We start from the raw sequence: 144179 nt of genomic DNA on the forward strand, positions 1-144179 counted from the left end.
GGGCTTGGTCCCCTTGTAAGCTTGCCCCGAGTCCACCCGGGGAGACGGTGGAGGGATACAAACATAAAGTAGTAGTAGTAGTAGTAGTTGTCGTCGTCGTCGTAGTTGTAGTAGTAGTTGTTGTTGTTATTTTACTGACACAAAAACACAGTATGTCACAGCAAATGAGATATATGTGCTGGATTTCATAATCACAAGTCGAACACTTCCCAAGCGTCTAGGACTGTGTGATGTATTTTCAAATGATGTGTGCAGATCCAAGTAAGGTGGCCTTTCGTGATTTTGTCAATGTTTATTGTTTCCAAATGCCAGCTGAGATCTTTTGGCACGGCACCCAGTGTGCCAATGACCACTGGGACCACCTGTACTGGTTTATGCCAGAACCTATTATTATTATTATTATTATTATTATTATTATTATTATTTGAAACACAACAAGATGAGTGCACAGCAGACACTCTGCTGGCCGTTGAATTGGATCACACGTCGGACACTTCCCAAGTGTCTAGGATGTATCAGCGAATAATGCGTGCAGATCCCAGTAAGGTAGCCTTCTGCAACTGGCAGATGGTAATTTTGTCAGCGCCAATTGTGTTTAAGTGCAGGTTAAGGTCTTTAGGCACTGCATCCAGTGTGCCGATCACCACTGGGACCACCTTGACTGGTTTGTGCCAGAGTCTTTGCAGTTCAATCTTTAAATCCTCATATCGTGTCAGCTTTTCCAATTGTTTCTCTTCAATCCTGCTGTCACCTGGGATTGCAACATCAACAATCCATACTTTGTTTTTTTAAACGATTATGAGGCCAGGAGTGTTGTACTCCAGAACTCTGTCTGTCTAAATTCGGAAGTCTCAGAGGAGTTTGACATGTTCATTCTCTGTATCTTTTTCAAGCTTGTGATCCCACCAGTTCTTTCTTGCAGGCAGATGGCACAAGTTCCAATGAATCATCTGAGTAATGGTGTTATGCCTCCGCTTGTAGTCTGTCTGCGCAATCTTCTTGCAGCAGCTGAGGATGTGATCTATTGTTTCATCTGCTTCCTTGCAGAGTCTATATTATTATTATTATTATTATTATTATTAGCAGAGAGTTTTAGCCTTCTAAATATATGGACATAAAATGTTTTTCTGCTTATTGTTATTATTAATAATAATAATAATAATAATAATAATAATAATAATAGATGTATGCTAAAATACACAAACATTTCATAAACAGACAAAACTAGCCTTTAATGTCACTTCTCCTAACTGGGGAAATTGTAGTCCTAAGGGCAAAGGGATATTATTGATGTTGTTGTGTACCTTCAAGTCATTTCAACTTATGGTGACCTTAAGGCAACTTTCTCACAGGTTTTTTCTGGGGTGAGCAAAGAACCGAACCCTGATCTCCAGAGTCATAGTCCAATGACAAACCATGCTGGCTCTCAACCTTGGATAAGGGTTTACTTCCAATATTGAGAAGACAACAATAAAACTACTTATCTTAGTCATCTTCACATTAGTGAAAATTTAGATCACCAAGAACTTGATGTTTAATGTCTAACTTGTGTTTAAACAAAAACAGGAAAGCATCCTGTGTTATATCATGAGCTTCTGTGAAACTTTGTGTTTAAATATAGCTTTAAGGGGGGGGGGGACTTTTGTTAGACTACAGGGGACATGCTGGCTCCAGGATTCAGGTTGTTAATAGTTATTATAATATTTTGTTAAAATCACATTCTCAAGCTCTAGTAGACAGTATCTATCCACAATAGGCCAGGAGCTTGCCAGAAATGTGGAAGGAATGAGAAATCCCAGGATTGCTGCGGCATGCTCCTATACTGTAGTGGTTGGTGGAGATAATCAGATTATTTCAGATAACAAACTATAGGGTTCATCACATAACAATAGTGAAAGAAGTAGGTAACTTTTCAGTAGATGGGTTCTTCCTTCCCACTGAAGAAGACAATTGCTTTAAAGCCCTGAGCAGCAGGGAATATATTGGAATCTCTATGGCAATGTAAGATACAGTCATCAATAACATCTCGTTGATTATATTCACAGGAGGTGGGAGAGATGATATTGTAATAATACTCTTCACCATCTGTATTGAATTTTCCTTAAACTGACAAATACTATTGAGTTTTATCCAACTGCTGTTGAATAAAACTTTTAAAATTGGTTCTCTATTTATACTCACATTATTCTGTTATTTTGTTTTTATTAATTGATGTGTGATTATTTTGGAATATATTGTATTATTCATTATGTTGTAAGCTGCCCCAAGCCCTTCGAGGGGGGGGGGGTATAAATAAAGATGATGATGATGATAATGATGATGATGATTATTATTATTGTTGCTGAATTATTTTTACTAGTTCTCTGTGGTATTCACATGGAGGACAAGTGAAAAGATTCAGGGGGATAGAAGATGGCCACTAGATGACATCTTATGGCCTGAGTTTTGAGTCACTTTCCTAAACTGGACAGAGAGTCATCCAACAATGTTGGACAAAGTGCGATCTTAAGATTTTCTCATTAATTATGCTATACAGCCATTGTGTTGAATGCCAACACTGCCCTAGTGAACCAAGGAAAAAATATATACAACTGAATGCAAAATCAAATACATGGTGTTCACCTATGCACATGTATAATGGTTCTTCCACAATCTTGAATGTGTAACTACCCTTCCACAAAGTTGATCTGAATGCAGATATTCCACACTAGACACAAATGTACAACCACTTCTTTCAAGCATGTGTGCATTCACAAAATAAATGAGTAGGATCCTGGCCATTTCATTAGGAAGTCCTCTAAAGCTGTGCAACTCAAAAAGATGATTTATGGGTTGGTTGGATGATAGGAGGTGTAGTACCTTCACCCACATCCAGAGATTACTGTGAACCCCATCGGCAATGAATCTGGAACAAGCTTAGCACATAGACCCCCCATAACCAACTGTAAGTCCTGGTTGGGTTGTGGGGTGAATGTACCCTGGAGGATGGAAGTTGTAATGCAAACACCCACATCCAGAGACAACTGTGAACCCCATCAGCAATGAATCTGGGACAAGCTCAACACATAGACCCCACATGATCAACTGCAAGTCCTGGTTGGGTTGGGGGGGGTGTACCCTGGAAGTGGGAGTCGTAATGCAAACACCCACATCCAGAGACTACTGTGAACCCCATCAGCAATGAATCTGCAACAAGCTCAGCACATAGACCCCACATGACCAACTGTAAGTCCTGGTTGGGTTGGGGGGGTATACTCTGGAGGATGGGAGTTGTAATGCAAACACCCACATCCAGAGACTACTGTGAACCCCATCGGCAATGAATCTGGAACAAGCTCAGCGCATAGACCCCACATGACCAACTGTAAGTCCTGGTTGGGTTGGGAGGGAGGATGTATCCTGGAGGATGGGAATTGTAGTGCAAATACCCACATCCAGAGACCATCCAGACCCCATCAGCCATGGATCTGGAACTAAGTCAGCACACAGACTCTACATCACCAGTGTTATGTCCTGGCGGGGTCGGGGAGGTTGGACCTTGGAGGATGGGAGTTGCAATACATTCACTTATACCACAGACTACTGCGAACTGCATCAGCCATGGCAGGGCTTGCAGGGAATTGACCTATGATGCTGGGAGTTGTAGTTCACCCACATTCTTATGCATTTTCTAATGGGAGCATTCATAAAAAATAAAAGCAAAGACTGATTTTTTTTCCTAATAAATAACACACAGTCACCTAGAAACCCTCCCACCACCACCAAAAAAAAAAAAAACCTTTAAAAAGGTTTTTAAAAACTTACCAGACTGCCATTAAGCTCCTTAGGCAAGCCTCTTTGCATGTAGAAATGATGCACCAGGAAGTTGGGGTTGGGGGAGAGAAAGAAGAAATTTTCCTCCTCGGTGAGTACAGTGACACCAGAGGCACTCAAAGTGGCCATCTTCTGGTCAAAGGAAATTTCAGTATAATGCCAAGCTTTTAACTCTGTGGTTCTTCTATACATTATAACTGTATTCCCAACTCACTCTGACACAATAAATAAAATAAAATGGAGTCCGAAGAACTGAGAGGGCTGTGAGGACTGATCCCAGGGAGAACCCGAAAGTCAGTCCCCACAGGCCCAAAACTCCATTAGACCCAGGCCTTTCAGGAAGGCCCGGGTCTAATGGGGTATCTAATTAATTTGGAACAAAGAAGGGTTTACCTGCTTTGTCTCGAATTAATTATCTTTTACCAAAGGCATTGTTTGGATGCCTCTAGTAAAACTGCAACAGGATCTGCCCTGTCTGGAAGTGCCCTCCCTCTTAACCGGCTCGAATAGCTTCCTTTTAACTGACACGCTGCTCAGACCTCTTGATCTGAAGGATCCAACATTACATTACCACTGAAATTTTTCCTAATGTGAAACCGTACTGACATTAGGAAACAGCAACCTTGGTAGTAGAAATAACCGCTATCACAACCATTATGGATAGATATTTACGTAACTGCACTATAGACTAAACACTTGAGTTCAAAATTACTTAAATGTTGCTAGGTACCAATATCTTAGCTGGAAGCATTCATTCTTGCTTCACATATATAATTTCTATTTTCAGATGCTTGAGTATTTATAGCATTGCATGGTAGAGAGGGGTTATTATATGACTATATTCATAGAGGCCAGTTTCTCCTGCTGTCTTTACTACAAGTTGTCTATAAGACTGGTAAAGGATTTCTTAGAATCATAGTGCTAGGAAGGATTCCAAAGGCCATCTAGTCAGACTTCGTCATTGCAGGGATCCACTTGTGAAGTACCCCTGAAAGGTAAACACCCAACCTCCAGTGAAGGAAAGTACTATAGCTTCTAAAGGCCTTTCCAAACATTGCCAAAATGCGGATTTTCAAAGATGGACGGACAAACCTGGGACCTGCCTGCAAGTCCCCACACAGACCTGCAGGTCATTGGCTGTTTTTCCCCCACCATCCTCATAGCCCTTTTTTTTTTGTCTTTGAATAAATGGAGGGTAGATGGGACATCCACTAAAAGTTTTTTTTTAACTTCGTTTATTTATTTATTTATTTATTTATTTCGTGCATTTCTACCCCACCTTTCTCAACCCCCAAGGGGGGACTCAGGGTGGCTTACAAAAGGCACAGTTCGATGCCGACACAAACAATAAGATAAAACATATATAAACAGAAATTATAAACAATTAAAACAATCAATTATACATCATAATCAATAAAACCAATCTAGTGCTCAACGTTCGCCAGCTCAGAGTCCGTAAATTCATTCCACATTGTCAAATCCTATCAATTCTAGTTGTCATTGTCCTTTGTCTATCTGCCAGATTACCCAAAAGCTTGGTCCCATATCCATGTTTTTAATTTCCTTCTAAAAGAGAGGAGGGATGCCGATGACCTAATTTCCCCGGGGAGTGAATTCCACAGGTGAGGGGCCACCACCGAGAAGGCCCTGCTCCTCGTCCCCACCAACCTCACTTGTGATAGAGGTGGGGCCGAGAGCAGGGCCTCCCCAGAAGATCTTAAACTCCGAGGCGGGACGTAGAGGGAGATGAGTTCAGACAGATACGCTGGGCCGGAACCGTATAGGGTTTTGTAGGTCAAAACCAAGACTTTGAATTGTGCTCGGAACTGGATTGGCAGCCAGTGGAGCTGACATAACAGAGGGGTAGTATGCTTCGTTGTGTGCTGATCCTCATATGCACACATGTGAATGCCTTAATATAAAATTCGAAGAGATTCCCATATGCGCATTTGAGGATCTGCACATAACAAAAGAATTTCTTTTTTTTTAATTCCCCTGATTTCTCTCTTTCCTCAATTGTGTTTTCATGCTCTGTTATAACTTTAGAAACTTTAAAGATTTTCAGAGAGCTCCAATGGCTTTCCTTCCTGCTCTGTTTAAGCCAGCTGGAAATTAGTTGTGGATCCGTGACAGCCCAAACAGCTGATTAGCGGTTTCAGGCTTCTTTAAAATGGGCCTGCTGACTCTTTTGGGGGGAGGGGGCGGAATCTCACATTTTGTATGACTGTAGGGATGCAAAGATGTGTATTTCCCAGCTAGAACCAGGATAAAAGAGGACTTTTTATCCCATGTTTAGGCTATGTTGCTCCGATTCAGCGTGGATTTACTGGTAACATCATCTAGCCGCCCCGCCCCTTTTAACCCGTTCTCTCCCATTTCTTTTGTGCCGTGTGGAAGGGTCCTGAGCTCACTTATTCATGGCTGAAATCTTGAAGAGTAGTGGATGTAGGGTTAAGAATGAATGTGTGGAATGGAAGGGGGGAACAGGGATATTCAGGAACCACATCTCTCTTTTGTGATATTTCACTAGCATCATTGACACGGCATATTTGCCCCCGGTGGCGCAGTGGGCTAAACCCCTGTGCCGGCAGGACTGAAGACCGACAGGTCACAGGTTCGAATCCGGGGAGAGGCGAATGAGCTCCCTCTATCAGCTCCAGCGCCTCATACAGGGATATGAGAGAAGCCTCCCACAAGGATGATAAAAACATCAAATCATACGGGCGTCTCCTGGGCAACATCGTTGCAGACGACCAATTCTCTCACACCAGAACCGACTTGCAGTTTCTCAAGTCGCTCCTGACACAACAAAAAAAATTGGCAAGGTTGGAATACAGCTCTTCACATGTTCCTCTTCCCTCACCATTTCTGATGCCGTCTAGCACTGATGGGAGTTAAAGTCTAGCATCATCTAGAGATCTGTATGTTCCCAATTACAGTAAAGTCTCGCTTATCCAACCTTCACTCATCCAACATTCTGTATTATCCAATGCAGTCTGCCTCCCTCCTAGATCCACAACTGTTTAAATATATTGCAATGTTTTGATGCTACATTTGTAAATATAGTAATTACTACCAAACGTTACCATGTATTGAACTGATTTTTCTGTCAATTTGTTGTAAAACATGATGTTTTGGTGCTTAATTTGTTAAATCATAATGTAATTTGATGTTTAATAGGCTTTTCCTTAATCCCTCCTTATTATCCAACATTTTCACTTATCCAACGTTCTGCCAGCCTGTTTATGTTGGATAAGCAAGATTCTGCTGTATATACCTCCATGTTTTTGTTGTGTGTGTATGTGTGCTAAATGTTTAACACAAATGCCACAAAACAACCAGAAGATGCAACTCCATGTCTCCATTGATTCCCTTTCCCCCTTTATTTCTGTACTGTTACTACTCAAATATAACTATGGTTATACTGCCAATTTTCACCCCCAGTGGGCAATTAATAACTTCATTGGCTAGTCCAATAATGAATTTGCACCTTTAATGACATGAGAGTTTTGTCACTTTCATTGTTCAGCTTCTGGGCATGTCAGGAAAACCCATATACACTTTTGTCTGTACTACTATGCATCATAGGAAAGTAGTGTTGCCAGTGTGGAATTCCCCCACCCTTGCCATATATAACTTCTTCACTTGAAAAATAGTTATTCCTCTAAAATAATTTTGGAAAAAATAGTGGAAAATTGGAGCTTATAGCCATGAGGTCAATTAGAACAGCCATGCTATTCTAATTATTATACTATTCTCCTGTAGTATAATAAGAAAGAAAAATAAGAATGCGACACTATGTAATACGATAGACAGACCCTGACTTACAAAGGTCTCATAGTTACAAACGGGGTGAGACAACAGGAAGTGAGAGAAATCTACCCCTGGGAAGGGAAATTCATTCCTGAAAGAGTTATCATAGGAAAGGGTGTCTCAATTGAAGCCATCACCAATTCTTCTTTTCAAAACAAGTCACATTTGTCAAAATCCAATTCTTACAGGGACAGAAAGTGCAGTGAAAACTTCCAAATAGGGACACAGCCAGCAAAACAGACACCACGGTGGTGTTAATACTTTCCTGTGCTACCCAAAGCATCTCTCTCTGTCTCTCTGTCTGTCTCTCTCTCTCCCCCTCTCTATCTATCTATCTATCTATCTATCTATCTATCTATCTATCTATCTCTATCTCTCTATATGGAACTACACTATATATATATATATATATATATATATATATATATAGAAATTCAACTTAAGAACAAACCTAAAGAACCTATCTTGTTTGTAAATTGGGAATTGCCTATATATTTAACAACAACAATAATAATCCTAAGTGATCACAGTGTTTAGAAACCTCAAGAGCCCTGAAAGAGTGAATATCTGCTTTGTACTGGATCATCTGAGTCCACACTCAGATAATGTGGGATTTTCTGTCTTGATATTCTGGGATATAGGGCCGTGTGGAAGTCTACACTGCCATATAATCCAGTTCAAAGCAGATAATCTGGATTCAGAAGATGGATTATATGGCACTGTAGATGGAGCCTTAGCCTAAATACATTAAAAGCACCATTTCCTGCATGATCTTGGAAACTAAGCTGGGTTGGCCCTAGTAAGTACTTGGATGGAAGACTGCCAATTATTATTAATATAGCTGCAAGCTATACTTCAGATGAAGGAGCAGCCAAAGCCACCTCTATGAAATTCATAATGTTGCCATCAGTCAACAGGTAGCATGAAAGGGCAATTACACATACAACACAGAGGCCACCTTATAGTGGTAGAATGATTAATAGTATTTATGTACTAGTCTTTAGCCTGTCTTCAGTCAGTTGCCAATCAATTTTAATTAACTTCAATCCAAGAGCGGTAAGCATGGGAGGAAGAAACATCTCTACCCATGTTCTCCACAGCATGTACCACTGTTTGATGTTCTCCACCCTGCAGCCATATCTAGACACTAAAATAGCTTTCTGGAAAGTCAGGAGGTCTTCCTCAAGACTAGGAGATAAAATCTGTGGACCTGCTCTGAGGGGAAAAGATTTCTCCCAAACTAACTCATGCTAAACTATTTTAAGCTCTCACACCCTACCAGTGGAAAATGAATGTTTACAGTAAAATATATGAAGTCCACCACCCTTCCTTCTTACAAGTTCATACACAACAGAAAACAACTTATCTGGTACACCCCCCTAGTTTATCCACTACAGAAATGTATAGCATTTTAAAGGTAGGCATTAATTAGAAGGTAGGACACAGTAGCAAACACACACCCCATTGATACCATTTCAACTGCCATGATTCAATACTATGAAATCCTGGGGTTTGGAGTTTAGTGAGTCACCAACACTCTTTGGGAAAAATGGCTAAAGACCGTGTATGATTCCATAGCATGAAGCCATAGCAGTTAAAGTGGTGTCACACTTCTGTTTATAAAGAAAGGCCAAAAGAGTTGAGTGTGCCTGGTGAAGAAATGAGAGAGAAGATATATATATACGCACAAAGTTGCCAAACGATCTGTCGTGGGGGGAGTGATCCCCTCGGGAGGTGTTGGAGGAGGAGGAGGAGGCAGTGGTGGTGATGGTGGTGGTGGAGGATGGCTGGCATACAGAGCGGTCCAAAAGGTCACTCATGGAGGTGGAATTATCTCCAGGAAATGTTGAGAGGATTAATTCCCCTGGGAGGTGTTGAAGGAGGTGGTCAGGTGGTCAAGTAAGATCCATGAGCAGTCACTCGTGGTGAAGGGGGGAGAGAGAAACAAGCAAATAGTGATAAATGAGAAATTATTTTTTTCCATATTTAGAGAGGTCTGCTCTAGAAATACAACAGAGAGATAGATTTGAATTTTCCAAAATAATCCTTGTCACAGGTAGCAATTTTTTTCTCCTTGTAATATTCCTTTTTTTAATTTATTAATTTAATTTATTCAATATAATAATTTAATATTTTTATTTATTTATTTATTTATTTGATAATTTAAGTAATTTTAATTTTAATTTTAATTTTAATTTTAATTTTAATTTTAATTTTAATTTTAATTTGTTGTTGTTAGTTTTATCACCAACACTCAAAAACAGGGAGAGGGAAGCTCCAGAAGTTTCCCCTGTCCTGTTTGCAGGTTTTTCGCGTTTTGCGCAATCGCGTCCACCATTAACGAAGCAATTCGGATATTTTGGATACTTCGGATTATATCCGAAAGTTTTGATTGGAAAAATTCCGAAATCATTTCAGATTTGAACTGCCAGTGCCCCCTATATACCAAACAAGTTTAGAAACTTTTTTTCTTGATCACCCAAGCTATATATATATACACACACACACACACACACACACACACACACACACATACACACACACACACATATGATAGCCATCTTCATCTACTTAAAGAACTATCACTTGGACAATGGGGTGTACTTGTTTTCTGCTGCCCTAGAGATAAGGTGCCACGTTGATGGATTTTAATTACAAGGAAAGAGTTTGCTCAACCACTAGGATGAAATTTCTCACTCTTTGGTTGACTTGGAAGAACTTTGTTGGAAGTTTGTAGACATTGAATGGTCAGCTGTCTTGGATGCTTTCGCTGTGGATGTTCTGTTTGTTTGTTGGTCATTCGTTCAGTCGTCTCCGACTCTTCGTGACCTCATGGACCAGCCCACGCCAGAGCTCCCTGTCGGCCGTCACCACCCCCAGCTCCTTCAAGGTCAGTCCAGTCACTTCAAGGATGCCATCCATCCATCTTGCCCTTGGTCGGCCCCTCTTCCTTTTACCTTCCACTTTCCCCAGCATAATTGTCTTCTCTAGGCTTTGCTGTCTCCTCATGATGTGGCCAAAGTACTTCAACTTTGTCTCTAGTATCCTTCCCTCCAATGAGCAGTCGGGCTTTATTTCCTGGAGGATGGACTGTTTGGATCTTCTCACAGTTCAAGGCACTCTATTATCTATGAATTAAACAAGATGCCCTTTGGGATGTTTTCCAACTCTATGATTCTATAGGAACATCTCTTAGTTTCTCCTCTCTGGCGATAGCAATTTTTTCTTCTTCCAGGAGTATAATATCACAACATATCTTCCCAATTTAGACAAAATGGTGGATCTGTTGATACTTTCACCGAAGAAGGGTATCTACATACAGGACATAACCAAACTTGAGGAAATAAACATAACACAACAGAATGAGATATAAACTATATTTGTGTAGCTGAAGAATGAAGCCATAGCACTTTACCAAATGCAGACTAAAGGGAAAGCTGTGATGAACAAGGCTACAGAATTGCACCAACGCCAAACTGAAAAAGCTATGTAAAATCAATACACAGAAGCAATTAAATAAACCAGACAGGGAGCCAGCCTCACCCTTCCTGGCTGGCAAAACGCACCCACGCCCATCAACTTTTTCTGAACAAAGCAAGGGAAAATTAATTTTACATCTGAACACAGCCTATGTGATTACAATAGGCTAATATTTTTAACAGTAAGGCACACAGCAATGGCTGATTCTAAATGCCTGGAGGGAGAGAAGTTTTAGGAACATTCTCTAAGAGCTGGCAGGCTGAACTCATCAAAATTCTGCAAAGGGCACCCACCCTTTCCCTAAAGAGAAACAAAACTACACAGTGGCTTCATCATACCCTCCATGTCTTCTCAAGAGTGATGCTGATACCCAGCTTTTCCTTCCTACGCATCGTTTCCATCACACATTGAGAGAAGGCGGGAGGAAATGGCTGACGTCTCATGGCTTTGCAATGTCCCAAATGACCAGATCTAAATCCGACACACCCAGAGGCACAAAGCTCCTTGGATGTGGTCTGTCATTGGTTCCTGAATTTGGCCATTGTGACATTGTAGCACGTCATTATTTTATATTTTGTGTTAGCCACCTTGAGTCATTATATCAAAGACAGGATAAAAATAAGTAAAAATGTATATATTTTCCCGCCAAACTCCATATACAACTGCATCCATGGGTTCTGCATCCAGGGATTCCACCATCCATCCATGGTTCAAAAATATCCCCCCTCAAAATAAATCCTAAAAACAAATCATGGTTTTGCAATAAATTTAGGCAACACCATTTTACTACACCACTGTATATAATGGGACTTGAACATCAATGGATTTAGGTATCCATGGGGCCCCTGGAACCAAACCCAGCAGGTACCAAGGGCCAACATTGCTTGCATTTACATCTTACAATATGTAACAAAGTAGAAAATCTGGGTTTACGCAGTTCCGCACAGCTTTTTAACCCAGGTGCAATCGAGTTTCTTAAATGCAATTGGGCCTAGGTTAAAGTCCACAAAACTCCCACCGACATCCATACTTTGTGTGGGGGGGGGGGTGTCCAGATGCCCTGCTGGACTTTCTGGCAGGGCACCCAGACACTAAACAAAGCCCCCAAGAAAAGCCATAAAACTCTAAAATAACTTACCCGGCTGCCATTCTTCCTTCTTCCAAGCTCTCCTGGCATGTAGAAGCAGGGGGAGAGAGAAGCCAGGAGAGATTTTCCTCCTTCCCCCCTATTGTGTACTCCTCTCCTGAGGAGGAGGAGAAGGTGGTGGTGGTGGTTGAGCAGGAGGTTGAAGATGTAGGAGTTGGGGATTTGGGGCCAAGTGTTGAGGAGGAAGAAGAGGGCAAGGAAAACATACTGCCGGTTCCTACGTTTCAGGAATGCCGAAAGACGAAAGAAGAAAGGAAGTTCAGTTAGAATTGCTGCAAGGACGCTGAGCAATCAGACCTTGCCCTGGGAATACCTGTGCTGGGAGCTGAGAGTTATAAATCAGCAGTAAAGAAAGGGTCAATGCTGGTAGCAACCATTCTATTTGGTGCTTCTGTGCACTTGTTTCCTTGCTTGGAGCTCCAGTGTCTGCGAAATGCCTCGCAAAGACATTTTGCCAAAGGCTCTTGTTTCATGTCTAATGTAAGACTTTTACTTTGCTTTTGGGATTTTCCTTCTGTTCCTTTGCTGCTGTTTGTTACAGTATTATCATTTTGCTGAAGTAAAGCTTTTTAAGTTGCTTTAACCCTTGTAATGCTGTTCCTAGGACAAAACAGGACCCCCCTTCTCCTGGCATGTCATTTATACACACCAGGAGAGCTCCGGAGAAGGGGGAATGGTGGCTGGGTGAGTTATTTTTTAGTGTTAAGGCTTTTTAAAGGGGTTTTGGGGAGGGGTGGGGGCTGTCTTGGGGAGCCCAAAAAACCCAAGATACCTGTGTGGATTAGGACCAAAAGTCACGCAATACATGCTTTGTCCCTAATTCATTTTTACCCGAAGCGTTGTTTGGATGCTCCAGGGAAATATGAAGGTACTCATGCATTTTAGGTGCTGTCAGGATGTCCCCTTTGTTACTCCATGGAAAGGATCTCACATTTCTGTGTAGCTCTGCATGAACAGTTTTGCATCTTCATACTACTATTAGATATCAAGCACTAGAAACAGCCCTTGCTTCTGTAGCTTACAGGGGGGCAGGAAGAAGCAGGTAAAAGATAATTTAGACCATGGAGATGCAAATGGTTTCAGCTTGTATTGTCGAAGGCTTTCATGGCCAGAATCACTGGGTTGTTGTAGGTTTTTTCGGCTATATGGCCATGGTCTAGAGGCATTCTCTCCTGACGTTTCGCCTGCATCTATGGCAAGCATCCTGAGGATTCTTGCCATAGATGCAGGCGAAACATCAGGAGAGAATGCCTCTAGACCATGGCCATATAGCCCGAAAAAACCTACAACAACCCGGTTTCAGCTTGGTCCAAGCCCAAAGGAAGTGAAGGTGCTCTCAAATGGAATTCCAATTCTCCTTCCCCCTGGAGCCCAGAATAGGCAGATTGTCATTGCGAAAACCACATCCTTCACCCTCCTCACTAGTATTGATATACTGAAAGAGAAACTGGAACATTTTTAAAGAAGGTTTATTGCCAAATTGGGACTATGAGGGGGTATCCTTTAACAGTCATGGTTCCATGCTATAGAATCCTGGCAATTGCCCTATAGGGTGGAGAAATGGGTTTCAAAAACTACTAATTCCAAGGCTCCATAAGATGTTGTTGCGGCACTTAAAATGGAATTATAGCACTGTGCATGTTTACTGTGAGTGGGCCTATGGATGAGCGGGACATTATTATAGAACAGAAGAAAGTTTTTCCACTTTCTACTTCTTCTGCTACTACCAAAGCAACTACAAAGATGCTTAGATATTAATCTGCTTGAACTATTTCCCATATTTCTTTTCAAAAAGAAAATCTTTGGAGAGGAATGTCAACAGCCACAAAGACAGTTCTGAACAAACATCAAATGAAATTGTGCCCCCATATTATTTTCAAACAACAGCAACGGCGGCAATTCAGCATGGAGGCCTCTCTGCGATCAATTGGCTCCATTAGCTTGTGAGATTTCCTCGGTGCCCTTCATGGCGAATGATCACAAGGAACTTCACTGACACTAAAGTCCGGCACTTACCAAATGACAACAGAAAGAGAGAGTCCAAGAATAAAACAAATTAGTTTTTTTCAAGCCTGGGACTGAAGAAAACACCAAGGGCTCTATTAACTATGGAACGTTTGGTGGCTCTTTGCATGTGTGAGCAAATTTGTTGGAATGCATACAGAAGTGTCTCTATATTTGTCTCTTTCTTCCTTACAATCTCATGCACTGAATAACAAGTTGGGGTGGGGGTAAAATAGAAATCAGTAATTCATGCTGCATCACAAAGATTTGCTTTCTTTTTTTCTTGGTGTTTGGGGTGGGGGGGCACTGGAGCCACAAGTGACCTATATTTCAGCAAATATTACAACTGAGGTATGGATTTGATCAGGACAGGTGAATGCTTGATTAAAATAATAGAGGAATCATAGAGTTTGAGAGAGGCCTCATGGGCCATCTAGTCCAACCCCCTGCCAAGAAGCAGGAAAATGGCATTCAAAGCACCTTTGACAGATGGACATCCAGCCTTTTTTTAAAAGCCTCCAAAGAATGAGCTTCCACCACACTCCAGGGCTGAGAGTTCCTGTGCAGGTACAACTGCACCAGGAGCTCCAATTTTGTTTGCTTTGCATTTAATGTTTGTTGTAGTCCTAAGTTTCAGGGACTCTGCAGATAGGCTTTTGGCTGCAATCATAGGGCAAGCCACCTGTCAATTATAGTTAGGTTCCCTGGTCCCACCCCCTTTTTGGGTTTTGGAGGGAACAGGAGCCAGTTTGGGTTCAGTCCACACAGAGAAGATTTTCATGCAGGATATAATACCAAGAGCTCCTGTAGAAAGCTTCGTCTTCTACAGCTTGACCGGGGTATACAGCCCACAGCTTGGCCGAGGATCATACAGCCTTACAGCTCCTTTGCGGAGGGACTTCAGTCAGCCATCACTGAAACCTGAACTCCTACTTTCCCCCTGGAAGTCTACAAAGCTCTACTTGGTAAGGGTCACTTGCGGAAGCCAGAAGTAGTTGGTACCGGGTGCAGGGGCTCCACGCCAACAGAGGAAAAGACAGACTGCCCAGATTAGAAGTTAAGGATTTCCCCATTAGTTAAATTACAGTTTATGAAGATAGTGCCTGTTCCCTGTGGACAAGATTGAGAGAGAGCCAATAGACTGTTAAGAAAGCCTTAAAGTACCTGTTTGTTTTCATTAATAAAGAACTTTGTTGAACCTTTAAGCAATCTAAAGGCTCTGTTTTAAGGAAATCCAAAGGCCTTTAATCTAAGGCAGCCCCGGCGTCCCGTTGGGCACACAGAATTGTCCTGTCTACAGTCTTATGTACAGGCCCAGCGTGCGACAGCACAGTTCCACTGCTGAACACAGCACTCACCATTAGGAAGTTCTTCCTCATGTTCAGGTGGAATCTCCTTTCCTGTAGTTTGAAGCCATTGTTTCGTGTCCTAGTCTCCAGGGGACCAGAGAACAAGCTTGCTCCCTCCTCCTGATGACTTCCCCTCACATGGCTATCATGTCTCTTCTCAGCCTTCTCTTCTGCAGGCTAAACATGCTGGGCTCTTTAAGCTGCTCCTCATAGGGTTTGTTCTCCAGACCCTTGTTCATTTTATTCGCCCTCCTCTGGACACATTCCAGCTTGTCAACATTTCCCTTAAATTATGACATCCAGAATTGGACACAGTATTCCAGGTGACTTGCAAGTTGTAGGTAGAAAGGGTCAAAGTGGAGGGTGGGATCCAATCAGAACCACAAACCACTTGGAGCAAATAAAACCTTTTCCCCCTTTCTAATCATGAACTTTATATCCTTAAGTGAACATTGTAACTACATGCACAGGTTTTCAAATTTAGCATCTTCAGGCAAGTTTTTTCCATCTTGGGCCCCTTTGCACTGGCTAGCAGCCACAAATTGGACCAGAAGGTGCTCTTGGATCTCCAGCCTCTAATAAGGAGTAAAACCAGTTAACCCAATTTTATCGCATGTTAGCAGAAGATAGTGAATGCTCTGGTGCCACTAACCCATTTTTCCTGTGTTCCACAGCACATGATAATGGAATTGGTCTTAGGCTGTTGTTTGTCACTGTGACAGTGGCCATGGAGCTCTAGAGACCTGTTGGCACCTTTGCAAAAGCAACCATGCAACTGAGGGAAAAGAGAGTGATTTCACTACTTTATTCCCCCTCCTTTACCCAAAGGAGGCCTGACCAAAGCAAAATAGAGCAGTACTATTATTTCCCTCCATCCAGACCCTGGCTTTTTAAGGTAATATATTACACTGTTGGCTCATGTTCAGCTTGTGGTTTATGGAGGGCCCTTCCAGACAGCACTAAATCTCAGGTTTTAGTGAGGGGCAAAAAATCCCGGGACTTCAGCAGAGGTCCACATATAGAGCTGTTGGTCTCAGGATTTCTGCCTCTGTTGATGCTTTATTCCAAAATTAAGAGGCTTCCAAGATGGTCACTGTGGGACTTCCACCAGAAACCAGCAGCTTTTTTTAAAAAAAAACAACCCTGCAAGATGCAGATATGCAGATATGTGGAGATTTGGTTATGCGGATCACTGCAAAAGTTCCAATATATGTGCAGGTCATTGAAAATGTGCCCTCCACACGTTTCATGAAGTTTATAGCACACAAACAAAGTTTTTGCCTTTTTAGAAACTGACCAATCAGGAACAAGCATCTAAAACCCGGGAACAAACACAGATAAAAAAAATCCCATGGTCTCTGATTGAAGGGGCATACCCACATGCAAGGATCTGGATATTCAGCTCAAAACCACAATATTCCCACACCTGGAAATCATACATTTTTTGCCTTTTGTAGTGAGTGCTTTCGGGTTTACCAGGAATGGCATCTGTCCACCCTCCTGTTTGCTGCATTTTTCCGAATGAAGCAGAGTGTTTGAGGACCGGGGCATCCGTAGGGATACCAAGGTGCTTGTTTATAGAGCTATTGTCCTCCCAACCCTGCTATATGCCTATACGCCTGCGAGATGTGGACTGTCTACAGACGTCACATGCAACTCCTGGAACGATTCCATCAGAGCTGCCTCCAGAAAATCCTGCAAATTTCTTGGGAAGACAAGTGGACAAACATCAGCGTGCTGGAAGAAGCAAAGACCACCAGCATTGAAGTGATGGTCCTCCGCCATCAACTCTGCTGGACCAGCCACGTTGTCCAGATGCCCGACCACCGTCTCCCAAAACAGCTGCTCTACTCCAAACTCAAGAATGGAAAACGGAATGTTGGTGGACAGGAAAAGAGATTTAAAGATGGCCTCAAAGACAACCTTAAAAACTCTGGCATAGACATTGAGAACTGGGAAGCCCTGGCCCTTGAGCGCTCCAGCTGGAGATCAGCTGTGACCAGCAGTGCTGCAGAATTTGAAGAGGTACGAATGGAGGGCGAAAGGGAGAAGCATGCCAAGAGGAAGGTGTGTCAAGCCAACCCCGACCAAGACCGCCTTCCACCTGGAAACCAATGCCCTCACTGCGAAAGAAGATGCAGAGCAAGACTAGGGCTCCACAGCCACCTATGAACCCACATGAATGTTGGAAGACAATCCTCCTCGGAAAACGAGGGATCGCCTAAGTAAGTAAGTTGCTGCGGAAGCTCCTGGGATAAAGGTACAGTCTGGATGGGTCCTAAGATACCTAGATCCCTTTTACATGTACTGCTGTATATCCTTCTTCCAATGAAGTGTTTTGCTTGGAGTAGCATTAAACCTGGCAGGAGAAGTCAATAAGTGATCCTGTTTTGAACCAAAGTAAATCCAGAGGGATCTATGCCCAAGTCAAAATGGAGCTGCACCTTTTCAGATTCCTTCCAGAAGCGTGCCTGTTGTATATATGGTTAGAGAAGGGTAATCTTTGTTGCACTCCCACTCAGTTTTACTATTTTTTAAAAACATCACATTCTTCACACCTCACATACAAAAACCTCACAAAGTTTGGTATATTCTTCAGAGAGGAAGTGAAACAGTTTTCCTTCCTCCATTGCACAGACCAAATTCAATAGAAGCATTTATTCACAGCATACAGTGGAGGGTCTGTAATGTTCTCAAGGATGAGGAGACAGAAAAAAAGAGGTAGAGCCTAATTTAGCATGGATAAACAAATGTATCTTTCAATTTCATGATTTTTTTCAATCTCAAGTAACCAATAAACATATATTTTTTATTTTATTTTTAAGTACTGATTTCTTTTCCTTCTCAGACTTGAAGAAATAGTTGCAATTTGGTAATACTTTATCAAAACCAAATCAGAAATAATGTTTTCATCCATCTGTACATTTTAGGGAATGGACCATGAGAATATCTGGAAGCACTGGATCTTATTTCGAGAGACAGTGTGTTCATATTTCACAGAGATCCAGCAAGTTGAAGGTTGTCTCTAATTTCTTTTGTCAGTGCCTCGAAAGACCTTCTGTTGTTCCATCCTAAATGTAAAGAATGAGTATCCCATTCCTGGCACCCTCCTGCCAAAGGAACAGCATTTGGAAGAAAATGTTCGCTTCCTAATTATTTAACATGAGAAATGTGCAAAACCTCCTCACGTCGTAGCTATACACTTGACAATTGTTTTCTCACTTCAGCAGCCAAACAAGCAGGCCCGCTGATGTAATCCCTTTAACAGGGTGTCTACGGTTTTTCTCTTCGGCAGAAGGAACGTACAGTACTTTTTACGAGTGCTGAAGCCACAAAAACAAAGCCAGGGAGGTTGTTAAAATAATGAACAGTCGAAGAACAAATTTAATTCCCTTTGCAAAAACAACGGCTGCCAAAGCCATAGAAATGACTGCCGACGTCTTGTGGCTACAACCAGCTGGGCAAAGGAAAAGTACATGGCCTCCTTCCCCCACAGTGAAATTTGGTTAGCGTTACACCCATCGCAAAATCTCGTGGTGAACTCAAGCGTATAAATAGATCGGGGAACTTCGGCTCCTCGCATCCCACTCTGATTATGACTTCATGAGAAAAATCTGTTGTGTGCTCAAGAATGGAACGGAGAAGCTAAGACTGCTACATATGAAGTTTCCTTATTTTAAGTAAAGACTTTGGTTCCATCTAGTACAGTCTGGCTATTTAAAGACGGAGTGAACAAAATGCAATATACGAGGCCGCAAGACAACGAAAAGAAAACTCCATTCACCTTGCAATTGTCATAAGTCAAATGTGACTTGAGGATACACAACAGCAACACCGAGAGGTCAGGAGACTCTGAGGGCTGAAGGCTCACAAATTCTTGAGTACACAACAGATTTTTCTCATTGAAGTCATAATTGAAGTTGGGTGTGAGGGGCCTAAGTTCCCCCATCTATTTATACACTCGAGTTCACCACTAGATTTTGTGATGGGTGCAATGCTAACCAAATTTTGCTTTGGGAGAAATAAGCCATGCTCTTTTCTTTTGTCCAGCTGGTTGTAGCTACAAGACATCAGCACTCATTTCTACGACTTTGGCAGCTATCAGCTCTCAAAGCCTTTTGACTCTTGTTGTGTGCCTTCAAGTCGCTTCTGACCTATGGTGACCCCAAGATAAACCTATGAGAGTGTGTTGTTGTTGTTGCTATTGTTATATATATTTGTACTTAACTCTTCACTCTGGTCATGACCCAGCCTGCCACTGGAAGGACAACAAGGAGGTGACCATTCTGACTGCCCTGGGAAGAGATTTCCAAAACCCAGGGGCAGCCACTGAGAAGGTTCTCTCTTTTGACCCCACCAACCATGCTCTTGATGGTGGTGGGACTGAGAGAAGGTCTTCTCCTGATGATCTCCGAGCCCAGGCAGCTTCGTACAAGGAAATACTATCTGCCAAATAGCTAGAGAATGAGTTAGAGTATGACTTGCCCAAGGCCATCCAGTGAATTTCCATGACCAAGCGGGGATTGAAACCCTGTTCTCCAGAGTAAGGGCTCACCATGCTAGAATCTTCTTCTCCCGCGATTCTTAAACAGAGGCTGGATGGTCAAATGTCAGAAATGCTTTGACTATGTTATCCTGCATGGAAGGTGGGTTGGACTGGATGGCCTTAGTCATCTTTTCTACCACAACTATGAGTCAGGGTCAACACTTGTGATGTACAGCTTTGCCTTTCCTGAAGCCAGCTTGCTGTGGAATCATATATGGGTCTATTTTTTCCATAATTCTATGCAAAATAAGTCTCTCCAGAACTTTGTAAAGATGAAACAACAAGAGGATTAGTCTATAGTTTTTTGGATCATTACAGTCTTTGCCTGGTCTCAAAATGGCTATGACTTTTGCTTTCCTCCAGATTTTGGGGTTCTGACAGGATGCAGTGCAGTTGCTCATCGGCTTCAGCAGCCAGCACCAGGCCTGTAGCCGGGGGGGGGGGGGGGGGTTAGAGGTTCAACCCCCCACCCCCCAAAATTTTTCAAGTTAAAAAAAACCTGGTTTACTTATGAATTTTAACTGGTTAACCAAATCCCCATGCTAAGTCTATGAGACACAAAAAATTAAGAGTCCCTCCAGAACTGCAAGCACTATCTCAAGCAAATATTGACAATTTATTCACACTGTCATTACTTGCAGCAATAGCCGATGTAGTGAAGCAACCAAGTTGGGGGAGGTGTTGAATGCTCTCATTAAGGAGGCCAGACTTGGTGGAGGTGGTTGACAGGGACGGAGCTGCAGGCTTTTGAAGGCTGCTCTACTCCCTGCTGTACTCTTTGCTTCAGTGTGAGCTAGGAGGCAGGTTTCAACCTCCCCCCCCCCCCCGTGAAATTTTTAAAAAAAAACCCTGAAATTTTCAACCTCTCCCAAAAAAAAATTCTGGATATTGGATATGGCCCTGGCCAGCACCTTGCTTTTTGAGCCAAAGTTCTTAATTTGTCCCATCCGTAGATCATCCAGGCCAGCTGCTTTGCCATTTTTACAAGTGACTTGCAGCATGCAACCAAACTAGAGTGAATTGAGACCAAAAGATGTATAATTTAAGTATGTATATTTGATGTTTATTTAAAATATAGCAAACTACACATACACAATCACGCACACATTGTGGTGATACCTTTGTACCAATCAACAGGTACAAAATACATTAAGCAAGCTTGCAGGATTCTTCATCAAGATTTTAGTCACTTTAGGGGAAGAAATGGTAGAAGGTCACAGACTTGCATCTTTCTTGAGATGCTAAACCTGAGTTTATAACGATGGAAGAAGGTTTGTAGTCTCACAAATATGAACTAGATCTCAAATAATTCCTTTAATTTCTAACACTAAAGGGGAAAAAAACTGTCCTGTCTTGCTTTTGCATCCCAAAGATCTCATAGCCAGCAAGAAGTGTAGCCCTTTCTTTGCCAAAATTCCCTCCACCACCATCTTAAACTCTGCTTTAACATCTCAAGAAAGATACAGCTCTGGGACCAACCTTCACATTGTTTCTCCAAATGTATTTTATTCATCATGTCAAAAGTGAGACCCTCCCCAAAAGTGACTTTGCCTGACGAAGAAACTAGTGAGCTTTGAAAGTTTGAGTAATACCTTTTGTGCCTAATAAAGGTATCCTTGCAATTTTATATTGTATTTTATTTTGTGCAGACCATCTCTGAGGAGGAAGGGTAGCTGTTCAAAAAATAGGAGTTAATTACAAATAAGTATGTATTTGTAACTAGTTACTAGTTACTTCCAAGCCCTGTTAAACAATTATGCCACCCATGAAAAGAGTCCCCTGGAGGAGCTAATTCCGTCTAAGCACTAATTGCTTGCAATTATCAAAGGAAGGATGCACAAACTCAGAGGAGCTGATGATGATGATGATTGAAAGGAGGGATTTCCTTGAGCTTCAGTGAGATTTTTGCAGTTTCGAAATAAATTCAAGGAGAGATTCTGCGCTATTTTTGAATAACCGCACGTTGCTGTTTAACATTGTAATTAAAAAGACACAAGTTAAACTGTTAGCACTGTTCTCGTAGTTAGTGTTTGCTTTTTAAAAAGAAATCAATCACCGCAAAATCCGAGTTCATAACCATGCCAAGCTAGATGTTTAAAAATGATTATCATAAGGAAACATTTGCTTGATTCTCTTTCTATCAATAGGATAGATTTGCCATTATGCAAGTCTATATTTAGGTTTGAATGCAAAAGCAATAGTCAGTGAGTTCAATTTCATAATGGCATTTTTTGCATCTAATCGACCTTCCTGTTTGAAAACATGTAATTTCTGCCGGAGATTCCACAGAGCCACAAACCAAGGCTGCGAGCCACAAGGAGACATTTATCATTTGGGGGTCCCAGCAATCTCCCACTCAGATAACAATATCTCCACAAAGAAACAGTAGCAGGGGAATAAAGTCAGAAGGAACAATCACAGTACTTTGCATTTATTAACTGACAAAAGGTGCAATCCAGGTCCATTAAAAGCAATGGGGGCTTAGTCCCTGGCTTCAGTGGGGGTTAGATTGCATCTCAAAAGACGTGATACAGATTGTCCAAATTGTCGTTGTTTTTCAAATCTGAAATCTGCTAAAACAAAGAAATGCAGAGGATAATAATAGGTTTTTTTTTTTAACTGTTTGGGGTAATCAATGTGTATTGTAAAACCTTTCTTGCAGATTACATACAGTGCTGGGAATAGAGAATCAGTCATTTGCAAAATCCCAGGTGGACTTTCCATTCTGCATTTGGGTCTCCAGGCAGAAGATCTGCATGGAAAATCCATCTCCCTGTTCGGATGTTGTCTGGCTTCATTAGTACTGACATTCTTTCAATACCGCCAGTTGCTTGCCTCATTGAAAAAATGTTGATTTTACTGCATGTTTGTTTCACTTTTGTTTGCATTGCAATTTTTAAGGCTGCGGAAACAGCGTGGCATTGTCACTTACCTGTGTTCTGTTTACAGCAATTTTCTTCCCATGGGAGATGTTTTTGGCAAGATTAAAATAGTGTAAGAGCTCAACCAGTTGGACTTTTAGACATTTTTTCACTCCTCGTGGAAGGAAAAGGCTTCAAATGTAGAAGCCATAAAAGGAAATACTGTATATACTCAAGTATAAGCCTAGTTTTTCAGCCCTTTTTTTAGGCTGAAAAAGTCCCCCTCGGCTTATACTCGAGTCAAGGTTATTTATTATTTTACTCTGTTATTGTTATTATTATTATTATTTTCATTTCATTTATTATTTTATTCTATTTATTATTATTACATTTATTATTTTACTGTATAATTGTTGTTATTGCTCCATTCGTTATTTTACTCTTTTTTATTGTTGTTGTTATTGCATTTATTATGTTACTCTATTATTATTGGAAGGATACGTAAGCACATTTATATTGAAGAAGGTAAATAATCATTTAATCAGAGTTGGACAGTCTTATCTTAAATTACCATTTTTGTAAATATTCAAAAATATATAACCTACTGATTCCTCAATTAATGTAATTTAATTGGTATCAATTTTTATTTTGCAATTTACCTGTAACGGCTGCATTTCCCACCCTCGGCTTATACTCAAGTCAATCTGTTTTCTCAGTTTTTTGTAGTAAAATTAGATGCTTCAGCTTATATTCAGATCGGCTTATACTTGAGTATATACGGTAAAGCAATGGGGAAATAGACTGCTTGGGACCGACCAGGTTTATCCACCTTCTTTTACCACTACAATAGAATCTCGCTTATCCAACATAAATGGGCTAGTAGAATGTTGGATAAGCAAAAATGTTGGGTAATAAGGAGGAATTAAGGAAAAACCTATTAAATGTCAAATTACGTTATGATTTTACCAAAAAATCATGTTTTACAACAAATTGACAGTTAAAGTAGTTCAATACACAGTAACGTTATGTAGTAATTACTATATTTATGAATTTAGCACCAAAACATCGCAATGTATTGAAACAGCTGTGGATCTGGGCAGGAGGCAGACTGCGTTGGATAATACAAAACGTTGGATGAGCACCGGGATTGTGGTGCAGCTGGCTGAGTGTCAGCTGCATTAAGATCACTCTGACCAAAAGGTCATGAGTTCGAAGCCAGCCTGGGTTGGAGTGGGTTTCCAACCAATTGTGTGTAGCCTGTTGTCGACCTTTGCAACCCGAAAGACATTTGCATCTGTCAAGTAGGAAAATAAGGTACCACCTTAAAAAGTGTGGGGAAGCTAAATTAACTGATTTATGAGGCCATAAAGAAGACTCCAGCATAGCATTCCAGCGGGGAAGCATGCGGGAATGCGGAAGTGCTTCATCAACGTCACAGATGGACGATGAAAGCGACAGCTCCCCGGTGGCCAGAAAAGTTAAATAGCCTCTGTGTATGTCTGTATATGTTTGTATGTCAAAAATTGGCATTGAATGTTTGCCATATATGTGTACACTGTAATCCGCCCTGAGTCCCCTGTGGGGTGAGAAGAGCGGAATATAAAAGCTGTAAATAATAATAATAATAATAATAATAATAATAATAATAATAAGCAAAGGTTGGACTCTAATATGCAAGACTCTACTATGATAAAACACTAGAAAAATGTATATTATACTGCACTAAAAGATTTCAACCACAGTTTGTGATTTGTATGCACACGATGCATACAAAGAAGTAAATATTCTTACCCTGAAAAATAATATCACTGAAATATTTTCGATGTCTTCAATTCTTCTTTTGACTTATGGTGGCTCCATTCATTTCATGGGGTTTTTAGGACAAAGGATATGAGAGGTGGGATCAACAGTTCTTTCCTATGTCATATAGCCTAAATCACCTGGCATTTGTTGATGGTCTCCCATCCAAATACAAACCAGGGTTGACTCTAATTAGCTTCCAGCATTAGACAGGGTTAGGATATTTTCAAAAACATAACTATTTAGTCTTCCGTGCATTTATTTCATCTCTGCGACATCGCATGATAGAGTTTATGGCCTTGTTTCATTGCTGTAGAAAACCCTTTGCAGTTCTTGCCCGGCACAAGAATGACCACAAATTGGAGCGAAGTGATTAAAATTTCATGGGGATACTGATGGATGAAATATTGCAAGACGAGCTACATTTGACTCATCAGCAGTTTTGTGGAAAATGTGACAGATTTGGAAGCTGTCGCCAGAATTTTCCAATTCAAACGCACAAGATCCTCACCATGTGCCCTGAGTATCTTTTTTTAGCAAACACAGTGTAATAGTTTTACATAAAATTGCTTTTTCCTTGTGTGCACACAAAAAGTGCCCTACTTATTTCACACACACACATTTGCACACTCAATGGCATTTGCACAAACCTACCAAAGCTATTTTTTGATCTAGTGTGCATTATCTTAGTAGCTGCTCAATCCCTGTTATGTTTCGAATCTGTAAAATAGTTCTGTGTTTCTTTTATTCTAAGACACTGTCGATTGTAAAAAGAACACTAATTTCAGCACCAAATAACTGCCCCGGTGGCGGCAGGACTGAAGACCAACAGGTCGCAGGTTTGAATCCGGGGAGAGGCAGATGAGCTCCCTCTATCAGCTCCAGCTCCTCATACGGGGACATGAAAGAAGCCTCCCACAAGGATGATTAAAAGCATCAAAAATCATCCGGGCGCCCCCTGGGCAACGTCCTTGCAGACGGCCAATTCTCTCACACCAGAAGTGACTTGCAGTTTCTCAAGTCGCTCCTGAGATGACAAAAAAATATGTAAAATGCACCACCATTCAGAGATGCATCCCATTTTTTTGAGATTATATGAGGGAAGAGTGTGTCAGAGTGTGTCAAATTATAAACAAGCCAATTTCTGTGTTGGTCCGTCCATGTTGAGCATTTGTGCCTGTTAAAGATTAAATAAAGGGTCAACACCTACCTTTCAAAGAGGTGGAAAAAGCCTTTTCTTTCTACAAGTACTTGATTTCTGAAAGCACTGAACCGACCATAAAATTCCATTATTTAAGTGGTACGTACCAGCTAGGTATGGCCAAGGAAAGCTGGCAGTAACTTACTCTGTTTGTGGTTTCCATTTTGTTAGACTCTGCGGAGCCATGAATCTATCTTGTCCTTAAAAACCTGAAAGGGGGAAAGAATGGGCTGTCGTGAAGGGCTGGGGAGGTGGGTTGAGGTGGGGTGGAGAGAGGCTTGGAAAAGAATATAATGCTAAATTTATGTGCCACAGGAGTAACATATCAGGGCCTCAGAACTGATTAGAGCCAGATGTTGGTAACAATGTTGGCGTTATGGTCCAACGGCAGGTGAGGGAATAAACCCCCTTCCTTGGGACCTTCAGTAATCAGACCGGCGGTTTCTCCTGGCGCTGGGCTCAGACATTCCAGTTAGCGCTCCACAATGGCATTGTTGTTCTCTAATATTAGATCGTGTGTCATGTAAATGAAGCTGAATATATCGTTTCACTTGACAAGGTGATTAAGGCCAAGGATACATATGTTCAGCATTATAACCCAGGCAAGGTTAAACAATAATCATATTAATAATAGGAGGTGGAGGCATGACAGGAGCGAAAGAGCAAAATCATAGCCTTATGGCTACATAAGAATCTGTTGTTGTTGTTGTTGTTGTGGCTTATCAAGAGATTTCCATGTCGTTATTTCCATCGACAGAAAACATACCACAAAGAAAGCTCAATAACAAAAATCGGACATTGCTATTTTCCCATCCAAAGGAGTACAACATTTTTATAAATTCTCAGTTAGATGGCTTTATCCATTATTACCTAACAACCCTAGTGGTTTATTCTCTTTGGAGCCCATAGCTATCCTGTTTTACATCTGCCGTCCTTACCTTTTCCTCGTTAGTGTAAATGATCGGTGCATTTGCATCTACTTCCAATGGAGGAGGAAGAGTGAACCACTCTGTAGCAATGAATCTAGCTCATCAGTGCCAAGAAAGGCTTTCCCATCTCCTTTGGGCTTTGGGATATTTAGAACGTTGCATTGGCTCACTAAAACATATTAAGGGCTCCATTAACAAAGGGACTTCTCTCTTCATCCCAACCCTATCTTTACGTGTATATAAGTGTAAAAAATGATTATCATTGGCTATGAATACAACTGAGTCTTCCTTTCACTGGCCACGTCTGCATCTAAACCTGTAGGTATTTATTACATATATATCCAATTGGGGCAGGTTAGAATTATAGAAGCATATTTAGTCATCTGCAGAACAAATCAGGAAACTGAAGGATTTAGCATAAGGAGGTCATATATTCAAACCTAAGCAACACTTGAAATTTTTATTTCAGAACAGAAAGAACAAGATGTCATCTTTTGCATGGATGTGCAGCATACTGATTATTACAATTAATCTAATATGAATGGCAAACCTCTTACCCAAGCACCATTTTTTTTCAGCAACAGAGCCATATGTTGAATAAGATTTTTCCAGAATTCCAAAATCCAAAATTGTCAATTTGGTGCTTTCTGATGATTCAACGTACTTTGTTTCATGCACAAACTCGTTCATTTTTGTGTATAAAGTTACCTTCAGTCTATGTATATTGGGTGTATCTGAAAGATGAATGAATTTCATGTTTAGACATTAATTCTCATTCTTCAAGATATCTCATTATATTTATGCAAGTATTCCAAACTCTGCAATATGGAATACTTCTGGTCCCAAGCATTTTGAATAAGTGATACTCAATCTGTACATGAGACAGCATTTATGAGTGGGGCAAGTTTCTTGACTACAACATCCACAATCCTTCATTATTGGCTGTGTTAGATGCCAACTGATTCCCAACAATTTAGTCACAACCATGCCACACTGAATATATCCAATGTAATCTGATTTTGTCTTTGAGTTCTCAGCCAGTTTTGGTCCAGTGAGCACTTAAATGGAAGACCACCAGAGATCTTCATATAGGACAGTGGTTCTCAACCTGTGGGTCCCCAGATGTTTTGGCCTACAACTCACAGAAATCCCAGCCAGTTTACCCACTGTTAGGATATCTGGGATTTGAAGGCCAAAACACCAGGGACCAGGCATGTAGCCGGGGGGGGGGGGGGGGGTTAAGGGGATTCAGTCCCCGTTCCCCCCCCCCCCCGTAATTCTCATGGTGGTCCGCAAAAAGGCACATTATTTACACTGTTATGTTTATTCATATCATGATCTGATCACCATGATCCATATATCCCATATGCATGGGGGTATTGGGGTAACGATACAAAAGATTTACTAGGGTAGACCCTCTTTCACTCAGACTCAGCCCCCCCCCCCCCCCCGAATCAAAATCCTGGCTACGGGCCTACCAGGGACCACAGGTTGAGAACCACTGATGTAGGACCTAACAGCACAAAGCTATGACAATCAGAGTTGACACTACCAGCCTATCAAACCAATTGTCTGGTTTAGCATCTTCCAATTTTACCTAACCTTAGTATAACCAACATTGGGACCCGTCAAATTAATATCTAACCTACAATGTTGTGGAAGGAGAATGTAAATGCAATACAACTATGGCAGGGGAGACTTACTTCATTATTTTGAGTTTATCTCCAAGTAAGGGGAAGAAAAGGATTGTGAAGTAGTCCTAAATAAAACAAAGAGTTCCAAAAAACGAAAGCATCTCAGCACTGGCTTTCTGCAGAATAGACATCTCGTAAAGCCAGCCACAAAGAGCAAAGGTCACTGGTCTTGTTACAACAAACACCCTTGCTTGACAGGTGGGACCTAATGAAAAGCATACGGCTGCCTTTTTTTGCACTGTGGGCTTTTCTTTTAAGTGTAGACAAAATAGCGTTCAAGGTACACGCAAGAATTCAGACACAAGCCACCAACTAACACAGCAAGAATTGTAAACTCTACCCACCCCGGTTTGGGCTTTAATGACTCATATCAAAGAAAGCAGGAATGCCCACGTCAAACAGACCCTTCAGTGTATAATCACAAAGCATACTGGCTCGGCTGTTTACATTAAGGGCCATTCGTTAGGCAAGCTCAAGGAGTGAACAATAGGATTATTATACTGCAAACTTGAGTAAATCTACCCCACCTTTCATCAATATCTTTTTATGAACCAGAGAGTCCGTGGGGATGAATAGCATTATTCTACAAAGCATTGCTGGTCGAAAAAAGAAAGGGGGGAAAAACCAGAAGCCATTGTTAGCCGCACAATGGCTTACTGATAACCAAACAGAGGCAAAAGCATGCAGGCGTATTTCATTATTGCCAGAAAAGAAAAGCAAAGAGTTCTGCAAACAAGTGGAGAGGAGAGAATATGCTTTTAGCGTGCCTCTCGTTTGGTTAAAAAATAACTGAACTTGTATGCAGCACACTATAGGTAAGCAATGGCTGATGTGAGGGCTTCCTTGCCATTTTTCCCCTTTAGAACTATTTTGTGCGGACAATTAAAAAGACCTTTCTTTAAAATGTATGCAAAAAGAATATCTCACACTAAATCCATGTGGTTTCCTTTTTTCTCCATCAAGTGTAGTTTGATTGCAACATCTTCCATGTCTATTGAGGTGCTTCTTACAATGCGACCCTGAGCATGCTGAATCATCAAGTCTCTGTGTACATTTGCAAGACAAAGGCTGAGCACTCACATTAGGGTAGTGAAATTCAAATCTCCCACATGGGAGTTACACTTCTGCTAAATCCCTTTGATAAATGACCACATTGTACAGTGCATGACCAAATGGTCAAACACATATGCAACCAATGCACAACTGAATGCACAGTCCAATATGGTAATTCATAGGCCATCACGGGATCATAGAGTTAGATGAGACCAAAAGGACCATCCAAATATAACTCCCTTCATCCATATAGGAATGCACAATCAAAATACTCCCAACAGATGGTCATCAGGCCTGTTTAAAACCCTTCTGAGAAGGAGACTCCACCATATCCCAAAGCAGCATATTCTACTTTCAAGCAACTCTTACTGTCAGGAAGTTATTCCTAATATTTAGGTAGCTTCTCCTTTCCTGTAGTTTGACCTAGTCTCTAGAGTAGTAGAAGCTAAGATTGTTCCATCCTCAATATGGCATTCTTTCAAATATTTGAATATGGCTATCCTGCCGTAGTATTCCCCATAGTCACCTACGGATGTGAGAGCTGGACCATAGGGAACGCTGACCATAGGGAATGCTTTTGAACTGTGGTGTTGGAGGAAAGTTCTGAGAGTGTCTTGAACTGCCAGAAGATCCAGCCAGTCCATACTTCAGGAAATAAAGCCCGACTGCTCATAGAAGGGAAGGATAGTAGAGGCAAAGATGAAGTACTTTGGCCACATCATGAGAAGAAAGGAAAGCTTAGAGAAGACAATTATGCTGGGGAAAATGGAAGGAAAAAGGAAGAGGGGCCGACCAAGGGCAAGATGGATACATGGGATGCTTGAAGTGACTGGATTGATTTTGAAGGAGCTGGTGGTGGTGACGGCCAACAGGGAGCTCTGGCGTGGGCTGGTCCATGAGGTCACGAAGAGTCAGAAATGACTGAACGAATGAACAACAACAACATCCTGCCTCATCTCAGCCTTCTCTTCTCCATGCTAAACATGTTAGATAGAAATGCCTAAGCATTGTATCTATGTGAAAATACAATTCTAATGGACATGTGATAACACCTGAGGGATGGCTGAGAAATTCATGATAAAACTCTTAAGAGGATATTGTAATGGTGGAATCATAAACATGTATTGTGTATTTCACAGGGGTTGCATCAGCGAAAGTCCCTTATATCTATCTGTCAGCAGATAGATATAAAAAGGAAGAGGATATGCTCATCCTTTCTCTCTCCTGCATGACTGTTGGAGGCTCCTTCTTTGGAAGCTTTTAAACAGAGGCTGGATGGCCATCTGTCAGGGGTGATTGGAATGCAATATTCCTGCTTCTTGGCAGGGGGTTGGACTGGATGGCCCATGAGGTCTCCTCCAATTCTTTGATTCCATGATTCTATGTTGTGAGTATGTGTATGTGACTCTATCATCTGATTGTTTGCAAGGACAAGTCTGTGTGAGAATCTGTAAATTCTAATTATACATTTGTATATATTGCAATGCTGAAGATTAAAGCCTCCTGATATTTTTGGACCAACAACAGAATTTGTGTGTTTACTAAAGAGAGTGTGGAGAACGTCAAACTTTGCAATTGTACTCTTCTGACAAGCTAATTAACTGACAAAACTGTGTTTTGCTATTAATGGAGTCTGCTACATTTTACTTGCCTCTGTGGCAGTTGTTTGTCCAGTGTGCAGCAGTTTCAGGGAGGTCAAGATTGGAAAACTATATGTCACTTCACTCACCTATCCTGTGACAAAACATAACCATCTTCCTAAGCTGTTCCCCATAGGACTTGGCTTCCAGACCTTTGATCACCCTTCTCTGGACACATTCCAGATTTTTGAATATCTTTCCTGAATTGTGGAGCCCAGAACTGGACACTGTGTTCCAGGTGGGGTCTGACCAAGACCGGAATTACACAGCTAAGGTGGTGTGAAATTTATCCTAGTTTTGATTATGATTGCAACAAAATACCTAATTATACTTCACAGCATTATCAGTTTCATGCCACTTCAGTTTTCATTACTCCATTCTAAGGCATCCTGGGATCCATACTTTGGTGAGGCACTTTGGGAATTTTGCAAAAAAGATTGCATCCAGTTTGTAAAATATATTTTTGTACGTATGTGCAAGAGGATTTGGTTTGTTTGGTTTGTTGGGGGGGGGGGGTTGGAGGGGTCTGGTTTCAGGCTGCCAACTCTTTGCTGCATCTGAACTGTGCTTGCAATATTCATTTTTATATAGTTCCATAGAACCCAAACAGTGCCATAAATGGCACACGTTTAGCCCACATCAAAGTTAGTTGCAATACTGCTTAACTTAGTACAAAACCAACATGCCCTGCAGTGGCAACTAAGGGTTTACATGTCACTGAGGCAGTGAATCTAGTCTGGGTTCACTATGAGCTTTAGGAGAGCTATCCAAGGTGCTGGGCCTATGTTGCCAATTATTTTCAGCACCTTTAAGTCTGTCCTGACAAAATAGATCAACATAATGACAAAGAAGCTGTGAACTACCATGGATATTCTGTGAATTATTGTCTAATAAAGGATCTGATATTTTGAAAGTGCTTGCCTACTTCCAACAAACTACAACTCCCAGAGTTCCACAAGGGAAGCCATGAAAATCAAACTGGAAAAACTAAGGACACAGCTTAACAGAAAACACTATTTCTGTTCCTTGGACAGAAGAACTTACTACTGTACTCATAACCAGTAGTAATGTATAGTGTTCTTTTTATATATCATTATTATCTCCACTAATTCAAAGTGAACCTGAACATTAAAAATACTGAAGTTGCCTTAAAGCTGAAGGTTTCCTTTGCTTTAGTATCGGTTTGTGTTTTCTTTACAAACCTCTATGAAAACAGAGAACACTCAGTCATTAAAGTTTGCTCCTGCTTCTAAACAACACCTCTATAATACAGGGCATTTGGAGTTTTGGTGTTCTCGTGTAACACATTTTCTGCGAAATCTCTTTGGTCATCTTTATGCGAGAAAGATATAAAACACTTTCATTGGCTTTGGACCCTTTTAAGGGTTTGTAAATTACTTTAAGGGTTCTGTAACTTATAAAAGTGAACCTGGCTTTCCTTTCGACCCGAGGTGTTTATTTTGTGTGCATTGGTCCTCTTTTAGTTCCTTAAGTACTCTATTCAACTCTATTTTAAAGCCGTGTTGGCTCTCTAAAGTATTGTTTCACACTTGCCACTTCTCGAAGTTCCAAGTACGTTTTTATGAGATAGGTTTTCTTTATGAAAAGGGGAAACTTGAGGTTTATGGTGCCTGTTTCAATCAGCTATTCATTTTCAAAGATATGGGTTGAGCAGCTGGTAGGGAAGCATATTTGCAAGCCATTTTGGCCTCCAACTAACATGATGCCAACTTAGAAACTGACTTCTGTCAGCCAGAATCTACTAAGTAACCATCTCCACCTTATTCATATTTCAAAACTTTCTCCCAGTAGGACAAGTTCAAGACCACCTGAATCTATTATTTGAGAATTCACCTAAGCATCCAATGCTTAACATACCTCATGCTACCTATTATCAATGTCTTTCACGAAGGCATTCTTCCACATTGATATTAATGGGAATGTGTATCTCAGGGATGTCTCAGTTTGACCCTTTTGAATAGCTGCTTATCAAAACTTAGAATGCAGTTCTATTAAGACAGCTCTGGGTTGATGTAGGTTTTTCGGACAGTATGGCTATGTTCTAGAAGCATTCTCTCCTGATGTTGCGCCTGCATCTATGGCAGGCATCCTCAAAGGTTGTGAGATTCTCACAACTTCTGAGGATGCCTGCCATAGATATAGGCAAAACATCAGGAGAGAATGCTTGTAGAACATGGCCATAAAGTCTGAAAAACCTACAACAATCCAGTGATTCTGGCCATGAAAGCCTTCATCAAGAGAGCTCTATTTATGCAAATAAGTTTTCTACCTGTTTTTTGAGCTGGATTGCTGAAATGAAAAGTCATTGTACATGGGAAGGCCCTTCCAGCAGGAATTGTACAGCTGCATCTAAGGATAGGATATTGGACTATGACTGGATTTACACTGCCATATAATAAGTTTCTGAATCCAGATTATCTGCGTTGAACTGGATTATATGAGTCATATAATCCAACTCAAATCAGATAATCTGGATTCACAAACTATATTATATGGCAATGTAGTAGGGGCCTATGACCCTGGAGACCAGAGTTCAATTCTTTATTCAGCCATGGGAACCCACCAGGTAACGTTAGGTACATTGTACACTCTTAGCCCTGGGAAAACTCATGATAGGCTAACCATAGGGTCCCCAAAAACTAGAAATAACTTGAAGGCACACAAACACATTTCCTGGTCCTGGCCAGTGTATTGTTGTTTGTTGTTTTTTTGTCATCTATGCCATTACCACCACTAGGTCACTCCATATATGGTAGCACAAATGGGACTCCCCAGTTTCTTTTTGGTGACTCACTTCAAATTTATCTTCGCTCCTTGACTGGCTTTAGCAAATCTCAAATTCCCAAGTATGCGAGCCAATTTGTTTCTGGGGAAGTTGCAGGAGGGAACCTATGCCTTTAAATTGTGGATATTGTTCTGTAAATCTCTAGTTGGAATAGTCAAGGTCTGATAACCTTACAGTGCTCTCGCTGTGTACGAGGTCACATCATCAGCATGTAGATGTATAGAATGTTTCACAAAGTATAGAGCGCAGACAGGTCATTAATAAAAACGGGAAAAGTAAAAGCCTTCTAATTAGCTTCTGAGGTAACTTGGCGCATAACACTTTCACCTCCAATTCAGCACCATTAAACAAAATGACTGGTGTTTGCTCACTAATGTAGCTGAAGAACCGTTCCCCGTAGATAAACTCCACCAAATGGAGGGAAACATACGGAGCAATATGTTGTGATTTATTGGATCAAAGGCCAGAGTCAAATCAATATAGGCACTTTTTGCCATTCCAACCCCCACTCCTCCCAATAGTAATGAATGGGATATAACAATATCATCAAGGTTACCTTCAAAGGTTCAGCAGAAAGGGGCAAAAAGTAAATAAACAAACAAGCCAGGACTAAAAATAGGGTCAATGAATTATCTGTGAAGGGAAAGCTCATTAATTTTTGAGTAATTTAGATTAAAACAACTGCAAGCACCCCCATGCAACAGCTTATAATTAGGTTGCATGATGAGTCTGCTGTAGTATCCATTGAAACAACTGGATGTCTCCTATTAAGAAGGAAATGTTCTGATGAATGCTTAGCAACAGTCCATACTCTCCAACTGTCCCAATTTTGCAAGGACAGTCCTGAACAACCCATTTGTTTCAGCTGCTTTTAAAAAAATCCCAGTTCTTGTCTCTTCTTCGACTTTCCCCCTTTGTTCTCAGCTTTCTTCAATTGCTGCAAATAAAGTTTAACATGTGGAAGTAGTTTGCAGTCAACTCAACAGGGAGAAAAGAAGACCAAGGATAGAATTCTGCTCTTTCCAATAGACTCAGGCAAAAGCAAACTGCTGCAGCCCTTCCCAGCTTGTGTGGATTTCCTCATTCACAACTTCTACCATCTTTACCATATATGATGTTGCTTGGCCACAAATATGTTTTGCTATATTTGATGTTGCTTGGTCTCAGTTTTCATCTGTGAGGGTCTGTAAGCATTATTTTTTTTTGTGTCTGGTACTGAGGTGGCCTCATGTCTTCACCTGGTGAAGTGGCTTTATGAAGAAGCACAGTATCATGTAGACCTCAGGGAAAATTAAATTTTGGGCAACAGCTCTCAGAATCCACCAATCAGCATGGCCATTGATCTTCAGCCTATGCTGCTCAGGGGTTGTGGAGAACTGTAATCCAACAGAGTAGCTTTCCAAAGCTCTGTGATCCTTTTATGGAAGTATGTTGCTTGTCATGTGATCGTGTTGGCATCCTGTAACATAATTATTCTACCACATGAATTTCAGCTCAAGTGTCTCCAATCTCATTGACTTTATACAGTACAAAGTCCCATATCTGTGGGAGATATGTTTCTGAACTTACCATGAAAATACTAAACAATGGATAACAGCAAACCGTATTGAAATGAAAGACTTCTGCTGGACGTTATCAAAGAGTCATCCCAAAGGACAAGTAAAATTCCCAGAAAAGTATTCTCTCTGTTTACTTGCTAGGTTCTCCAATGTGACTCTACTATGGTAATATCTGGTGGAAGCATACTATAGAATCACCTGGAGAGGATATATTTTTGTCGGATGTGGGTAGATGTCGAGCTTGTACTATATTCAGACTGCTATGTGACTATCATCCAAAAGCCAACCATGAAGAACCTCCTGGAAAGAAATGGCAGAGGTTGGACGTAAGTGCAAAATAAGATTGAGCCGTACTAAAGGAAAAGTATTTCAAATCAACGAAAAAATATTAAAAGCTGCAGAATGATTCAGGAAACTCAAGCAAAAGCAAATGAAGTATTGCTAGAACATTCTAACCATACCATTAATTAATGGTGCTTTCTACTAAACACATTAACAATGTGAAATGTAAGGAAACGTTTCAATATGAAGCATTTTTACTTGGTGCTTGCTTGGAAACTCTTCTGTATGGTTTAACTGAAACTTCATAATTGGCTTGTATAGTTCTAGTATCTAATGATTTGATATATGTTGTTTTATGATGTACATTTTCTTCCATGGCACTGTGAAAGAAACTGCTGTCTTCGGTTCACTGTGCCTCTATTCTTGAACCCCCAAACTGCAAGTCTCCCCATATATTTCCAGTAATATTTGTTGCCAGTGTTTCCCCAGTTTTGGATAACATGTGCTGATTTAGTATAACAAGGAGATTTTTTGATAAATGGCACACCACATGGGCAGGTCTTTCAAGCAGTGATTGAAATGCAGTTTGTGTGTATAAATTAGACCTGCAGCGTATTTGAAATTAACCCGATTTGGCGCATTTGAGTGAATTGCGAGGAGGGGTCAGAAATGTAAGTCTGAGGTACACAAATATCAGAGCTACAAGGCTAGTAGTACCCAGTTCAAACTTCATTTCAGTGCCCCATCTAAAATATGAGGATAATTAACAAAGTAAGTCAATGCAGGGAATGTGTACATGATTATAATGACATATAGTAGCTGAGGGGGTAGTTGAGATACTCTGCCTTGTGTACTCTGTGAGATGTATGGGTTGCTAAACATGCAAATAATTCTAGGTGACAAACCCCACTATTCTGAAGCAGCTCAACAATGTCCCCTAGAGAGAATGGTAAGTTGGTGCAATACTAAGAAACTATTTGGAGAAAGACTCAGATTCAGTCAAAATTGGTACTCTAGAGGCCACCGTGAATGTAATTAGATATCTCATAAAGACCCAGTTCATCTTTTTAAATTTTATTTTAGCCTGGTCTGAACCTTATTTCCAAAACTGGAAGTGGCTGAATAAGCCAAGGAGCTTCTGAAAATAGAGCAAAGTGGCTAATTGTTTCACGTGTAGCAGTGGTTCTCAACCTGTGGGTCCCCAGATGTTTTGGCCTTCAATTCCCAGGAATCCTTACAGCTGGTGAACTAGCTGGGATTTCTGGGAGTTGTAGGCCAAAATACCTGGAGACCCACAGGTTGAGAACCACTGCTTTGGAGGCTTTAGGTTGCATCATGGGTCATGAGTAGTGGTCCAACACCTACTAGACAGTCTTGTTATATAAGGAGGACTGGATATCTTTTTCCAGACTCCCCTCTCCCAAAAAACACTTGTTGTTGCATTCCTTCAAGTCATATTGAAATATGACACCCCTCGCATAAATGTATTGCAAGCATTTCTGGACAAGATTTGTTCAGAGGAGATTTGACCTTGCCTTCCAATTTCTATGTACAGTTGTGAAAGCTAAACAATGAATAAACCTAATAGGAAGAAAAGCAAATCATTTGAAATATGCTGGAGAAGAAATCTATACATGATAATAACTGCTAAATAGTCAAATGTATGAGGATTAGAACAAATCAAGCCTGAACTCTTCCTAGAAGATGACTACACTGTGACTGTCATACTTTGGTCATATCATGAGAAGATGCAGCTTACTTGAAAAACAGTAATCCTTTATAGGATAGAAGGTAATAAACGGGAAAGGAATACCACATTACAAGTGAATTTGCTTATTCAAGGAAGTCCCTGAATTTGCAAAACTAGAGCAGAATTGTTGATAGCAGGGCAACTTGGAGACCTCCCATTCATAGGTTCACCATAAATCAAAGTTAACTTGACAGCAATTATCAACACCAGGATGAGAGTGTGTGATGTGCTGAAGGTCACTGAAGTTTTTTTCCATATCCAAGCATGGATTTGTACCCTGGTCTCCAAGAGCCCTAGTCCAACACTCTCACTACTATAGCATATAATAATAATAATAATAATAATAACACTTCATTTATTTTCTGCCCTTATCACCCCAAAGGGGACTCAGGGCGGATCACAAGTACACATGCACAGCAAACATTCAATGCTGTTTGTATTGATAGTACACAGACAGGCAGAACAGGAGGTTTTTGTGTCATGCCATAGATGGTTGGGCTCGAGTCCACAAGGGGTGCTGTTGCTCCATCCTCTATGAGGAAGAGCCATCAGGACTTCCTCATTCCAGCATTTTCTTATCTTCTTCTTCTTTATGGTGTCGTAAAACACCTCCCCTGCTTTTTCTCTAATTACTAGGGCTGGGCGGTTTCATTTCGTTAATTCGTAATTCGTTAATAATTCGTTAATTTTTTCATTTACAAAACGATAACGAACCACTCTGGAGCAATTATTAAAAAAAACAAATTTTCAAAAATGTTTTGTAAATGCTTCGTATTTCGATATTGTATTCGTTTCGTTATTGTTTTGAGGTCGTTTCGTTATTATTTCCGCATGTCTGGGCCAGTTTTATGGTTTAATTAGTGAAAAAAAATTATAATATCACACCAACAGTCAACAACAGAGGGAGAGGGAAGCTTCAGAAGGTTTTGGAGGTTTTTTAGCGTATTTCACGGTCGCGTCAGCCATTAACGAATCGATTCGTTATTGTTTCGGAAATCGATTTGTTAATTTTTTACCATTTACGAAATTTCGTAAATATCGAACTTTTTAAAAGGAAAATTTTGTAATTATTTTAAATATCGAAACAAAAAAAACCCCAAATACAAATCGATTTTAGAAACAATTTTTTCCGTTGTTACCCAGGCCTACTAATTACAGCTAAAGTTGTTTTCGAACTGCTTAGGTAAACAGTGGGCAGGGCTGATGGTTGGCTGCCCATGCCAACCCGGGATTCGAACTTGCAACCTATTGGTTGATAGATCTTATCGTTGCTGATGATTTACCAGACGTGCTAAACATCCAGCATGATAGTTCTTTTTAAAAAGTGTTTTGAAAATTCACCATGTTGGCAACAGCTTTCTGTTCAAGATGTGTACAATCAGTCCCTCATATTGCAGGGAGTGGAGTAGTGGCAATGTTAGTTGCCTACCCCCACTCCAAAGTCTACAAACCAACAGACTTTGGTGGAGGGCAGCTGGTGACTGAAATCACGACTTTGCTCCCTACGACTTCAGGAGGCAGTGCAGCAATCTCACCATCCACTACATACCAAAATCTGCAGGTTTGTAGACTTTTGTGTGGGATGTATGGCAACTGAAATAATGGCTGCCCCATTCCTGATGCCACAGCAAAGCTATTGTGGGCTGCTCTTCTGATTCTGAGAGAGAAGGAGGAGAGGTGGATTAAGAAGCAGCAGTTGGGGATTTGGGGCCAAGTGGTGAGGAAGAAGAAGAAGAGGTGGCAGACATATCAGAAATCCCCACGTTTCAGGAACGATGAAGGGAGAAAGAAGTCAGAAGGAGTTCAGCTAGGTTAGCAGAGAGAACACTGAGCAATCAGACCATGTTCTAGAGACAGCTCTGCTGGGAGCTCAGAGTTATAAATCAGCAACAAAGTTAGGGGCACAGTACTGACAGCAACTGGCCTACTTTGGAGGAGTTCCTGTTTCAAGCACCATGTTTTCGTTCCAGCGTTGGTCCTTGCTGAAGGCTCTTGGTTATTGATGTTTGTTTCTGCAACCTGTAAGCCTGTATTTATCTGTTTCTCTAGTTTCTGTCTAATGTGAAGACTTTTGTTTTACTGGGTCACTGTAGTCCTTTCGGGCTATATGGCCATTTTCTAGAAGCATTCTCTCCTGACATTTCGCCAGCATCTATGGCAAGCATCCTCAGAGGTTGTGGGGTCTGTTGGAAACCAGGAAAAACTGGGTTTATATATCTGTGGAATGCCCAGGGTGGAAGGAGGGACTCTTGTTTTATGTTTGCTTGAAGACCATGCATTACCATGGGGACTGTACTATCTGTTTGACTTATTGCATTATTTATATTTTGACTGAAGTAAAGCCTTTTTATTTACTTTCACTTGTGTCTAAGGCTGTTTCTGGTGAAAAACTGGACAAAAAACTGGACAAAAAACTGGACAGAAACTTACTTACTTACTTAGTTGATCTCTCATTGTCCGAGTAGGATGGTCCTCCAGGGTCAGTGTGCAGTGTGCAGTGGATCCGTAGGTGACTGTGGAGCCCTATTCTTGATCTGCATCTTCTCCCGCAGTGAGGGCATTGGTTTCCAGGTGAAAGGTGGTCCCAGTCAGGGTTGGCTTGATGCACCTTCCTCTTGGCATGTTTTTCTCTTTCACCCTCCATTTGTGCCTCTTCAAATTCTACAGCACTGCTGGTCACAGCTGACCTCCAGCAAGAGCACTCAAGGGCCAGGGCTTCCCAGTTCTCCGTGTCTATGCCTCCGTTTTTAAGGTTGGCTTTAAGCTCATCTTTAAATCTCTTTTCCTGTCTACCAACATTCTGTTTTCTGTTCTTGAGTTCGGAATAGACAATGTGGTCCGTCCAGTGGAGTTGATGGCAGAGGACCATCGCTTCAGTGCTAGTGGTCTTTGCTTCTTCCAGCATGCTGACATTTTTCCACTTGTCTTTCCAAGAGATTTGCAGGATTTTCCAGAGGCAGCGCTGATGGAATCGTTCCAGGAGTTGCATGTGACGTCTGTAGACAGTCCACATTTTGCAGGCATATTCAACACCACAAATGCCAAACCTACAAATGAGGTTGGCTGTCTCTATTGTCATGTCCTGCTTCCTTGTAAGATGAATTGATGCCTTTCCCTTCTAACAGTGGAAGAGACGTGTCCTGTTTCCATGCACTAAAACTCTCTGGGCCAGCTCAGCTACCAAGTGTTGTAATTCACCAAATCTCTCCTCAGAAATCTTTGTTTTATTGTTGCTGCTGATGCTGAGCATTGGCTCCCTCAAAAACCTTACCAATTCAACCATCCTTTTCATCCTTCCTCCTCATCCTTCTTTGGATGAAAAATTTTGTTTGGAAAAATACAGACTTTTTTCTCTTCCTCTTCAAACAAACTCCTTTGCCATTTCAGCAACCTTGCCAAAAGTTTCCAAAAATATGGAAAATATCAAAATTTCAATATTCCTTCTTTACAACATTTGACATTTTGTTTCAACGTTAGTGATGCCAATGTGATGGCCATGTCAAAACAAAGTCTCAGACTTGTCATAAAGATGGCGTTGCTCTTTTTAACCAGCTTTGATGCCAAATTGACTTTTTTTCTCTCTTAATTTTATTCTCTCACCATATAGCAGCTGAGCTCAGGAGAAAGAAAGAAAGAAAGAAAGAAAGAAAGAAAGAAAGAAAGAAAGGACTCAATGAAGACACCCCATTCTTGTTAACCAGCACTATAAAAGAAAACAAAAGGTTTAAATTAGTAATACTTGTGAAGGTGTCTGCAAAATATGGCTTGATAGCCTGCATAACCCAACATGTACCTATTAGGGCCCTTCCACACAACCATATAACCCAGAATATCAAGGTAGATAATCCACAATATCTGCTTTGAACTGAAATATCTGAGTCCACACTGCCATATAATCCAGTTCAATGTGGATTTTACACAGCTGTATGGAAGGTCCATTAGTGACCATCTTACAAGGTATCAAACCAGCAATTGAGTAAATAATGTGGTAACCCAGATTTTTGTACCTCCACACACCTTTTTTTACAAAACTATCAAGCTCTACTGCCTTCCAAGGCTGGACAGTCAGTACGCCAAACTTGATACCCTGACTCTTCTTTTTTTACTACTAGCTGTAATTAGTAAAATCAAATTTACTATAGTCAACTGATAGCACGAGGCATCACCACCACATTAGCAATCTGACTAATGCAATTCATAGAAAATAAATTATATCTATTTGGTTGAAACGTCTGAATGAGAAACCTTTTCTAAATTCCTGTAAAAGTAAATATGCTACACACTAGGCATTTGATATTATGGGCTGGCATCCTGTCAATTACTTTCAACTCATGCAATCAATTGTTGAATGAATCTATACAAGTCTGGACTAACAATAGGATGTATGCAAGTAAGAGCATTTCTACCAGCTCCAACTACATCCAAAATGCCAAACTCTGACTCCATTGCCTTTTACCTGAAAGGTTACCATCTTCCTCAGTTTTAAAAGCAATGACTATTCAGTCTGTGGGCGCTTCCAGACAGCAGCAAATCACGAGTTTTAATTAGGGGCAAAAAATCCCGGGACTTCAGAAGAGGTCCACATACAGACCTGTTAGTCCCAGGATTTCTGCCTCTTGAGTCCAAACTTACTGCTTTGTTGCGGGATTTAGAGGCTCTCAAGATGGCCACTGTGTGACTTCAACTGGAAATTCTCACATTAAAATGTGATTTGAATGCAATATTCCTGCTTCTTGGCAGAGGGTTGGACTGGATGGCCCATGAGGTCTCTTCCAACTCTTTGATTCTATGATTCTGGTGGGTTTTTTAAAAATTAAAAACCTTAAGATGTGAACTTGCGAAGATGCAAAACATTGTATAAGTTCCATTCCTGGGTTATATAATCTACAGGGCCATCTGTGCCAACAGGGTGTTGTTCCTGGGTTATACATGTCTGTTCCTGATTACTCTTATGGTGAAAAGATGTACAGTGTTGGCTAGGGGGCTACAACTTTGTCCTGGCCAGAAAAAAATGTGCCCTCCATGCGTTGCATGAAGCAAGTGTCACCTTCTTTTTGGAACCAACCAATCAGGAACAAACATCTAAAACCTGGGAACAAACCCAGATAAAAAATCAGTTGATTTCCAAGTACAAGAACATATAGACATTCAAAGATGCAGATTTTCAGCTCAGAACCGGGATATTCCCACACCTGAAAATCTCGCGTTTTTTGTCGTTTGTAGCGATTGTTTCCGCATTTACAGGAAATGGTGTCTGGTCACATCCAGAGGGATCTATGCCCAAGTCAAAATAGAGTTGTACCTTTTCAGATTCCTCCCAGAAGCGTGCCTGTTGCATATATGGTTAGGGAAGGGTAATCTTTGTTACAAACCCACTCACTTTTAATATATTCTTTAATATTCCTGCACCTGAAATATTCAGGTTTTTCCCATTTGTAAAGTTTTCTTCTATGTTTACAGGGCGCGGCATCTGGCCACTCTTCTGTATGCTGTGGAAACTCCTGGGATAAAGGTACTGTCTGGACAAGCTCTGTAAAATGATTTATCGGGGGGGGGGGGAGTATGCCTTTAAATCACCTGATTTTTGATGACCCCCCCCCCCCCCAACTTTTGGTAACCTGACTTTTGGTAACCCCACTGTACTTTCCTGGACAAGGAATACTTAGAAGTGGTTTTGGCACTTCCATCCTCTGAAAATAGCCTGTAACATTTGATATATTGGCAATCTCCAATCAAAATACTAACAAGGGCTGAACCTGCTTAATCTTCAAGATCAGACAGGATCTGCTGCCTCTGGATATTTTGTTCATGATGACTAAAAATTGTTGTTCTTGCATTCCTTCAATTTATTTCCAACTTATGGCAACCCTAAGGCCATAAATATCACATGTTTTCTAGGGATGAAAGTTGTTGATGAGGATGTTTCTCAGGATCTGGAGCCATAACATGTGGTTGATGGCTGTGGGCACATATTGTTGCAGATAACAGCATATCTAGCACAATACAGTACAAACGACAGAGTTTGGCAAATATAATAGACCATAGAGAGGCATCTGCTATTGTCAAAAGGGTGTTTATCAAGCTCACTAAAACAGATCAGTGTTCAGCTAAATCATAAATTCTTATTATATACCAACAAGGTCACCCAGTGGGTTTCCAAGGCTGAGTGGAAAAATCAAACCCTGCTCTCCGTAGTCGTAGTCCAACACTCAAACCATTACACAATGTTGTTTCTCTGATGTTAGGACAAGGCATTCCATTTCTCACCCATTTCCATATTCTAGATCGTTAAGCCTGTATGGAAATCGGATACTTTTGCTCTTAGTCCACAGATTAAGATCTCAGCCTTAAACATAATAAAATTACAATAAGGGTTACATATCAATAAGGTGTCAGTTGTGTGTAAAGATGAAGTATTCCAGTCATAATTAAATTTCAAATCTAATTATAATTCAAGGAGTCCTTTTAATTACATTGCAATGCTTTGCTTTACTAGGACTGCAGTTGCTACAGCATCTCTTTTTGTTTGTAATTTTCTTTTAATTAAAACATGTAAATAAATCAAAACCGTCTACTTAAAACTGTTTCCTTCATAAATGAAAAGGAAAGATTTTTTTAAACAAAGGGTGGAAGCAGGCCATATTGTCTGAATCGTAATCCATATCTTGCTACTAAAATGTTGGCATGGTTATTATAATAAGGTATTGTGATGCAGAAGAATTCTCATGTGACATCAAGGAGTACTCTACATTTGCAGTAGTTAGGGTTGCAGGACCTCCCATGAAAAAGATTGTGGGGATGTTCTCTCTTTTTACATCCAGGGAAATCTCTAGGTTCTCCAGTATGACAATGTGATTAACTGCTGCCAAAAAATAATCATAAAATTGAGCTGGAAATCCTAGAGATTCCTAGAAAAGAGTTCCCAGAAGGCTCAGACAAAAGCAAATTGCTATAGCTTCTCCAAACGTATGTGTTCTTCCTCATATAAAAGTAATTCATTAGGTTCTCCAAGTGATTCCATAATGTGCTTCTCCAGAAGTCAACAAAGAATTGAGTTAGAGGACCTAGCAAGTTCCTAGAGATGGTCCTCCAATGCAGTTGTAGGGTATGCTTGGATCAAATATGAGCTACCACATATGCTGTATATTAGTCAACTTTGTGTATAAGTCAAGGGCAGATTTTGGGTCAAAATTATGGTTTGGGATTTTGATACTGACCCTGGAAAAATCGAGGGTCATCCCATAGAGAGGAGGAAGCACCAATGCTACCTCAGGAGTCCTGCCATCTCTGGTTTAAGAGTTAAGGCACAGTACTCACATTGACCTTTGGTCAGATCTCATCCAGTTCTGGACACCACTTGGAGAAAAGAGGGTTGACAGGGGACATGATATCTATGTTTAAATATTTGAAAGGATGCAACATTGAAGAAGGGGCAAGCTTGATTTCTGCTGCCCTGGAGACAAGGGCAAGGAGAAATGGATTCCAATTCCAGGAAACAATATTCACCTAAATATTAGGAAGACCATCCTGATAGTAAGAGCTGTTTGGCAGTGGAATATGTTGCCTTGGAGTCTGGTGGAGTCTCCTTCTCTGGAGGCCTTTAAGCAGAGGTTAGATGACCATCTGTTGGAGGTGCTTTGCATTCCCTGAATGGCAGGGAGTTGGATGAAATGGCCTTTGTGGTCTCTTCCTACTCTAGGAGTTTATGATACTATGGCCTTTAGATTTTTGGAGACACCTGTTTGCCCAAAATTTCTAGATTTACAGTATATAGGATAATCTAATGACATTTAATTGTATCCACTGGTTCAGGTAACTCTGAACCTGCTGGTAATGTATCTCCTTGGAATATGAAGGCCTTATTGTATTTTGGTGCCTAAGGCTGAAAATCCAAAGGACATCATGGAGGTGGTTAGCATCATACAGATTGCACTATAGATATATCATAGAATCATAGGGTTGGAAGACACCTTAAGGGCCCTCCAATCCAACCCCATTCTGCCATGCAGAAACACACAATTCAAGCACTCCTTACACACTCAACTCCTGGAATGATTCCATCAGTGTTGCCTCCAAAAAATACTGCAAATCTCTTGGGAAGAAAGGTGGACAAATGTCAGCATGTGGGAATAAGCAAAGACCACCAGCATTGAAGCGATGTGCTTATGCCATCAACTCCGCTGGACTGGCCACATTGTCTGAATGCCTGATAACCATCTCTGAAGTAGTTACTCTACTCCAAACTCAAGAATGGAAAATCAAAGGTTGGTGGACAGGAAAAGACATTTAAAGATAGGCTTAAAGCCAACCTTAAAATCTGTGGCATAACCATGAACTGGGAAGCCCTGGCCCTTGAATGCTCTAACTGGTGGTCAGCTGTGACCCGCAGTGCTACAGAATTTGAAGAGGCATGAATGGTGGGTGAAAGGGAAAAACATGCCAAGAGGATGGCACATCAAGCCAACCCAGACCGGGACTGCCTTCTCCCTGGAAACCAATTCCTTCACTGCAGAAGAACATGCGGATCAGGAATAGGTCTCCACAGCCACGTATCCACCGCGAAGACACTACACTTGGAGTGCTATCATTCTTGGATCATGAGGGATTGCCTAAGTACAGATGGCCACCCAGGCTCTGTTTCAAAAACCTCAAGGGAATGAGACTGCATTGTGAAATTGCATTATGCAGCAGTGTAGATCCATCTGGAAAATCCACCACACCCCAGAGCAGCTTATTTCACTGCTGAACAGTTCCAAAATCAGGAAGTTCTTCCTAACAGTCAGGAGGCATCTCTTTTTCTGCAGCTTGAATCCATAGCTCTGTCCTAGTCCCTAAAGCAGCAGAAAACAAGGTTGCCCCTTCTCAATGTGACATGGGTACAAAACGAAATTATCCAAATCAAATGGTGCGCTCTGGCACCACAAGATGCAGAGCCAACCTTAAGAAATGGGGCGACAAAGTGGAATCCACGACATGCGAGTGTGGAGAAGAGCAAACTGCAGACCACCTGCTGCAATGCAACCTGAGCCATGCCACATGCACAATGGAGGACCTTCTTGCAGGAACACCAGAGGCACTCCAAGTGGCCAGATACTGGTCAAAGGACATTTAATCAACTACCAAGCTTGCAAACTTTGTGTTTTGTTTGTTTGCTTGTTTGCTAAAAAATGCAATGCAACTGTTTGGTCTGCTCCTGGCATGATAAATAAATCCAAATCATGAACAGTTTGAAGTGCTCTCTCTGCCAGCCAAGGTAGTCTGACAATCTTGTGTAATTGCAGTCCTAACTCTGGTGCAACAAGTTCATACATTCAAAAGAAAGAATGTCATCAAAGTGACAGAAAGTGGACAAAATTAAGCAGTTCATCAAAGTCCACTGAGGAATGCAGGAAGATCACCTCCCCACCATCACCCATTGAGCTCCTCAGCATAAATGCCTGCTTGTTTTCTAACATGGCTGCTTCCTTTATAACATCTTTGGAGGCATGGATTGTTCCGATTATAGCCCTCCCCTAGTCTTCCATTCAAATCCCGCTCCCAATTCTTCTTTCTTTTTCACTCCTTTGTGGGACATTCTTTGGATCCGATCTCTCGTTACCATAGCGTGCTTTCTTAACTTAGCTCCAGTGGCTCTCACAGCCCTCAGTTGTGCACAAGAAAGCCCACATTCTTTGGGAAGGCTCTCCTTCCTCCCTCGCTGTACAATAGTGCAGCAATGAGTCAGGAGCTCAAGGGTTTCCGTGCGAGCCGATTGTCCCTTTGCCAGGCCCTGCGCCCGCTGCAGCAATGGCACAGGACAGACTCTCTCTCTCTCTCTCTCTCTCTCTCTCTCTCTCGCAGCTTGGGAATAATTTCCATTCTAGGCTCGGGTGCCAGATTCCCCGACTGTTTGCTCCAAGTTTCCTGACAAGATACATTTATAGCACGACGTACAGTAGATTTGCATATGCATTCTGTGCCAGATTTCATTCCTAGCCGGATTCATCTTTCTGCACTATTTCCTTGTCATGAAGACCAGACACCTATTCCTACTGAAACAGATAGATACAGGAGGGAGGGTGGATATTTTCCTCCTGAAGCCAAATACGAGGGTTGAATGAAAAGTAATGCCTCCACCTTTGTAACTCCTCAACAGATGGCAGTACTGGTATGCGGCAGGTACTGACTTGTTCAGTAGACTCTCCTCTACAGTTCCATTTTGGCAAGAAGACTTAGCATTGAATGGTTGTATTGATAAAGTGCAAAGTATGGAACCCTGTGCAGACGGTCGGGCAATGCGACTTAAGCAACGTGCAGTCATTGAATTCTTGATAGCAGAAGGTGTCACCCCAAAGGGGATTCATCAGAGAATGCAAGCTGTTTATGATGATTGTGTTGGTGTGAGTACTGTGTGTCGTTGGGCAAGTAAGTTTAAAGATGTTGAGGTGGGAACATCTGACTTGCGTGACAAACAAAGAGTTGGATGTCCTGTGACAGGAACCACCAAGTTTCACAAGCAAAAGGTTGACAGATTGATTCAGGACGATCTGAGAGAAATTTCAAGCATAATCAGCATTTCACAAGAACATGTGGGTCACATTATTGCTTTGCTTGGCTATCAGAAGATCTGTGCACGACGGGTTGCGGAAGCAGAATGTCGACTTCTTCCGTGATGGCTTCAGAAAACTTGTTCATTGTTTGCAGATATGTATCCAATTGTCTGGTGATTATGTGGTAAAGTGAATAGTATTGTCAAAGGCTTTCATGGCTGGAATCACTAGGTTCTTGTGGGGGTTTTTCAGGCTATAGGGCCATGTTCACACCTAGCTCCAGCAGAGAAAAGCTCTTTGCCCCACCCCAGCCATTCCACAGATATATAAACCCATTGTCCTAATTCCAACAGACCTCACTACCTCTGAGGATGCTTGCCATAGATGCAGGCGAAACGTCAGGAGAAATGCCTCTAGAACATGGCCCTATAGCCCGAAAAAACCCACAAGAACAAAGTGAATAGTGGTAGTTAAAGAACACATCCTGAGGATTATTTCTGCATTTGATTTATTAAAATATTCCCATCCAAACCCAAGTAACGAAGGTGGAGGCATTACTTTTCATTCATCCCTCATATATTGTCAAAATGCCTTTTATTTATCATATCAGGAGCGAACCACTGTATTTGAAAAAAACACAAAGTTTTAAACGTGGCATTCTATTAAATGTCCTTTGGGCAGTAGCTCGCCTCTTGGAGTGCCTCTGGTGTGGCTATAAGAAGGTCTTCCATTGTGCATGTGGCAGGGCTCAGGCTGCATTGTAATAGGTGGTCTGTGGTTTGCTCTTCTCCACACTTGCATGTCGTGGATTCCACTTTGTAGCCCCATTTCTTAAGGTTGACTCTGCATCTCGTGGTGCCAGAGAGCAGTCTGTTCAGCACCTTCCAAGTTGCACAGTCTTCTGTGTGCCCAGGAAGGTGTCTCTCATTTGGTATCAACCATGAATTGTGGTGCTGGGTTTGAGCCTGCCAATTTGGACTCTTGCTTGCCTTGATGTTCCTGTGAGTATCTTTGTAGATCTTAGAAAGCCATTTCTTGATTTAAGGCATTGATGTGCTGGCTGATATCCAAATAGGGGATGAGCCTGAGATGTCACTGCCTTGGTCCTTTCATTATTGCTGCTACTTCCCGGCAGATGTCAGGTGATGCAATACCGGTTAGACAGTGTAATTTTTCCAGTGGTGTAGGGCGCAGACACCCCATGATAATGTGGCATGTCTCATTAAGAGCCACATCCATGGTTTTGGCGTGGTGAGATGTATTCCATACTAGGCATGCGTACTCAGCAGCAGAGTAGCATAGCGCAAGGGCAGATGTCTTCACTGTATCTGGTTGTGATCCCCAGGTTGTGCCAGTCAGCTTTCGTATGATATTGTTTCTAGCACCCACTTTTTGTTTGATGTTCAGGCAGTGCTTCTTGTAGGTCAGAGAATGGTCCAGAGTGACTCCCAGGTATTTGGGTGCGCTGCAGTGCTCCAGTGGGATTCCTTCCCAGATAATCCTCAGAGCTCGGGATGCTTGTCTGTTCTTAAGGTGAAGGGCACATGTCTGTGTTTTAGATGGATTAGGGATCAGTTGGTTTTCCCTGTAATAGGCAGTTAGGGCACCTAGAGCTTCAGAGAGCTTCTGTTCAACCATCTCAAAGCTCCCTGCTTGAGTGGTAATGGCACGATCAACAGCATAGATGAAACTCTCTGTCCCTTCTGGCAGTGGCTGGTCATTTGTGTAGATGTTGAACATGGATGGAGCAAGCACGCTCCCCTGAGGCAGGCCGTTCTTCTGTTTCCGCCATCTGCTTCTCTGGCCCTGGAACTCAACAAAAAAGCTCCTGTTTTGTAGCAAGTTTCCTATGAGGCGGGTGAGGTGGTAGTCCTTTGTGATATTATACATTTTTTTCAGGAGGAGGCGGTGGTTCACAGTATCATAAGCCGCTGACAGGTCTATGAAGACAGCTCCTGTGATCTGCTGCCTTTCAAAGCCATCTTCTATGTGCTGAGTCAGGTTCAGCACTTGCGATGTGCAGCTTTTGCCTTTCCTGAAGCCAGCTTGCTGTGGAATCAGACATGGGTCTATTTTTTTCCATAATTCTATGCAGAATGAGTCTCTCCAGAACTTTGTAGAGGTGGCACAGCAGGGAGATTGGTCTGTAGCTTTTTGGATCATTATGTTTTCAGTGACCTTGTGTTTATCAGTGCCATCTGACCCCACTTTCACTGCTATGGAATCATGGGAGCTGTAGTTTAGTGAGACAACAATACTATTTGACAGAGAAGGTTAAAGTTCTTGTAAAACAGTTGTTGTAAAGTTCTTGTAAAACAGGGCAGTTAAAGCGGTGTCGAGCTGCATTCCTTCTACAGTGTAGATGCAATAAAATATGTAGCCAAAAATAAAGCATTTGGCATGTTCTCCTTGTAGTTATTCATTTTAAGAAATCCTTTATTTTTTGTGAAAAACAAAACTTTCAGGGGTTTGCTTTCAGCACCGTCTTTCCCTTGCTTCTTCCTCTTCCCCTCTTTCTCTTATCCCTCATTCTCTTCTTAATCAAACTCTGCTTCCTATAGGATAAGAGCAGGCATGGGCAAACTTTGGTCCTCCGGGTGTTTTGGACTTCAACTCCCACAATTCCTAACAGCCTGTAGGTTGTTAGGAATTGTGGGAGTTGAAGTCTAAAATACCTGGAGGGCCAAAGTTTGCCCATGCCTGGGACAGAGTGTGACTCTAATGCTGAAACCTTATCCATGCACTTCTGGGTTGGAAGTCCCAATGAACTCTACAGGGCTTGCCTCTGATTCATGTCGTAAATATGGCAGCAATGTGACTGCTGAAATCTTCATTCTCTGTTGACTGGACCACTTGCATATGCTGTTGTGAGACTTCTATTAAGCAGGATGACATATTTATGCTGGCAATAATCAGTTTCCAGTGCTATGAGCAATCAAATGCCTGTGCTGAAGAGTTGAATGACATTCACTTGCTGGTTTCATGTTTAAAAAGAAGAAAGCCTCTGATACAGGCTAAGATCCTACATGGTAACATAAATCGACACTCGCATAGGCTGAATCTACACTGCCATATAATGCCGTTCGGAACTGCATTATATGGTCAATGTAGACCCATGTATTCCAGTTGAACTGTATTATATGACAGTATAGATGGGACCCTAGAGAGGTATTTCCTCAGGAAAAAAAAATGTGTTTATTTTCTCGTGGTTTTTCCACTTTCTCGGGGTTCCTGTACCACTAAACCCAATGAATATGGACTGAACTTACTCAGGCAATCTCTTGTAGCTCAAGGATGATGGTACTCCAAGTGTAGTGTCTTGGCGGTGGGTCCATAGGTTGCTGTGAAGCCCTACTCTTGATCCTCATGTTCTCCCACAGTGAGGACATCGGTTTCCAAGTGGAAGGTGGTCCTGGTCAGGGTTGGGTTGGCTTGACTCGCCTTCCCCTTGGCACGTTTCTCCCTTTTGCCCTCCATTTATGCCTTTTCAAATTCTGCAGTACTGCTGATCACAGCTGACCTCCAGTTAGAGCACTCGAGGGCCAGGGCTTCCCAGTTCTCAGTGTCTATGCCACACTTTTTAAGGTTGGCTTTAAGCCCATCTTTAAAACTCTTTTCCTGTCCACCAACATTCTATTTCCGATTCTTGAGTTGGGAGTACAATAACTGCTTTGGGAGACAGTGTTCGGACAATTGGAAAATGTGGCCTGTTCATCAGAGTTGATGGCGGAGGAGCATTGCTTCAATGCTGGTGGTCTTTGCTTCTTCTAGCATGCTGATATTTGTCCGTCTGTCTTCCCAAGAGATTTGCAGGATTTTTTGGAGGCAATGCTGATGGAATCGTTCCAGGAATTGCATGTGACGTCTGTAGACAGTCCACGTTTCGCAGGCATATAGCAGGATTGGGAGGACAATAGCTTTATAAACAAGCACCTTGGTCTCCCTACGGACGTCCAGATCCTCTCTACTTCATTCGGAAAAATGCCCTACTTGCAGAGCTCAGACCATGTCATATTTCCAGCCATTTTCAAGGGGACCCTATGCCACTTAACTCAATGAATGTGGAGGGCTGATTGTACAGTAGGTTTGCTGGTTCCATTTTTATCTAGTAAGTCAACATGTAGCTAAATAAACTTCTATCAATGGTCATACTCTGGTCTAACAATAGGGTTTAAGTCCATAGGAAATGCTTACAATTTTTTTATCATGTCAGAAGTGATTTGAGAAACTGTAAGTCGCTTCTGATTGAACCATCAAGGTTGTTAAGATCTTCTGGAGGGGCCCTGCTCTCTGTCCCACCACACAATCGCGTCTGGTGGGGACAAGGGACAGGGCCTTCTTGGTGGTGGCCCCTCAGCTCTGGAACTCTCTCCCACTGGAGATTAGATCTGCACCTTCTCTCCTGACTTTTAGAAAGCTGGTGAAATCCTGGCTTTGGAATAAGGCATTTGATGAGTGAGTCAATAACTCTTGACCACACTGACGGATGGTGATGAATTTGATGAATTGTGATTTTATTCTGATGACCTGGCCTTATGTAATTCTATGATTGTATTTTAATGTATTTTATGGATTAGTGTATTATGAGGTTGTGATGTTTTTATACTATTGTCTATTAATCTTTTGTTGTGAACCGGCCTGAGTCCCTCTGCGGAGGTCGAGAAGACCGAATTATAAAAGCTTTACATAAATAAATAATACAGAATGTTGGATGAGCAAAGGTTGGATAAGCGAGAGTCTACTGTACATTGTACAGTCAGTGTCTATTCATATAATATTTTTCGTACTTGTCCCTTTGTCCCTTTGGACAGGGCTGTGGCACAGCTAGTTAGTAGCCAGCTGCACTACTGACCAAGAAGTTATAAGTTTTAAGCCAGCCCGGGTCAGAGTAAGCTCCTGACCATTAATAGTTTAGCTTGCTGTTGACCTAGGCAGCCCAAAAGACAGTTGCATCTGTGAAGTAGGAAATTAAGGTACCGCTTTATATGGGGAGGCTAATGTAACTAATTTATGATGCCATAAAACCTTCCAGCAGCATGCAGAAGAATGAGGAAGTACTCCCTCAAACAACTAAGTGTCACAAGTGGACAGTGAAGCAGCGGCTCCCCCTGTGGCCAGAATCGAGCATACCCTCATGAAGCCAGCAAAGCTGGAATGTTAAATTGCCTCTGTGTCTGTCTATATATGTTGCTTGCATAAATGATATTGCATGTTTGCCATGTATCTGTGCATTGTAATCTGCCCTGAGTCCCCTGCAGGGTGAGATGGGTGGAATATAAATACTGTAAATAAATAAATACATAAATAAATATGAGTCCACACTAACCATATAATGTAAGTTCAAATTGCATTATATGGCAGTGTTGACAAGGCCTTCAGCTTTGCCACCAATTTTTAAGTATGGAAGTAAAAGCCTCAACACCTGAACTTGTGAGGTGGAAGGGATATGTAAATCATGGTGAGCAAAAAGCATCGGAGCACCAAATACAGAAATAACCATGTCTAAACCATTTAAATATCTCCACGCTATCAAAGCCCATGGATGCCTTGATAGAATGTTACAAATCTTATAATCGACCGTAAGTAGCAGCTAAGACCTTGGTTTCCCCCATGTGTCTGCAAGTGGAAAAGGACCAAGAGGATAATTCATCCAAGCCCAGGGTAATGAAGTGTTAACCAAAACCAGATGAAGTTATTACTACAACCACAGGCCACAAAACACAAAAGAGAGGAGAGAAAATTCTCCAGGACCGGGGAGGAGAACGGAAGCCTCCTTCTTTCATTGGTCTTTTGCTCCACGGATCACCTAAAGGCATGCTCCAAAAAAAGAAAAGAAAAGGAGGGGGTACGAATGAGGCAATGCAATTGGCATAAAGCGATTCATTAGCTCTAATGAACAATACTGATCATATTGTCTCTAAAATACGGTCGACAGACGTTGATGTATATGTGCCTTAACTCATTCTTCCCAACTTTTATTAGGTACATATGTCTACGGCAGACACAAATGAAACATTCCACAACTAGGCTCCCAGCCAAAAACTAATTTATTCTTTAATGTGGTAGTGATTACTTGGTGGTTCCTTGAGTAGAGATGACAGGTCCACGCTAATGGAGTCATACTGTAAGTTAATATAAATCATGACAGAGCAATTAATTACAGAAACCGCTGCAAATCCCTTTGTTAGTTTTCCCCATCACCCGAAGGATTTAATAACGTTCATTTTGCTAAGTTCCAGTGACATTTACAAGTCTTAAACCATTTTTAATCAAATCAATATCACAGTGCTGCTTGAATTTAGTTGTGCTATGCTAGCCGGTCTTGGAATGCATTGAGACGAACACTCTTCGCCTTCTGTTTTGAATGAATCACACCGAATCTGAACACTTGCTTTTCATTTGTTGAAGCTGGATAAGCGTTCAAAAGCAACAATGATGCAAATCAGAGTGATAAAGAGCACTCGGAGAGGTGTAATTTTGAGTACAGGATGTTCTGTCGCTCACTGGGTCTGAACAAATCGTCTTTATTCTATAGGACGTATACTTTAAACCCAGTGGGAAGCTGGGGTGCTTCAAAGAGAGATTCTTAGGGATTTCCTGAAGTGATGGTCTTTACAGTCTTTAATGGTACAACAAAGTCTTTATTAAGGAACAAATAACAAATCTTCAAACAACACTTTAAGGTTTTCTTTAAGAGACTGGCACTGACTTGGAATAACTGTACTTTCTCAGCATGAGGAAGAACCCTTTATAATCTCTCCCAGGTTGCCTGTTATCTGGGCCTTGCTGGTCTGGGTCTTATTACCGATCCCAAATACGTCTGGACACCGAGTAAACCTACCAGCCAAGGCTTAATGATACTTCAGCTGGAATTCCGTGGTTCTCTAATGCTGTCCTGTGGGAACTTCAGGGCTGTTTTCCCCCCTGGTGCTGTGAGGCTGAGAGGCTGTGAGCTCTCAGCCAGAGCCTTTGGGATCTTTTCCTTCTGTTCCTATTTCCCTGGATGATCCCCAGATGATTCCCGGATGATTCCTGGATGATCCCCGGATGATTCCTGGATGATTCTGAGGAATTAAGCTTTTCCTACGGGACGAGCTGTCTGAGTCCTATAGACTAGCTTCCTTGTGTGTAACAGGAAGCCACCCTTCTGCAAAATCCCAAGCCTTGGGCTGCAAGCAAACACTTAATACAAAGCAAATAAAGTGGGAGCTTCTGGTACAGCTATACCAGCACACAGGAACAGCATAGGCTGTGTTTTGTTGTTCATTCATTCAGTCGTTTCCGACTCTTGGTGACCACATGGACCAGCCCACGCCAGAGCTCCTTGTTGGCCGTCGATCCATTAAGACATAAAAACTAAAACATAAATAAAAATTACAACATACACCCTAAAAACAAATTATTAGGCATTACATTAAAAATGGCTGACAGCTGTGTTACGCTTAAGAGGTATCATTTGTTGTTGTTGTTCATTCGTTCAGTCGTTTCTGACTCTTCGTGACCTCATGGACCAGCCCACGCCAGAGCTCCCTGTCAGCCATCACCACCCCCAGCTCCTACAAGGTCAATCCAATCACGTTAAGGATGCTATCCATCCATCTTGTCCTTGGTTGGCCCCTCTTCCTTTTTCCTTCCATTTTCCCCAGCATCATTGTCTTCTCTGAGCTTTCCTGTCTTCTCATGATGTGGCCAAAGTACTTCATCTTGGCCTCTACTATCCTTCCTGAAGTATGGACTGGTTGGATAGGCTGTGTACAAATGTAATAATGATTCCTTATGATGTTATATTATATTGTGTAATATATTAATTTACTATGAATTGTCTCTGATTTGATTTACAATTTGTGATTTACATAATTCTCCATGTGGAACATGAACTTTGTATGATAGGACTCACAAACCTTGATTATTAGAGAGATGTCTTCTTTGAGTATGATTGATTGTAATACATTGATCATATTCCTTTGGATTCTGCTTTAGGAATCATCTATCGTTATATGGATTGATGACAATGTTTTAAATGTGTTTTTAACTGAATGTTCTATTTACTGTTTTAAACAGTTGTTATATTTGCTTATATTTGTATTATCTTGTGGCATTGTATTGTTGTCTGTGTAAGCCGCCCTGAGTTCCCCCTCCGGGGTTGAGAAGGGCAGGTTAGAAATGTGGAAAATAAATAAATAAATAAATAAATAACTCTCCCTAGCAACTGAAATTACTAAATTGAGATTGTCATATGTTGAATGTATCATGAGAAGACATGATTCACTGATAAAAATGATAATGGGTTGTTGTAGGTTTTTTCGGGCTATATGGCCATGGTCTAGAGGCATTCTCTCCTGACATTTCACCTGCATCTATGGCAAGCATCCTCAGAGGTAGTGAGGTCACCTCTGAGGATGCTTGCCATAGATGCAGGCGAAACGTCAGGAGAGAATGCCTCTAGACCATGGCCATATAGCCCAAAAAAACCTACAACAACCCAGTGATTCCGGCCATGAAAGCCTTCGACAATACAAAGATGATAATGCTTAGTAAAGGGGCAGAACAGTAACAACAGAGGACAACTGCATTTTGATGGATAGATGCAATCAAGGAAGCCACAGTTCAGAGTCTGCAAGACCACAGCAGGGTGGCTGACAATAAAGTGACCTGGAAGTTTCTGATTCATTAAGTTGTTACAAATTAAAATCGACCTTATGGCAATGAAGAGCAAAAAGGAGTAGTCAATTTTTATTAACCAATTTTGTAAGATTGCATAGATCTGCTGGGATAAGATATATGCTCAACTGTGATTATTATTATGATGATGATGAAGATGATGATGTTGATCTTTTTTTTTTTTTTGGTCATGTCAGGAGTGACTTGAGAAACTTCAAGTCGCTTCTGGTATGAGAGAATTGGCCGTCTGCAAGGACGTTTCCCAGGGGACACCCGGATGATTTGAGGTTTTTATCATCCTTGTGGGAGGCTTCTCTCATGTCCCCGCATGAGGAGCTGGAGTTGATAGAGGGAGCTCATCCGCCTCTCCCCGGCACAGGGGTTTAACCCACTGTGCCACCGGGGGCTCCATGTTGATGATGATGATGATGATGATGGTGATGATGGTGATTTTTAAGAGTGGGCATGATAGCCATGTCTGACAGTGTAAAATGATGTCTTGGAAGGTGATGGAATCTCCTTCTCTGGAGTTTTTCAAATGGGGGCTAGATGGTCATCGGTCAGGAATGCTTTGTTTCTATATTCCTGCATGGTAGAATGAGATTGGACTGGATGATTTTGTGGTCTCTTCCACCTCTATGATTCTATTATTCTATATTACCCATGATCCTGTAGAATGTAATCAAAACACTAAAAGTGGTGTCCAACTGATATATTTATTGTGCAGATACAATTTCGTACAGCATTAAAGAAGCTAACCAACCTATCTGGAAATATGGCTGTCATTTATTGAATTTTGAAAATCAAAGCAATTGCCTGGTTGTTGTAGGTGTTTTGGGGGCTATATGGCCATGGTCTAGAGGCATTCTCTCCTGACGTTTCACCTTCATCTATGGCAAGCATCCTCAGTGGTAGTGAGGATGCTTGCCATAGATGTAGGCGAAACGTCAGGAGAGAATGCCTGTAGACCATGGCCATATAGCCCAAAAAAACCTACAACAACCCAGTGATTCCGGCCATGAAAGCCTTCGACAATACATCAAAGCAATTGCCTTGGCCTGGATAGTGTTGGCAGTTGCATCTATAGTAGATCCCCTGAATCAACTATGGAACAGGAATCAAAACCTCTGTAAATCCCATTGGTTCAGTTGCTCTATTCTAGCTGGTACTAACACCAAGTTTTGGGCCAAGGTGCCCTGCATACCTTTTTGTATGCCATAGTCCATCCCAGTCCCTAACACTGTGTTAGAAATCTTTCAAGCCAGGGATGGACGTTTCTCTGTCTGAAGGCAGTAACGGATCTTTTGAAGCCAACTTGGATAGGAGTACAGCAAACCCTCTTATCTTCCAGGATGAAATGGCTTTGATATTTTGGCCTTGTTTCTATCAACGCATGAATTTCTGAGCTCTTTGATGACATGGTTTCATGTCCCTGGGATATTTCACATCACGGTGTTCAAAAATAAAGAAAATTTAGAACAAAACAAAACAAAGGAATGCATAGATCTCGCAACCGTTGTTTTTCGTCTCTCTGAACAACAGCAGCCGCAAACACAATCAGAAGGGCTGCGACATTGTGCTTCATTTAGAACATTCCCTTTTCCTCCATACAGACTGTATCCATATTTGCAACAGTAACTCTCAGATCTCCGTGGTCCTCAAGGGACCAACCACCGGTCATGGAATAAGAACACCAAACACACTGGCAATGAATAATAAAAGAGTGGCAGAAGTAAGCCTTCAAAAGCATTGCTTGCATTGAGGTCCGAGGTCTTTGGAGACCTTGTGTCACATCCCCTCTGTTTATCTTGTTGGTTTATTCATTCATTTTGGTACAATTCAATAACAACAACAATGCTGTCTCCAGTTTTCACACATACCTACAGAATGCATGGAGTGAAAGAGCCAGGAAGCCCTTTATTGTACTGGCAGGCTGGCATTAAACCAAAGCATCAAAATATATCAGGCACAAACAAAAGGAAGGAATCGGGCTTTATGCAATCGAAGCTACAAACCCAAGCCTGCTCAGTCTTGACAAAGGATGTATTTATTGTATCCTGCTCTTTCATAGCTTCCCATTGGTCTCCCATCCATGATCAAGATGATCCTTAGCTTCAGAAATGTCACAGCAACTGATGTTCCCAGAACAGATCATAAGACCCTGAACTTTTCTAACTTGGGAAGCACTCATTTAGTGGTCGGCTGGGGTCAGCCGGACAGCCAGTCTTATGTGCCAGCCTTATGTGTCAGCCGGACAGCCAGTCTTCTCTCAGTGCATTAAAGAAGCAATTCAAGGTGCTCATCTAAATAAGTTCAAAATAACCTCCCTTTAACTTTGGACTAAAATCCAGAGCATATTCTCCACTTCACTAATATGGGTGTCATCAGCTCACAACATATCCTGTTTCATTAGCACTGAGAGCTAGTATGGTGTAGTGGTTTAGATTTCAGATCTCCAGTTAGTTATGAAAATCCGCAGACAAGTCACACACTCTCAGCCTCAGAAAAGGCAATGATAAATCCTTCTAACCAAACATTGCTAAGAAGACCTCAAAATATCTGTTGGAGTCAAGACTCTTAGTGAAAGTTTCCATTCTGCACTTCCTGAGATTCACAATGAGAAAAAGGCAAAGGAAAATGGTATAGGTGACATTTTGGAAGGTATGTGCGAAAGGGATCTCCGATTCTTAGGAGACCACATGCTGAACATGAATAAACAGTGTAATGAGGCTGCTAAAAAGCCAATGTGATTCTGGGCTGCACCAGTAGAAGTATATCTCAAGATTGAGGGAGGCAATGGTTTTTAAACAGAAGCTGGATGGCCATGTGTAGGGAATCTGTTGATTCCTGTATGGCAGGCAGTTGGACTGGATAGCCCTGTGGGTCTCTTCCAATTTTATGAATCCAAGAACCCATTACTCTAAACAAGCAGACACATTAGCAGATACTCAACTGGCTACACAAAATCAGAATCAGAAAAATGGTTGTATAGCAAATCCAGTGCAATTTCACAAGTGTAGATTTATCCTAAGCAAGCATGAGGCATGAGTTTTCTGCATCTTAGCATCATTGTATCTGAACTTTTTCACTTCATAATGTTAGGGCTAGACCTATCAAAAAATGCCTCAAGTACTGCAAATGGAGACAAGGAACAATGGGCATGGTTCATTGTTGGAGTATAATTTTGCAGCTGTGTAAGAAGACACTACTGAACCCTCCCAGTTTTTTTATTTATTTCATGTCAAAAGTATTGAATAAATAGGTCTATCTAAAACTGATACAATAGTTTATCCAAAACTGATAAAGGGATCACAAGCTGCTAGATAGTTTTAGACCAAAAAGAGGCAACAGTGACTGCATTGTCTGCAGCTTTAAAAAATTCTTCCTCTGTGCATGACGCAGGGCATTGCAGGCAAGCATACAGGTACTGAGTTGTTTGTTCTGCTCCACAGTCGCACAAGGTGGAAGATTATTCTAGTGCCATTTTGCCAGGTTATCTTTTGATCTGCCCACTCCACTTCTGAGTCTGTTCAGGGACTTCCAAGTTGCCCATTCTTAGTTTGCCCCTGGAGGAAGACCCTTGTGGGGGGCAATCCAGTTGGAATTGCCTGATTTTGCTGCCCACTGGGATATTCTTGCTGTTGCTGGAGGAACATTTAGAGGAGTGGTGGTTCTCATGAAACTTTTCTTTGATATAAGTCTACTGGGAGGAGGCTGAAAGCCATACAGTGAATGGCTTTCACAGTGTTCAACTTTATTTCTCTTGCAATTGGCAGCAACTTCCTATTTCACATCCAGGGGGGCACTGCCAGCTAGCTTATAGAGTCTATCAACAGGTGTAGGTTTAAGACATTCTGTTATTATTCTACATGTCTCATTTAGTGCTATATTCACCTGCTTCACGTGGGCAGATTTGTGCCAAACAGGGCAGGCATAACAACAGTAAAACAACAGAGAGTAAACAATCAGGCACATCAAATCACTCTCAACAAAAGATTCCCCCCAGGCACTTCCAAGCCATTAAATGCTAATCAAGGTGGTCAGTTGAAACATTCACACCTAGCTGCAGCAGACAAAAGTACCTTGTCCCACCCTGGTCATTCCACAGATATATAAACCATTTTCCTACTTCCAACAGACCTCATTACCTCTGAGGATGCTTGCCATAGATGCAGGCAAAACGTCAGGAGAAAATGCCTCTAGAACATGGCCATATAGCCTGGAAAAACCTACAACAACCCAGGGCAGGCATACCCAGCAGTTGAGTAAGACAAGACCAGGGCTTATGTTCTTATTAACTTTTGGTCTTCAACCCATGTGCTATTACTAAGTTTCTGCATTTTGTTATTGCGTGCAGCTACTGTGTATATGGTGTTTGCACAGTGTTTCGTAAATGTTAGTGTTCAGTCTAAGGTAATGCTGAGATATTTAGGGTGGGAACAGTGTTCAAGCTCTTGGTCTTCCCAGATAACCTTCCGTTTCCTGTTGGCTACATGATTGCATAGATGGGAAGGACTGAATAACAAAGATGTGTATCAGGGCACTGGAAACAATATCCTGTTGTATCTCAAGCTCTACCATTTCATAGCGACCATCCCTAGCTGATGTCCCACTGGTTCTACCTTTTATATTGTCACAGCAGTCTTTTGCTGAATGAGGAAAGTCCAAAATGGCTCAATTCTTCAGATATAAATCCATATCTGTAGGTATAGACGCAATACTGAATTCCAGGCCATTATGATAAGATATTACACGGTCCTCAGAGGTATTTGGCTTTCTCTAGGAACTTGTATTTTCTTTTGTTTTGCAAAGAGAGGACAAGAGGTGGGCTTCACAATGTAGTACACACCAAGCAGTTCATCTGTTCAAATACTGCACCACCAGCAGGGCCTGGGAAGGAGGGCTTCATTAGGAATGCAGCTAGACTGGAGACTCAGACCAATTTGGGAGCCTGTTTGCATAATCATTCTCAAAATAATAAGGCTCTAATTAGGCTGTTTGAATGTTTGCATACTGAAGTTTTGTTTAAAAACAAACCCACATAACGCAGCGGGCTTTGCTTTGTATATTATAGCAATGTGCATGAGGCAGAGAGATGGGAAGAATCTTTACTGAAATCAGATCTCAGAATGACCACACATCTTATATTTAATAGATTTTTTGGTCATTTTTATTTGCCTAAACAGAACTTCAGAATGAAATCCCATTTGGAAAGGAGTCCCATCTGGAGTTTGTGTACCTTCAATACCTTTTCTGATTTATATTAACCCTAAGAAGAACCTATTAAAGAGTCTTCTTGTCAAGATTTGCTTAGAAGGGGTTTGTTTCTGCCTTCATCTGAGCTGAGAGTGTGACTTGTCCCAGGTCATATCATGGATTTCCATGGCCAAGTGGGAATTTAAGTCCTGGCCTCCATTGTCATAAAGTCCAGTTCTCAAACCACTACACCAGTAGTTCTCAACCTTGCTAATGCCATGACCCCTTAATGCAGTTCCTTATGTTGTGGTGACCCCCAACCATAATATTGTTTTCGTTGCTACTTGATACTTGTCATTTTACTACTGTCATAAATCATAATGTAAATATCCGATATGAAGGATGGATTTTCATTCACTGGACTAAATTGAGCACAAATACCTAATATGCCCAAATGTGAATGCTAGTGGGGTTGGAGGGAGGGTTGATTTTGTAATTTGGGAGTTGTAATTGCTGGGATTTATAGTTCAGCTATAATCAAAGAGCATTCTGAACTCCACCAGTGGTGGATTTAAACCGATCTTGGCACACAGAACTCCCATGACCAACAAAAAGCACTGGAAGGGTTTCGTGGGCATTGACCTTGAGTTTGGGAGTTGTAGTTCACCTATATCCAGAGGAGTGCTGTGGATTCATGCAATGATGGATCTGAACCAAACTTGGCACAAATACTCAATATGTCCAAATGTGAACACCGGTGGAGTCTGGGGAAAATAGACCTTGACATTTGGGAGTTGTAGTTGTTGGGATTTATAGTTCACCTACAATCAAAGAGCATTCTGTACTCGACCAACAATAGAATTGGGTCAAACTTCCCACACTGAATCCCAATGACCAACTATGTTTTCTGATGGTCTTTGGCGACCCCTTTGACACCCCGTCACGACCCCCTCAGGGGTCCCCACCCCCAGGTTGAGAAACACTGCAATACACCATATTGGCTGTTTTTGAAGAACAATACACATGATCCGTAAAGAACTTCTACTAAACTCTTCCTTTATGGAGGAACATTTTCCTCCTGTGTTTGCTTTCCTACTCTATTTTCAGTACAGTATATGTGGGGATGTATTCCAGGATCATAATGGATGTTAGTGTCTCTCTTCCTCTCTTCTTGCTTCAGAAAGATCCCATGTCATAAAGTCTTTAAGTTTAGTGATGTGGTCCACTCACCAAACTGAGTTTAATGACTCATCTCTGAAAAACAAATTAGTAAAACAATAATAATAATAAACTTTATTTGTACCCCGCTACCATCTCCCCAAGGGACTCGGTGCGGCTTACATGAGGCCAAACCCACAGCACATCAATAAACAAAGGCAATAAGAAATAATCAATACAACAATTAAAATAAAATAAAACTCAAAAACAAAAATACACAATAAACAATAACAATAATAACATAGAGCATTTAAAAACCTATGGCCGGGCCAAATGTAATAATTAAAATTTTAAAATGCTGGACATGAGCAAGGAGGTGAACTAGGATAGGGCTTTCAGAGAAAGATGGGGGCGCGCAAACAATCCTAAATCAATATTAAAGTGCAATTGAGGACAAATTGCCAAGAGTTTTCCTTAGTCTGGGAAGGCACACTGGAACAACCACATTTTCAGGCTCCTCCTAAAGACTGCCAGTGTTGGGGCATGTCTGATGTCCTTAGGGAGTGAATTCCAGAGTCGAGGGGCTACCACCGAGAAGGCCCTCTCCCTCGTCCTTACCAATCGCGCCTGCGAAGGAGGTGGGAGCGTGAGCAGGGCCTCTCCAGATGATCGGAGAGGGTTCGTACACAGTAATGCGGTCACACAGGTAGGCGGGTCCCAAACCATTCAGGGCTTTGTAGGTAAGAACCTGCACCTTGAATTGGGACCGGAAAATGAACAGCAGCCACAACAACCACAACATGAGGAACTGTATTAAGAGGTCACAGCATTAGGAAGGTTCAGAACCACCATTGCAGGCCAACACCATCACCTAAACCATTAGATCACACTGGTAAGACGCTAGAAGTAAACCTACTTCTAGCTTCTTAAATCTAGATCTATCTGTCTAGCAACCTACTACCAATACTGAATATTCATACAATGCATGTGATGGTCCATTTTTAAAAAACATAACTGATTGGTAATGTTTTTTATCTCCTTACACACTTCTGCCCGGAAGGAATTTATTTTTGGACAGTAATGTCTGAAATGTAATACAGAGCTGCTTCTCCAACAAATAGAAGAGTTCCTTATTTTACTTTTTTCCTCTTTTAACTTATGTTAAATCATTTCTTTCTTTCTACTCTAACATGAGACAAGTATCTAAATACAATAAAGGCACAAAGACGTAGCAGATTGACTGCTTAAAAGACAGGCAGCCCATCTGGTAAATATACTATGCCTGTTACAAGGGGAGATGGCCACCACTCAGATTCAAGCAAAGAGTTGCATAAAACAAACAAGATGGCCATGTTTTAGAATTTTTTTCAAGGCATAAAGTAACACCTTTGAGACCAACTGCTTTATTGTACCAAACTACGCCTTCCTCACGCAATGCTGGAAATTTAATATACATAAATCAAGACCCTGTTTTAATACCTTACCGGTAAGTTTTCCCTCCGTGTAATGATATGTTCCGTGATTTAAAACAAGCTTTTATTTCTTAACTGAGAATGCCTTTCCGCCACTCTCCTCCAAATGCACACACACGCATACACACTCCCTTCTCTTTGCCTCGTTTTCTTTTCTTAATTCAAATTGCACTGGTCATTAGAAGGCATGGGAGAATTCAAGGATCCCAGAGGACGGTTTGATTAAAATTGGTTGTTTAAAAAAATCATGATCAGAGCAATGATTTCTCCAGCTCCTTGCGCACTCCCCATGCCCATGCATTCTGGCATTACAGGAGGCTCATTAATAGATAGGTTGGCCCAGTTTGTCATCTGTTTCATTATGCAAAATATATACGTTTCATTTACAGTTCCTGTGAGAGAAAAAAATCAGTCACCTTCAGTGGAATATAACGATTTCTTTGGGTTTCTTCTCAACCCCCTGAATGCTTCCAGCCCCTGAAATCTCAACTGGTGGTAGAATACCAGGAGAACCCTGATGTGTGCCAATTTTAACATAATGATCTTTATGTTCACATTGAAATGCGAATCATTAACAGCTTAGAAAGCTGACCACTGGGCAAACCGAACGGCTGACCTGAAAGAAAAAGAAAATAGCTTCAAAAGCTCTCTGAACATCATTAAAAGAGCTATTTGACGTGGAAATTAAAGTTGATACTCCTTAAATGGAGCCTCTGTTCCCCTTCTTTCTATTAATGTCTAGGAACTAAGGGCAAAACTTTGGGATTCTAGCTCTCATCTCGTGACTAACTAAAAGCAGAGTCGTCAAGTTTGACAAATGGTTGGGGGTATATGAGAGTCGGGCCACAGACTCATTTGCTAACTACCTGGGCTAGAAAACAGCCCATTGAATCCCAATCTTTTGAAGGATAGCAATAGCTGAAGTTGGTGCCAGCAGCTTGGGAAGCCGGAATGGGAGCACCGTAACTCAGTTCTAAACACATGAGCCACCTGAACATCAGTCATGTCAGATGAAGAAACATCTGCAAGGCCAAAGGTGCCCACCGTGGAACAGCATGATGCAGATACTTTCCAATAAAGGACTATCTTTTGTAAGGTGGAACATATGGCCACCCTACTGAGAACTATAGTGGGTCCCGCTTCTGTTTCAAGGCTAAGACAGTTTCTCTTCCTTCGCTGGTATTTCATAAAATACAGCTAATGCTCAGAAATTTCCTTTACACATAGAAATAATATATTTTGAAACGAATTCTGTTGATTAATCCAAACTAGAGTAGACCTAGTGACTCAATTATTATACGTAGAATGATGAGTCAAAAGACATATAAATTAATTGATTAAATGGGACTATACACAGGAGGAAGAAATAAGATGTAGGTGGTCTACAACTACAGTCACCCTCCAGATTTGTGGTTTTGACTTTTGGAGATTTGATTATTCACAGATTAGAGATCTAAGGATATCTAAATCCTATAGTGCGACTCTATGGTCAACTTCTACTGGCTTTGCTGAAAGATCTAGAGATTTCTATAGAGATGTCTCATTTTTTTTTAATCCTCAATGGATTCTCACCTTGTCGTGGAGAGAGGGCTTACCTGTTCCAATGAACCTGCTGGAGTAACAGTCGGAGTCATGTCCTCCTAGGAGGAGCTACATGGGAGGTTCCAGACCAAGTACAATCCAAAGCCCTGAAGACCTCAACAGCGGATCAGGTGAAAGATAACATGGTACATGTTACAACAGCTATCAAGAACAGAAAACAGAATGTTGGCGGACAGGAAAAGAGATTTAAAGACGGGCTTAAAGCTAACCTCAAAAACTATGGCATAGATACTGAGAACTGGGAAGTCCTGGCCCTTGAGCACTCTAACTGGAGGTCAGCTGTGACCAGCAGTGCTGCAGAAATTGAAGAGGCATGAATGGAGGACAAAAGGGGGAAATGTTCCAAGAGGAAGGCATATCAAGCCAACGCTGACCAGGACCACCTTCCACCTGGAAACCGTGCCCTCACTGTGGAAGAACATGTGGATCAAGAATAGGGCTCCACAGTCTCCTACGTATACACCACCAGGACATTGTATTCAGACAACAAGGGATTGCCTAAGTAAGTAAAAGGAAGGTAATAAAATAAATAGTAATTCCTTTATTCACAAATTTTCACTTTCAAAGGGGTTCTGTACCTTAACCCCAGCAAATGTCCAGGGCCAGTTCATAGAATCATAGAATCATAGAGTTGGAAGAGGCATTGTGGGCCATCCAGTTGAACCCCCTGCCAAGAAGCAAGAAAATCACATTCAAAGCACCCCTGACAGATGGTCATCCAGCCTCTGCTTAAAAGCCTCCAAAGAAGGAGCCTCCACTGGACTCCAGGGCGGAGATTCCACTGCTGAACAGCTCTATCTCACAGTGAGGAAGTTCTTCCTAATATTCGGATGGAATCTCCTTTACTGTAGGTTGAAGTCTCCAGGGCAGCAGAAAACAAGCTTGCTTCCTCCTCGCTATGACTTCCCCTCACATCTTGATACATGGCCATCATGTCTCCTCTCTGCCTTCTCTTCTGCAGGCTAAACATGCCCAGCTGCGCTAAACATGCCCAGCACAAGTTGTATGATTAGTTTAGTATGAGTGATAGCCTTTAGAGCAATGGTTCTCAACCAGTAGGTCCCCAGATGTCTTGGCCTTCAACTCCCAAAAATCCTAATAGCTGGTAAACTGGCTGGGATTATCTGGGAGTTGGAGGCCAAAACACCTTGGGACCCACAGGTAGAGAACCACTGCTTTGGAGCATTCAAAAATATGTATAGTGTTATAGTCATTAAAATTAATTTATGTCCCACTTTCTCACGAAAATTATAACAAGTTCAGATAAAAATGCAGTAGAATTATCTATAGAATTACTTTAGTTGATATATTAATGGCAAGGGAGAACATATTCAAGAAATCAGAAGTCTAAGGAACTACGTAAGTTCCTCATATCTAAAGATATACCATTAAATTCCAAAGTTTATTTACTATTTATGTATTTACTATATTTATATCCCGCCCTTCTCGACCCCAAAGGGAACTCATGGTGGTTTACAGCAAGGGCAACTAGTTAGAATCATCTGTGTCAGTGGTTCTCAACTTTAATTTTGTTGCCACTTCACAAGTGTAATTTTGCTATTATTATGAATTATACTGTAAATATCTGATATACAGGATGTATTTCCATTCATTAGACCAAATTTAGCATTGAATTGAACCAATACACCCAAATTTTAGCACTGGGGGGAGGGAGGTTGGAGGTTGATTTTGTCATTTGGAAGTTGTAGTCACTGGGATTTGTTGTTCACCTACAATCAAAGAGCATTCTGAACTCCATCAATGATGGAATTGAACCAAATTTGGTCAAGTCCCATGACCAGGAGAAAATACTGGAAGGGTTTGGTGGGCATTGACCTTGAGTTTTGGAGTTGTAGTTCACCTATATCCAGAGAGCCCTGTGGACTTAAATAAATGATGAATCTGGACCAAATTTGGCATGGATACTCAATATGCCCAAAGGTGAACACTTGTGGAGTTTGGGGGAAATAGACCTTGACATTTGGGAGTTGTAGTTGCTGGGATTTATAGTTCACCTACAATCAAAGAGCATTCTGAACCCCAACAATGATAGAATTGGGCCAAACTTCCCACACAGAACCCCCATGTCCAATGAAAATACTGTGTTTTCTTATGATATTTGGTGACCCCTCTGACACCCCCTTACGACCCCTCAAGGGGTCCCGACCCCCAGGTTGAGAAACACTGATCTATGTCATGTATGGTTGTTAAAACTGAGCAGTGAAGAAAGCTGATAGGAAGAGAATTAACTCATGTGAATGCTCATTCTGCAGATGTCATGGACTGCTAAATAGAGAAAGAAATAAATCCAAGAGCAAATCGGATGTTGTCTTTAGTAGTTAAAATGACTGAACCAAGGCTATAGTACTACAAAAAATATCATGATACAACTCATAAGAAAAGAAAATAATGCTCAATAACATGGAAGGCAATAGGAAAAGAGGACGATAGCATTAAAGCTGGATTGACTCATTAAAGGAAACCCTGGCCCTGAATCTGCAAGACCTGAGTTAAGTTGTTGAGGACCAGAGCTCTTAAGGGTCTCTCATTCATAGTCACCATAAGTTGAGGTCACATGGAAGGCAATGAACAGCAACAAAGAATTAAAAGGCACACAACAACAACAATTACAGAGTAGTGACTCCTTAGTGAATTTTTTAAGAAATCCAAATTACGAATAGGTAATCTTATGCCTCCATTTCATCTACTACTATGTGATATTAGCAATATGAAAATCATTTTAATTGCATACTCAGCAGAAAAAAAATCAGTGCACAGAAACCTGACTCTGATATGTTACTGATGAAAAAGGTTTCCCTTTACCTCTGCTGAAGAAGCTGCACAGAGAAAACAAGGCTCAACTACAAACTTGTTTAGATAACAGTTGTGATAATTTAAGTTAGTTTTAAGTACCACGTGCAATAAGGAGATCGTAAACGGGCTTGGTAAACCAAGGAGCCATTTATGGCCTCATAAGCTCGATAGCAAACGAAAATTATATCCTAAATAACAGATTTTTCCAGTTGCACTGAATTATTTGGTCTTGGAGTATAATAACTTGTCACTGAATTTCTCCCTTGGTTACCAGAAAAATGAAAAGTGTGAATTAGTTCGATGGAATAGTAGACTTCCACATTATAAGCAAGTTGGTGGTGGAAACTTTCAGTAGAATTCAAATAAGGGGCTTGTCTACATGAATGAATAATATGGATTCACCCCCAAATCCAGCACTGGGTGTCTTCAAATGCACAGGGATGTTTGGTGAGTATCCTGGGTTTTCTGACCTTAACACAACTTTGTCCTGCTTCAGGGAAAGTTGGGGGATACCCTAGATCAGGGGTCCTCAAACTAAGGCCCGGGGGGCCGGATGCGGCCCTCCAAGTTCATTTACCTGGCCCTCGCTCAGGGTCAACCTAAGTCTGAAACGACTTGAAAGCACACAACAACAACAACAACAATCCTATCTCATGAGCCAAAAGCAGGCCTACACTTCCCATTGAGATACTAATAAGTTTATATTTGTTAAATTGTTCTTCGTTTTAATTATTGTATTGTTTTAAAGTGATTTTTGCACTACAAATAAGATATGTGGTATGCATAGGAATTCATTCATGTTTTTTTTCAAATTATAATCCGGCCCTCCAACAGTTTGAGGAACTGTGACTTGGCCCTCTGTTTAAAAGGTTTGTGGACCCCTGCCCTAGACTTTGCAGGAAACTCCAGAGTATCTATGGACTTTGCAGCAGTTTCTGTTTTGTTTTGTATGCTGTGGATACAACTTTATTTCTTTTCTACTTAAAGCAGAAGACTCATGTGTTTTTCTTTTATGAGTTACTTTATCACACATAGAGTTATTAGGGTAAGTCTGTGGGCTACTTATGCTAAACGCTGACAGAGCAGTGGGCTTTTGGGCTTCATTGGGGTGGGGGAAAGTGCATCGTGTAAACAAACTGTAAATGGAAACTAACAAAAGGGTTAGGCCATTCCAATGATTGTTACACATAAACCCAAGTCATCTATTGCTCTGTATTCGTTGCCGAAGGCTTGGTCACAAAGCCTTCACCTTTTTTCTGAAAGTCAGAAGGAAAGGGGCTTCTCCAGGCATGTAGCCGGGGGGGGGGGGGGCTTGAGGGGCTTCAGCCCCCCCCCCCCCGAAATTCTCATGGTGGTTTGCGAAAAGGCCTTACTAGTGCATTATTTAAACTGTTATGTTTATTCATATCATGATCTGATCACCATACTCAATATATCCCATATGCATGGGGGTATTGGGGTAATGATACAAAAGGTTTGCTAGGCTAGACCCTCTTTCACTCAGACTCAGCCCTCCCGAAACTCACCCCCCACCCGAAACCCCCCTGAAAAAAACTCAGCCCCCCCCCCCCCTCCGAATCGAAATCCTGGCTACGGGCCTGGGCTTCTCCCTTCCCTTCTCTAATTCAGAGCTTGAAGAAGTTCCCTTCTGAACTACAACTCCCACAGTCCTCCAACCTGCATGGCCTCTAAGTTTCTGATTGCTATAGGTAGTTTCCCCCAAGATTTACTCCATCATAGGCTGAAGTAGTGCAAAGTTAACTATATTAAATTAACTTCTTAAAATTCAGGTGTCTGAAATTCTCTCTTGAAATATGCAAAACAAGATTCCAGTCTGCTGGAATTTCTTCATGCATTTGCCAATGGGAATATGGGATATATATATATATATATATATATATATATATATATTCTCACTGACAGCTGACAGTTTCTTTGTGCCCATTCAAAGATAATAAAAGGCTCGCTAATTATCCAGCGATATACTGTTTCCCGTTGGCAAAGGACCTTGCCAGGAGAAAGGGAAAAAAACAAGGCACAGCAGAAGTGAGAACTTCCAGAATATAAGGGAATCTTGTTATAAAAGTACAAGCCGAGGAAGGAAACAAACATTGCTAATTATGTTGGGCACCTTCAGCCAGAAAAACATCTGAGGTGGAGAGCAAAGGAACAGAATGTAAGGGAAGGCGAGCGCCATCTTGGAGCTACGCTGCCAGCAATTGCCAAAGGGAATCGGGCTCCAGCCAGTTTGGCTTAAGGCCCGGCACCATCTGTGTAATAGTTTACGCAGTGTGAAACAGGGAGCCAAACTCAAAAACACTTTCCTTCAGTTGCTCCATTACAAAGGTGGAATGGGAAACAGTTCTTCTGCAGGGAGGAGATGGTCTACCAACTAAAGGTGTGAGATGAAGGAAAAAACCAAGTTCAAAGCTTTACTCAGCCATGAACCTGCTGGGTGACCTCAAGGAAAATGTTTAGATGTGCTCTCAACCTCAGCGATCAATTCGCAGTATGGATAACAACAGCAGCCTCCCAAATGCAACGTTGTACAGAAATCTTTTGACCTAAACCCTTGGTCTACAAAACTTCATGCTACAACTTCTTTCAGTCAGTCTCAATGGTGGTGCAAGATCTTTGACTGGAGGTGTACTATAAATCCCAGCAACTACAACTCCCAAATTGCAAAATCAAATCTCCCTCCAATCCCACCAATTTTCAAAATTGAGCATATTGGGTATTTGTGCAAAATGTGGTCCAGTGAATGAAAATAAATCCTGCATATCAGATATTTACATTGCAATTCATAACAGTAGCAAAATTGCAGTTCTGAAGTAGCAACAAAAATAATTTTATGTTTGGGGGTCACCACAACATGAGGAACTGTATTAAGGGGTCACGGCATTAAAAAGGTTGAGAACCTGGGTTGTTGTAGGTTTTTTCGGGCTGTATGACCATGGTCTAGAGGCATTCTCTCCTGACGTTTCGCCTGCATCTATGGCAAACATCCTCAGAGGTAGTGAGGAACTAGGAAACCTTTTTTCCTAGTTCCAACAGACCTCACTACCTCTGAGGATGCTTGCCATCGATGCAGGTGAAACGTCAGGAGAGAATGCCTCTAGACCATGGCCATATAGCCCGAAAAAACCTACAACAACCCAGTGATTCCGGCCATGAAAGCCTTCGACAATACAAGGTTGAGAACCACTGGCCTAGATAGTTATTACACAAAACACAGAGGCTGACCTGAAACTGGTTCCAGAATCTGGCTGACAATCACAGAGAATGCATGTTTTGGTTTTGTTTTTCCCAAATCTCCAAAGAAACACTTCCAAGTATCCACACACAATACTAAGCCCATGTTTTATGAAATAATTCAAAGCATTGTTTCAACTATTTTTATTTGTGTAAAATATTTAGCATCTGTGGGAAACTGTAGAGGTTTTTTGAATGGGTCCAGATGTTTCTTATCAAGATGATGCATCCACACACAAAAAGGATAAGTAGTGTTACCCTTTTGGGCTCATACTAAAAATTGATGATCCACAGTCAAGATCAAGATGTACACTGAGGATCTTGTAATAATATTACATGCCACTGACATTTTATTGTGCTTACATTTTCCCCTCTCACAGCCTTATCTCAAGATTCAAATCTCCTGCCATTTCCTTATCCCACCTCAATCATTCCCAACTCACACAAGAGAGAGGATTTCTTTGGTGTCTCTTAAAATCAGCATCCCTGACATTTCCTATGTTTCTTGTTGTCTTCAGATGTAATTTCCGCTCTTCTATTCCAAGTTACACAATCAGCAAAAATAAATGGGGATTTAAAAACACCAATACTGAAAAAGTTATGTAGTTTCTTTTATCTTCTTAAAATCATAGAATCCGAGAGTTGCAAGAGATTTGATGGTCCATTTGGTCCAGCCCCATTTTGCCATGCAGGAATACACAAGCAAAGCATTCCTGGTATATAGCTATCCAGTCTCTTTCCATCTTTCCATCCTCCAGAGGAGGAGGAAAGAGAGAGAGGAGGTGGAGGAAGAGGAGGAGGAGGAATCATCATCATCATCATCATCATGCATGGGAGTTATAGGTTCTCCACAACATTAAATTTCTCACTCTTTGGACCAAGAGTTCCAAAGACCAGAGGGAACCATACAAATAAGCCTATTATGGGTTGTTGTAGGTTTTTTCGGGCTATATGGCCATGATCTAGAGGCCATGGCCATATAGCCCAAAAAAACCTACAACAACCCAGTGATTCCGGCCATGAAAGCCTTCGACAATACAAGCCTATTATGATAACATCAGGAAGTTCCTGCCAAAGTGGAACAATTGAAAAGTTGTGTGTCCACTAGCTGCACATAGACATGGTTTCTGTATGTTGAAGTTGAAATCCAGAACCTATCCTTCCATCCAGTATGGCCACTGTGTATCTGACAATGTGAACTACAATCCCCCAAATCTTGTGCCAAACACATCTTGTAAGAAACTGTAAGGGTTTTTTTTTTAGTTTTAGATACCAGGTGACAGATACCAAGTAGTGAAGAAGGAAAAGGGAATGTCCCAAACTTCTGCATATTCTGCTGTAGACTGGAGTGCTACAGAGTGACAAGAATGATGAAAGCCCTGCTACATTTTTAAAACTGTTAAGATCCAGCTAATTAAAGAATCTCTCTTCACAGAGTCTTGGTTCCTGCAAATATTTGAACTTGCTTAAACTAATTGTGAAGATTTGCATCCCATTTGCAAATGCTAAAAGCACAAACTGTTTGGGATTTAACAGAGCAGTGGTTCTCAACCTGTGGATCCCCGGGTGTTTTGGTTTACAACTCCCAGAAATCCCAGCCAGTTTACCAGCTGTTAGGATTTGTGTGAGTTGAAGGCCAAAACACCTGAGGACCCACAGGTTGAACTACTGTAATAGAGACAGGTCCTGAATACATGATACTCGTAGGAGGAGACCACACAAAACACTAAGATGATCCACAAGGTCCAAAGCAGGCATGGGCAAACTTCAGCCCTCCAGGTATTTTGGATTTCAATTCCCACAATTCATAGAGTTGAAGTCTAAAACACTTGGTGGACTGAAGTTTGCCAATGCCTGGTCCAAAGCCTTGCCCATTCTCCCTGCTCTTTCATTCCTGTCCCAACTCAGATAGCCCTTTCACTTCATCCCCTCCCAATGTGGCTTTCTTCTTTCAGACCTAATGCATGTCCTCCTTTCAAACTTCCTTATTGCCGCTTACACAATTGTTGGCCCTCCACATTCACTAGCATTAGGGGCAGGAGACCCCCATGAAGTGAAAAAATTTAAGGTGCAGGTGCTTACCTACAAAGCCCTGAACGGTTTGGGACCAGCCTACCTGCGTGATTGTATCTCCGTCTACGAACCCACACGCTCTCTTCGGTCATCTGGAGAGGCCCTGCTCGTGATCCCACCTGCGTCGCAAGCGCGTTTGGTGGGGACACGAGACAGGGCCTTTTCCGTGGTGGCCCCCCGACTCTGGAACACCCTCCCCAGAGATCTCAGACAGGCCCATACATTGGCAGTCTTCAGAAAAAACTTGAAGACCTGGCTGTTCCAATGTGCCTTTCCCGAATAGGAAACCTCCATTACCAAGTCCTACAAGCACCTTATCAAAGCCAAGACCGCCGCACGCTGCACATTGCACTTGTCCATAAGCCTCATTTCCACCTGTCACATCAGCACTTTTAACCCTTGTACCCTTACTCTGGCCCGGCCCAGTTTTATTGTGTCTTAGTGGATTGTTCATTGCTTGTTGTTTTAGATTGCTTTAATTGTTTTTAATTTGCCTAGGTTGTATTGTTGTTGAGGCCTTGGCTTTTGTAAGCCGCATCGAGTCCTGCGGGAGATGCTAGCGGGGTACAAATAAAGTTTAATAATAATAATAATAATAATAATAATAATAACCATAAATAAAAAAGTTGCTTTTTTTGCCTGAGAGAATATCTCTCTAGGACTTTCTAGGTCCTCCAGCATGATGCTAGGTCAACCTTTTCCACAAAATCACACTGGAAGTCCTAGAGATTCCTAGAGAAATGTTCTCAGTGGAGGACTTAGAGATTCCTAGCAAGACCTATACATTCCTTGCTCTAGGTCTTCCAACATGACTCTATGATGAACCTCCATTAGAAGCTAATCCCAGAATCACACTGGAAGATTCCTGAAGAGGCTTTCTCACTAAGGCACTCTAGATCAGGGGTCCCCAAACTAAGGGCCACAGGCTAGATGCAGCCCTCCAAAGTCATTTATCTGTCCCCCAGCCTAAACTTTAGACATGAAGGCACACAACAACATTCCTATGTAACTTGACTATCTCACCAAAGCAGGCTCACATTTCCCATCGAAATACTGGTAAGTTTATGTGGGTTAAAATTGTTCTTTATTTTAAATATTGTGTTGTTCTTTCTTTTTTGCACTACAAATAAGATAAGTGCAGTTCGCATAGGAATTGGTTCATGTTTTTTCAAACTATAGTCATCACCCGCAATAGCCTGAGAAACCTCAAATAGGCCCACTGCTTAAAAAGTTTGAGGACCCCCTTCTCTAGATCCTCCATTTTGACTCTATGGTCAACTTCCTGTGTAGCCACAGAGTACCTACAGATTACTAGAGATCAAATCTGTGAATAATCTAGTTTTCAAAATCAAATCCACAAATGTGGAAAGTTTTTTCTCAAAGAAATGGTGGTGGTAATGGTGGTAGAATTCATTCACAACACCCTAAATCAGCTATCTAAGACAGTCCCTCACTCTGACTAATCCCTGAAGGCAAAGGCAGATCCACCCCTAGCATAAGATATTTTAACACATAATCCCACATATGAAGATTAATGCAATGTAACACTAATTCAGGACTTCTCCCCAAGAGGTAGAGAGACAGAAAGACAAATCCAGGACAAACTCAGTCATTTGATTCTGCCTAGATTTATTATACCTAGGATAATATATCCTTTTCAAAGGCATATTCTTCAACTTTCTCTTACTATTTTTTCCAGTCCTTTCTCCTTCACTTGGTTTTGAAAACCCCATCTCCTATGAACTTGCTAACAAAGCTGGAGGGACCAGCCAACAAGTGGTATGCAGACTGGAAAACACCATCTTCCGAAACTGTTAAAATAACAATTATTAGAGCCCTTGAAAGCATCAAAATCAGCTCATGATGCACAGTGCAATTCCTTGAAAAACAACCTTTTTGGTGCCACCTTGAAGCACACCCCCTCACTCTGTTTGACTTCTCTGCTTTCAAAAACACTTCAAAATCCGCTCTCTAAAATGAACAGTTTCCATGTGGCCACTAATAAATATATGTCTTGTATTTTGTGGCTAAAAGATCCAGGTTTCTTACAGAAACATTTTCAAATAACACAAATGGGAACAAAATGAGGAGGAAGAGAATTAACAAGCAAAACTTTATTTATATTCTGCTCTATCTCCCCGAGGGGGCTCAGAGCAGAGTACAGAATTCATATATGGCAAATATTCAACACTGTTATACAATTAACAACAAAGACAGACAGTACATGGACAGAGGCAAGGCTTCCCTCTTTTCCATCTCCGGCATCTGGAGGCTGTGCTAGACTCGGCCATAGGGAGGTGCTGTTGCTCCATTTTTCCATGTCGAGGAGCCTGTTGTCCATGGGCGCCTTTCTGATCAAATTGCCACCTTGTTTTCTGGGGGCACCTTTTACCTTCCCACCAAGGCAGTAACTATTTATCTTCTCATACTGCTGTTTTCGAACTGCTAGATAAGCAGAAGCTAAGGCTGATAATGGGAGCTCACCCCGGTCTGTGACTTGATTTTCTGTAGCTGATGGTTTAACCCACTGTGCATTATTTGTTGTTATTGCTTTTATTATTGATGTATTGTGGGCTCGGCCTCATGTAAGCCGCACTGAGTCCCTTGGGAGATGGTAGCGGGGTATATTAAATATATTATTATTATTATTATTATTATTATTATTATTATTATTATTATTAGAGAGACCCTGGCTGTGATTTCCTTTCCCAAGGAATTATGCAAACAAAGGGCATAGAGAGGTAACTGCCTTCTAGAAACATCATGATACATTTCATGTGATATAGTTTATACACTTCATATTGGTGAGAGTAGACACAATACATAAAATCTATTATTTATTTATTTAAAAGTTTTGTATACTGACCTTCTCACCTCTCTTGAGGGACTCAGACCGGTTTCCAACCATAATATCACATACAGTCAATAAAACATCATAATTCATATTACAATAAAACATTAAAACAATAAAACAGCAATTACATTCAATAAATACAATGGTCCGTCGTCACACTAAAATCGGTGTTCATCATCCTCCATCCATATCTCAGGGTGTTGGCTCACTCGTCGAATGCCTGTCTCCATAACCACATCTTCACCTGCTTCCTGAATGTCAGGGTAGAAGGGGCGGTTCTGATCTCCAGTGGGAGAGAGTTCCAGAGTCGAGGGGCCACCACCGGTGGGCCGGTGGGACCCTTGCGAGGCCGGTGGGACCGAGAGCAGGGCCACTCCAGACGATCTTAATAATTTTGATGGTTCATAGGGGAAAATACGTTCGGAGAGGTAAACAGGGTCGGAGTCGTTTGGGGCTTTATAGGTTAACACCAGGACTTTGAATTGTGCTCGGAAGCTAATTGGCAGCCAGTGGAGCTGGTGTAACAGTGGAGTGGTGTGCTCCTTGTACCCAGCACCCATTAGTAGTCTAGCTGCAAAGCGTTGGATTAACTGCAGCTTCCGGGCAGTCTTCAAAGGCAACCCCACGCAGAGAGCGTTGCAGTAATCTAAATGGGATGTAACCAAAGCGTGGACCACCGTGGCCAAGTCAGACTTCCCAAGGTACGGGCACAGCTGGTGCACAAGTTTTAATTGTGCAAAAGCTCCCCTGACCACCACCGAAACCTGGGAAAAGATACAAGTTAGGCAAAAATCATCAAATGGATACATTTTATTTAAGAATGAGATTAGATAGAGTTTGGAGGGTACAGAACCTCTAGCACAGGGATCCTCAAACTATGGCCCGGGGGCCGGATGCGGCCCTCCAAGGTCATTTACCTGGCCCTCGCTCAGGGTCAAACTAAGTCTGAAACAACTTGAAAGCACACAACAACAACAACAACAATCCTATCTCATCAGCCAAAAGCAGGCACACACTTCCCACTGAAATACTAATAAGTTTATATTTGTTGAAACTGTTCTTCATTTTAATTATTGTATTGTTTTTAAGAGTTTTTTGCACTAGAAATAAGATATGTGCACTGTGCATAGGAATTCATTCATTCATGTTTTTTTTTTTTTTCAAATTATAATCCGGCCCTCCAACAGTTTGAGAGACTGTGACTTGGCCCTCTGTTTAAAAAGTTTGAGGACCCCCTGCTCTAGCACTTCAGCATTTCGCAACCCTAGGTCAGTGGAAAATGTTTGAATAAAAAGAAGAAAAGTTTCCAGAAGTCAGAAGGAGCATAGAAGGGATAGAGCTTTAGTTGTTGTCCTTATTATCTTGCGTTTTTCCCAGTCTAGGATTCAAAGCAGCAGGAAGCAGGTAAAAGAAACACAGCTAAAAGTACATTGAATGCAGAAGATTATTCAATATTTCAATTAAATTAAAAACAAATGTAAACATAGCTATTTTTAAAAATAACCATGTTATCCTCTCCACATAGTATAGCTCTGAGCCCCATCCCCTCCATGACAAAGGTATTCTGAGCAAAAAGTCCGAATACATAAAGGTTTTCTTATTTTCTTCCTTGAACTGCAACAATTACAATGAAGTGATAATGACCTGAAGAAGGCACATTAGTGTTTCTCCTTCCAACATTGGCCCCATTAAATGTGGTTTTGGCCTAAGGAAAAGCTAAGGGCTGGATGTCTTTTTAAGTGGGCTAAAACCTTGATAAACAATGCCCCCGTGGACATTCTTTCCATTAGCTGGCAGCCGGCATAAAATATAAAAGGCATTGTAAAAACAGTGCAAACTCTACCACCTCTCCACCACTGCTTTCTTTCTTTTTTCATAATAACTTTCTGTAGTGTATATATACCACTTCTGAGGACTCCATTTTCCTCCTTCAATGCCAAGCAAACACAAATCATGCACAGTATATACAAGATGATCAAGGAAGCAGCAAGTCCAATTAGCTGTCTCCGTCAGCAAGGTGCTGTATGGGTTTGAATTGTTTTAAAGTATTTTAACTGACTTCTTTGTACTTGATAAACATTGTTAGTCTCTTAAGGATACGTTTACATTGTTTGAGATCGTCCTTTGGGAAAAGGGAAGACAGGAAAGGTAATAAAGGGGCTACTGGGAGACCCAGAGGTTGTAGGGGTATATGACTTTAGCGAGGGGTGTTGAAAGGTCTGGGAGACCCCTGACATCCAAGATCATAGATACAGAGGGAGGTATGGTGGGCAGCCATATCTGCAGTTTAAAGGGCTCCCTGGCTCCCAGAAAGATCAGGATTTTGTTTTTATATGTTTTATTAATGTTTACAAAGTTGCTAAAGAGAATGAAGGTGCAGACTCTGCAGTGAGTCTACTCTGCCTTTTTCCGGCCTTGTCAGCTGGGCGAGAACCCAAAAGTGGACTAATAACAATGGTTTAAATAGATTTTAACCTAATGTTTTTATCTACTCTGTTGTTATTATTATTAAACTTTATTTGTACCCCGCTAGCATCCCCCAAAGGACTCGATGCGGCTTACAGAGGCCAAGGCCTCAACACAACAACAGCAAACAATAACAATACAATACAAAGCAAAAATTAAAACATAAGCAATGACAAAAACATTACATTATTACACATTTAAAAAGGCTGGGCAGGTTAACCTGATGGGTACAGGTTAACCTGATGGGTACAGGCTTTTAACCTGATGGGTACAGGTTAAAAGTGCTGGATGTGACGGTGGTATATTGGAATTCTGGGCAAGTGCAATGTGCAGAGAGTCTTAACTCTAATAAAGTGCCTCTGGGACAGGGTGCTGGGGGTTGTTCTATTCTGGGAAGGCACATCTGAATAGCCTGTGTTATGTCATATTGTATTGTGGTTTTGTATGTGTTGGCATCGAATTGTTGCCATTGTAAGCCGCCCTGAGTCCCCCCTCAGGGGTTGAGAAGGACAGAGTACAAATGTTTGAAATAGATAGATAGATAGATAGATAGATAGATAGAGATAGATAGATAGATAGATAGATAAATTTATTGGTGGAAAAGGACAAAGGCATAGAAGACAGATAGACAAGTTCAGTTTCTTTGTTTAAATTTTATTTAAAAAATTGGGGAATGGATAGTGAGATTCTCCTTAGGGTTGTTGGCTGCTGTTGAGTCTGCTGTTGAGCACCCTCGGCTATCGAAGTCCGGTAGGACCTGCAGAACTCCCTGCTGCAGGTCCTGGTTGTGTTGTTGTGGCATATGAAAGAGAGGGGGTCCATTTTGGGTCGATAACAAGAACCCTAAGGCAATTCACTTGAGATCTCTTTCCAGTTTGAAGCAAATCCATTGATGGCAACTCTTTGTGCATGGTTTTCAAACCAGTTATGAATTGGTTTCTCCATTTATTTCATATCGAGTCAGTTGTTAACTCGATACTAGAGACAAAGCTGAAGTACTTTGGCCACATCATGAGGAGACAGGAAAGCCTAGAGAAGACAATTATGCTGGGGAAAGTGGAAGGCAAAAGGAAGAGGGGCCGACCAAGGGCAAGATGGATGGATGGCATCCTTGAAGTGACTGGACTGACCTTGAGGGAGCTGGGGGTGGTAACGGCCGACAGGGAGCTCTGGCGTAGGCTGGTCCATGAGGTCACGAAGAGTCGGAGACGACTGAACGAATGAACAACAACAGTTGTTAAACAAAATGTTATGTGGTACCTTATTGAATGCTTTGTTAAAATCCAGATAAATGATGTCTACAGCATTTCCACCATCTACTAAACCAGGCCTTCTTAAACTTTTCTTCTATTATTTTGGCCCAATAATTTTTATGTCACCCCCCAGGTATATAAAACATCTATTGATAACAAATCAGCATTTACAAGGTTTGCTAAACAGGCTGATTTCCCTTTTTATAAAGTACAGCTGAAGCATCTTCTACAGAGTCCATTGTAAACACTGCACAATAAATTCATGTAAATTTTTAGAAACAGCCACTAGGTGACTTTCAGTAAACTTTTAATGCTGTCAAATTTTTCAGGACACCAACATTGAGATGAGGGGAGCCCATTTGGGGCCAGGACCTATAGTTTAAGAAGCAGTGTACTGAACTAGTAAATTGATTGTGGGGGAGGGGGGGGGGTTAAGATTACTGTATATACTCGAGTATAAGCCTATTTTATCAGCCCCCTTTTTAGGCTGAGAAAGCCCACTCAGCTTATGTTTGAGTGAGGGTCCTGGCAGGAAGGCATGGGGCTGAAAGAAGGGCTTTTTCAGCCCCATACCTTCCTGCCAAAATTCTCACCTCTCCGCATAACAACCCATCTCTCCTTCCCCTCCTACTCTCTTGCACAGTACGCACCTTCCTCTCCTCTCTTGGTGCCAGTCTTCCCCACTTTTCCTTATTCATATACCACAACATTTCCCCCAAAATGAACAGTTAAAATAAACTATGGTGATTATTGGAAGAATATGTAAGCACATTTACATTGAAGAAGGATACTACTACTACTACTACTAATAATAATAATAATAATAATAATACTTTATTTGTACCCTGCTACCATCTCCCCAAGGGACTCGGTGCGGCTTACATGAGGCCGAGCCCACAATACATCAATACAAGCAATAACACAACAATAAACAATTAAAATAAAACTCATTAACAAAAAAGCATTAACAATATTATTTATTATTTATTCATTTTATTTACAGCTTTTATATTCTGCCCTTCTCACCCTGCAGGGGACTCAGGGCGGATTACAGTGTACACATATATGGCAAACATTCAATGCCAATTTTTGACATACAAACATATACAAACATACACAGACGCTATTTAACTTTTTCTGGCCACCAGGGGAGCTGTTGCTTTCATCGTCCATTTGCGACGCTGATGAAGCACTTCCGCATTCCCCGCATGCTTCCCCGCTGGAGTCTTTTTTATGGCCTCATAAATCAGTTAATTTAGCCTCCGCACACTTTAAGGTGGTACCTTATTTTCCTACTTGCAACGTGCCTTTCACGTTGCAAATGTCAACAACAGGCTACACACAATTGGCTGGAAACCCACTCCAACCTGGGCTGGCTTCAAACTCATGACCTTTTGGTCAGAGTGATCTTACTGCAGCTGACACTCAACCAGCTGCGCCACAATCCCGGTGCTTGTGTGTTGTATTAACAGTAATACAACACACAACATAGAATAATGATTTAATCAGACTTGGACAGTCTTATCTTAAATTACAGTTGTATGTAAATATTCCAAAACATTTAACCTACTGATGCCTCAGTTAATGTAATTTTATTGGTATATATTTTTATTTTGAAATTTACCACTAGCTGTGGCATTTCAATAAGTTTTCCTAGTTTTTTGTGGTTAAATTAGGTGCCTCGGCTTATATTTGGGTCCGCTTATATATGGTAATTTGGCAGGATTTCTTCCTGACAAACCTATGTTGGCTCCTATGGAGCTCTTTCAGCTATTGAGCTCTTGCAGTAAGAAGTTATCCCCAATGCATATGCAGAATTTGCTTGTAATTTGAATCCATTGGTTTGTTCTGTAAAATAAGCTCACTCCAGGCTCATGGTCCACTACCTTCGCAGGCCCATGTGGCAAAGGCTATAGATTTGGTTTCAAAAAAACTTATCAAACTTCAGTAAACTGTCTCAAGCTACAACAAACCAAATAATATCCTTTATAGCAGTGATATTATCAATGAAAATATCTTTATGTTGGAGTCATTCAGAATTAGTTTATTTTCTTTCCTGACTGTACTATTACTGATCTCTTAAAATTCATAATACAACTCTTATATCTTTTTCTTCCTGCTATTATTAAAAAAAAATCATCTGACCTTGTTGTTGTCCTTGTTGTTGGTTTTTGCAGGAAAAGAAAATACATGCATTTGTCCTCGGGTTTTTTTCCTTCCCTTTTTCTAAATGCACTTTAAGAAAATCAAAAGGATGTCTTAAAAAAAACATGGTATGCAAGAAACATGGGGACACCTTTGAATAAAAGGTCCAATTATACGCATACACCATTATGTTTCAGAGCTTGAATTTGCATACGTTGTGAATAGGTTTGCAAAGGCTTCCAGAAGGTAAAGAAAAGAACAGGAAAATACTATGCCAAGGCCATTACCTAGAGATGGGGAAGAATATAGGAGCAAGACAATGCTCATCATCAATGTGGCAGTCATTTCCAACAGCACCAAATCTTTAATCCTTGCACACCAAGCTGGGACCTTTATTCATCCATCCAACCATCAACAGAATTTCTATCCCACCTCATAGCACAAGATCACCAACAGTTTACATCAAAGTCAATTTGAAAATAATAATAATAATAATAATAATAATAATAATAATAATAATGACACCAATAAATATATTTTCCACATTTTAAAAACATTACATTCTGCATTATTTTTAAATTGGCATTAAAAGTATGAAATCGTGTAAAAGTTGAGCAACTCTGACCCAGAATTGTGAAATGTGAAATCCTCCAAGATTCAAAATTGTCCAAGTAGGTGGTTGGGATAGTAAGAGCTTTGCTTTCTGATGGTTCAGTGTGAACATACTTTGTTTCATATACAAAACTATTTAAAATATTATGCATAAAATTACATTCAGGCTTTCCACCGGCTACTAAGGAGGCTGTTCAGGTCCTGAACTGGTGCTTGGCTTCTGTAATGGTCTGGATGAGGGCGAACAAATTGAAATTGAATCCAGGCAAGACAGAGGTCCTCCTGGTCAGTTGCAAGGCCGAACAGGGCATAGGGTTACAGCCTGTGTTGGATGGGGTCACACTCCCCCTGAAGACGCAGGTTCGCAGTCTGGGTGTGATCTTGGACTCATTGCTGAGCCTGGAGCCCCAGGTTTCAGCGGTGACCAGGGGAGCATTCACACAGCTAAAACTTGTGCACCAGCTGCGCCCGTACCTTGGGAAGTCTGACTTGGCCATGGTGGTCCATGCTCTGGTTACATCCCGTATAGACTACTGCAACTCTCTCTACGTGGGGTTGCCTCTGGAGACTGCTCGGAAGCTTCAATTGGTCCAACGATCGGCAGCCAGGTTGTTAACAGGAGTGGCACTCAGGGAGCATACAACTCCTCTGTTGTGCCAGCTCCACTGGCTGCCAATTTGCTACCGGGCACAATTCAAAGTGCTGGCTTTAGCCTTTAAAGCCCTAAACGGTTCTGGCCCGACCTACCTGTCCAAACGCATCTCCTCCTATGAACCAGTTAGGATGTTAAGATCGTCTGGGGAGGCCCTGCTCTCGGTCCCGCCGGCTTCACAAGCACGCCTGGCGGGGACGAGAGACAGGGCCTTTTCAGTGGTGGCCCCTCGGCTATGAAACGCCCTCCCTACAGACATCAGATCAGCCCCCTCTTTATTGGCATTCCGGAAGAGTGTGAAGACCTGGCTTTTCGAACAGGCTTTCAACTAAGCAGTGCAATTGATTGATTATTGGAATGGAATAATGGACAATGAGTTCGGATGCTGATTCTATTGATGAGACGTAATGGAGTGTTATAGTGCTGTACTGTTGTATTGATATTTTGGTGTTAATTAATTGATACTACTGTTTTAATTGATTAATGATTTTGTATTGTGTTGTTGAAACTGGTTGTTAACCGCTCTGAGTCACCTGAGGGCTGAGAAGAGCGGTATACAAATGAAGCAAATAAATAAATAAATAAATGTGTATATAAAACATAAATGAATTTTTTGTTTAGACTTGGATGAGGGATATTCAGCCTGTATCTTTACATTATCAGGCCCCAAATATTTTACACTAAGGAGCCCCCAGTGGTGCAATGGGTTAAACCCTTGTGCTGGCAGGACTGCTGACCGAAATGTTGGCAGTTCAAATCTGGGGAGCTGGGTGAGCTCCTGTATGTCAGTTCCAACTTCTCATGTGGGGATATGGGAGAAGCCTCCCACAGGATGGTTAAAACATCTAGGCAGCCCTTGGGCAATGTCCTTGCAGATGACAAATTCTCTCACACCAGAAGCGACTTGCAGTTTCTCAAGTCGCTCCTGACATGAAAAAAAAATGCAAAAACCAAGTTGGACTGGATAGCCCTTCTGGCCACTTAGACTGCATCAATAGGAATATAACATCTATCAAGGGAAATAATAATATTACTCTATTCTGCTTTGGCCAGGCCTCACCTGGACTTCGGTGTCTAGTTCTAGGCACTACAATTTCAAAAGGATGTTGACAAGTTGGAACATGTCCAAAGAAGGGTGACCAAAATGGTTAAAGGTCGGGAAACCATGAATCCCTATGAAGAGTGGCTGATGGAGCTGCATATATTTAGCTTGGAGAAGAGAAGGTTGAAAGGGAACATGGAAGCTGTGTTTAAATACTGAATAGAATCATAGAATAACTCGAGTCTAATGAGCCATAAAATCTAATGTGCACCACAATTTCAAAACATGGAGTCAAAAAACGTATTGACTGCACCGGGATTGTGGCACAGCTGGCTGAGTGTCAGCTGCATTAAGATCACTCTGACCAAAAGGTCATGAGTTCAAAGCCAGCCCAGGTTGGAGTGGGTTTCCAACCAATTGTGTGTAGCCTGTTGTCGACTTTTGCAACCCGAAAGACAGTTGCATCTGTTAAGTAGGAAAATTAGGTACCACCAATGTGTGGGGAGGCTAAATTAACTAATTTATGAGGCCATAAAAAAGACTCCAGCAAAGCACTCCAGTAAAAGCATGCAGGGAAGTACTTCATCAGTGTCGCAGATGGACAGCTCCCCTGGCGGCCAGAAAAAGTTAAATAACCTCTGTGTATGTCTGTATACGTTGTATGTCAAATTGGCATGTTTGCCATATATGTGTACACTGTAATCCACCCTGAATCCCCTGTGGGGTGAGAAGGGCGGAATATAAATACTGTAAATAAAATAAATAAATAAATAAATAAATAAATAATAAATAAATAAAATGTGTAGTGGCAAAAATGCACTCTGTAATTTGGCCAAAAATTGTGCTAGAATTCCTTCTTTTGGGGTGCATCTATGCAGTAGAATGAAGTCACTTTAATTGCCTTGATTCAATGCTATAGAATCATGGAAGCTGTAGTTTTACAATGTCTTTGACCTTCTGTGCCAAAGAATGCTGATGTCACATCAAACTACAAATCCCAGGCTTGCATAGCAAAGAGCCATGGCAATGAAATTAGAGAGGAAGTCTCTCAAATAGGAGCGCCAGGTGCCTCTTTCACTTTGTCTTGGCACTAAGATTATTGTATTAAGTGAATCTAATGTCCGCTCTAATTTTGGCAAGATTACTTATCCAAAGAGGTATTAGATTTGAGTAAACAGTATTTAAATGGATACAACATTGAGATGGGAGCAAGCTTTTTTTCTGCTGCTATAGAAGGAGCTGCTGTAGATGGAGCAAAAGTGATTCTGCCTGAATATTACAAAGAATTTCCCGACAATAAGAGCTGTTTGGTAGTGGAATATGCTGCCTCAAAGTATGGTGGGATCTCCTACTCTGTAGGTTTCTAAACAAAGGCTGGATGTCCATCTGTCCAAAATTATTTGATTGTGTACACTTGTGTGGCGGGGGTTGGACTCTACAGCTCTTGAAGTCTCATAGGGAGGAGGGAGCAAGCTTGTTTTCTGCTGCTGGAGACTAAGACATGGAACAGTGGCCTCAAATTAGAGAAAAGAACATTCCACCTGAACATGAGGAAGAACTTCCTAACTGTGAGAGCTGTTCAGCAGTGGAACTCTCTGCCCCAGAATGTGGTGGAGGCTCCTTCTTTGGAGGTTTTTAAACAGAGGCTGGATGGCCATCTGTTGAGAGTGCTTGTTGTTGTGTATTCATTCAGTCACTTCCGACTCTTTGTGTCCTCATGGACAGCACACACCAGAGCTCCTTGTTGGCCGTGGCCACCCTCAGCACCTTCAAGGTCAAGCCACTCATTTCAAGGATACCATCCATCCATCTTACCCTTGATCGGCCCCTCTTCGTTTTTCCTCCCATTTTCCCCAACATCATTGTCTTTTCCAAGTTTTTCTGTCTTCTCATTATTTGGCCAAAGTACTTCATCTTTGCTTCTAATATCCTTCCCTCCAGTGAGCAGCTGGGCAGCTGGAGTATGGACTGGTTTGATCTTCTTATGGTCCAAGGTGCTCTCAGAATTTTCCTCCAACACCACAGTTCAAAAGCATGCTTTGAATGTGACCTTCCTGCTTCTTGGCAGGGGGTTGGACTGGCTGGCCCATGAGGTCTCTTCCAACTCTATGATTCTATGATTGTCTTCCAAATCAACTATTCTATTATTCTAGGCTCTTGTACCTTTGGGGTATTTAGACCACCTTACTAAACCTATATTCTGTCCCACAATCAGACTTCCCAGTTAATCTCATGTTTACTTTCTAACAGCCACAAACAAGACAAACCACACTAAATGCAAGTTACATCAGCACAGAAAATCAATTTCCATGACAAACACTGGAATACCTCTTGGGAAAATGGCTAAATTTAGTTCCACCCTAAGGTTGCATTGATTTCATGAGACTGTTGATCACATGCTCAGTTGGAGTCAATGAGCTGAAAAGCTTGACTTTGAACAACACCCTACATAAACTTTATTTTTCTGCTCAGGGATGATTGCTTTCCAGTCTCTCTTTCTCCTCACCCAGCCTTAAGTTATCCATGCTAGCAAGGGATTCATAGCCAACAACCAATCTGCAAGCTTCTTCAGAAGACAGCCTCTGCTAATTTCCCCACCAAACCTTGTATAGTACATCTGCTACCTGACTTCTTTAAGCGTCCATCACAGAGGACTTTCTTGGCCAGCATTCTCTGGTCTTCCCTTTCCCAGCTCCCTTCAGCCAGGAAAATGAGTTTGATGCTATAAATGCTGAAAGTACTGAGGGCAATCCTTGGGAGATCTAAAGTACATTTTTTCAATAATATCTCCAACATTCTGGCTAACAAATAAGACACTTTAGAAGGAAAGAATCAAGGAAGAAAGCCAGGCAGAGATGTGTCTTAAAAAGGAGGCAGAAAGTCAAGAACAGAGCATGTAATTGGCCTAAAAGGCAAGAAATAACCGCTGGCCCGGTGGAATGTGGATTACAATCTGGCAAGAATGTGGGACGGACCCAAACATCTGGTGTTCAAGGTGCTACCGTATATCTAAACTTCAGCAAACATCTGTTCAATCACCCTATGCCAAATTCCAGATGAAGAACATACACGATAAATAAATGAATACAGTGTATCATATAACACCAGGGAAATCATTTCCTCTCTTCTTTATCCGCCACCCCCAATTGCAAACACACTTCAAACTTCAAGCCAACCACTCTTCTTTCTGCTGGAAATGTAAATGCATTTTGTATAGAACCTGCTACAAAGTCCTGGGCCGAGATCCTAGATCATGCTTCTGTGGTGTAAATCTATAGTCTTTTTATGGTTCTGCTATATCACCATATCTTCTTAAAGTCCTGATTTGGCAGGGACAGTTTCAATTAATCTTCGATCATACCACTTTTTCAGCTGCTTTTAAAATGTCCCAGGTTCAGTCTCTCCCTCCCACCACTTTCCTTCTTTGTCTTTTTTTTCTTTCAGATTTTAAATTTTTATTAGAGATATATATTAAAAATTACAAGGAAAGTGGGGGAATATTTCCAAGAAGATAGGAAAGTAGGAAAATATAGAAAGAGATAACAAAGTATAAAAAATTGATATTCACACAAAAGAGAAAAGAAAAAAAAGAAAAAATTGTTGACTTCCGCTCTTCCTTCTTAAGCTGTTCAATCTGGTTATATTTAAACTTGTTCTAGTCACGTCACACTTAGGTTAAATCTCCATGTACAGACTTCATTTCCTTTGTTCCTGCTATTAGTCTTTTCCTAAGTGTTTATTTAATTTTCATTTTTCATATAGTCCTCAATTACCTTCCAAGTTGTTTTTTTCATACCTTTCCCATTATTTTGTCATAGCCAAAATGTAAGTTCATCCATATCTTTGATTTCTAGTATTTTATCTAACCATTGTGTCTTAGTAGGTATATTTTCCTCTTTCCAGTTTTTAGCTAAAATTATTCTAGCCGCTGTTGAGAGGTATATAAATAATTTTTCGTTATTATCGTCTTTGAAAAAGTTCAGTTCAAACATACCTAGTAAATACATTTCTGGTTGCATTGGGTAGTTAATATTTAGAATTTTCTTACATTCAATGTGGATCATTTTCCAATATTCCATGGTTTTTTCACAGGACCACCACATATGGTAAAAAGATCCTTCCTGTGTCTTGCACTTCCAACATTTTTTGTCCATATTCTTATACATTATCCCTAACTTTTTTGGTGTTTTGTACCATCGATTTTAGCCAATTTTCTTTGAGGTCTGTAGCATAGGTCTTCAGCATCCTCCTATTGTAACAAGCAAAAGTAGTTTGCACTTAACTCTACAGTGGGAATAGGTGAAATCTTGCTCTTCCCAGTAGGCTCAGGCAAAAGCTAACTGCTGCATCATTTCCTAGACTGTGTGTCCTCTTTAATTAATAACTTTTGTCATCTTGACTGCATTTGAATGTTATGTGGCCACATGATTCCAGTTTTCATCTGTAAAATTTTGAACTAGCATGGCATAGTGATCTGAGCATTTGGACTAAGGACTTCATCACACGAATGGGGGGACAGTGGGGGAAAGTGGAGAAAACCATCTTACCCCATTCCCTTCCATTTTCCCCATCTTCTGGGATGACCAACCATCCCATATCCTTACCATGCTAATGTTTGTCTTTCTCCTGCTTTCTCTTGCTTTCCTCCATTTGGAGTTGGGCAACACCCAACTCTTGAAGATGGATTTAGGGGTCTATTTCCATGTGCTTCGGAAATAGGGCCCCACAGAGTTCTGCTGGAAGTGCCTTCATGTCTTCCAAATGGGAAGTTTAGTTTCACAACTCTGTTTGTTTTTATGAGTTCCCTGCAAATAGCCTGCTCCTATTTTTCATTTCATTAGGGTCTTTTAATTGTTTTATCCTGTACATGTGGCCTGCCCACTGTTATTTTAGCTGTGTTTATTGGAATGTTTTTTTCCTTCTGTGTAATTTTGATGATGTTGTTTGTTCTTTATATTTTTGATTTGGTTTTATTCTGCTATAATATGTTGTCTGGGCTTGGCCCCATGTAAGCTGCTCTGAGTCCCCACTGGGGAGATGGTGGCAGGGTATAAATAAAGATTATTATTATTATTATTATTATTATTATTATTATTATTATTATTATTCTGTGGGGCTCCCATGGGGCTCCATTTCTGAAGCACATGGAAATGGAGTCCTAAACTCATGGGATGAAGTCTTAAGACTTTGAAGACTAGAGTTTGATTCCTCATTCAGCCATGGAAACCTCTGGACAGGTGGGACACGTCACATTCTCTCACTCTCAGAGGAAGGCAAAGGCCAACCTCCTCCAAACAAATATTGTGAAGAAAATGTTTGCCTTGGATTGCACCTACACTGTAGAGCTAACTGCCATGGCTCATTGCTATGGAACATGGGAGTTATAGTTTTACAGTTCTTTATCTTATCTCCCAAGAATGCTGGTGCCTCACCAAACAACAACTGCTAGGATTTCATAGCATTGACCCATGTCAGTTAAAGTAACATTGAACTGCATTCATTCTTTACAGTATCTGAGACAAATGTGCTATGGCAATTTTCTTACACCACCACCTCAGATGGTTCTGTTTGGTTCTCCAGAGAACATCAGTTTGCTAGTCAACTGCTTACTAGTGATGGGTCAAATTATTCATGGAAATGAAACTTTGAACTCATCCCAGAAAGTACTAACAAGAATCCCTTTTGTTTATTTATTTTCATTTTGCTTTTTGAGCCAGCAAACTTTGGTTAGCAGTGGTAGAGGAGCAGAGAAACGCTAGCAGTACCTTCCTTTTCATAATCTACAAAAAAGACCATTGTTTAAGAACTAATCTCCTCATTTCAAGAAGCATGGCGATCTAATGAACTTAAATAACATGACTCACAAACATTTATCCTTCATTAACAAAGGCATAAAGCAAAAGATTATGGGGGAAAATGAGCCCTAACCTGCCGCTAAGCTTTATCCATCACCTCAGAAACCTACTGCATTCCTTTTTGTCATTTGCATAATGACTGGTTCAGGATTCTGCTCCTGAATTTGGAGGTTAGTTATGTTTCATGCAATTAATGGCAGGGAATTAACACAATGTCACTACAAAGTCCTGTCTGAGAGGAACAGGAGAGTTTAATGAGGCCTTGTGAAGTAAAGTGGTCAGGTGTATGCACAACCACATTTCTCCAGAGAAAGGATGGGCTAGTTTGCAGCTGGCAGAGCAAGCCAGAAAGCAGAAAGGGCTTTGTCTAGTATTGAGCCAGAGCGAACTATAGATAAGACCTTATGGACCAAAGGTTAGATTGCATATTAAAGTTACCATGCACAAGCCCTGATATGTTGTTCTCAGATTGAGGAAAGATTACTGTTACAAACTATACTTTCTAAATCCCATAACCAGCAAGGAATGTCACTTTTAGGGATGCTTGATTGAAAACTGGAGATTGTTCTTATATTTCTAATGCTTGTATATTCAAAGACATTGCCATCTGGGGGCCCATCCAGACAGTACCTTTATCAAAGGGCCCCTCCACATAGCCCTATATCCCAGAATATCAAGGCAGAAAATCCCACAATATCTGCTTTGAACTGGGTTATCTGAGTCCACACTCTGACAATATGGGATTTTTTGCCTTGATATTGTGGGATATAGGACTGTGTGGAAGAGCCTCCAGGAGCTCCCACAGCAAACAGGAGGGTGGCCAGACACTGTTCCCTGTAAACACAGAAGCAATAGCTACAAAAGGCAAAAAAATGCCTTTTGTAGCTATTGCTTCTGTGTTTACAGGTGTGGGACTATGTGGACCTTTGAATGTCTGTATGTCCCTGCAAACGGAAATTATGGGATTATTCAATCTGAATTTGTTCCTGGGTTTTAGATGTTTGTTTCTGATTGGTTGGTTCCAAAAAAGAAGGTAACACTTGAGTAGAAGGCAAAAACTTTGTGTGTGCCAGAAACTTCATTAAATGTGTGGAAGGCCAAAGTTTCCAGCTAAAGTCCTGTGGTCGCCATCTTGGGAGCCTCTAAATCTTGCAACAAAGCATCAAACAGAAACCCCAGGACCAACAGGTCTGTATATGGATCTCTTCTGAACTCCTGAGATTTTTTACCTGTTTAAAACCCGTGATTTAGTGCTGTGTAGAAATGTCCTGAGTCTAGCATATCAATAAGCACAAGGATCTTCTAGCACTTTAGAGATTGAGATAAAGAATTTGGTAGCACAAGCTTTCATAGATTAGGGGCACATCTACACAGGCCACTTAATGCAGGGCTGGAGTGACAGTGTCCAGAACATCCAGTGGAGCCAAAGCACCTTCAACCCCACTGGACAGCCACCCTTACCTATCTTGTGGTTTTGCCACCATAGCAGCAGCCACAGAGCTCCAAAGAGCTTCTGGCCATCATTGGGTAGCTTTTGCTAAGAAAAGGAAAAGGACAGGACAGGACAACCCCCTCATCTCTCCAAGTTGTATGGACATATTTGATGACATCAGCAAAAGCATCCAGTGATGGCCAGGAATTCATAGGCACTTTATGGCTTCCATCATGGCAAAAAACACCCCAACCAATTACACAGGTAAGTGCCATCCTGTTTTCCCCATGCCACACAGTGCAGGGAAAATGGGATGATGGCACTGGCCCAGCTATTCACACCACCCTGAAATGCAGGAGTGCTCTAGAGCTTCAGGGAAGTGCCGCATACCCCAACTTTCCCTTATGTGCGGTGCAACCGTGTTAAGCAACTGTGACCCTCAACGGAGGTGAGATGGCACTGTGTGTCATGTAAACACCACAGGGTCTGATTCTCGCCCTCTTCAGGGTATAGTATAGATGTGTCCTAAGTTTGCATTCTCAGAAGCCTGTTGAATTTGGTGGTTTCCATGATGGTAAAATTCAAAGTCGTGGCCAAGTTAATCTGGAATATCAATTTGCATAGGGATTAGTGGCACTTTAGAGACTATAACTGAAGTTAGATCTACACTGCCCTATATCCCAGGATCGGATCCCAGATTATCTGCTTTGAACTGGATCATATGAATCTAACCTGCCAGATAATTTAGGACAAGCAGATGATCTGGGACCAGATCCTGGAACATAGGGCAGTGTAGATCCAACCTAAAAGAAAGAAGAAGGGTGCTTCTACACAGCCATATAACCCTGAATATCAAGGCAGAGAATCCACACTGTCTTCTTTGAACTGCATATCTGAGTCCACACTGCCATATAATCCAATTCAATGTGGATTTTATATAGCTGTGTGGAGTCTACACTGCCATATAATTCAGTTCAGAGCAGATAATCTGGATTTTATTTAGACGTGTAGAAGGGACTATAGACTCAGGCCCCATCAACATTGTCATATCATCCAGTTTGAACTGCATTATAATGGTCAGTGTAGGCTCATATAATGCAGATTGAACCTCATTAAACTGAATTATATGAGTCTACATTCATAGACTCATAGAATCCTGTTTGGTGCAGTTAATCTGCATTATGAAACTGGATTACATGGTAGTTTAGATGGGGCCTAAGTCAACATTCTCTCAGTCTTTAATGTTTGTGTAGAAGAGGGAATTTTAGCAAGTGTAGCTTGCAGCCTGGTTGCATGACAAGCCACACCTGTTGGAATCCCTTCCAACAGGTGTGATATGACAGAAGATTAATTGGGACTATCCCTGCAAAATTGGAAGAGTTGAAGGTGCCTCTCATTATCTGAGACAATAACAAAAGCAAATGTTGATATACTGGTAGTTAGCACAAAAAAAAGCCATCTTCTTCAACCATGGCATAGTTATTATATAGATTTTTAAAAGGAAAAGAAGGAGGAACATTATGTATTAGAACTGTAAAAGCATAGACGTAACTGAGGAAGGAGACAGGTTTAATGTTCTCTGGGGATGAAGTCCAAGTAATGGGACTAAAATAAGCCAAAAAGGTTGCAGCTGAAGAGAAGGAAATATTCCATATTTGTGAAGTCTGCTATACCAGGAAATAATCTCTTCTGGCAAGTCCCATCCCCAAGTGATGTCAAAGGAGACAGTGTCATATACAATAGGGTACAGTTTGGAATTGCCATTACTTCATAGGTGTTTCCAGGCTTAGATACATAGCATTCACTGGAGCGGGTTTTTCCATCAAATATAATTCATTTCACCATTGCTCCTGAAGCATCACTATGAAATTCGGCTCTTTTTTCTTTTTCACATGCGTCAATGGCAAAAAATACTAATTCATAGGAAGGATATAGAACTGCTGGATTCCAAATGAGACAAGCAACAGAAACAAGAAAGCAAATCTTAGGTCTGGCTCACACAAACACCACAACAGCGCAGTCTGGGCATCATATATGAAAAAGTAACTTTGATAGATATTTCAGGAGTGGGAACTGACGTATGAGCTGACCTTTGATGGCATGTTCAAAGAACTCTTCCAAAAGTAGTGTAAAGATGTGAAATAAGTGCCTCCCAATTACATATGTTTGGACTCCAACTCCCAACCTGCTTCACCATTGACTATGCTGCACATGGATAATGGGAGTTGTAGCTGAACAACACTGGGAAAACTACAAAATGTCAACCCCTGCCTCAGGCCTTGTTGATTCTTCTTTTGCAAAAATTATTCCAAATCAAGAGTAAGTTTGGGTTGTTGTAGGTTTTTCCGGGCTATATGACCATGTTCTGGAGGCAATTTTTCTCCTGACGTTTCGCCTGCATCTATGGCAAGCATCCTCAGAGGTAATGAGGTCTGTTGGAAGTAGGAAAAATGGGTTTATATATCTGTGGAATGACCAGGGTGAGACAAAGGACTTTTGTCTGCTGGGGCTAATGTGAATGTTTCAGCTCACCTTGTTTTGCATTCAATGGCTTGGAAGTGCCCGGGGGGGATCCCTTGTTGAGAGTGATTTTATGTGCCTGTTTGTTTCCCCTCTGTTGTTTTGCTGTTGTGATTTTTGAGTCCTTTAATACTGGTAGCCAGATTTTGTTCATTTTCATGGTTTCTTCCTTTCTGTTGAAATTGTCCACATGCTTGTGGATTTCAATGGCTTCTTGGCCTTCAATCTTCCTATAAATCTGGATTTTTCAATCTTCTCCAAATGCCTTCAAGTCAACTGTGGTACATGAGAATGCCATGAAAGATTTATTCAAAGGAGCTTTATCATGGCCTTCCTCTGAGGCTGTGAGAATGTGACTTGACCATGGATTTCCATGGCTAAATAAGGATTCAGATCCAGTCTCTCAGAGTCATAGTCCAATGCTCAAACCATTACTCCACAATCTCTGAATGCCTGTATAAATAAAAAGGCAGTGTAAGGAGAGCAAGAAGGGGGCCAGAATAGATTTCCGTGAGATAATTGCACAGCACACTTGTGAACCAAGCACAATTGAAAGGCATGACTTTTGTCCTAGCCCAACATTCAGACCTCAACACCATCAGAATGATAGCAAGATCCAGACAGCCTTTTATCCCTGGAGCATCTGCATTTAAAAAACATGGATGTTCCTGGGAGGCTGTCTACACTTGTCCCAGAAAGCGCACATTTTTGGTGGTGTGTGTCCAGATGTTGTACTGGAACTTCCCAGTATAACATCGTGACACTAACCCCACTCCCCAGAAGCCCCCTTAAACTGAGTAAAAAAAGAAAAGAACTCAACTGGCCTCCCTGGGACAGCTGCTGGAGTTCTCCTGGTGTGTACAAATGATGCACCAGAAGAAGAGGGGAGGAGCGATTTTCTTCGCTCCCCCTCTCCTTTCTCCTGACATGTCATTTCTACGTGCCATGAGAACTCCAGCTCCCATTATTCATGTGTGGCATAGTCAATGGTGAAGCAGGATGGGAGCTGGAGTCCAAACATATAATAATAATAATAATAATAATAATAATAATAATAATAATAATACTTTATTTATACCCCGCTACCATCTCCCCAAAGGACTCGGTGCGGCTTACATGGGGCCCAATATAATTGGGAGGCACTTATTTCACATCATTACATTACTTTTTAAAGAGCTCTTTGAACATGCCTTCAAGGTTCAGTCATATGTCAAATCCTCCTCAAATATCTACTGAAGTTACTTCTTCATACATAATGCCTAAACTGCGCTGTTGTGGTGTTTGTGTGAGCCAGACCTAAGACTTGCTTTCTTGTTTCTGTTGCTTGTCTCATTTGGAACCCAGCCATTCTGTATCCTTCCTATGAGTTAGTTTGTTTTTGTTTTTGTTTTTTTGCCATTGACACATGTAAAAAAAAAAAAAAGCCAAATTTCATAGTGATGTTTCAGGAGCGACTGTGAAATGAATTATATTTGATGGAAAAACCTGCTCCAGTGAATGCTATGTATCCAAGCTGGAAACACCTACTTTTTTAGTTAGTTTAGGGGTGCTTTGGGGGAGGGGGTTGGGATTCCCACAGTTTTCCAGGCTAATTTCTGGGAATACTGTCTGGACTGCAGTATTCTGCAGTCCAGAACTGGAAATAGTGGGTTTATCCTGTGCCTTTCAAGAAGGCATGGAATAAACCCGCTATCTAATTAATTCACTACAAACCAGGGTTTTCCTGGTTTGTAGCAAATTAATTTAGGGCTGTCCAGGACGTTATCTGGACAGCCCCTCCTTTATTGCTGTAGACACCGCAATAAAGGTACTTTCTGGACAGGCCCAGGGTTTTCCTAAAGTGATTTAGTCAGAGGAAGTTTTTCCATTGCCTCCTCCTAAGTGTCAGAGTGATTATTGACAAAGGTCTCTCTGCATATTTCCATCACTGAACAGGGATTCAAACCCTGGACTCCTATAGTCCTACTCCAACATTCAAACCACAATGTCCTCCCAGATGCTGGGACATGACTGCTCTCTGGCAATCAATGCCTTGCAAGGGGCTTTGCTTTTTCTTTGCACTGGAGTGAGGCAGGAGTGGCTGTGATCATTTGGCAAAGAGGTTGTGGTCTTCCACGCTGCTTTGTATTGATTGAGTGAGTTCAGCTAATGCAAAGTGGCTTGGGATCTAACCCGAGGAGTTGGAAAATCTGTTCTCCCTTCTTCGCATTTCTCGTTTGCTCCGCTCGCATATTTCAGGAGGACCCCCTTGGTTTTGTTCCTAGCTAAGCCTTGTCACTTTGCCTCAACCCACTGTGCTTCTTTCACAGTAGCTCTAGAACCATGGGCAGAAGTACTGACCTTTCACTCTCAGGCCAGGGGGCAAAAAAGGCATGTTATACACTGTATCCCTGGGCAGAACTCAAAATAAATGAGTCGGACAGCAGCTCCTCTCCACCGGCCCCCCTCGCCAACTTTTGCCAGCTGATTCACAGAGCAGAATATGCATAAACCCTTGAAAAGAGATGCTCATTAGCATTCTCTGCCGGAGGCAACATGCCACAATTTCATAAGATGCAGGGTGGGGTGGGGGTCGGGGAAAGAGTGGGGGAAATACGAGGCAAAGTAATGGAAATCTTCACAGAACAAGTCAATTCTCTTGGACAAGTGATCCCTTTGTCTAGGATGGATGAACAGCCCATTCTCTGCTTGGGATAATGGCTAAAATGGGATGAAAACAAAGCCAGATTCTATGAGCTATTTTCATCCAGAGCCAAGAAGTAAAAGATGAGGACAAAGACAATTGCAAAATTCACTAGAGACAGGGGATGCTGGGAGTCCCTAAGAAAACTAATTCCAGTCCATCAGAAGTACTTTTGACAGAAGATATGTTGTTGGAGTTCATGGAATCATTTGAAAGGAACCTTTGAGAGTTACCTTATATATTCATGAATATGTGGAGGATAGGTTTGGGGGCCAGAATTATAGATTTTGATATGATCTGTGGATAAGCCAAGGATCATTACGTGAAGGAAAAGTACAATGCCACTGCAGGGGACATCTCATTGCAATTTTCCTTCCCAGGTGTTCAAAAATCAAAAGCAACATCATGATGAAGAGAGCAGGGAGGGTCGGTGCCTCCTGAGATGGACTAAGTTGTTGCCTTTTGCCCTCTGCTCAGAAAAAGGTATTCTTCTCTTTTTGCTAAGAGTTAAGATGCAACACTCACATTAGGCCATGGATAAATCAGCCCCGGTTTTTGAGGTTGATGTTTTGATTAAAGTTCCTAGACTTAGACATGAGCATGTCTAAGTCTTAGACATCCTCACTACCTCTGAGGATGCTTGCCATAGATGCAGGCAAAACATCAGGAGAGAATGCCTCTAGACCATGGCAATATAGCCTGAAAAAACCTACAACCCATGAGCATATAGTGTACTAGGTGTGGAAACTACAACTACAGCATCACCAATACAAAGGCACCCAAGTTTATTTAAATACTAACAAAGAATCAACATCTCCCAATGCAGCTTATTTCATTCTCACACAGCTTGTATTGTTAGGATATTTGACCTAATCTTTCCTCACAGGGGTCACCAAAGACCATCGGAAAACACTGTATTTTCTGCTGCTCATGGGGATTCTGTGTGGGAAGTTTAGCCCAATTCTATCATTAGTGGGGTTCGGAATGCTTTTTCATTGTAGGTGAACTAGAAATTCCAGAAACTACAACTCCCAAATGTCAAAGCTATTTTCCCCAAACTCCACCACTGTTCACATTTGGGCATATTGAGAATTCATGTCAAGTTTGGTCCAGATCCATCATTGTTTGTTATGTACCATCCACAAATGTGCAGCTGCAGGTTTGTTACTCCTAATTCAAATTTCCCCAATTCAACATTTGTTGGAAGGTGAGTCAACACTTAGGTAAATCTCTGCTCTAGTTCCACCAATTCATATAGGCTTAAATTCTATCATTTATTTATCGTGTCAAAAGCGAATCCAGAATACAGTTATAATGTATAAAAAACCACAAAGTTTAAAACTTGGCATTTTACTAAATGTCCTCTGACCAGAAGCTGGCCACTTGGAGTGCCTCTGGTGTTGCTCTAAGGAAGTCCTCCATTCTTCATGTGGCAAGGCTCCAGTTACATTGTAGTAGGTGGTCTGTGACTTGTTCTCCACACTTGTATGTCGTGGGCTTCACTTTCTAGCCCCATTTCTTAAGGTTGGCTCTGCATCTCATGGTACCAGAGCACAGTCTGCTCAGTGCCTTCCAAGTCACCCAGTCTTCTGTGCGCCCAGGAGGGAGTATCTCATCCAGTCTCAGCCACTGATTGAGGTTCCAGGTTATAACCTGCCACGTTTGGACTCTCGCTTTCTATCATTGGTCCTGACTAAACTGAATCAACTGCACATTTGATTTAAGGTGCTGGGATTTGCAGAAAAACCTCAATACATTTCTCATTGCATAGCAGGACACTACCAAGGCACATTAGCAGACAGCATAATCTGTTTCACAATATTGATGTTCCGCAGAAGGGTGATGTAGTCACCATGCAATTACATGGGCATAGATTCACTTTACAAAAGCATAACATATGATATTTGCCATGCTCTTCTGTTGTTGTTTTTGTCATATGTATGTGACAGTTTTAGGTGTAACTGTTTAAAAAAAGTACACATAGACCTCACTTTAGAAAGGGAATAGTCATTATAATGGATTTTTTCAATGACATGAATGCCCCTCCCACACAGCTGTATAAAATCCACTTTGAACTGGATTATCTGGCAGTGTGGACTCAAATAATCCAGTTCAAAGCAAATATTGTTGTTATTTGCCATGGTATTCTGGGTTATATGGCTGTGTGCAAGGGTCATCAGTTACTTAACAGGTAGTATATAAAGTGACCCTCAACGTGAGACCTGGAACATGTATATCTCTCCCCACTTTCTTTGGAAAATACATAAAGGATTCCTTCAACTCCCTCCTCCCTGCTTTCCACCCTGCTTCCACATCAAGTAGACGTGATGTTATACTAAAATCGTTTTTGTTCACGGACCAGTGAACACCAGCTTGTCTGTATTCAAATTACTACTAGGGCTGTTTAGTACCTGTCTAATTAAAACTGAACTTACTCCTGATGCCTTCAATGCTTAAGCAAATTAAAGCCTAATAGAAAAAGTGATGTATCACTTAGATGAGAAGAAAAAAAATGAATAACTATTACAAAACCTTCTTTCTATCTTTTCCCCTCCCCTCTGATTTCCAAGAATTCAGGCTGAGGGGATAACATCATTTATTGTAGACAAAATTTTATACACCATGACTTTCTGTGTAACTTGTATCTTTCTGTGTACTGTATCTATTTCTTCTATATAAAATGTATAAAATGTTTTATGAAATATATCAAGATGTGTTCCAGAGAAAGTCAACTCTATATGATCCTGGGCAAACCCCTCTGGTTGGGCAATATGTTTGATCCAAAAAAAATGGTTCAAAACTCATTTCAGCTGGTGATTTAATTCTAAAGTCAATTCTGATTTTCACAGAAAAAAATGTTCAAAACTTTTCAAAACTTCTGAGATTTCCTAATCCTACCTTAATGGTTTGAAAGTGTTTTTTTATGTTTCATTGTTTGGTCTTTACTCCAGAAGCAGGGGGGGGGGGGAGGGAGGAAATTCATCAACTCTGGTTTAAAACAGTTTCCCAAGCTTGAGACAGAAGAGGGTGGAGAGGAAAGGTGAGGAAATACATCCAAACTGGTTTAAAATGGCTTCTCTGGCTTGAGACAGAAGAGGGGGGAGAGAAAAGGGAGGAAATTCATCCACTCTGGTTTAAAACAGCTTCCCAGGTTTGAGACCGAAGAGGGGAGAGAGAAAGGGGAGGAAATTCATCAATTCTGGTTTAAAACAGCTTCCCAGGCTTGAGACCGAAGAGGGGAGAGAGAAAGGGGAGGAAATTCATCCACTCTGGTTTAAAACAGCTTCCCAGGTTTGAGACAGAATAGGGGGGAGAGGAAAGGAAGGAAATTCATCCACTCTGGTTTAAAACTGCTTCCCAGGCTTGAGACAGAAGAGGGGGGAGGAAAGGGAGGAAATTCATCCACTCTGGTTTAAAAGAGCTTCTCTGGCTTGAGCCGAGGCCAGGAACCAGAAGCAGGGAAAGGCTGAATTATTTCCAACTCTCTTACTACTTCGTAACAGAAATGGCGGAAAAAGCTTCAGAAGGGTAAAGGGACTCCTTAAAAACTTCAAAATTACTTCAAAAAGCAAATATTTTCAAATTTATTTCAAATTACGAAGATTCCGACAGAACCTAACCATTCCTACTTGGCAAACCCCTCTGACCATTTCCCAAGCCAAATAATCATCAGATCCATTGTCCATGTATATGCAAAAACAGGTGACTTCCCCTGCCAGTTCAGGTAAACCCAGAAATGTTTGTGTAACTATATGATTCACCCGAGGCTGAGAGATTGCTATACGTGGAAACAGAAACGCAGGGTGTGTGCATCTGTTAAACTCTATTATTGACAACCAAGCCCTTGATTGTCCAAGATCATAACCTTTTGTTCCAGTTGAGCTAATCAAAAGCTCATTAACATTTCGTTGACATTTTCTCTCCAGATTACACCTCATCCTAGGGGGCATCAGTTGATTGGTCCCTCATCCAGCCAATCCCTAGTCATCAGTTCCCCACTAAAGGGAATCCCCACCTGGAACTGGTGACATCAGCTGGTGACAACTATTAATTAATAAGGGCATGTCTGACTGGCCCCTCTCTAAGCCAATGAGGGAAGGGAGTCAGAGTTTTGAGTATCTGTCAAACTGCATAAGTCATCTTGCTTTCTCTGTATGTTTAGACTTATACTTTTGAAGCATCTTGCTTATATTTGCATCCCTTTTGGCCCAATTGAACTAAACCTCTGTGGCTTGTCTTCAGCCCACTGAGTTATTCTTCTGTCCTGGCCCTTTTGGTTTAGCATACACTCCTTGGGAATGGAGCCTCTTATTCATGATCTGAACTAAATTTCACTACAAGAATGAGGGGGTTTGAGCACTGAAGAGTGAAGAAGGGAATACTAACTAATACTAAAAGAGGATACAGTAGGCCTTCAGTATCCAATGGTATATGGTTCCAGAAGCCCGCATTGATACCTGGGGGGTTAATCTGGGGGTAGAGGGTTAATTCCAAAAATCAAACCTTGTTTTTGCCATTTTATATAAAGGACGCCATTTTACTATATAATGGCACTTGTATATAATGAGACTTGAGCATCCTCAGATTTTGGTGTCCACTAGAACAGTGGTTCTCAACCTGTGGGCCCCTAAGTGTTTTGGCCTACAATTCCCAGATATCCCAGAAAGTTTACCAATTAGGGCCTTTTCTGTGGTGGTCCCCCGACTCTGGAACGCCCTCCCAAAAGACCTTAGACAGGCCCCTTCGCTGGCAGTCTTCAGAAAGAACTTGAAGACCTGGCTGTTCCGATGTGCCTTTTCAGATTAGGAACCCCCAATACCAAGTCCTAGAAGCACTTTAGTAGAACCAAGATCACTGCACACTGCACACTGCACTTATTTTACAATCCTACATTCCTCCCGCCACATCAGCACTTTTAATCCTGTACCCCTACTCTGGCCGGCCCAGTTTTAATAGTGTCTTGTTGTATTGTTACTGTTTTTGTTCTCTGCTTAACTGTTTTTAATTTGCTTTAGGTATTGTATTGCTGTATTGTGTTTTGGGGCTTCGGCCTGTGTAAGCCGCATCGAATCCTCCGGGAGATGCTAGCGGGCTACAAATAAAGTAATAATAATAATAATAATAATAATAATAATAATAATAACTATTAAGATGTCTGGGAGTTGAAGGCCAAAACATCTGGAGACCCATAGGTTGAGAACCACTGCACTAGAAGGTCCTGGAACTATGCCCCAGCTGAATATCTAAAGCTCACTGTATTTGAATATGACTGGAGGAGAGGTCTGTGAATAACATGCACTGCCAAAAAGAGAAATAAATGTGCCCTAGAGCAAATCAAGCCTGAACTCTTCCTAGAAGCTAAGATGACTAAATTGAGATTGGGATCCTTTGGAGGTATCATGAGAAGAACGTGACTCATTACAAAAGACAATGATGCTTGGTAAGACTAGAAGGCAGTAGGAGAAGAAGAAGACCACATTACAGGTAGATAGACTCAATCATAGAAGCCATGGCCTTGAAACAGCAAGACCTGAGAGGGACTGTTGATGATTGCATGTCATGGAAGGTCCTTATACACAGGGTCACCATAAGTCAAAGTCAACAATTAACAAGAAATTTTAACAATGTTCAGGAGATTCCACCTGAACATTAGGAAGAACTTCCTGACTGTGAGAGCCATTCAGCAGTGGAACTCTCTGCCCTGGAGTGCAGTGGAGGCTCCTTCTTTGGAAGCTTTTAAACCAAGGCTGGATGGCCATCTGTCAGGGGTGCTTTGAATGTAATTTTCCTGCTTCTTGGCAGGGGGGTTGGACTGGATGGCCCATGAGGTCTCTTCCAACTCTATTAATTGGTCTTAACTTTGTCATCATGTTTTCAATTGTATCTGGTATTTCAACTAGTTGTAAACTGACTTGGATTTCCTGTCTGGAGAAAGTAGGAATCTAAATAAAATAAATAAGTAAATGTATGTACATTACCTTTCCCCTCCCAAGTCAGTTCTCAGGCCTGGTTGTTATATATTTAGAGTTGACTTGGCCACTTTCCTCCAGGGCAGGAGAGGATGAAACAAAATAAGAATATAAAATAAGAATCATCCTAATGAGATTGTGGTCACTGTTTCTGAGGGAGAGACAAAGAGATGGTAGAAAGAGATTAACCTTGGCTTGGAGCCAGGAGCTTTATTTAAGACCCAAACCCATCATGTGCACCGTTTGATCCTGAGGCCCCACAATGTTCCATTCCAACGTAGCAAGCTCAATTTCCCATGTTACGGCTAACTTTGTTGTTTTCCCTTGTGATACTTTTTCCACCCTCCGAATGCCTTTTGACAGCAGCATGTGAGCAGCGCTTGTGGTGGTAGGTCAGTTCGCGCTTTAATTGTGTGAAGAATCAGAGACAACAGCCCAGTGTTGCTGCTCATCCAGCGGGCTTCTTTGCTGCCCCTGAGACACAGCTTTCAGGAACCTAAACAAATATCTACTTTTGTTGAACCGTTCTTCTGTCCTGGTGACAGGCAAATCACAAGATCTTGGGCGTTGAATCAAAACAAGAACAATAAAGCCCCGCCAAGGCCAAAAATCCCGGTCATATGATACTTGTCTTTGTACAAACCAGTCATGTGGTGTATATCCTAGAGCAAGAAGGAAAGAGGAGAAGTCTGGAGTACCTTCAGATCTTTCTGGAGTGTTTGAGGGCGGGTGGGCAAACACAGATGCTCCAACAAATCTTTGAACATCAAGAAGACACTTCCTAGGAAACCCCTGTATGTCTACAGTAGAATCATCTCATATCACAAAAGATTGGGGGACAGGTCTTCATGGTTTGTGTGGAGGACTGACCTACCCTAGAAAGACTCTGTTGCCCTGTTCTGTTCAACTGACATTTTCCTGAAGCTACATATTTGGAGATCTGTGGATCTGTCTTGCATGTAACTGATCAGCTGTCAAGGTGACACCTCCATAAAAATACTAGGTTATTTCAGATTTTCTTTCAAATGGGATTTCCATGCATCTTTTCTGCAATATTCAAGGTGGTTTATACATAACTGAAGTCTTTATTACTAAAATAAATTTAGGATGCATCTGTTGAATCAATGCAATTTGACACCACTTTAACTGCCATGGTTTAATGCTATGAAGCCCCAGGATTTGTAGTTTGGTAAAGCAGCAACATCATTTGCCAGAGAAGGTTAAAGACATTGTATTGTCAAAGGCTTTCATGGCTGGAATCACTAGGTTCTTGTGGGTTTTTTCAGGCTATAGGGCCATGTTCTAGAGGCATTTCTCCTGACGTTTCGCCTGCATCGCAGGCGAAACGTCAGGAGAAATGCCTCTAGAACATGGCCCTATAGCCCGAAAAAACCCACAAGGACCTAGTTAAAGACATTGTTAAGCTACAGCTTCCAAGATTCCATAATATTGAGCCATGACAGTTAAAAGTGATGTCAAACTGCATCATTTCTACAGTGCAGATCAGTGGTTCCCAACCTGTTGTCTGTGAGCCACCAGTGGTCCCCAAGAACTAAAATATGGTCCACAGAATTGCTGTTGCTACACTGTTGCAATGAGAGCAACTGGTCTCGCAAAACCCTCTTATAGTGTTGAAGCAACAGGGATCCCAGGAAGGGAGAGGCTGACTACCCATGAAAGGTACAATAACAAGTCTTCTGACTGCTTCTTCTCCTCTCCCTCCCCGCTGAGCACAGCCATTCCATGTGGCACCTGGAAGCAGGGCACCTTGGTGTCTTCATTTTTAGGCTTGTTCCTTGGCTTATTTGAAGTGCTCATTCAGAAAATTGCATTGTATAGACCACATCAGCTCTAGATTATTAAATATGGTTTTCTGTGGGTGAGCAGATGGTGACTACTGGATGGCATATGTTCTGTATCAGAAATTAGAGTTGATACGGTCTATCCAATGCAATTTTCTGAATCAGCACCCCAAATAACCAAACCAAATCTAAAGTTAACCAAAAACTGATTCGTAACCCTTTTGGTACTAACCTTGGAGAGTGGTTCCTGGTCAAGTGGCCCCTGGTCAAAGTGGTCCCTAGTCAAAGTGGTCCCTGGTCCAAAAAATGGTTGGGAACCACTGGGGTAGATGCACACTTGCAAGCAATCCACTGCATTCTGGGGATTAAAACATAAGTTCTTTTTTGAAGCTGTGGTGTGTTTAGAGATGTGTGTGTATGGCATTGTATGTCTCTGTATATATTCATATGGTCATATTACAAAACTCAGAAAGATTACACTGACTACAAAACCCAACATTCTCAAAGCAGCATGGTCATGCTGAGTGGAGTATTTTGGGAGTTGCAATCTGGAAAGATACATTTGCCATACTCTAAAAAGTGAATGGAACTGACACATGCACTGTTTTCATAACCAGCACATACTTTCCAGCTGTAAAACACAGAGAGAAGTTGGTGATTCATCCAGCTTCTAGCCAATATCATGTCTTATATCTTTGGTGTCAAGATGAAGAAAAGTAACAGTAGTTAATAAGATATTGATTTATTTCCAGTCCTGAAACATATTTCCCCCTGTGGTCACAGGTACATAGTTCTGTGGCTTCCTAAACACTTTGAGCCAATAGTCTATGAACCATCTCATCTTTCCCTAGGTGCTGGAATCCATGTTTCTCACTCTCCATAGAGCTAGTCTGTGTTTCCATTCATTTCTCCACAGGAACAAATGTAGTTGCAATTGGTTCCCTCCAGGGAATGAATAGAGAGATAAAGAAAAATTGCTACCACTTTGGTTACCCAAGAGAAATTAATCTGAACACCAACTCAAGATACCTTCTCTCTTTTCAACTGATGACATGATGGTATCAAACTTTCCCATTCTTTTTTGCTTTTGGCTCAGCAAGGAAACAACATTGCTGCTGCATTTCTTCAGCATGTGTATTCCCTATCATCTCTCAACTTATGGTGACTCCATGAATTTCGTATGTTTGTCTTAGGCAGGAAATGCTTAGAAATGGTTTCTTTCTAGCACAGTGGCTCCCAACCTGTGCTACATGGACCACCAGTGGTCCCCAAGAACTAAAATATGGTCCGCGACCTCACTGTTACTGTTGCAATGAGAGCGACTGGTCTCACAAAAACCTCTTATCATACCGAATCAATGGCAATGTCGAGAGGAGAGACGTTGGCTACCTAGGAAAGACCAAGAAGCCTCCTGACTGCTGCTTCTCCTCCTTGTCCTTCCCCAAGTGGAGCCATTCCATGTGGCACCTGAAAGCAGAGGCATCTTAGTATCTTCGTTTTTAGGCCTGATCCTAGGGTTATTTGGGGTGCTGATTCAAAAAAATTGCATTGGATTTTCTGTTCTAGGTTATTAAATATTGTTTTCTGTGGGTGAACAGATGGTGACTACTAGATGGCATATGTTCTGTATTGGAAACCAGATCTGATGTGGTCTATCCAATGCAATTTTCTGAATCAGCACCCCAAATAACCTAATCCAAATCTAAAGTTGACCAAAAACTGATTCGTAGCCCTTTTGGTAATAATGTTGGAGGGTGGTCTCTGGTCAAAGTGGTCCCTGGTCAAAATAGATTGCTCTAGACTAAAATGTGTCTCAAAATGTGTTGATGTGATTAAAGTGCTGGACTTGAACAGGGAAGCTGAGCTTCCAATGTATAGCCATAAGCATTATGTCAGCCATAAATAATGAAAAACATAATAATGTTTTTTAAGTGGAATTCAGTAGGGAAAGATGGAGACCTCAGGTTTGGATAGCTCTGATAGAAAAAGTGGTGCCTTTAAACTTGCAAGATCTAAGCGGAGCATTTAGTGACTCATGGCTATTAGAAGTCTCTCATTCATAAGGTTGCCATAAGTCAACATCAGTGCAACATTAACATAAATTGAGCTTATCCTTGTGTTTCATTCTATTCTTATGTTTGTCATCAAACCTGGTTTTCTAAAGTTCAGTAAACGTGCTTTCTTGAACTCCAGTTCCTAGAAGCATTCAACCAGCTTAGCTCTTTCCAAGCTCTACCTTTAACTGTCCTACTAGTAAGCAAAGTGAGGTAGTGGCCACAGAAAGAAGATTTAGTTTGTTATGAAAGGATAGTGAAATGTGTGCAAAAGCAGAAGAAATTGTTGTTGTTCATTCGTTCAGTCGTCTCCGACTCTTCGTGACCTCATGGACCAGCCTACGCCAGAGCTCCCTGTCGGCCGTTACCACCCCCAGCTCCCTCAAGGTCAGTCCAGTCACTTCAAGGATGCCATCCATCCATCTTGCCCTTGGTCGGCCCCTCTTCCTTTTGCCTTCCACTTTCCCCAGCATAATTGTCTTCTCTAGGCTTTCCTGTCTCCTCATGATGTGGCCAAAGTACTTCAACCTTGTCTCTAGTCTCCTTCCCTCCAGTGAGCAGTCGGGCTTTATTTCCTGGAGGATGGACTGGTTGGATCTTCTCGCAGTCCAAGGCACTCTCAGCACTTTCCTCCAACACCACAGATCCAGCAAAGGATCACCGCCTTGTCGGGGCGCTGGAGCTTGAGCACCTCAATGATGTCATGAGCGAAACCGTGAAGGGCCACCCAAGACGGGACGGTTGTGGCAGAGAGGTCAGACCAAGCGTGATCCCTGGGGAAGGCAATGGCAAACCACTCCAGTATCCTTGCCAAGAAAACTAAATGGACCAGTACAACCAGAGAAGAAATTAGAAATATCCAACAAAAGCTGATGTGAAGGAGAGAGCAGAATATATTTTAAATGGGGTTATTTTCCATTGGCTTCTGCTTTAGGCTTCTCCTACATTGCCATATAATCCAGATTATCAAAGCAGATAACCCACATTATCTGCTTTGAATTGGATTAAATGAGTCTATACTACAGTTCTTCACCTCATCTCTTCCAGAGTTTCTTGTATAAGCCTCCTGAGAAGAGGAGAGATTTAAAGTCCCTACTTTGTTCCTGCCAATAAGAAAGACCATCCTTTGGAAGGGAAATTTATTTATTTATTTATTTATTTGCTGCATTTATATTCCACCCTTCTCACCTTGAAAGGCACTCAGGGTGGCTCACAACAAAGGTACAATTTGATGCCATGAATACATATAAAGAATAAAGCAACATATACTTTAAAATCACATAATTAAAACGTATCAAACTTAAAACATTTACTTAAAATCACACAATCCAAAAGCATATTCCAAGAGCCATTCCGGTTGTCATTCACATTATTCATTATTGCACCAAAGATAATTATTGCACTGGAAATCATTGTCCAAAGGCTTGATCCCACAACCATGTCTTCATTTCCTTCCGGAATGTCAGGAGGGAGGGGCTGAACTAATTTCCTTAGAGAGGGAGTTCTATAGCGAAGGAGCCACCACCGAGAAGGCCCTGTCTTTCGTCCCCACCAGTCACACCTGCGACGGCAGTGAGATCGAAAGCAAAGCCTCCTCAGATTATCTTAACCTCCAAGAAGGTGATAGGAAATAATGATAGCTGTTATCAGTCACTCCTGGACAACTACACCACCATTGCTGGAGAAACAAACAGGTTAAATAGGCCTTCCACCATAGCTTGGCTATATGGTGAGCTGGATCACTTCTCAGAGCTATGGATTGAGTAATTTAGAAAGCTGCCTATTGATTTTCAAAGAACCTTGGCTCTGAAGAATCCTTGGAGACAAGAAATAAATCAGCTCTACATGAAGCTGTTGGAGACTACAGTAATAACAATGGCAGAGCTTTCTGCGATGGGATAGCATCTTGACCATAACCTCCTCCCCAACTCGCTTTTCCTCATGCCATGAGGAGGATGGGGTAGCTTCAAGCAGCCACTGTACACTACCATGGCTTTTATACCCATTCATTCTTTCAGTCTGAAAGGCTGGATTGTCCAGCCACAGATGGAAAAGCCATTTGACACTCTTGACAAGAATAGTTTGAAGAAAAATAATTTTTAAAAACCCAAACCTCCATCCAGGAAGTGAATTTTGACTAATTTGCCTAATACCCGCTGAGCTATTTTGACAATCCTTCTGACCAGGCCCGTAGCCAGGATTTCGTTTCGGGGGGGGGGGGGGGGCTGAATTTTTTTTCAGGGGGGGTTTCGGGGGGGGCTGAGTTTCGGGGGGGGGCTGAGTCTGAGTGAAAGAAGGTCTAGCCTAGCAAACCTTTTGTATCATTACCCCAATACCCCCATGCATATGGGATATATTGAGTATGGTGATCAGATCATGATATGAATAAACATAACAGTTGAAATAATGCACCAATAAGGCCTTTTCGCGAACCACCATGAAAATTTCGCCCCCCCCCCCCCCCCCGAGCGCCCCCCCCCCCCCGGCTACATGCCTGCTTCTGACCCTCAAGTTGACTCTTCCTTGCTGTCTCTTAGTGTGGGCATTCTTAAAGGCACAACTGTCCCATTTTTATAGGTCTAAATGGGACAGAGAGCACCTTTTCCCAACATCAGTCTCCTCACTTCATACATAACACACTGACTTCTCCATTCCTTCCTATGCAATTTAGTTTCTGCAATGAACAGAAAGGAAACTATTTCTATATGGACAGACATCAGAGTTGAGACATCAGAGTTGATTCAATGTAGTGCTCCACGCATACCTTTTTCCTTGTCAAAACGAAAGCTGTAAATTTTTGAGTGTAATACTTAATGTATCCATATATTGAACATAAGGGCTTTTATCCACCACTTAATGGCTTGATAAAAATCACCAATAAAGATCACTGCCACCTTTAAGTTCCTCAGAGGACCTCTAAAGATAGTAGAAAGCATTAAAGGTGGGAGTATCTTCCCTCCACTGGTTTTGTTCCTTGATCTGAAAATCTCTTTCTGTGATCAATGGAAGTTGGTTTCTTCCAGATCAGTGGGGCAAAAAGTCTCTCCTCAGTTTTAGCCCAGATTTTGAAGGAATGATACAATTTCAGAACAATATCCCCAAATTAAACATGAAGACTAAGACAAAAGTGAAGAAAGCCAAAGCAGAGGATTTATATAGATTTAAGGTAGATGATAAAGACTTTGAATTTAAAAATTTCCATATTTCGGCTCAATCATTGATCAATAGAGTCTGTATTCAAGAAACTGGAAGAAGACCAGGACTTGGTCAACTGTGAAGGAACTAGGCAAGATCCTAAAGTTTTGAGATATAACATTGATTACCAAGGCCAGGATTGATCATGCCATTGTGTTTCCAATTTCTATGTATAGTTGTGAAGAGCTAGGCAGTGAATAAGGCTGATAAAAAGAAAATCAGTTCTACAGATACCATGGATTGTCATAAAGGCAACGAAGTGGATCCATCAGTAAATCAAGCCTGAACTTTTCCTAGAAGTCCAGATGGCTGTGGTACTTTGACCATATCATGAGAAGACAGGACTCGCTAGAACAGACAATATTGCTTGGTGAAGTAGTCAGGCTTTATTAGTAGAGTAGAGACATCACACTGGCAATGAAGATCTGCATAGTTAAAGCAATGGTATTCCCCATAGTCACCTACGGATGTGAGAGCTGGACTATAGGGAAGGCTGAGCGAAGGAAGAGAGATGCTTTTGAACTGTGGTGTTGGAGGTAAGTTCTGAGAGCACCTTGGACAGCGAGAAGATCCAACCAGTCCATCCTCCAGGAAATAAAGCCCGACTGCTCATTGGAGGGAAGGATAGTAGAGGCAAAGATGAAGTACTTTAGCCACATCATGAGAAGAAAGGAAAGCTTAGAGAAGACAATGATGCTGGGGAAAATGGAAGGAAAAAGGAAAAGGGGCCGACCAAGGGCAAGATGAATGGATGGCATCCTTGAAGTGACTGGATTGACCTTGGAGCTGGGGGTGGTGATGGCCGACAGGGAGCGCTGGCATGGGCTGGTCCATGAGGTCATGAAGAATCAGAAACAACTGAACGAATGAACAACAACATGGACTGGTTGGATCTTCTTGCAGTCCAAAGCACTCTCAATTTATGACAACTCAATTAAATCCATTGGGTTTTATTAGACAAGGAATACTCAGAAGTAGTTTTGACAACTCCCTCCTTTAAAATATAGCCTATGGTGCCTGAAACTCAGTAATGGTTCCCCATCCAAATGCTCACCAGGGTTAACCCTGCATAGATTCCAAAAAGAGAGGGAGGCTGATGCATTTAGTTTATGTAACCATGAAATCGCTTATCATTCTACCTGTCCAGGTGAGAGCTTCAGAGAAGAGCTCTTCTCCTTTCCATCCCTGTTTCAGGCTAGACTGGTGAGTATATAAGCCAGGGCCTTATCAACGTGGCACCTAGGCTCTGCAGCTACTTCCCTACAGAAATCCCCTTTTCTCTTCTCTCCCAGGGAACTGTAAAAACCCTTGTATTTTGACATTTTTTAAATAATTTATTTCTCTCCCCTTCCCATTCTAACTGCAGGAAACTGTAAAAACTGATAATTTGGAATTATTTGGATTGCTTAATATAGTTTTATTGCATAATAATAATAATAATAATAATAATAATAATAATAATATCTTATACCCCACCACTGTCTCCCTGAATGCACTTTGGGTGGCTTACATATGGACAGAGTGTCCGCAATTCATAAAAGCAAAAACAATACATAAAGGGGAAAGCAATTCACAGAACAAAACACCTTAAAATAAAAGCATCACAAATTATAAACCCAGATACAACAAACTAAAGATAAAAGTATAAAACTGATTACACTGAAATTCAAGCAGACAAGGTTCAACAAGGACCAATGGCCAAGATTACTAAAGTGGGCATAACCAAATTAAAGAGCTGGGCAAGGGATAGTGCAAACAGCGTACCATAGAGCTGGGGAAGTAGGTGAAGTGCAAAACAAGAGTACTATTTGGCAAGCTAGGGACTGGGCATATATGGCTAGGGACTTGGTGTTTTTGAAAACTTGCTGGAACATCCAAGTTTTCAGATCCCTACAAAAGGAGGACAGAGTGGGGGCTTGCCTAATCTCCCTGGGGAGGGTGTTCCAAAATCAAGGAGCCACCACCAAGAAGACCCTCCCTCTCGTCCCCATTAGCAGTGCTTGTGGCAGTGATTTGTTGTCAATGTATTTTAATGGTACCTTTAAAAACACACACACATACACATATATACATACACCTGGAATACTGTGTCCAATTCTGGGCACCACAATTAAAGGGAGATGTTGACAAACTGGAATGTGTCAGAGGAAGATGACTGAAATGATCAAGGGCTTGGAGAACAGTCCTATGAGGAGCAGCTTAAAGAGCTGGGCATGTTTGGCTTGCATAAGAGAAGGTTGGGAGGAGACATGATGGCCATGCATAAATATGTAAGAGGAAGTCATAGAAAGAAGGGAGCAGGCTTGTTTTCTGCTGCCCTGAAGACTAGGACATGGAACAATGGCTTCAAACAACAAGAAAGGAGATTCCACCTGAACATGATGAAGAACTTCCTGACTGTGAGAGCTGTTCAGCAGTGGAACTCTCTTCCCCTGAGTGTGGTGGAGGCTTTTAAAGAGAGGCTGGATGGCCATCTGTCAGGAGTGCTTTGAATGCGATTTTCCTGCTTCTTGGAAGAATGGAGTTGGACTGGATGGCCCACGAGGTCTCTTCCAACTTTATTATTCTATGATATTATATATATATATATATATATATATATATATATATAAAGACTCCACTCATTTTAATTCAGAAAATAGCCTGCTGAAACTCCTCAGATTTTGGAAATGCCAGCTTCACTGCTGCGATTTGATTTCTGGCTAATCTTGTTCTGTCTGCCTTAAAAGAGCTGTTTCCATTATCATTTTTATTATCAATAAACTGCTTAACCAAATAATAAAGTGCCGTCAATCTAGCAGCTTCTTCAAAGGAGAAGAGAGAGAGAGAAAGAGATATTTTACAAGTTCTCAGGAGGCCTCTTAGCTGATCCACAGAGGATTCAGCAAGCACTTTGTTTTCTACGTTGGCATTATCTGTTTGCTTTATTTTAGGGCTTCAGACTTTCATCGGTAGATTAGTCGATTTAGCCTGCAATCCCGTGCACATTTATTTAGAAATGAATCTCCCAGAGGTGGTTTGGGGGGGGGGGGGGTGTACAATAGTTGTTCCATAATAACCATGTAGTGAATTGTGCTGTATCAACGAGGACATTAAGCGGGCATTTTTAGAAAGAGCGTGCTCACAGAGAATGTAGAAAAGTTGGGGAAGTTTTGCATGTATCCCAGTTGTTGCCATGATGAGTAAGAAATTTTGGGGAGTTGTAATCCAGAAACAGTAATGCTTTGAAAATCTGGCGACGTGTATCCATGTGTTCGAGGAAATAATAATAATAATAATAATAATAATAATAATAATAATAATTTTGTAGACCACCCTCTCTCCTCGGAGGAACTCAGGGCAGTTTACATGGTAAAAGGCAAACATTCAATGTCTCAAAATACATCAAATAATATATATAAAAAATGAAGAGCAACAACAGAAAATTTACAATTTTTATATAAATAAAAATATAATGTTAATTTGTGGGATTAACAGAACTCAAAAACCAATGGATGAATTGACACCAAATTTGGACACAAGACACCTAACAACCCAATCTATGTCCTTCACTGGGGCCTGTAGTTGTTCATTTCCTGAGTCTATTTGGGAACTGACCGGGGTAATAGGTGGGGATGAAGGGCCAGGTTCTAACTAGTGGCCAGGGGCTTGAGATCATATTATTCATTCTCGAAGGCCTGGTGTAACCACCAAGTCTTCAAGGTCTTACAAAAATAGGAGAGGGATGGGGCCTGTCTTATTTCCCTAGGAGGACATTCCAGAGACAGGGGGCCACAACTGAGAAGGCCACTCCCTCGTCCCCACCAACCACATTGATGACGGTGGTGGGAGCGAGAGAAGGGCCTCCCCAGTGAATCTTAGAGTTCACGCTGGTTTGTAGAGGGAGATGCAATCACGAAGATAGGTGGGCAGCTTCCAAACAATCTTCAAAGACAGTCCCACATAGAGAGCATTGCAGTAGTCCAAATGGGATGTGACTAAGGCATGGACTACCAAAAGAAAGAGAGAGTCTATGCTGCTTTTAATAGTGTGCCATTGCTTCTACTGCATTTAAGAAGCAATGGTGTACCTCAAGAAGGAGAGGTGAGAGGGGATATGATAGCCATGTGAGAGGAAGCCACAGGGAGGAGGGAGCAAGCTTGTTTTCTGCTTCCTTGGAGACTAGGACGTGGAACAATGGCTTCAAACTACAAGAGAGGAGATTCCATCTGAACATGAGGGAGAATTTCTTGACTGTGAGAGCCATTCAGCAGTGGAACTCTCTGCCCTGGAGAGCGGAGGAGGCTCCTTCTTTGGAAGCTTTTAAGCAGAGGCTGGATGGCCATCTGTCAGGGGTGATTTGAATGCAATATTCCTGCTTCTTGGCCGAATGGGGTTGGACTTTCATGGCAGGAAGGCTTTCATGGCAGGAATCACTGGATTGCTGTGAGTTTTCCAAGCTGCAATCCATTATTATTATTATTATTATTATTATTATTATTATTATTACTAGCTGTGCCCTGCCATGCGTTGCTGTGGCCTATAGTAAATGTTTTCAAAGTAGAGGTTGATATCTGGACTATTATGATATAGTGGTACTTACCTATTCTTCCCCCTTTTTCTCCCCCTTTCTCTCCTTTCTTCCTTCTCTACTTCTTTCTTTCTTTCCTTCTTTCGCTTCTTGGTTTCATCCTTCTCTTTTTCCTTCATTCCCTGGATGGCCCATGAGGTCTCTTCCAACTCTTTGATTCTATGATTCTAAGGGTGAGTTTTACCTTCTCAAAAAACAATTTTGTCTCCTCCAAATTTCCTTTCTCTCTCTAAATTTATAGCATTGCTAACAACTTGAAACTTCAGTAATACAGCTTTAGTAATACAGCTTAAATATACAAAGAAAAGGGGGCAGATGAAGTAACCAATTTGAACAGTTTTCAGTGTCTCACTCACTGCAATGCGAGAAATTGGGAACTGAAGGTAAATTTCACTGGGGCAGAATTTCTTTTCGAGGTGGCAATGCTCTCATTATGCGCCCTCCACCCCAAGTAGCTATACTCCTGGATTTCAGCCAGCAAGCCTTATTTAAACAGGAAAATTAATCATCTGTTCAAATTGAAAGCAGCAGATCTGAACAGTTTAAGCACTGTTAAGAATCACAGGTTTCTGTTCAGCGCATTACAGACACATGGCTGGATTGTGCCCAGTGTTCATGGCGCTGGGATTTTAGAAAGGCACTCCGATTGAGAAGCCGTCCTAATACAGCAAAATTAACTCTATTCATCCAACCCAAATTGAATTGGGAAAAGTGGATAGCTAACCAAAAAAGTTGCGCTTTTTATTCCCTTTTCGGGGGGAAATTGTAAACCTCCTTCGAGCCAAAGGCACTCACAATTAAAATAATGGTAACAATGAAGTGAAGTTAAAAGTTTTCAACCTGCAATCAGGGTCGATGAAAAGAGAAAAATTTAATGTTCACTTGTAATTAGTAGATAAAGAAAAAGATCAGAAAGAGAGAGAGAGAGAAAAAACTACCGATAGATAGAGTGTCTTAGTGTGTATGTAGAGATCTTTGTGTCTGCACATATGTGTAATGCTACAGGAACAAAGTCTATGTACAGTAGTTATAACAGAATAACAGAAGTTCTACATTAACTAAAACTGTGTTCTGTTTCCCTCTTGATCATGAAAGAATAATCATTTCCTAAAGGACTTAAATTATACATCTATTAGAGGGAGCAAATGAAATGCTGGCTTCTATTTAACGCAGGACACAGAATCCCAGTTTATGTGGCACCAGATTTCAAGCAACGAAAAGAAAAACAATTTTTCAACCATTTCAATTACCTGCCAGAAAACAACAAAAATAAGCTGCCACTTTGTTGAAAGATGCCAAAGTAATACTAACACTTACAGATATACTTCTGTTGACAAAGTAGATGTGTTTTGAGATATTACTTCTTTAACAGAAACTTTGTATTGACGAAGGCTTTCATGGCCAGAATCACTGGATTGCTGTGAGTTTTCCAAGCTGTATGGCCATGTTCCAGAAGCATTCTCTCCTGATGTTTCATCTGCATCTATGGCAGGCATCCTTAGATATTGTGAGGTCTGAGGATGCCTCTGAGGATGCCTGCCATAAATGCAGGTATTTATTTATCGTGTCATCAGCAACCATACCATTGTATTACATTTCTAACAGAACAAAACAAACAGATAAAAAAAAAACACAAAATTTGCAAACTTGGTAGTTGATTAAATGTCCTTTGACCGGTATCTGGCCACTTGGCGTGCTTCTGGTGTTGCTGCAAGAAGGTCCTCCATTGTGCATGTGGCAGGGCTCAGGTTACATTGCAGCAGGTGGTCTGTGGTTTGCTCTTCTCCACTCTCGCATGTCGTGGATTCAACTTTGTAGCCCCATTTCTTAAGATTGGCTCTGCATCTCGTGGTGCTGAGCACAGTCTGTTCAGCACCTTCCAAGTCGCCCAGTCTTCTGTGTGCCCAGGAGGGAGTCTCTCATCTGGTATCACCCATGGATTGAGGTTCTGGGTTTGAGCCTGCCACTTTTGGACTCTCGCTTGCTGAGGTGTTCCAGCGAGTGTCTCTGTAGATCTTAGAAAACTATTTCTTGATTTAAGTCGTTGACGTGCTGGCTGATACCCAAACAAGGGATGAGCGGTCTGCAAACACTTAGAAACAAATGCAGTCATCGCTAATAGTCAACATGGATTTATCAAAAACAAGTCATGCCAGACTAATCTGATCTCTTTCTTCGATAGAGCTACAAGCTGGGTAGATGCGGGGAATGCCGTGGATGTAGCGTACCTGGATTTCAGTAAGGCCTTCGACAAGGTCCCCCATGACCTTCTGGCAAGGAAACTAGTCCAATGTGGGCTAGGCAAAACTACGGTGAGGTGGATCTGTAATTGGTTAAGTGGACGAACACAGAGAGTGCTCACTAATGCTTCCTCTTCATCTTGGAAAGAAGTGACGAGCGGAGTGCCGCAGGGTTCCGTCCTGGGCCCGGTCCTGTTCAACATCTTTATTAATGACTTAGATGAAGGGCTAGAAGGCAGGATCATCAAGTTTGCAGACGACACCAAATTGGGAGGGATAGCCAATAGTCCAGAGGACAGGAGCAGAATTCAAAACGATCTTGACAGATTAGAGAGATGGGCCAAAACTAACAAAATGAAGTTCAACAGTGACAAATGCAAGATACTCCACTTTGGCAGAAAAAATGAGATGCAAAGATACAGAATGGGGGACAATGCCTGGCTCGAGAGCAGTACGTGTGAAAAAGATCTTGGAGTCCTCGTGGACAACAAGTTAAACATGAGCCAACAATGTGATGTGGCGGCAAAAAAAGCCAATGGGATTTTGGCCTGCATCAATAGGAGCATAGTGTCTAGATCTAAGGAAGTAATGCTACCCCTCTATTCTGCTTTGGTTAGACCACATCTGGAATATTGTGTCCAATTCTGGGCACCACAATTCAAGAGAGATATTGACAAGCTGGAAAGTGTCCAGAGGAGGGCGACTAAAATGATCAAGGGTCTGGAGAACAAGCCCTATGAGGAGCGGCTTAGGGAACTGGGCATGTTTAGCCTGAAGAAGAGAAGGCTGAGAGGAGATATGATAGCCATGTATAAATATGTGAGAGGAAGCCACAGGGAGGAGGGAGCTAGCTTGTTTTCTGCTTCCTTGGAGACTAGGACACGGAACAATGGCTTCAAACTACAAGAAAGGAGATTCCATCTGAACATTAGGAAGAACTTCCTGACTGTGAGAGCCGTTCAGCAGTGGAACTCTCTGCCCCGGAGTGTGGTGGAGGCTCCTTCTTTGGAAGCTTTTAAACAGAGGCTGGATGGCCATCTGTCAGGGGTGATTTGAATGCAATATTCCTGCTTCTTGGCAGGGGGTTGGACTGGATGGCCCATGAGGTCTCTTCCAACTCTTTGATTCTATGATTCTATGATTCTATGTCACTGAAAGTGAAATGTCAGGAGAGAATGCTTCTGGAGTACGGCCATAAAGCCCGGAAAACTCACAGCAACCCAACAGAAACTTTGTTCCAGAGGTAGACATCACACAGAAATAATAGCTTAAGGTTCCTATGCTACAAAAGAGAAGAATACTTTAACCAATCCCAGCAAACTTTTTATCCAACACTAACAGTTTGCATATGTGAAATGAGCCCACAAGGTTGGGAAACATTGCAGAAACAGAAATTTTGATTCTTTTAGAAACCACTTGGAAGCTTCTTCCAGGGATACTTTTTTCTTTCACCAGTCTCCACTTTTTCTTATGATTTTCAAGGCCAAACTTACACATCTACGCATTGTAACATGGCAGGAGTGAGTCATGAGGCAAACATATCTGCTTCTATCTTTTCTCTCTGTTTTGCTTCTGATGCTTTTACTGTTGAAGCAAAGACAACCAGCATTGAAGCAATGTTCCTATACCATCAGCTCTGCTGGACTGGCCACATTTTCCAAATGCCCAATCACCATCTCCCAAAGAAGTTACTCTACTCCCAATTCCAGAACGGGAAATGAAATGTTGGTGGACACGAAATGAGATTTACAGATGGGCTCAAAGCCAACCTTAAAAACTGTGACATAGACACTGAGAACTGGGAAGCCCTAGCTCTTGAATGCTCTAACTGGAGGTCAGCTGTGACCAGCAGTGCTGCAGAATTTGAAGAGGCACAAATGGAGGGCGAAAAGGAGAATTGTACCAAGAGGAAGGCAAGTCAACCCTGACCAGGACCACCTTCCACCTGGAAACTGGTGCCCTCAGTGTGGAAGAACATATAGATCAAGAATAGGGCTCCACAGACTTCTACGTATCCACCACCAAGACACTACACTTGCAAAGCCATCATACTTGGACAACGAGGGAATGCCTAAGTAAGTAAGTGTTGATGCATACTCAGCAAGGGATCCTGGAGGCAGCTGCCACCTATCTTTGTTGTAAGTTGGAACATACAGCAGCAGTAGGATCAACTAGCATAGAATTTATGCTTCATTGCATCGCTTCCTATAGGCATAGTGTTGCAATCTGCTACTGAGAGTCTGTTCTCCTCCAGCTCTCTTTTACCATTCTCCCCATATCAATTCTGCTAAGTAAACTTCCAGGTGGACAGAGAATAAAGTGAAAAAATGGAAGCAGAAAAAGATTTTGTAGTAGGAACTTATTTGTCAAAGGCTTTGTAAAGTGAAGAGTTCTGTGGATACTGTGGACTGCTAAAATGGCCAATGAATGAGTCCTAGAAGAAGTCAAGCCTGAACTGTCCCTAGATGCCATGATGACTAAACTAAGGCCAGTGTATGTTGGCAATATCATAAGAAGAAATGACTTACAAAAAAGAGGATAATTATTGGTGAAGGGGGTAAATTAGAAAAGAGAAAGATTATGTTTAAGTGAAATAACTTAATCAAAGAAGTCCCAGCAAGACCTGAGCAGGGCTGTTGAGGATAGCATGACTTGGAGGTCTCTCATTCAGCGTCTCCATAAGTCAACGTTGACTTGAAAACAGTTAAGGATAACAACGTCTGTATTACCTACATCTATTCCTTACAGTGAGTTGAATGTATTTCTGTTTCTTGCTTATTTATTTTAGTTAGAAGGAGAAATCTCCAGTAAATGTCCACAATCATTGTTTGAACTGCCAGTGTGGCATCCGTCATAAATGGTTTATGGATAGCCATCAATCCATCCTGCTCTCTCCCTCTTAAGAAGTTTGATGTACTACTCTGAGCAGTGGGTGCCTCTCTGTTTAACAGCTCTTGGCAGGAAAATTTGTTGCGTGACACAACTTTACAAAGAACATTAAAATCAATGACAATTTATACACCAGAGGCTGGGAATTATGCTTTGGATTCTCATAATTCATCAAAATAAAGCTGTCAGAGACCTTTTATTATAAATTAATAACATGTTGTCAAAAAGTGCTGTAGCCGGGAAAGCGTTTAGCAAGTGACGCAGTGACATCTAGTGGATCTCCTTCGCAAGAGTTACTTTAGCTTGAATTCAGCTGTTCTTAAATGTCATGCTCTCTCAGCCTTAGAAGAAGGCCATGGGAAACTTTAGGAGAGGGTTGCCATAAATTGGAATCCACATGACAACCACAACAAATAGCTATTTTAGTTTTTGGACAAATACTTCAAAAGAAAAGCTGCTTCCATTTTTAAAAAAATAAATAACTTTCTGAATTTTTAACACCCTTGGGCTCTTTTCTCAGGCCCTCCTCTCTCATACCATCCTTCCTTCCTTCTCTCTTTCCTTCCTCTTTCCCTCCCTCCCTTTCTTACCTCCCTTTTCTCCTTCCATCCTTCCTTCCTTCCTTCTTTCCTTCCTTCCCATAGTTTTTAATTGTGGTTGTCTTATTGTTAATGTTTTGTTATTTTATTGTCCATGTTTTATTTTAATTGCTTGTACTGTTGTTATTATTGCTTGTATTGTTGTATTTGGGCTCGGCCTCATGTAAGTCGCACCGAGTCCCTTGGGAGATGGTAACGGTGTACAAATAAAGTTTATTATTATTATTATTCCTTCTTTTCTTCCTTCTTTCCTTCCTTCCCTCGTTCCTCCCTCCTTCTCTCTCTCCCTCTTCCTTCTTTCCTTCTCTTTTGTCTTTCCTTCCTTCCCTCTTTTCTCCCTCTTTCCCTCTCTCCCTCTTTCTCCTTCCATCCTTCCTTCCCTTTTGTCTTTCCTTCCTTCCCTCTTTCCTCCTTCCTTCCCTCTCTCCCTTTTCTCCTTCCATCCTTCCTTCCCTTTTATCTTTCCTTCCCTCCCTCTTTCCTCCCTCCTTCCCTCTCTCTCTCCTTCTCCTTCCATCCTTCCCTTTTATCTTTCCTTCCTTCCCTCTTTCCTCCCTCCTTCTTTCTTCTTCCATCCTTCCTTCCCTTTTGTCTTTCCTTCCTTCCCTCTTTCCTCCCTCCCTCTCTCCTTCCCTCCTCTCTCCCTACAGACAATGCAGTTGCTGAAGCCCATTTTTGAACTGAAACTATCTAGAAGCTTGTGTTCCCTTTATTTTATCAGTTTTAGATAAACTATTTTATACAATAACAACAACAACAACAACAACAACAACAACAACTTAATTTTTGTATCCTGCCACCATCTCCTTGAAGGGATTCAGGGCGGCTTACATGGAGATCAAGCCCAGTCAAAAACAATTAAAAACATGGCACAATAAACAATAAAATACATAGAAAACATAATAAAAATATTTATTTATTTATTTATTTATTTATTTATTTATTTATTTATTTGCAGTATTTGTATGCCACCCTTCTCAACCCTGAAGGGAACTCAGAGCGGTTCACAGCGATAGCAACAATTCAATGACATCAATAAAGAACATCAAAATTTACCCTCCCCTGATAAAACATTAAACATGATTAAATACATCACATAAAATAACATCACACATCGCATAACGACATAGAATCATAGAATCAAAGAGTTGGAAGAGACCTCATGGGCCATCCAGTCCAACCCCCTGCCAAGAAGCAGGAATATTGCATTCAAATCACCCCTGACAGATGGCCATCCAGCCTCTGTTTAAAAGCTTCCAAAGAAGGAGCCTCCACCACACTCCGGGGCAGAGAGTTCCGCTGCTGAACGGCTCTCACAGTCAGGAAGTTCTTCCTAATGTTCAGATGGAATCTCCTCTCTTGTAGTTTGAAGCCATTGTTCCGAGTCCTAGTCTCCAAGGAAGCAGAAAACAAGCTTGCTCCCTCCTCCCTGTGGCTTCCTCTCACATATTTATACATGGCTATCATATCTCCTCTCAGCCTTCTCTTCTTCAGGCTAAACATGCCCAGTTCCCTAAGCCGCTCCTCATAGGGCTTGTTCTCCAGACCCTTGATCATTTTAGTCGCCCTCCTCTGGACACATTCCAGCTTGTCAATATCTCTCTTGAATTGTGGTGCCCAGAATTGGACACAATATTCCAGGTGTGGTCTAACCAAAGCAGAATAGAGGGGTAGCATTACTTTCCTAGATCTAGACACTATGCTCCTATTGATGCAGGCCAAAATCCCATTGGCTTTTTTTGCTGCCACATCACATTGTTGGCTCATGTTGGCTCATAACCATCATCATCAACAATCAGTGGCTGAGTACAGTGGACAGTGCAATGCTTTTGACACAAAATAAATAAGCACTTTGCCCACCTTTCCCTTAAAGCAACTGTCCTAGGGGAATCCTATCCCCAAAACAGGTTCAGCACCTTGGATATTTCTTTAAGTCTGGAATGAAATCCAGGTTAACTTCATTGCAACACTAACAGGGAAGGTTTGGGCAGTCTCATCTCAGAGTCCCTTAGCAACCACCTGAGTGGACTTCCAAGTTTTCAGGCAGAGGAACTAAAATGTCAATGAAGTAATGAACCCTTTTTAGACTTTAGTCCAAATTTGAAGGGCAGGTAGTCATTTTTAGATTGTATTCTTTTTTTGTGTGAGAGATGATGGTGTTGGTGTAGTAGTAGTTTGTTTGTTTGTTTTATAGTGTTTGTTTTTTTCTTGTATGTTTATGTTTTTGTAGTATATAGTGTAATATAATGAGGAAGGGTTTTGTGTGTGCGCGTTACCTTATAATGGGGCTGCGCTGGCCCAGGGGGTTAAACTGCTAAGCTGAAGAACTTGCTGACTGGAAGGTCAGAGAATCAAATCTGTGGGATAGGGTGAGCTCCCGATGTGAGGCCCAGCTTCTGCCAACCTAGCAGTTTGAAAACATGCAAATCTGAGTAGATCAATAGGCATCACTTCAGCGGGAAGGTAACAACATTCCATGCAGTCATGCTGACCACAGGACCTAGGAGGTGTCTACGGCCAATGCCGGCTCTTCAGTTTAAAAATGGAGATGAGCACTATCTCCCAGAGTCAGATACAACTAGACTTAATGTCCAGGGAAAACCTTTAAATTTATGTTTTTCATTAAAATAAAGAATTATTCATTAAAAAGATAATCAAATTTGTGAAGATTTGGGTTCCACATGGGAGAAGAGTGAGATATAAATTAACGGAAGGATAGAGGAAAAAAGAATCGTAGAATCAAAGAGTTGGAAGAGACCTCGTGGGCCATCCAGTCCAACCCCCTGCCAAGAAGCAGGAAAATCACATTCAAAGCACCCCCGACAGATGGTCATCCAGCCTCTGTTTAAAAACTTCCAAAGAAGGAGCCTCCACCACACTCTGGGGCAGAGAGTTCCACTGCTGAATGGCTCTCACAGTGAGGAAGTTCTTCCTCATGTTCAGATGGAATCTCCTCTCTTGCAGTTTGAAGCCACTGTTCCACGTCCTAGTCTCCAAGGAAGCAGAAAACAAGCTTGCTTTCATAATGAATGGCTCTCACAGTCAGGAAGTTCTTCCTCATGTTCAGATGGAATCTCCTTTCTTGTACTTTGAAGACATCATTCCACGTCCTGGCTCCCTCCTCCCTATGACTTCCTCTCACATATTTATACATGGCTATTATATCTCCGCTCAGCCTTCTCGTCTTCAGGCTAAACATGCCCAGCTCTTTAAGCCGCTCCTCATAGGGCTTGTTCTCCAGACCCTCCTCTGGACACATTCCAGCTTGTTAACATCTCCCTTCAATTGTGGCACCCAGAATTGGACACAGTTTTCCACGAGCCACACCTTACTTGCCCCAATGAAAACTTTTCACGTCTTTGCAATCCTCGTGAAAGTATTACACAACCTAAGTTTTGTTTCTACTCATGAATCACACAGCTACGTTTTGTTTTTTTAATAATGAGATGAGTTCATCTCCCCACTTAAATGTTATCGGCTGTATATCCACTGACATTATACAGAACGTTTTTAACATGTTATCTTTTCATATATTCCTTTTTATCACTAAGGTCTTTGTGAACCGAGACTGATAGAAAGCAGGGACGGAAAAAAACTTGATACATTTTTCTCACAACTTTTATGCATATGATTATCCTGCAGGGATAAGAAAGAAAAAGAGCAAACTAAGTGTGGAAAGCAGGAAAAGATATTAATTCTTGACTCTATTGCCATCGAAAGCCAAGAGCCACAGCTCTGCAGGGTATGATAGAAATAGGACTGAATGCTCATCATAAGAAACCATCACAGCATCCACAAGCTTTTAAAATATGCAATGTCTCATTTAAATGGATATCAAAAGACTAATTTGGAGCACCCTAAGTTCCTTTCTGGATAGAAATTGTGAAATGTTAACTTCTAAAAAGAAACCATGCTAAGGAGATGCTAACATCCGAGTTAGATTTTCACGTACATGTATGGTTCTTCACCGCCTCTCTCAAGCACTCCTCTTTCTCTTTATATGAGGGTTGAATGAAAAGTAATGCCTCCACCATCGTTACTTGGGTTTGGATGGGAATATTTTAATAACTCAAACGCAGAAATAATCCTTAGAATGTGCTCTTTAACTACCACTATTCATTTTTCCACATAATCACCAGACAATTGGATACATTTCTGCCAACAATGAACAAGTTTTCTGGAGCCATCGTGGAAGAAGTTGGCACTGTTTCCTCAACCAGCATCTCACAGTTCTCTCAATGTCTTCATCAGAAGCATAATGATGTCCCCGCAGATCTTCTTTCATTATCAGGAACAGATGGACTGTATGGAGGATGCCGTAAGGTGGTGAGATCCAGTCTCTGAAGTTCTGCTGTGTACCCATCACGCACAGATCTTTCAATAGCCAAGAAAAGTAATAGTTAGGCTTGTTTGATCATGTTCGTTAGTTTCTAAACTTGTTATGGATTCGTATTTAAATTAGCTTACGATCCAATATCGAGCCATGCAGGAATAGTGTGAGGAGTAATTAAGAATTGAAACAATTTCCCCGTTTTTCATAATTATTTTCGGAAGTCTGGTGCAAGTTTTACAATCTTGCCGTTTCTCTTCCCTCCCCGGTCCCTGGCCTCAGCTTAAACCGATGAATTTCCTTTCTCTCTCTCTCCCCTCCTGCTGGGTGGCCACCTTTGCTCTGCTGCTTCCCTCCTCTTTCCTCATGCTTCTTCTTGCCTCACTCTGGGCTGTACTGGGCTTCCTTCATTCCTTCCTTCCAGCTGGCAAATCCCACATTCCCCCCTCCCTCCTCTTTCTCCTGGCATCCTTCTTGCCCAAAATTTCTCATTACTTTGTTTTTCATACCATCACACTATGCCACAGCAATGCGCTGCCCGGTACAGCTAGTATAATATATAATATATAATATAATATATATAATATAATAATATAATATAATATAATATACAATAATAAAAATATAATATACAATTATAATATAATATATTATAATATATTATAATATAATAATATAAAATATATTATATTATATTATATTATATTATATTATTATAATATTGGGAAGTCGGATCTGGCCACGGTGGTCCACACTCTTGTCACATCCTGATTGGATTACTGCAACGCACTCTACGTGGGGTTGCCTTTGAAGACTGCTCAGAAACTCCAACTAGTCCAGCGGGAGGCAGCCAGATTGCTCACCAGAGCAGCATACAGGGAGCATACCACCCCCCTGTTGTGTCAGCTCCACTGGCTACCGATCCAATTCTGAGCACAATTCAAAGTGCTGGTTTTGACCTACAAAACCCTATACGGTTCCGGCCCAATGTATTTGTCCAAACGGATCTCCCTCTGCGTCCCACCTTGGAGTCTAAGATCTTCTGAGAAGGCCCTGCTCTCGACCCCGCCTCTATCACAAGTGAGGCTGGTGGGGACGAGGAGCAGGGCCTTCTCGGTAGTGGCCCCTCACCTGTGGAACTCACTCCCCGGGGAGATTAGATCAGTGACTTCCCTTTTGTCATTCAGAAAAAAATTGAAGACCTGGATGTGGGACCAGGCTTTTGGACATTCTGGCAGCTAAAGGAAAGACCTTGATGATGGGCAAGAAAAATGTAATTTGGCAAACAATCCAGGTTATCCTGGTATATAATCTGGGATAAGGGAAACGTTCAAGCAAACTGCTTCAGAATCACAGCATTAGAAAACACAAGAAAACATTGGGTGGAAGCAAGGAAAAGTGTTCTCAAAAAACTGTCCCAAGCCCATAGCATGCCCAAAAGCAGAAGATTAAATCAGAATGAAATGTCCATCCAAAAACAATCCGATATAAGAATCCAGTCTTTAAACTGCTTTGAAACGGCTTGTCTTAACCCAGCTAAACGTCTTCCTTGGCCAGCAGCTTAATACTATTCTAATATAATATAATATAATATAATATAATATAATATAATATAATTATTATTAAGAATGGATGGACATCTGTCAGGGGTGCTTTAATACACAATTATATTAATATAATATAATAATATACAATTATAACATATAATATAATATAATATAATATACAATAATAATATAATATAATATATAATAATATAATATAATATACAATAATAATAATAATAATATATGGTTATTATTATTATTATTATTATATGCTATATAGTAAGAGTTGAGGGCTCTCAGTACCAATGAAATCATGAGTCTGCTATTGTTTAAGGCAAGGATGGAAAGAATATTTGAAGACTTGTGGGATAAATGTGAAAGGGGCTTCTCAAGTGTCCAAAAACTCCAATAGGAGAATCTTCAAGACCCTTTCTCACTTTTTCCTGGTCCTCAGAATGACTGAAGGACTAGTTCTGCCACCAAAACCAGCCTACATTCATCCATCCCTTTCCCAGAAGAATGGTCATGGGTTTATTTCAATAGCAGACCCATGATAACAACATCTTCTTCATCTATCAAAACAGAAGTCATAAGGATGATCCTCCTCATTCCCATGACATCAGAAGGAAATTCGAGCCTATCATGGAAGGATACAGCTTCCACGGTCCTTGCTTTGCTCTCCCCGTTCCACTCCATGATCAGACACTTTCTTTTCCCTGCATGGTTTTCGAAGTCATCTGACAGCAGGCAGAAAATTGATTGAATTATTCATCCTCCCCTGTGGAAGTGAATAATTTAGCACAGCACATCCCTAGTTCAAGGTAACAATATTTGTTTAAAGTTATTATTACACTGTAGGCTTGTTCATAAGTAGCTGTTGGCTTCTTCCTCAGAGTGTGGAGAACCTGTTCTGAGGTTCATTCCCAACCTTTAAATGAGCTATCCGAGGTACTGAACCTATGTTGAGGCTAGCATCTTGGAGAATTCTCTTAAATTGCAGAATAAAATAGACAGCTCTGAATGATTGCCCAAGCATTTATCGATTTCAGATCAAGTGGGCAGATAGCAGTGCACTGGAGGCATACAAGAATGGTTCCAATGATGACTACCTTGCATTTGTCAAAAGGAGGTGGACAGGTGTGCTGTTATTATTACTACTAGTAAAAGGTAAAAGTAAAGGTTTCCCCTGATATTAAGTCTAGTCATGTCCAACTCTGGGGGGTGTTGCTCATCTCCATTTCTAAGCCGAAGAGCTGCCGTTGTCCGTAGATACCTCCAAAGTCATGTAGCCAGCATGACTGCATGGAGCACCATTACCTTCTCGCAAAAGTGGTACCTGGGTTGTTGTAGGTTTTTTCAGGCTATATGGCCATGGTCTAGAACAAGCATCCTCAAACTACAGCCCTCCAGCTGTTTGGGCCTTCAATTCCTTACAATTGAACAAGCTTGTTAGGGCTTCTGGGAGTTGGAGGCCCAAACAGCTAGAGGGCTGCAGTTTGAGGATGCCTGGTCTAGAGGCATTCTCTCCTGACGTTTCGCCTGCATCTATGGCAAGCATCCTCAATGGTAGAGTATAATTTGCCATTATCCTAATCCAAGGACAGGGTCTTTTAGAAGTACTCACTACCTCTGAGGATGCTTGCAATAGATGCAGGCAAAACGTCAGGAAAGAATGCCTCTAGACCATGGCCATATAGCCCGAAAAAACCTACAACAACCCAGTGATTCTGACCATGAAAGCCTTCGACAATACAAAAGTGGTACCTATTGATCTACTCACATTTGCATGTTTTTGAACTGCTAAGTTGGCAGAAGCTGGGCCTAACATTGGGAGCTCACCCTGCTCCCCAGATTTAAAACAAGTTCAGCAGCTCAGCGGTTTAAACCACTGTGCCACCAGACAGCCATTACATATATACTGTATTCTAAATTGTTATTGTTATTATTAATTTTATTTCTATCCCATATCTCCACCCATAGGGACTCAAGGCAGCTCACAATAATATGACATAACATAAAGCATTAAAAAACAGCAAACATAAATTTTTTTAAAAAACAATAAAATATATGGAGGGATATAAAAGTAAAATACAGTTTTGTATGGATAAAAGGTAAAAGGTAACCACTGCGCCACCGGGTATGAATATAAAGTTATTTATATATGTTTTTTGTCTCAACTAAAAATACATCTTTTGAACCCATAACATAATGAGAAAGTATCATGTTAGTCAATCTCAGTGATTCAGAGCATCTGCTCACTTTAGCGGAGAGTAACAATGGGACTCAAACAGTCCTGTGAGAGATCTTTCTACAGATTCTCTAGTATTTTTTCCCCAGACCGGCGCCAGAGCAGAGGTTTTCTCCTGAGTTGCATGCAAGGCACATTCTTGGTCCTAATAGTACAACATTAAAACCGTAAGTACAGTCAGATACCCAAAAGATTAAAATTGGACTGGCGGGTTCTAATCTGTAAAAGCAAGCAAAGCCATTCACAAAAGCTCCAGACTAGGTTGTCAGCTTCTTTTACACTTCTGAGAAGGGCATGTCAAAGCATATCAGTGCAGTAGGGTTTAGCAGATTAAGTGGAAAGCACTTTCCCCCTCGCTCTCTAATTTAGCTATTGTATCTTATTCCTTCAGCATGGCATGTTTTACAGAAATAGCTTGCACCATAGTGATAAACATTCATTTTGTATCTAAATAGAAGCTTGAAAAAAAATTCAGAAGGTTTTTTCCTCCTATACGTATTTCATAGGCCAGAGACAGGAAACTTCTGTTGATCTAGATGTTGCAGAACTAGAGCTCTCAAGATGCCTGACCACTGGATACAATGATTGTTCCTATAGGAATCTAAATCCAACATCTGGAGGACCACATGTTCTCCATCTTGTCATAAGCAAAATCCGCTGCTGAAGTTGTGATGTCAGAAATGACTAGTAGCCACAAAACAAGCATTGTTGTTGATCCCTTCCAGGCGTTTGTGCTGATATATGTGCTCATGCATGTGCTCTGAGAGCATCCCCTTTAACCCTGTCCTAATGGGAGGCATATGCTTCCTAATGCTGCTAAGTGGAACTTCATACAACATTATTCTGGAGCTTTCAGTCAATGATATCTGGAGAGGTGTGTGATTCTCATCCTAATATTGCTTAGATTTTGTAACTTCAACCATGTATAGTAAGGCCTCCCTATCTATGGGTTCAATTACCTAAGGTCACTGCTACCAAGAGAACAGAAGTACTTGCAGAATGATTCTATGGTATGTTTCATCCAGATGTTGAAGCTCTTGGAAGTGTTATATGTTCTGTGGTTGAGGGTGCTTGGTGATGGAAGGGTTAATGTAAATATTAGTTCTAAAGCGCTTAGTAATCTGTAAGTAAGAGTTAATGAGTGAAAGCAATTAAGGGTGGAGGTAGGCAAGAGATAGGTTGCAGCTGGGTGTTTGTGGATATAAGGAACGAGCCTTGGAAATAATCTTCAGGAGAAAAGTATTGTCATATTTTGGTGGTGGATGCTGCTGGTTTTTCCTCCAAGTCTGTTGGATTTTTGGTATCCTGACCTGTCTCCCTTAATCTTGGAACCCTGGAACCATGAACCTTTGGATTGGCTTTTGACTACAGTATAGACTCTTGATCCCTGGACTTTGTTTATTGAACTCTCAGCATTTGACCACTGGACTGGAGCCTCTGACTACGGTGCTATCAGTTTTTGTTTATTCAGTGGCCAAGTGCTATCTTTATGTTTTATATTTTGGACTATTGTAAGTGTAAGTGCTGTTTTAATTAAACTGCTTGATACAAACTGGGAGTTTAGTTCATCTCTACCTAAAATAGGCAGAGCCCTGGTAACATGACAGGAAGAAAGCTAAAAGATATTAATATACAGGTGGTCCTTTAATCTCTCCTCTCCATTGTACAGTGGAGCTCAGGAAAAGCAAGAAAAATAGTAGAGGTAAATAACTGGTTCTGCAGATGGTGTCAGGAAGAACAATTTGGCTTCCTGGGCCCATGGTCTGCTTTTCCAGAAAGATGGCTTACCGGCATGGAATGGGTTGCACCTCACAGAAGTAGGAAGGAATGTATTTGCTCAGAAGCTGACAATCCTGATCAGGTGAACTTTAAACTAGGTTGTGTGGGGGAGGGTGTAATTATCCTTGGGAACAGTAGTTTATCAAGGCCTGAAGTGAAGAGACAAAAAGCTAAAGAGAGGGCTGGACAAACACAGCAAGTACCAAGAAGCAAGGAGGCAATCATCTCAAACAAACAGCATTTCCCATGAGGTTAGATGTCTTTACACTAAAACCCAAAGCATGGGAAATAAACAAGATGATCTCGAACTCTTAGCATGACAAAATAAGTTATGATGTAATAGGCATAACTGAAATGTGATGGGATCGGTTCCCCAACCACCCATGGGGCAATAGGTTTGCTGAGCAGGGAATCCTCTCAGCTACAGAAAGCATTGTTTTCAGTTCTTAAAGTAAGTTTAAATAGTCAACCACAATCCAAAAATATAAGGTTCAGTATTATCCATGGTTTCGGGTATCCACAGGGGGTTTAAGGAGTCTCTCCCACAGATAAAAAGATTTTGCCATAATTCCCCAACCCTGAAGGATTAACAAAGAAGCCTTAAAAGATAATCAATAGAAATTAGGGTGTTCAGGGGGAAACTAACAGATCAGATTTTGATTCATACTGGTCAGTTTTTTAATACATATGTTTTAGAGAGTGAAAAATGAAAACAATACAACCTTGTTGGTCAGGAATTTTGGATTTGACATTTGGTTAATGGTTGATTTATAAATATATGGCAAACGAAAGGATACTTGTTGGTGGGGTTATGTTTTTGTAAAATATTCATTGTTTTGTGTTCTGTTTACACTATAAGCTGTTAATGTATGTAAATAAAAATTATTTTTAAAAAAAACAAGAAGGAAGAAAAGAACCAGATTTGAATAAACAGCCAGCTGTAAACTGTAGAACGAGTTGTTGTTTTTAGTATTGTCTCTCATGATATAATTTCAATTTAGAGCAGTCACCTTAGGTTTTTAAAAACACATTTCATTAAATTGTCCCTTTTAGTTAGAAAATCTCCAACTCAACTGATATCTTAATTGATAGCTTTAATAGACTAATGGCTTCAATTGGGTTAGTTCCTATCTCAGTTTATTCTTACCTTCCCTTAGGCCAGCATCTATCATGAGCAAATCATGAGAGGCTGAGATGAAAGAGGTCCTTTGGACTATGTAATATAGCCAATCAACATCACAATTGAAATTAAGAGCTTCATTTAGACTTAATATGAGGAGGGGTGGGGTGAACAGGATAATTAATTTTTTACCAACCCCCAAAATAAAAGGAAGTCATGGGAGCTGCAGTCTTTAGCCTTCTCTGCCAAAGAGTGCTGGTTCCTCACCAAACTAAAAATCCCAGAATTTCATAGTATTGAGCCATGGCTGTTAAAATGATGTTTAGCGGCATAAATTCTACAAAGTAGATGTGCCTTTAATTTCTGATTAGAGACAAAAGACTCTTAAAAGGATATAAATCTTCTGGCCATCCTACACTTGTGTCACATACTCACTAGACTTGTGCACAGATTCGGTTTGGTTGGTTCCCTTCAGCCGAACAATCCGGCTTGTTCGGTAGGCCATAACAGTAAGGGCTCAGCCATCATGGGTCTTTTTTTTAGCCAAAACAGGACAATGTGGCAGCCGGTGATGGCTCCTTATCTCCTGTTCATCATCACGTGGACCGAAAACGGCTATTAGGCTACCTGCCCATTTTCAGGAGGTGTGCAAATACAGATCCGGGGGTCTCCTGAATTTAGCCAACAGAAACAGATCACAAACATGCACAAAACATGCACAAAATTATTATGTGACTCGCATGAGTGGGTGCCCATGGATAAAAGGTGAAATATTCTTTTTCAAAAAAGAAGAACTCATGTGCATTTATTGGTGTTTGGTAAGTACAGTCTAGAACAAATCTACTGAATCAATTGCTAAACAGTGTGTCAACACACTGGTATGAAACTGATAAAATGGTCTCCACATCCATAGACTTTGAGATCTTTAGGGAAGGCCTGTTTTAGGATCAGTGATCCTTTGGTGGATATCACTTTTTGGTTAACTGGGACTATTACCTTTTAATTAGGACTTTTTAATAGCCATTTCCAGGATCTGGAACATTGATTCAATGCATTTATTGCAGTTGAGACTGACAACAGGTTTCATTTGGGGGGGGGGGGGCTTCTTCACTGCCATATAAAATCCAGATTATCTGATATGAACTGGATTATATGGCAGTGTAGACATATAATCAAATTCAAACCGGATAATGTGAATTATCTGCTTTGATATTCTGGATTATATGGCACTGTAGAAGGGGCCACAGAGATGGTGCCTATATACGGTTTGGGACCACCCTACCTGCATGACCGCATCTCCGTCTACGAACCCACACATTCACTCCAGTCATCTGGAGAGGCCCTGCTCGTGATCCCGCCCGCATCGCAAGCGCGCCTGGTGGGGACTTGAGACAGGGCCTTTTCTGTGGTGGCCCCCCGACTCTGGAACGCCTTCCCAAAAGATCTTAGACAGGCCCCTTCGTTGGCAGTCTTCAGAAAGAACTTGAAGACCTGGCTGTTCCGATGTGCCTTTCCAGATTAGGAACCCCCAATACCAAATCCTAGAATAACTTTAATAGAATTAAGATCACTGCACACTGCACCTATTTTATGATCCTACATGCCTCCTGCCACATCAGCACTTTTAATCCTGTACCAACTACCCCGGCCTGGCCCAGTTTTATAGTGTCTTGATGTCTCAATGTATTGTTATTGTTGTTGTTTACTCTGCTTAATCTGTTTTTAATTTACTCTAGGTATTGTATTGTTGTATTGTGTTTGAGGCCTTGGCCTGTGTAAGCCGCATCGAGTCCTTCGGGAGATGCTAGCGGGGTACAAATAAAGTTATAATAATAATAATACATAAGGAAGTCCATATAGTATAGACCTATATAGAGAAGAATCTACAGTAATTGTCAAGATGCCCATATTCACAAATTCAGATTGTAAATTTCTCAAGTGGAGAAAAGCCTGTGCACTTCATCTATACAGCATCAGAAGTGTGAACGCAAAAAGGTGGCTAAAAGGTGGTGTAACTAATCTAGGCTTTATGAGATGGTTGAGGCGTTTGTTTTATCTGCTGCATCTGTCTGCTTTTATTATGCATTGCTGTTTAGGGGATTTTATTGTGTTTTTACGATGAGTGTTAATTGCTCTTAGCCTCCTTGAGTAATGTGCAAGTACCAGAAGGGCAAGATATATATTTTATACTATTAATAAAATAAAATATCACAATAAAATAAAAGAACAACCCAGTTCCCAAGTCCATACTATATCCATTCTTATTTGCTTCAGAATGTATCTAATACTTTGTTACAGCATATTTGTCTGGCATGATATTTAAAAATGATAATCACCTGCAAGATCACCCAGCCTCCAAAAAAGGAGCAGGAAAGCAAGGTTTGTTTCCCATTTTGGTGGGAAAAGAGTACGGATTGCCTGGGGCAATCACACAACTGCTGTTGAAGCATATGCGCTGCAGAAGGCAAGGGGAATTTACAACTGAGGAGTAGGGAAACAAATTCGAAAACAAAGACAGCCCCATTCATCCACATGGACTGTATTGCTAGATGCAACATAGGATAGGTCTCCTTTGCTCTCTAGGTCTACAGTCACAGGGACCTGTCTCCCAATATTCACTTCCGTGATGGAGGCTAGTCAGACTGGATTCTCCCATAGGATGCATGCATATGGCACTGTGACTGAGAAGGCTGAGAGGAGACATGATAGCCATATATAAGTATGTGAGAGGAAGTCATAGGGAGGAGGAAGCAAGTTTGTTTTCTGCTGCCCTGGAGACTAGGACACAGAACAAAAGCTTCAAACTACAAGAAAGGAGATTCCACCTGAACATTAGGAGGAACTTCTTAACTGTGAGAGCTGTTCAGCAGTGGAACTCTCTGCCTTGGAGTATGGTGAATGCTCCTTCTTTGGAGGCTTTTAAACAGAGTCTGGATGGCCATCTGTCAGGGTTGCTTTGAATGAGATTTTCCTGCTTCTTGGCATGGGGTTGGACTGGATGGCCCACGAGGTCTCTTCCAACTCTATGATTCTATGATATCCACAGATTCTGCATCCACAGATTCAACCATTTATATCTGGAAAATCAATGTATATTGCAATTTTTTGTATATTGCTATGATTCTATGTAAGAGACTACACCATTGTATATAACAGTCCTTGAACATCCATGGATTTTCATATCTTTGGGGGTTCTGAAACCAAACTCTAGTGGATATCAAGGATTCACTGTATAGTACCTTTATTTTAACCACCATGGCTCTGTCTGATGGAATTCTGGGTTTTGTAGTTTGATGAAGGACTTAGAATGCTATACTGCATTCCCTTAAAACAGACCTGCACAACCTGTGGCCCTCCTGGGGTTTTAGTCTTCAGCTCTCAGAGGCTCTTGATCATTGGACAAGATGGCCAAGGTTGCTGAGAGTTGGCACCTGGAGGGATGCAAGTTGTGAAAGCCTGCATAGCATTAGAGTTCTCTGGTAAGTAATGCTAGGTATCTTACCAACCTATAAATCCCAGGATCCCATTCAACAGAGCCAAGACAATTAAAATTATAAATTGATTTAATTGTGTAGTGTGGATACACCCCTATGATTTGAGATCTTTAACAGAGACTCGGCTTTTGTGTCTGTGACTGTCAAGTACCTCACCCTGGAATCTCCAACATCATAGTCATACAGTCCAAGATCAGCCAGTTAATTCTCCATAATAAGTTTTCAAGGAACAAGCAGAAAAGTAGCCAAATCCATTCTGATTCACCAAACTTACAACTGATGAAACTGTCCAAAGCTCCAAACAGTGTCCATGGCTTTCCAGAGCACAGAATCCAAGGTGTGGTTTCAAATGTTGCCACCAGCAATTAGGCAGCACACTGCAAAGCCCTAAATGCTACTTTTACAGTTGATCTCTTATTTCTGGCCATTGTCTCAGAAATTCTGACTGAAGCCATAAAAATCCAGATTATCTGCTTTGAGATGGACTTTATGGCAGTGTAGACATTCTGGGGGTCAGCGAACTGAAATGGACTGGAATGGGCCACTTCACATCAGATGACCACCAGATCTACTACTGCGGACAAGAGGAACATCGAAGAAATGGAGTAGCCTTCATAATTAATAAGAAATTCGCTAAAGCGGTGCTTGGATACAACCCAAAAAATGACAGAATGATCTCAATTCGAGTGCAAGGAAAGCCTTTCAACATCACAGTGATCCAAATATACGCCCCAACCACAGCTGCTGAAGAAGCAGAAGTAGATCAGTTCTATGAGGATCTGCAGGACCTACTGGATAATACACCAAAAAGAGACATTATTTTCATTACAGGAGACTGGAATGCCAAGGTGGGAAGTCAAATGACAACTGGGATCACAGGCAAGCATGGTCTGGGAGAACAAAATGAAGCGGGATGCAGGCTGATAGAATTTTGCCAGGAAAACTCGCTGTGTATAACGAATACTCTCTTCCAACAACCTAAAAGACGGCTTTATACATGGACCTCACCAGACGGTCAACATCGAAACCAGATTGACTACATCCTTTGCAGCCGAAGGTGGCGGACATCCATCCATTCGGTGAAAACAAGACCCGGGGCTGACTGTAGCTCAGATCACGAACTTCTTATTGCCCAATTTAGAATAAAACTAAAGAGATCAGGGAAAATACACAGACCAGTTAGATATGATCTCACTAACATTCCTAGCGAATATACAGTGGAAGTGAAGAACAGATTTGAAGGACTAGATTTAGTAAACAGAGTCCCAGAAGAACTATGGACAGAAGTCCGAGACATTGTTCAGGAGGCGGCAACAAAGTACGTTCCAAAGAAAAAGAAAACCAAGAAGGCAAAATGGTTGTCTGCTGAGACACTGGAAGTAGCCCAAGAAAGGAGGAAAGCAAAAGGAAACAGGGATAAGTGGAGATATGCCCAGTTAAATGCGCAATTCCAGAGGTTAGCCAGAAGAGATAAGGAACTATTTTTAAATAAGCAATGCATGGAAGTGGAAGAAGACAACAGAATAGGAAGGACAAGAGACCTCTTCTAGAAAATTAGAAACATTGGAGGTAAATTTCAGGCAAAAATTGGTATGATAAGAAACAAAGATGGCAGGGACCTAACAGAAGCTGAAGAGATCAAGAGAAGGTGGCGAGACTATACAGAAGATCTGTATAGGAAGGATAATAATATTGAGGATAGTTTTGACGGTGTGGTGAATGAATTAGAACCAGACATTCTGAGGAGTGAGGTTGAATGGGCCTTAAGAAGCATTGCTAACAACAAGGCAGCAGGAGATGATGGGATCCCAGCTGAACTGTTTAAAATCTTAAAAGATGATGCTGTCAAGGTGATGCATGCCATTTGCCAGCAAATATGGAAAACACAAGAATGGCCATCAGACTGGAAAAAATCAACTTATATCCCCATACCAAAAAAGGGAAATGCGAAAGACTGCTCAAACTTCCGTACAGTGGCCCTTATTTCTCATGCCAGTAAGGTAATGCTCAAGATCCTGCAAGGAAGACTCCAGCAATACATGGAGCGAGAGTTGCCAGATGTTCAAGCTGGGTTTAGAAAAGGCAGAGGAACGAGAGACCAGATTGCCAATATCCGCTGGATAATGGAGAAAGGCAGGGAGTTTCAGAAAAACATCTACTTCTGCTTCATTGACTACTCTAAAGCCTTTGACTGTGTGGATCATAATAAATTGTGGCAAGTTCTTGGTGGGATGGGCATCCCAAGCCACCTTGTCTCTCTCCTGAGGAATCTGTACAAGGACCAAGTGGCAACAGTAAGAACTGACCACGGAACAACAGACTGGTTCAAGATTGGGAAAGGCGTACGGCAAGGCTGCATCCTCTCACCCAACCTCTTTAACTTGTATGCAGAACACATCATGCGATGTGCGGGGCTTGATGAATGCAAAGCTGGGGTGAAAATTGCTGGAAGAAACATTAACAACCTCAGATATGCAGATGACACCACTCTGATGGCCGAAAGCGAGGAGGAGCTGAGGAGCCTTCTAATCAAGGTGAAAGAAGAAAGCGCAAAAGCCGGGTTGCAGCTAAACGTCAAAAAAACCAAGATTATGGCAACAAGAATGATTGACAACTGGAAAATAGAGGGAGAAACCGTGGAGGCCGCGACAGACTTTGTATTTCTAGGTGCAAAGATTACTGCAGATGCAGACTGTGGCCAGGAAATCAGAAGACGCTTACTTCTTGGGAGGAGAGCAATGTCCAATCTCGATAAAATAGTAAAGAGTAGAGACATCAGACTGGCAACAAAGATCCGCCTAGTCAAAGCCATGGTATTCCCTGTAGTAACCTACGGATGTGAGAGCTGGACCTTAGGGAAGGCTGAGCGAAGGAAGATCGATGCTTTTGAACTGTGGTGTTGGAGGACACTGCTGAGAGTGCCTTGGACTGCGAGAAGATCCAACCAGTCCATCCTCCAGGAAATAAAGCCCGACTCCTCAACTGGAGGGAAAGATACTAGAGACAAAGTTGAAGTACTTTGGCCACATCATGAGGAGACAGGAAAGCCTAGAGAAGACAATTATGCTGGGGAAAGTGGAAGGCAAAAGGAAGAGGGGCCGACCAAGGGCAAGATGGATGGATGGCATCCTTGAAGTGACTGGACTGACCTTGAGGGAGCTGGGGGTGGTAACGGCCGACAGGGAGCTCTGGCGTGGGCTGGTCCATGAGGTCACGAAGAGTCGGAGACGACTGAACGAATGAACAACAACAGACTCATATAATCCAGTTCAAACCCTATCACGTGGATTACATATTTTGGTAATCTGGATTATATGGCAGTGTAGAAGGGGCCTCAGTTGAGATTTTTCTCTTCTCTGTTCCAGAAAAGAAGGCACATTTAACCCTTCCTCAGCTTACTCTACCAAGCCTTCTTGTGTTTGGCCAGCAAGCTGAGTAGTTGTTGCTTCTGGACATGATTGAGGGAGTTGCTGTTCTTGGCTAGGGTCTAGTTCCACAGCTACCTCCTCATCCACGCTATCCATGACACTGATCATCTGTGACCCCTTCTACACTGTCATATAATTCAGATTATCAAAGTAGATAATCCACGTTGTCTGCTTTTAACTGGATTATATGAGTCTACACTTCCATATAATCCAGTTCATAGCGGACAATCTGGTTTTTATATGGCAGTGTAGATGTGGCCCACAGACATCAACTATTGGTCAACCTGGTGCTTGACCTTCAGGGACCAATTTACATTGGCCACGTACCCCAAAGTGGGTACATTTCATGGCATTTACATAGCACACAGCTAGCCCTCACATATATCATAAAGTATGACGCATTATGTAATAGCTACTGTAAAAGGAAAACACCAAGTCTAATAAAAAGTGATTATGCACAGTAACACATATTTTCGAGGCAGTGTTCTTGCCCTGAGATTCTTCTCCCACACCTTGAGGACTGGAAATGAGTGTCCAGACCATAAGATCTGGAAGCCCTCTTTCTCTGTACCAAAACAATCGTGCAGGAAGAGCTCTAACCTTGAAATACAATCACATAGAGAAACATTATACTAAAATGCGGCAATTACATGCAGCCAGCCTGGCAAACCAAGTCATAACTCTAATTTCAAATTGGTTGTAATCCAAAAAAACAAATGCATAACTTTATTGTATGAAAGTAAATTAATGAGACAGTCATTAGGGAAGGAAAGTCTTTTTCTGCAACGTTTTTAAAAAATCACACAGACAAGAAAAAAAATCCAGCCACCACACAAAGTGCTGTTAGCAAGCAGATATATCATTTAATAGAAAGTAATTAAGTTTACATTTCCCAGTTTTTTGCTCATTTGGTGGAGTGTTTTACAAGCCCAGGATTAGCAGCAGCAGTAGCAGCAGCAGAAAAGCCCATCTGGACACACTGCCATGTCATGCTGATAAAGTAATGTGGATTATGGATTGTCATTATCATCATCACCATCATCACCCAGCTGCTATAACTCTCTGCTTGCTGATGTACCAGGATCAAAGCTGAGAAACATTAAATAATACCTACCATCCCCAAAAACGGCTTGAAACTTCATCAGCTTTTAGGACAGACCTGTGATTCTCTCGGGCAGTGGTTCCCAACTTTCCTAATGTTGTGACCCCTTAATACAGTTCCTTGTGTTGTGGTGACCCCCAACCATAAAATTATTTTTGTTACTACTTCATAACTGTAATTTTGCTACTGTTATGAATTTTAATGTAAATGTCTGATATGCAGGATGGATTTTCATTCACTGGACCAAATTTGGCACAAATACCCGATATGCCCACATGTGAATGCTGGTGGGGTTTTGGGGTCGGGTTGATTTTGTCATTTGGGAGTTGCAATTGCTGGGATTTATAGTTAACCTACAATCAAAGGGTGCTTTCCCCCTGGCCTTGAAGGAATGTGAGCCTCCCTCCAGCCTCGTGCGCTCTCCCTCACTCGCACATGTGCACCACACCACCATCTGCGGATCATAGGTGCTCTTCCCTCCCCTTGGCTGAGAGGCCAGCTAAACATAGCCAGAGGAGGCCTTTTGGTGGGAGGATTTGCCATATGTTTCCCAAAAAGAAGAGAAGGACAGGTGGAGAGATCTTCAGCCTTCTCTGCCAAAGGGGTTCCTAAGACCATCAGAAATATGTATTTTATGATGGTCTTTAGTGACCCCTCTGAAACCCCCTCCTGAACCCTCCACCAGGTGTTCCGACCGCCAGGTTCAGAAATGCTTCTCTAGGGTCCCTTCCACACAGCTGAATAAAATCTGAATATATGGCAGTGTGGACTCAGATAATCCAGGTGCATTGTGAAGAAATTATGATAATTGTGGGATTGTTTTTTGACATCCAAGGGATGTTGGACAACATTCCAGGGCAATTCATGAATGAGTTCTTACAGGACAAAGGGGCGAAGTTGAAGCAGGCTTGTTGTATGTCAGAATAGAGTCACGTCTCATAATTCATAATTTGTGGGTCTAGTTTTTGATAACATAAATTCCCATTACCCCCAGTCTACATGGTGGATAAGCAAAAATGATGGGAGCTGTCATTCAATAACACCTGGGGACCAAAATTGGGTGAAATCTAAAGAGCACCAACCACTATGTCTTAAAAAAATTATAGCTGGCCCTCTGTATCCATGGATTCCCTGACCCTTTGAAGTCAACCATAAGGCTGACATGGCCCTTAATGAGCATGGATATGACAGCCCTACATTACACCATGGTGGCAAAAGGAATAAATAAGGAAGGCAGCGTGAGCTTCCGCTGTCAGCCCTAGCTTCTGCCAACCTAGCAGTTCGAAAACATGCAAATGTGTGTAGATCAATAGGTACCGCTCCGGCGGGAAGGTAACGGCGCTCCATGTAGTCATGCCAGCCACATGACCTTGGAGGTGTCTATGGACAACGCTGGCTCTTCGGCTTAGAAATGGAGATGAGCACCACACCAAAGAGTCAGACATGACTGGACGTAATGTCAGGGGACTACCTTTACCTTTACCTTTAAACAAGCTAAGAGAAGTTTACATTTTCCTGCATGAACTGAGAAGAGCAAGATTGCACTTCCTCCATTCCTCTTCATCCCTGTTGAATACAAACTATTTTGCACTTTACACTCTGTTGTTGTTCATTCGTTCATTCGCTTCTGACTCTTCGTGACCTCATGGACCAGCCCACGCCAGAGCTCCCTGTCGGGCATCACCACCCCTAGCTCCTTCAAGGTCAGTCCAGTCACTTCAAGGATGCCATCCATCCATCTTGCCCTTGGTCGGCCCCTCTTCCTTTTGTCTCCCACTTTCCCCAGCATAATTGTCTTCTCTAGGCTTTGCTGTCTCCTCATGATGTGCCCGAAGTACTCTCTAGTATCCTTCCCTCCAATGAGCAGTCGAGCTTTATTTCCTGGAGGATGGACTGGTTGGATCTTCTCGCAGTCCAAGGCACTCTCAGATCTTTCCTCCAACACCACAGTTCAAAAGCATCTATCATCCTTCGCTCAGCCTTCCCTCAGGTCCAGCTCTCACATCCGTAGGTTACTACAGGGAATACCATGGCTTTGACTATGTGGATCTTTGTTGCCAGTGTGATGTCTCTACTCTTTACTATTTTATCGAGACTGGACATTGCTCTCCTCCCAAGAAGTAAGCGTCTTCTGATTTCCTGGCCACAGTCTGCATCTGCAGTAATCTTTGCACCTAGAAATACAAAGTCTGTCATGGCCTCCACAATTTCTCCCTCTATTTCCCAGTTGTCAATCATTCCTGTTGCCATAATCTTGGGTTTTTTGATGTTTAGCTGCAACCCAGCTTTTGCGCTTTCTTCTTTCACCTTGATTAGAAGGCTCCTCAGCTCCTCCTCGCTTTCGGCCATCAGAGTGGTGTCATCTGCATATCTGAGGTTGTTGATGTTTCTTCCAGCAATTTTCACCCCAGCTTTACACTCTAGTTTGCAGCAATTGGAGTAAATTGAAGATGAAGAATAAAACTGGGCCATTTCCAACGGAACAGGAAATGTTGGAGGACAGAGGATTACTCCTGACAAATCAAAACAGTTGGAGGGCTGGCATTTCTTTGACCACTTGACAGGTCACTACTTCTTTCTGAAGCCTATAGCTTGATACAACCAAATCCCCCTAAAGCCAACTCTCCGTTAGCTAGACCCCAATGGTAGGATCCCTGCCATTTTTGTGCAATGTAGCTAAACTTGTAAAACAGGGATCGGGTTTCAATGGGAGGGCAATCTTATATTTACCATTGTGAAGTTCTCCGTCAGTATGGAAATTGCCAGTGTAGTGGTGCCAAATGCAATCGGCACAATGAATCTTTGGGAGCCCATGAATAAAAATGGCTACTCGAAGTCCTAGGAAGGAAAAAGCCATTGTGAATACCAAAGGAAATTGAAGGTCGCTGAAATCAAACTACCCTCTTTCCGCCCTCCTCCCTCCTTTGTCACATTCCAAATGGACTTTTTCTCTGAATAGCACTGCGGCGAATATTGTGTCTTTCCTTTGTTTGCTGTTTTTTGGTTTTGTTTTTGTTTTTCAAAGGAAGATAAAAAGGAACCAAGGAGTCAAAGGACCAAGTAGCTTAATCTTTCCAGTTGAAAGCAGATTGGATTCGGTTGTGAAGAAAAAGAACAAGAAAATAATAAGACTGAAGCAATGAAGTTTAATTACCGAAACTCAGCATGGGTTATAACGAGCTGCTTGTTTCCCCCCTTTTAGAGCGTACTCACCGTTGAAAACATATGACCATGAGTGAAAATTACAAAATGTTACCAGTATTATGAAAATCAGTTGCAGGACTTGGAAATAAAGGCACCGAGGGCTTTAAATTTTAAAATGTTGGTAGGGGGTCGCAAGAAGCAGGGATTACGGAGACAATGAGAAAGACATTATTCGGGGTTAAGCTGAAGTATTGGTCTCAACAGCACACAAAGGACAGCGCGTTGGCTGGATCTGTGCATGCCAACAAGAACTTTGTATGTGCACAAACGGCAAGAGGGAGCTCAAAGAATGCGAAAGTTAACAGACTGTGATTTAGCACCAGGCCTCTGTGGCATAAATATGGATGCTCTGAAGATTGGGCCGCTCTCTAGAAAGCGCATGAAGTAGGCTTTTTTTCTGATAAGACAACAAATTCAGTGAAACCATCTTCAGCAAAACAAAATTATGGCTAACAGATTGCATTTATACTTTGTGGTTTCATTAATTGGATACCATTCTAACTGCCACTTCTTCCTCCTTTGAATCCTGGGATATATACTAGATTATCACACTACACTTTAAAGCACTGCTATCCCACTTCAAATCCTGTAGCTGCCTTCTGTGAAATTCT

The sequence above is a fragment of the Anolis sagrei genome, chromosome 5, assembly GCF_037176765.1.
Source record: "Anolis sagrei isolate rAnoSag1 chromosome 5, rAnoSag1.mat, whole genome shotgun sequence".
Taxonomy (NCBI): domain Eukaryota; kingdom Metazoa; phylum Chordata; class Lepidosauria; order Squamata; family Dactyloidae; genus Anolis; species Anolis sagrei.